This window comes from Phyllostomus hastatus, unplaced genomic scaffold, assembly GCF_019186645.2.
Source record: "Phyllostomus hastatus isolate PE091 unplaced genomic scaffold, TTU_PhHast_1.1 phas_contig_148, whole genome shotgun sequence".
Classification (NCBI taxonomy): Eukaryota; Metazoa; Chordata; class Mammalia; order Chiroptera; family Phyllostomidae; genus Phyllostomus; species Phyllostomus hastatus.
Window position 1 is genome coordinate 22,003,452 of NW_025333607.1, and position 140,897 is coordinate 22,144,348.

Sequence of the window (140,897 nt, forward strand, 5' to 3'; positions counted from 1 at the left end):
GTTAAATAGCAGTGTTGCATAGTGTATTACAGGAAAAGATAAAACGTTATCCACATTCCACTTGATTTTAAAGCAAAAGGCAGTTGGAAGCCGGCTCTGGTCTGCCCCCCCCCCACCCTATTGGTTCTTTCTCTGGCGGAGCCTCGTAACACCCGCTTCATGGTGTCCTCGCGTTCAAATACTCCCAGAATGCGGCTCCGACACGGCCCCTTCGGCTGGCCTTGGCAGACCCCCTGCACTACTGGACACCGTGAGTTCACGGAGGGGCTCCCCGCTGATCACGCCCGGGATGGCCGGCACTGACCCGGATTTCCCAGCTCTTTAATTAGCGAAGAGCGTCCGTGAACGCGGATTTGTCTGGAATGCGCAGAACGCGCAGCGCAAGCCAGCAGCCTCAGCTTTGCAGAGACTTTGCAGCACGCAGCTCTGTTTCGGGCTCCTGCTCCGGGGGCCGCAGGGGGGCGCTCTCTCGCCCCTCCCCCGCGGAAGCAGCGACGCAGAGCTCAGCTCCGGGTCTGCCTCCAGGACCACGTGGCGGCAAAAGGCGGCCCCACGAACCCGACGCCGGCTGCTCAGGAATGCCACCCAGAAGTGGCACGTCGCTCACGTTTGATCGGGCCCAGCGAGGAAGGGCGGAACGATGCGGGCCCACGTAGAACACAAAACCGCATCGTTAAGCCAGATGGGGGTTCTCCGGGTTCACCGCCGGGGTACCGGGCCGTGGTTGGAGACACAGCCGCCAGTGCCTGGGACGCGACCAGCTCCAGGGTTAACGATCCAAAGCCAGGAGCCCAGGTCTGGGAGGTTCGCTAACGAGGGCAAACCCCGCGTGAGACTTCGCTGGGCCAAGGTCAAGCCTCCGAGCCGCCGCGGAACGGATGGCGGAGGCAGAGGGTGGAGCCTCGCCGGACCGGCCGAACGGGTATCTAGACGCTTGCCAGGGGTCTCCTTTGCCACCTGATACTCATTCGAATGTTAATTCCTGCGCAAGAATGTCTAGTTTTTTATGACCCCTCACTAGGCTCAATTCCTGACCTCCAAAAACTTCCAACTGAGTATACCCTGGTGCTTTTCAAGTTATTCGACCATACCGTAAAAACAGACATTTCACTCGGCTATACGCTTTCACGGCCACCTGTGGTCACCTGTGCGGACGCCCTCCCTCAGCACCCCTTAGCATCCCCGTGGTGAGTTTGCCATGGTTACCGTCCTGGAGACGGAGGGATGCACGCTGATGGACCACGCCCTCTCTGCGGGACGTGTGGTGGGCGTACTCGAACTCGTCACGAGGAACATGTCACTCTTTCCTTTGGTGCTTTATTTTTCCTTTTTTTTTTTCCTTTTTGCTGATGATTCCATTTGTTCCTGCCTATCAACCCCTGTTCTCTCTACCACAGTTTCTCTTACGGACCACCGGAAACGGCCCTTGTTTCAAGTTTGTGTGTCCAGGATGACACTCACAAAGTGTAACAGGTAAGTTCTATTTAAATTTTTAATGCAACTTGCATCAAGTCAGAAATTGTTGCACTGACATCTATACCATTTTGTAAAATTAAATGCAATTTAAAATATTTGTAAGATGTGCCCTGTGTCCTAATGGTGTGAAGACCACATTAATTCATGTGACTTTGGAGAATTCCAGGCAGTATCATCTGTCAGCTGTTGCCTCGGCAATATTTCATCACTAAAATCCGAAGTCACTCGGTTCCCTGCTATTCAACCACAGGTGACGATTGACAGGAAGTCACCCTATCTCCTGGCCCCGCCTCCCCATGACCACCATGCAGCGAGGAGGCCCCGGACTCGACCAGAAAAAATGGGGGGGTTACGTGCAGGGAGTGCATACCCGCCAGAGAGAACAGGCACGTTCCCACTGGCTATGAAAAAACCCCCATAGCTTATCTTCTCACTGAAACGACTACTCACACACAAAAATGAGAAACCATGACTTCCTACCGAATGAGTTTCTTTCAGTTTCATACCAAAATATTTGGAAACATTTAGAAATAAAGTCTGTAAGCATTTTCCTTCTGGGGAAAAAGAAAGGCTGTGTGGTTTTGTGGCTCTGACTGTGGCTGGCAGTAACTGTCTGACCACCCAGAGGTGCAGCACGCAGCCAAGGACAAGTACCGTAGTCGGAGTCAGTGTTGGCCCCAAGGGACAACAGTGCCCCCGCCCATCGAGATGCAGGGAGCCGGCAGCGTCTGGGGGCATTTTTGCTGTCGCACTGGGGGTGGGGACAGGGTTGCTCTTCCCGCCCGGTGGGTCGAGGCCCGGGGTCCCGCTGAATGTCCCGGTGCTCGGGACAGACCCACAGCAAACAATCAGCCGACCGGCACGTCAATACTGAGAAAACCTGTATTAAGTTGAACAAAATCTCCTCTCTGCAGCCATCGGGAGGTGAAATTTCTGTGGAAAAAGCTAATCCTAAGAGTCAGTCTTTTCTTTGGGGCGGGGGGTATCTAAAGTTTTGACAGTCAAATCCAGATTCCACACCACTCAGAGTGACCCCCTGTGATGAATAGGAGAGAATTTGATGGAGGTGGCCGGGGAAGGGATATGGTGGTCACTTGGGTGGCGTGCACACCACCAAGTGCCTTTTGGAGGAGAAAAGCCCCAAACCTGCCCGTCAAGCAGCGTGGAGCTCATTAGTTCGCCCGCCGGACTCCGCTCTTTACAAGAGAAACTTCCTCTGGGGCTGGGGGAGGGGCGCCCGGGGATGGGAGGCGGTGGGCCGTGGGCAAGTGCGAGGAACACGGGTCTTCCAGGTGACTAAATTGAAACCAGGCGGTGGGGCTATAAAGCCGCTCCCGAATCTGCAGCCCCCGGTCAGCATCTCAGCAGGGAGCGGCTGGGGCCGCGGAGGCTGCGCTCGTTAAAGTTTCTGGAAGGAGCTGCCCAGGGCGACGTCTCTCCCGGAGGGCCTGGCTTGGCAAGCCCACGTCTGGATGACAAGTGGCGGCCGGCCGGGGGGGACGGGGCCTGCGTGGGGGCCCCCCTCCCCACTCCCCACCCCCTACCCCCCACCCAGGGAGCACTCAGTCCTGACCCTGACGCACCCAGGAGAGTGGCAGGGACCAGAGTCAACGCTCTGTGTTGTTGCCAGTCAGTTTGGATCACTGATCCGTCTTCCTCCGAGAAGCTACCCATGGCTGCGTGGGTGTGTGTGTGTGTGTGCGTGTGTGCACGAGGTGGAGGTTTTCCAGGGGCCACAGGACCCCACGCCAGTCCCTGCCTGTGCCCTCCCCGCACGGTTCCTTCAGATGGTGAGGCCCAGCCGCTCCGCCCCTGCCCCGATCACGTGACATCCCTCTTCTGGGGACAGCGGGGCGGAGAAGGGAGCGAAGCCGTCCTGGACCGAGATCAGAATGGCTCTAAACCCGTGCTAGGTGGGCACGGCACTGTTTCTGCCGTGATCTGCTGATGAAAAAAGGTCCTGACGCCCAACCCAGGAGTTTTAATGGGGAGAAATGTTACCTTCTCTGTCCGAGTCACACCAGACTCGGGGCACCCTCTGAGAAGGGCCCGGGATGCCGCCGTGCTCAGGACAGACCCCACACCAAAGGGTGAACGACCCCCCCTCACAGAGGTCCGCAGGGCTGGGCCCCAGACGCCCCCCCACCCCGGACTCACCTGATGTCAGAACTTAGTGGAGCTCAGCGTTGGCCCCTTACGGGGTAGGAGTCTGCCCGTCGGTGGCCCAGCTACTTCACGGGGCTGCGTAGTAACACTGGGAGTCAGAAGACTTTGCTTCCAACGTTCCAGACCTTTCAAAGGTCATTCTGTTACAGATCGTGAACATGCAAGGAGTTGAGCACTGTCTCCGACTTCCACCTCCGCAGGCACAGCCTTTCAAGGGCACCTCTCTGTCCAAAATGGAAAGTCGGTTTAAGGGTATCAAAGGGATGAGTAGTGAAGGAGCCCCTCGTGTACCAGCCGCGGCAGCACGCAAACCCAGTGACCACAGGAGCTCCTGAACCGGTGAGTCAGGCTGGTGAGCCAGATGAGGCGGTGGTGACGGTCACGTCAGCGCCGTGAGTTTTGGTCCCTTTCACGTCACGTTATTGCGTGAAGGTTAGACATCGCACGTGCTTCCGAGTGGCTAGACGGGCATCCCTTCAGGAGCGTCAGAGCAAAACCGAAAAGAATAGAAGCTGATTTAAACGGACAACGGACTATCCCGAGTTCCTGCTGCTGCTGTCTTTTGGCTCATCCGCCTGTTTTTTCACATCTCGAGATGAAGTGTAGAAAAATGACAGGTTTGAAAACCACTTCGGAAAACGTATGCCGTGAATCATTGCGAGGTCAGCTTCGCGCACTGCTTTCTTGGGCCGCCAGGAAGGTCGTGAGCCCGTAAAACCCGGAGCCCGGCCTCCGTGGCTGCGTTCCCGGGCAGTCAGGGGAGGGGCTCTGCCGCCGCCGCCGAGCGGGTCGGCCCGCTCCGAGGGCACGGCGTTCGGAACCCGCACGTTACGTCACTCCCCGACCTTTCCGCCTTTCCTTACCTGTAGGGGTTACATTTTCTTTTACCTTTGGACGTGCTACAGTAAGCAAGGGCCGCTTTTTCCCCTGCCAAATCGAGCAAGCTCCCCAAAACAGCTCCTGTTACACCCTGTAAACGCAGCCCCCGTGCTCACGGGAGAGGCTCTCTCTGAGCAACTTCGACTCTTGCAGGTGGAAGCAAAGCGGTGCCTGAGACGGTGTCTGAAATCCTTGTGTCTGTCAAACCAACACACGTGCCACACGGAACACGTGACAGCCCTTTCCGTGAACACGGAAGGGCTCCTTTAAGGCCATCCGTCTACGCGACCCATGCTGCAGAAGTGTGTCTGCTGAGCAGGACAGGACGTGAAGAACATGGAACGTGGGTCACAAACCTCAGGAATGGCCCAGGAGGCCCGGTTTCGTGAAAAGAAACATTTCGTCCAATGCATATTTCCCTTTATGTAGAAGAGTGGGGATTTGTGTTGTTGTTTTGAAGTGCTATTTTTAATATTGCTTTTATTGATGGACTTGGCTATGAAAGCCTTTTAAGATGCATTTGTTAAAGACCAAAACTCAACTGATTAAATGCGAAGATCTAATTGGCTTTATTAAGCGACTCATAGGTCCAGCAGCAGCCCGGCCGGCAGCTGGAAGGGCCCGGGGGGGTGGGGGGGTGCAGACCGGGAGGGTTTACAGGCAGAAGGGTGGGGAGAGAGCTACTGACTCAAAAGAAGAACAAGATTATTTTTAGTTTTTAAATTTTTTAAATTTTTATTTTTTTAATACGCCACAGTAAAATGTAATTCAATAAGGTTTTGGAACTGAGACTAACGATGCTCTTACCTCCTCTGATCAGAGTAGTAGTTCACTTTCTCGGCCATTCCTTGACCGACTCTCCGAAGGTCAATTTGCCCAAGTCAGTCTCTGGGGCCGGAAGGCCAGAGGGCTGGAAGCTGGCCCCTCGCTGGGACAGGAGCCCGGGCCGTCGCTGCCCACCCGTCTGGCCCCTCGCGGCCCCTCCCAGGACACTCTCCGATGGCGTTCACTACCAGTCTGAACACCGGTCCAAGCCAAGGTCCCCGGCCCAGCACCGGAGGCCCCAAGACTTGGCCTCGGCCTCCCTGACTTCCTCTCTGGCCGCTTCTCTTCCTTGGCCTCGCTCCGGCCGCGCCGGTGTGCTCCCGCCGCCGGTCCTGGCGGCTCCCGCTGCTTCGTCCTCTTCCTCCGCTTCTGGCCAGGCCCGGCTCCAGGAAAGACTGTTTTTGGACGAGGATACCTCCTTGACAAGGAGCCTCATCCTGCAAAGTGCTTCCTCTCTCTCCGGGGAACGGAGAGGTTCCACCCGTGGGCCCGTGACCTCAGCGGGGATCAAACAGGACGCTCCAGACGGGGGGACCAAGGTGACGTTTCTGGGAGCGCTGGGAGCCGGAACCAGGTCAGGTGTCACACTCAGGGTTGGTGTTTGGGGCTTTAGCGCAAGTGACTCCATGTTGGGTCTGCGGTTTTGTCTGTAACACGCTGTATTTTTACTCAGTGTCTTTCCGGCGAAGGAAAGACCAGGGGCAAAGTTCTAGCCAACCTCGACCACCCCACGGGTCTCTGGGAACGAAGAGTTGGAGGCCTGGGGAGGGGGCGGGGGGCCGCAGACAGCCAGCCCGGGTCCCTGTCCAGACGCGCTCCCGAGTCTCAGTGGCCCTCTCTGGGTCCCTGGGTCTGACTCCTGCTCTCTCTCCTGCTTCCAGGGAAACCTGGGCCCGCACGAGGGAGGACCTCTCCGCCTCGAGACCCTTCACCACTCCCGCAGCCCGGAGGGAGGTTCCTGCTCGTGCCGGAGCTGTGTGCGCAGGACCGGACCACCCGAGTCCGCTCCTACCGGCGGGCGGCTCCTTCTGCGTCCCCACCCCCGGCCCACGGGGGCTGTGCCCAGCGGGTGTTGTTGCAGTTATAATTCAGAGTCTCTCAGAAATGAGGAAGTTTGGGGAAGGGCTGTCATTATCTTCTGCCACATAGGCTAATTTAGTTGCGATAACACGAACAAATCGCCCGTATGGGGTGATCGGTGCACTTTTGCCAAAATTCTCTTAGTGTTTAAAAACAGCAAGAATAATCACCTGGGCTTTCCTCATTTAATCTCCTAAAACTGGCCACTTCCAAAAACGCGCTGTTTTCCACAGATTGCGCTGTTCTGACGGTCGCGCTGTGACTGTCCAGCTGGCGGCACTGACACGTGTAAGACACGCCGTGTGGCACAAAAGCCACTGCCCAGGGAGCTGTTTCCTGGAAGCCTTGTCGGTCGGGTGCCGGGGATTCGGGTCACCTGGGTGACGCCATTGTCTACTACTGGGCAGACATTTTTTAAAAAATATATTTTTCCCCTACGAAATTATAGTAGCTCGTGGGCTGAGAACCAAAGCATCGCAGGTTCGATTCCCAGTCAGGGCACATGCCTGGGTTGCAGGCCACGGCCCCCAGCAACCCCACATTGATGTTTCTCTCTCTCTCTCTTTCTCCCTCCCTTCCCTCTCCAAAAATAAATAAATAAAATCTTAAAAAAATACTTAACTCATTTAAAAAAAAGAAAAGAAAGTACAGTAGCTATTGTTGGAAAACGCCTCCTTGCTCACGAAAGCCTTACCTGGTGCACCTCCCCCGCCCCCGTAAATTCCCCTCGTCTCCCACCTCTCCTTGCCCCCTGCTCTCCCTTTGCTTTCACGGCAGGACACGAAAGCTTTTCGGGCTGGTGCGTCCTCTCCATCCAGAGGACCCCAGAGACACCCCCGCCCCTTTGTCCTTCTCACGAAAGGGTAAGACCTGGCAGACCCTTCCTGGGGCCTGGGGGCGGGGGCGGCGTCAGCCGGGGGGGCCCCGAGGCGTCCACGTCAGCCTAAGTTCACCTGCATTTCTGAACTCAGAAGCCAAGGTGCTAATATCTGCCTCCACCTCTTCCAGGGAAAACATGCTGACAGTCAGGAGACCGACGCCCGGGCACGCGAAAGGGTCTGTGGGAACCGCCCAGCTAACCCACAGCAGCGGTACCACGGGATTCCAGATCTCTGGGTATGCGCTGAGGACTCCCCACTCCCCCCCACGCCCCCGTGTCACCGTGAAGGGGTCCTTCCGATGCTCTCCCGAGAGCCGCTTGCTCAGAAAGGGGGTGAGACCCACCGGGAAGACAGGCACTGGTCGCTGCGTCATTTCACCGTCCTGCGTGTGAGCGGCCCTGCGCACGGTCGCGTGCGTGGCGCGGAGCACGTGCCCATGCCCGAGGAAGGAGGCAGGCGACGTCACCGCCGTCCTCTCACGACTCAGCTCTTCCCTTCTCCTGTGAACAAGCCTCCATTCACGCAACTGCACTGCCTCGTAAGTGGGGTCCGAGTCCAGCCACGGTGGGCGTCGCACAAACCTGGCGGGGGATGTCGGGGGAGAGGAAGACGCGGGGCCGCCGTGGGGAACGCCACAGAGCAGGACGCGCAGGTCGTAACGGGGGGTGCTGAGTCTACTCCACTTCCCAATCGTTTCCCCCCGCGTGGAAGTGACACAGGAGCAGGTCACCCATCCGCTCTCCCGTGAGGTGCGGGACAAGGTCAAAGACCGCTCTCAGGTGACAACAGTAGGCTTCCTTGCTCTTGACACTTTACAGGAGCAGCGAGCGGTTTTCATCGAAACTGCAACAGCCCGACGTTTCTTACGGGTGGGCCTGCCTCCGGTCTGTGAATAATTCTTTCCCTAGACGCAGAGGAAAAGACAGTGCAGGGGGCAGTTATCTAGAATTTCAAATTCTTTAAAATAAAAACCACACGCTCCAGGACGATTCTAAGTGGGAAAGAGAGAAGGGTGTAAGGACAGGGTAAAAAGAGCTTATAGCTGCGCGTTTTTCCGGAGAACGTTCTTATCAGTCCTGTAGACGGTACACACACGGACGTTTCTGGCCACCGAGTTCACGCGTGTCTTCCAGGGCAGGGCGGGAGTCCGTGGGTCATGCCTTCGCTGTGTCAGACTTCTGGGTCTTAAAGCGATACAACCCTCCTTATAAACGCCAAGGGAGAGGAACATGCACGAAGAAGCGCATGTCGCCTGCCTCTCTAACCCTCGGAGACGGTCGCTGTTTTCCTCCTGGAAGACAAGCTTCTGGGCATCCGTGTGTGCACACCTCTGTGTACACACGTCTGTGGACACGCGTGCACTCAGGCACGGCGGCCGGGGGGCTGGGCTGCAAGCTGGGCTTGTTCAAAGGGGAACCACGAACTTCCTGTGAGCGCCTTCCGGTGTCACCTTGCTCTGCCGAGTGCAAGGTCTTTCTTCATCAGAAAGGAGGGGCACCCGCTCCCAGGCGCCCCGAGCTGTGGGTCAGGAAGGCATTCCACAGTGACACGGAGGGCCACTCTCCTTGTTACGGACGCCCCACGCTCGGGGTTTCGGGCTCTGGACTGGCAGCCACAGCCCTCGCCCCCCCCCACCCCCACCGTAGCTCCCCAGGGCCCGGGCCCAGAGCTCAGGCTCTGCAGCTGTGGCCCCGTGGGGAGGGAGGGGAACCAGCGGAGCGTTGGGGGCTGAGCCCCTCTCCGCCCACATCAGAGGCAGCGCAGGGGCTGTGAAGCGCAACCGCGGGCCCTCCCCCTTTCGCTGTTCGCCTGCCTCTCCCCCGAGGTGCCACTTCCTACAGGCTGCGGTGGGGGACCACGTGGGCAGCGCTGCAGGGGACCCGGCCCTTCTGCACCCTGGCTCTGGGGGCTTCAGCACAAAGCCACGCCCCTCCCCGGGGAGTTTAGTTGCTAAGCACCTACTGAGTGCCTGGAGGCGCGGGAGGAGGGGGGGAGGCAGAGGGAGAGAATGAGAACAGATCAGCCCCAAGGTGCCTCAGTGGGCACGGCAGGGAGGAGAGGACATTAAAAAAAATGAGATGTCACCAAGTTGTGTGTTCTCTTTATTACTCTTCTTCTAAATGTATTACCTTTTTTTCCCCCACCCTCCCACCACCTTCCCTAGGGCAACCATCGGCTCGTTCTCTGCATCTGGAGGCCTGTTCCCATTCGGCGTGTTCATCTTTCTCCATGCTCCTTGTTTCTTGAGGGAAAATGCAAACGGGGGTTGGCAGGGAAGGAGGGAGAGGAAGCACCCTAAGACAGGGAGCAGGAGCAGCAGGAACTGGGTGAGAACGCACCCCAGCGACAAGCCCCGGGGCGTTTGTGCCACCCCCTCCTACCGAGAGTCCCGACTGTCCCGAGGGGGCTGCGACTTTAGCGTCTTCTGCTCCCGGCCCCCCCGCCGGCCTCCGGGCCCTCCCTACAGTCCTGGCCTCCACCGTGGGGTCACGACTGCCTGCCGTCCCCACCCCCCCCACCCCCCCCGCTCCGGCAAGCCCTCCCTACGCTGCGCACGGAACGGCCTCCCGGAATGGCTCTCACCCTGTCCCTCCAGGGGGCACAGTGCTCCCAGGACGCAGCCCGCAGGCCGGACTCCACCCCGGTGGGGTGCCGTGCAAGGCCACACGGGCCCGAGGGCGCCCATGTCTCCAAATGCCCCCTCCGCACTGCGGGGCTGCAAAACGGAAGCGCCTGCCCGCCTCCATCCGACAAGGTGGTTTGGGGGGAACCTCCGGGGGACCTACTTGCCACCCCGCCAACGCCACCCGGCCCAGCGGCCCCTCGGGGGCCACTCAGGCGTAGCCGATCACCTCCTCCTCTGGGCCCCCGGGACACGGCGCCCTCCGTACCGCGTCTCAGTCCCTGGTCCACGCATCTGCGTCACGCTGCTGCGTGGCGAGCTGCCGGCGGGGCGGGCTCCCCCCACCTCTGTGGGTGTCCCCCGTCTGGTCGCCGGCGCCCGCGCTGGACATCACCCCGAAAACACGTGTTGAAGCGTGCGCTGCCGGGTGCCTCGCCGCAGCCCCCCGTATGGTGGGGGTGACTCAGACTCAGGGCTGGACTTCACGTGACGCCAGCAAAGAGGTCACACGTCGTTGGCCAGCGGGAGCGAGACCGTGGCCGGGCGCCAGGCGGGGGGCACTGGGCGGGCTGCCGCCAGACTGAGCGCCGACAGCAGCCTGTTCCCACAGCGTTCAGCGCCACCCCCCATCCACCCCCACCCCGCACCCCGTGGCTGCATTCCAGCGGTTCGGGCTTTAGATGTAGAATTGCTTTGGCGGCAAGAGCGGCTCAAACTCCAGCCGAGTTTATTGCCTCAATTTCAGTCCTGCAGGAAAAAAAGAAAAGAAGGAGAGAAAGAGAGAGAGGGAGAGAGAGATCTTCCCCAGAAATGCCAGCTAAAGCTGCCTGGCCCAGCTGACTCGGACCGGGTCGAGCACCCGCCGTGGAACCCATTTCTCTGGCCTGGGGGGCAGGGAGGGCTCTGCCCGGATGGACGTAGGCCGGGGCCACGTGCCCCCCCCCGCCCCCGAGGGCAGCTTCCCCGAGCCCAGGCCCGAGCGAGGAGGGGGCCGAGGGCTCAGGAGGAGCCCAGGGGGAGGACGGACGGAAGGGGAAGGAGGCGGCAGAAACCACGGGTCAGGGGCGGGCGCAGCAACGGCACCCGCTCTCCCTACGCATCCAGACTTGGGGAGTCCGGGGCTTCAGCCGCTGCCTGGTGTCTAAAGTCGGAGCCAGAAACCTCCCCTCCCGTCCCATTTTGGTGTCGCTCGTGCCCTCCCCCATGCCTCGGAAGGGGGAACGCCGCTCGTGTTCATAATGGGACCAAGAAAAGTAGTTGCTTTGACCAGGACAGACACAGTTGTTGGTTGATTCGGGGGGCCCACGGGGAGAGGGCGTTTGTGAGACAGTGCCCGAGTTTTCAAAAAAATTAAATGTAGCTTTTCCCTGTCGTGTTCATTACATTATTTCAGTCGCCTATTGCTGCCTGACAAACTGTGCCCCCACACCAGGGCTTAAAACTTATATTATTATCACATTTCGCGTGCCGGCGACCAAGAACTTGGGCCGGCCCCAGTCACGTGGTGCACTCTGCCCTGGGGCCTCGGCAGGTGACTCGTCTGAGAACTTGAACGATCGAGGGCTGGACTACCCGTCTGCCGAATCCAGCCCTCGGCCTCCCGTTGTACGGCGTGAGCTCAGAAAGTTTTGCAAACTCGTTAACGGTTAAAAAGCACCTAAAGAAGAGTGATGCCCGTGAGGTCTGAAACTCCGGTGAAGCTCAAAGTTGCAGCCATACACAAAGCCTTATGGGAACATTGGCACACCTAGTTGGTTAAACACTGTCCACGCTCTGAATATCCCGCAAAACCTAGCATATTTACTCTCTGTCCCTTTTCAGAAAAAATGCGCCAGCCACTCCTTCAAATGATTTTGACATGTGGCTCTGGGCACCAGGAGCAAGTGTTCAAGAGGCCATTCCTTTCTTTCTCTCTTTCTTTCTTTCTTTCAGATTTTATTTATTTATTTTTAGAGAGAGGGAAAGGGAGGGAGAAAGAAAGGGAGAGAAATATCAATGTGTGGTTGCTGGGGGCCGTGGCCTGCACTCCAGGCATGTACCCTGACTGGGAATCGAACCTGCGACCCTTTGGTTTCACAGCCCGCACTCAATCCACTGAGCTACGCCAGCCAGGGTTAAGATTTTATTTATTTATTTTTAGAGAGAGGGGAAGGGAGGGAGAAAGAGAGGGAGAGAAACATCCGTGTGTGAGAGATACAACAATCAGCTGCACGCCCCCTCACTGGGGACCTGGCCCACCGCCCAGGCCTGCGCCCTGAGTGGGGGTCGACCCGGTGCCCTTTTGGCTGGCAGGTGGGCAATCCACGGAACCACGCCAGCCGGGGCTGGAGGCCGTCTCCTGAAGGCCTGGCCTGCCGACCACATCCTGGCGGAGGAAGTGCGGGTCTGTGATCTCCTCTCACACTGGGCCTGCAGCCTCGCTCCCAACGAGGGGAGGGCAGGGGGTCCGTGGTGAGTGGTTTCCCCCCAGGCCCGTGAGCGGTTTCACAATTGTCCAGGCGATCTCTTCACCTTAATGTAGAACTTAAAAAGGAAAAGGCCAGTTTTATTTAACTTTCTCCTTTCGTTGGGAAACAAGGGTCACGTGTAGAACCAGGGGTGGGGGGCTTTAGAATTGGAATAGCTCTTAGGGCACTGACACCATTCTAATAAAACTTGAAAACTTCTTGTTTCTGATCCTACCATATAATGTATTTATTATTCATCCAGGTGTTTCCAAGCTAAGAGAATTGATTCCTTTTTAATGAAGAGGTTTTGGGGATTAAACAGCAGTCCCCTTGCTTTCCTAGTTTGCGAGAAATCACAATGAAATGGAATTTTATCAGCTTGGGACCCTTCCAGGTGCTCGGACTGGAGGACGAAGTCTCGGTGCCGTGCTGGGCCCGTGAGCAGACTGGGAAGTGTGTGGGCAGCTTCTTCGGACCACTTCCCCAAAACGTAATGCCTCCTTCAAAAGTAACAAAGGTCCAAAGCCCCTAATAGTCTGTCCGAACCACCTGATCACAGGTGAAAGCCAAGCTCATTGACTCAAATCGCAGGTGCCCTGGAGAGGGATGACGCAGGTCCCTCCGGCTCAGTGATGCTCATGAACTTGCCCGCGGTCCTTAGGTGGCCACACAGGAGGTCGGGGAAGATGGGCTCGCGGGTGTTCAAGCCTCGTGCTTAAAGGCGGCTGCACACGACAGGTTGAACGGTGCTGGAAACTGGACCAGAATCTTCTTTGGAAACAGCATTTTGATGCTTTCCCCTCTGCCGCTACTAAGGTTCGGTAAGAAGTGATCTACAACTTTTTCCAGTGGCGACAATGATGGATGGCGCTGTCATTCGCTGAGGAAGTTAATGTGTGAGACAATTTTGTAGGCAAGAAAAGGCGGAGGATTTTTTTCAATTCGGAAAAAAAAAGGGGGGTTGGCCAGGTGGTCACAGAGCAGGGCAGCGGGAAGTGGGAGAAGGTCTTCTGGTCCTGGGGTCACCGCCTGGGTCACAGGCTGTGTTCTCTGAGGAGCTGACACTTCTTGGGTCCTTTCCATGTGCCAGACGTTACGCCAGATGCTTGATGTATCATTTCACTTAGTTCAGATTCTAATTCTGTACCGTAGTATCCACCATTGTATGTTGGTAAAACCTGCCAAAAACTGGCGCTACTGTATGTAGATAACAAAGTGACTTTTCACAAGGTCTCAGAACTTCGTGGCAGCAGTCAAGCATTTAGGAAGGAACGCTGATGAAAAAAAGTGTGTATAGGTTATGCTGTTCCTCTGTCTACAATAACAAAACTATTCTTGTGTTAAAATGCCATCACATGGGAGAAAGAACTTTACGTCTTAATGTATTTATTTACTCATCTACTTGTTCATGTACGTGATCATTCTGTTTCTTGCCGACAGACATGGCACCTTCTAGAAGACGAGGTACCGCCCACCCCTCACACCGGTGAGTCACTGGCAGTTGCCAGCAGCTGGCCCCTCGCCCCCCACTCAAGCAGGGAAGGCAGATGAGAGGGCAGTAAGCACGCGGGCCACGGCAGGTACCACAGGCATCGAGAATGTTCCAGGGAAAGGGGGAAGGCATTGTGGGGAAGGAGAGGCCCGAGTTAGGCTCTTCCTCAGACAGGACGGCCAGGGAAGGCCGTTCTGCTAGTTCAGCCATGACGGAGTGATGGGGAGGACCTGGGAGTGAGACGCGGGGGGAAAGAGGGACAGTCACTCTGGTCAGCAGCCTGTGTGGCGGCCAAGGAGGGGTCCAGCCATGCGCGGGAGGAGCACGGCGTGGACAGTCCACGGCATCGGGTGCGAGAACCTGCCGGGGCTGCAGCTCACGGGGCCTGTGGGCTCTGAGAAGCAGTTCGGGCTTTGTTTGGATTGCAAACGGACCCTTTGAACAGATCGTATGTAAGGACCTGGCACAGACTTAGGTTCCTTTTAGGAAGCTGTCAAGGGCTCAGAGCAGAGCAAGAGAGGAAGGTGAGACGCAGGTGAGGGGCTGTGCCGGGAGGGGGCCGTGCAGACCTGGCAGTCAGTGGTGGGCGTGGGAAGGCGATGAAACCGGGACACAGTCTGGACATGGAATTGAGAGACTTTGCTTCTCCGTCGGGCGTGGCAGCTCCAGATGAGGATGGGGGGGGCGGGGGGGGAAGGGCAGATCCAAGATGACTTCCAGTTCGAGCAACTTCCGGGCAGGGGGTGGCCCCCGATGAAGGTGGGGAGTCCGCTGGGGCAGGAGGACGGGTTAGGGGCGAGAAAGTCGAGAGTTCGGCTTCCACGGGGCTGCCGGAGGGTCACCCAAGGGCCTCGTCGCTGCAGGCGACAGGCAGCGGGGCACAGAGGGAAGGTTTGGGCTGAGGCCAGAGAGCAGGGCTGGATGCTGGAACCCGCGGGGGCCTGTGGCGTTTCCATCCAGGGGCACCAGTAAGGACACCTCGGGGGAAAGCGTGGTGGAAGGTCAGGGCCTCGAGTGGCAACGCTTGGACACCGGACCGCAGCGAGGCAGACTGAGGCGTCCATGCGCACAACAGGATCCGCGTGGGAAACGCAGGAGCAGAGCCACGTTCCGGGGAGACAGACGGAGAGCTGCCTTCTCCTCTCCCGGGTCCCGCCGGTCCCCCGCCCCCCCCCCGAGCCTCCGCCTGCGAGGCCCCCGCGTCCGGCTGCCCCGTGAGAATTCCGATTGTTCCGCGGGTGCCCCGGCGGCCTCTCAGGACGCGGCCCACGGCGGCTGCATCGAACGGAGTGAAACAGGGAAGAGTCAGAGGAAGAAACGCCGCCACCGGAGATCACGCGTGTGCCTCCCGCACGCGTGACTCCCACGTGTCCCCGAGGGAGCCCGGCGTCCCAGAAGTCACGCGTGCGCTCGGAATGGCTCCTGCTTTCCCGCCCTTCCTCTCAGAGCGCAGAGCCACGCAGCGCCCTGGTGTTGGTCCAGCCCGGGCACCGGCTCCTAGGAGAAGAAGTGGGCCTTGGACGACCGTGCCGTCACCCCAGTTCCTCGGGGGCCTCGGAACTGCCGGCGGGGCACGGACGTGGGCGCCCTGTGACGTCGGTGCTGCAGGAAGGGGCCGGGGGGGACGAGACCCCTCTGCTGACGGGCACTGGGGCTGCCCCCCCGTCTCGGCTACCATAAATAGTGCCGCAGCGCACATGGTGGGAGTGCAGATACTCTTCCAAATTACAGTTTCAGGCTTGCCCAGCTCCTCTTTCGGGGAGGGCCACAAGGAGGAGTAGGGTGCCCGTTCCACTGAGCGTGCCTGTGATCACGACCGAGCGTGTTCACGCCGTTAGCGGCGTGCTGGTTGCACGTGATGTTCCCAGCAGTGCGACGGTGGGAGGATTAGTTCCGCAGCAGAGACACTGAGTCGCCACTAGACCCAGGGTGCCCGAGGCAGAGGGGCGAGGTCCGGGTGCTCGGAGCAGCACCCTCCCCCCGAGGCAGCCTGCGGACGCGTCAGTGAGCCTTATTTTTGTCTGGCTTTGCAACGGACACAGAGGCAGAGGGGCAGGGTTGCCAAGTCGCCCTGATGTCCTTGCTTAACGTCTACATTTTTAAAAGGCAACACGGCAAGACGCAGGAAGGTCCTCTCAGGTCGGACGAGCGAGATGCCGCCGCCCTCCCTCCTTGGTGCCCTTCCGATGTGTGTCCGCCCGCGGGAACGCGTGTCCAGTGTTGTCGCCACCGGCGTGAGGGAGTCTTCTCTCTTGTTTAGCAGGCGAACGCTCTGCAGCCGGCACCCCTGGCCTGTCCCGCGGCACGGGCTCCCCGAGCGCTCCGCCGCCTCTGCACCGGCCCGCTCCCAGCGTGTGCCGGCCACACCCAGGCCTCGTGTGCGGGACTCATCCATCCATGCATCCATCCATCCATTCACCCAAACGGCTTGCACGGCAACCCCTGTCCTGAGCCCCCTTGAACTTCACCAGGCACCGTGCGGGAGCCAAGGTGAAGTCCCAGTGGGGGCGGTAGAGAGCGACACACAAATGTGTCCCTCCAGCCGGAGAACACAAACATAATCCTGACGTGGAAAAGGCCACGGAGGAGCCTCTTTCAAGTGGGACGATCGGGGAAAGGTCACTGAGAAAGTGACACTTAAGCGTTTCCCTATTAAAGGAAGCCCCGTCAGGTGGGCGGTGGGGGTGGAGTGGGAGGAAATTCTGGGCACCACGAAGGGCAAAGCCTTGAGTGGGAAGGCACCTGGCATTTCCGAGAACACAAAGGCCGGTGAGGCCGAGTCTAGTGCGAGTGGTGTGGCGTGAGATGCGCTGGGAATGTGCGCAGGGACCGGGTGTTTCTCAGCGCGCCAAGCGGGAAATGATGGAGGGTGGCGAGGGCCTCCCCCATCCGACTGTGCTCAGGGAGGGCGAGGTCGGTGGCCCTGCGGAGGGAATGCGGGGGGCGGGGGGGACGACACGGGAGCTGGGAGGACAGTCCGAAGGCTGCACCGGCGTGATGGAGGCCTGGTCCCAAGTCACACAACTCGACATGAGGCACGGCGACACGGCGGAGACGCAAGGAAGGGCCCGCGTCGGCAGATTGAATGTAGCTGTGATGGAGAAGGAGAAACAAAAAGTAAAGCCTGGCTCTCCGGCTGGGCCGGACAGACGCCGCTGCATTCACAGGCCGGAGGAAGAGGGGCGTTAGGGCAGTTTAAGGGGGTCGGGACTGCCGCTTCCTGCCGAGGGGCAGACGCGCCTCCCGAGTCCCGGGCTGCAGAGCTGACGGGGGAGAGAGGTCCAGGACCCGCCGGCACAGAGGGACCCGCCGGCACAGAGGGACCCGCCCTGGAGGAGAGAAGTGGACCTGGGACCAAGCTGTGCGGTGGGCCCGCCCTCGAAGTCAGGCAGAGGGGAGGACCCAACACGGCAGCTGCCGAGGACACGCCAAGGTCAAGGCGAGTCCGTCGGCGACGGTGTTCTGAAACCCGACAAAGAAAAGGGCTGGAGGAGGAGCAGTTAAGTGTATTTAATGCCGTTGAGAAGTCACGTGGCAGCGGGACAGAGAACTTCGTGGCAGCGCGAGGTCTGGCCAGCGGGACGCCAGGGCCGCACAGAGTCAAGGGCAAGGCTTCGAGGGCGTCCGTGGCCCCCGGGGCCTCCTCGGGGGAAGCGAAGCTGTTCGCGGGCACGAGGCCCAGCAGAGTCCGGCCGTGAGCTTCCTCGGAAGCGCCCTCTTTGTCTTCGTTTCTACGCCCAGGCTTTCTTGTTACCGGGGATGGGATTGATGGGTCACACTGTGCGCGGAGGGGCCCGACCTGTCCCTGTGACACCTGTGTGTGTGGCAGGCTTCCAGGCCCGGCACCCTCCGCCTCGGGGGCACCGCCTGCCTCCGGCGAGCTGGCTCCCGGTGCCCGGCGGGCCCCCCTCTGCCCCGCGCCCCCGGGGCGGCCACTGTGTGTCCCGGCCTGGCTGCGCTGCTGCCTTTCATTTCAGGCGAACACCTCCGGCCGTGGTGCGATGGGTCACGTCCCCTGCACTCGCTGCCGTCACAGCATCAAGCCCTTCCTGGGTGCCTGACTCGTCCGGCGATGAGCCAATTCCCTGCTGTCACCTCCCCTGAAGTGCGGGCCCCACCAGGGCCGGGCATGCGTCCGGCTTCGCTCCCCGGGGGGAGGCTCGACCCGTCTCAGGTCTCGCATGCAGGGATGACTGTTTGTTGAAGGGAGGATGGAATGGCACCTGCCCCTGCAGTTAGCCCCAGGGAACCTGTGTCCGCCTTCATGTAGCCACTTCTGCTCTGTGGCACTGAAACCCCTGGAAAGGGATGACGGCGTGGAGTACAGTTTAACGTGACATACTACAGCTGTTAAAAACCTGTTAACGAGCTGTGATGATTTTGCAGTTTTGTCGATCCAACTTGAGATGGCGTTTTAGATACATCCTGTTTCCACGACTCAGCTTACGCCATGCAAACTCTGACGTCACTTCCTGGTCGTTTCCCAGCCTCAGTATTTTTGTTTATTGTGTTTTATTTTTATTAAAAAGCAACGTCAGTTAGACTTGACACTTGGTATTATTCTGTATTAGTGTCAGGTGGACGGCCTCGTGGTTAGACAGCCCTTTCCTTCACAAAACGGCCCCCCGATATTTCCAGTGTCCGCCAGACTCTACACAGAGTCGTGACATCTTATTAACGATAATCCCTCTGCTGTACCTTACATCATGCGGCTGTTTTGTAATGCCAGTTTGTACTTCTTACTGCCTTTCCCCCACCAAAGCCCCCCAAACCCTCCTCCCCTCTGACAGCTGTCAGTCTGTCCCCAGTGCCCACGACTCTCTCTTTCATTTGGGCTTTTTTTGGTCTTTTTGATTCTACATGTAAGTGAAATCATATGGTGTTTGCCTTTCCTGTCTGACTTATTTCACTGAACATGACACCATCTAGGCCCACCCAAGGTGTTGCAATGGGCACGATTTCACTCTTTTTCATGGCCCAGTAGTGTTCCGTTTTGTGAGTGCACCGCAGCTTCTGGGCCCAGTTGTCTATCAGCGGGCACTTGGGCTCCTTCCAGACCTGCCCGCTGTCAGTAATGCTGCGGTGAACACAGGGGCGCCTGCGCTCTTCTGAGCTGGTGTTTGGGTTTCCTTGGACATGTGCGCCCAGGAGCAGAATCACTGGGCCACAGGCAGTTCTATGTTTAGGTTTTTGAGGAACCTCCAGGCTGTTTTCCGCAGCGGTTGCACCAATTTGCATTCCCACCAGCAGTGCACCGGGCTTCCCTTTTCTCCACGTCCTCGCCCACGCTTGCCGTCTGTTGACTTGCTGGTGAGCAGATACTTCTGCCTCTGTAGGAGTGTTTGTCCGCTGTGTGCTCAGGGCCCGATGCTCGGCCCAGATGTGGTGACATGGAGGTCTCCTCGGATGCCCCGTGGAAGGCCAGCTGCTCCTGCCGGGGTGTCCAGGGGAGAGCTGCCCGCTCTCGAAGGGGACCTGTGCTCTGTGCCCCAGCGAGCTGCCAGGACCTTCCTTCGGGCCTCCCTGCCGACAGAAGCGCCTTAGGGACACGCACATCTGGCTTATCCCCGCCTCTGTTCCAGAGCAGCTGGACTGCCCACACACTTCCCCGCCGATGTCTCTCTGGATTGGCCTCTGTTGGTTTGGGCCACTATGGAAACGCAACACAGATTTTGCTACCAAAGTCCCACACTCCCTGTAGACACCGATCCCAACTTTAACTCATTAAAACACAACTCACAACCCAGCTCATGTGTTGATAATTAATCTCTGTATTTGTTGGGTGGACTCTCTCTGCCTCCCCACCCAAATGGAATTGAATCTCCTAAGTTCTCACTGGTTCCTCAAAGCCATGCTCTTCAAAGGCCCTGTTAAGTGTCTCTTTAAGGCTAGAGCTCGTTGCAGAGTCTGTTTGATAGACTGAACCCCCTTTTAAAAGACCGGAGGTCGCGCACCTCCCCCGGCCAGACAGGCTGCCGGAACGGCAAGCTCGCAGAACACACGTGTTTGCTTGAGGACGTCCAGAGCTGGCCCCCGTGGTTCTCCGCTGCGCACGCAGTTCGGGAAATAGGTGGTCGGGCTAAAGTGGACCCTCGGACACCATGGGTTTCAACTACGAGAGTCCACTGTCCACTAATACGCAGATTTTTTTTTCAATAAATACACAGTTGGTCCTCTGCATTCTTGGGTTTCAAATGAATGGATTCAACCAACCACGGATGGAAAACTGGATTCTCTGTCTGGCGTTGGGAATCTGTGGGTGGGGGGTTAGGTGGTAACTGTTCATGCATTGTTCTGAAGAACAATTTTGTAGAAGAGACTTAAGCATGCACAGATCTCGGTGTCCGTGGGGGTCTTGGAACCAGTCTCCCGTGGATACTGAGGGATGACTGTGGGCAAGGTTTTGGTGAGTCAGAAGTTATACTTAAATTTTTGACTGTGTCGGGGATCCGTGCCCCTAACCTTTGTGTTGTTTAAGGATAAACTATACTTAATACCATGACTTTTGACACATTTTTCAATAGGCCTCCCTACTGGAAAGTAGGGCTCACACTTAGGGCTATTTTATTTAAAAATACATGTGCAAAAAGAGACCCACGTGATTTTAATGGAGCAAACGTACTGTCTTTGAGAGACTGGAAACTGTAAGAAAGATAGTGAAAGACTGGGGAAAGGAAGGGGGAACATGAAGGGTGTCAGGTAGACAAGGAAGGGACGTGAGATGAAACTTCCATGTTGTTCAAAGCGTGACCTGCCTGCACCCACCTGGGCGACCTTGGACCCAGCACCTGGCCCCTTGGAGCTTCCTCCAGAAGATGAGGGGCAATGACGGTGTGTACCCCAAACACCGCTGTACAGATTGGGTCATGCGATTAAAATGCTAGGTATGGCCCTGGCTGGCGAAGCTCAGTGGATTGGGCGCGGGATGTGAACCAAAGCATCGCAGGTTCGATTCCCAGTCAGGGCACGTGCCTGGGTGCAGGCCATGACCCCCAGCAACCACACATTGATGTTTCTCTCTCTCTCTCTCTCTCTCTCTCTCTCTCTCTCTCTCCCCCCTTCCCTTCCCTCTCTAAAAATAAATAAATAAAACCTTTTAAAAAATGCTAGGCATGGTCCTCAGTGCTGATAGTCACGATCACACACAGCAAAAATCTCATTACAATGTCATTATCCAGAATTTCAGAGGTGGGGTATTTCTGTTTGCACCAAGCGGGCGTGTGGGTGCCAGCAGCCAGAGGCAGAGAGAACGAATACACTCGTGAATATGAAAAGACGTGTTCACTTAAATCCGAGAACCCCACAGCAGCGCTGCGGACCTGGGGAGGGGGCTCCCTGCCGGCCTGGGTCCCGCGGGAGCCGCGTGAGCATGGCGGTTTGGCGCCCAGGACGATGCCGTGTGCTGCACGCTCGGCTGGGCGCATGGCGCCTCTTCGCCCGCGCGCGCCCCCGGGGACTTGCTGAGAGGCCCGCAGGCGCGGGAAGAGCGTTGCATTAACTTGCGTCTCGTAGTGGGAATGGTGGGGAAGCACTGCTGGGGGACAAGAAGAAAAGGTGAACTTTTGTAAGAGACGGATCTTGACTTTGGCCGCGAGTCCCTCCCTCGTCAACAGCATCGAGAGGCACGACTCCTCTGGGGGGGGCGTTGCGTAGCCCAGGGGGGCTCTGGTGGCAGCCCTGGGACCGCCCGTGAGGCCCCCTGGGGGCTTCCGCGTAGGAAATGGTTTGACTGTTCCACCTGCCGCACGGCTGGGTTCTGAGTGCCCTGGTCCCAACCGCGGTTACTGGTTTCCCAGACTAACCAGACACGTAGCTGTTTACCTGGGTCTTTTCTCCCCGTCCGATTAGGTAATCACTTCGCCATCACCTGCCCGTGCCGCCTCTGTCTAATCCTCTGTTGGGTGAGAAAACTGTTGGTTATTTGCGGGGGGATGTGGTACTTGAAACAGTGGTGCCTATTGTGAGGGTATCACAATACACCGTGAATATTGGGATACTTAAAAACACCTTCCCTAAAGGGAAGAAAAAAACATCTTCCAATAAGTATAGGCCTGCTGCCGCCGGCCAGCGACTGGACCAGGGACTTTCAATAGGAGCAGGCCCGCTCGCCGGGCCTGGGGACTCGAATTAAGGAAGTGTGGTGCATCTGCTGTGACTTTGAACGGCTCTCTCGACTTCCTGCAGAGAGGAGGGCGCCCCGTGCTTTTGGAGAAGTCAGTAAAACCGAATCTGACATCACGGGTGAGCCAGCCAGCGGCCTCCGCTCCGGGCAGCAGAGGAGGAAGCCGCTCCCCGCGTGATAACGCATCAGTGAGGAGTGTCAGTGCTGGTCTCACTCCTTTCCTTCGGCTTCAGGGCGAGGAGCGGCCGCCGAGATAACCCTTCTTTTGCCTTTTCAGAGGGACGCATGCTGTTTCCGAAGGGCCCGGCCGACCTGCAGACATGACCGTGTACCTGTGGCTGAAAGTCCTGGCGACCGCCTGCCTGCTGCTGGGCCTGGGCGGGCTCGGGGAAGGTAGGTGCCCGGGTCACGGCGTCCTCGCCGAGCCTTTCCTGCTGCAGGGGCGGTGGTCCGAAAGAGGCACAGACCTAAGTTTCGGGTCGGGGACCAGAAGTGGCGGTGGGGGGTGGGGTGGTCAGAGTTGTGCTGGCTCCAACTGGTTTCCTTTGAGACGCAACTCACTGCTTCTACCGAGAAAGGCCAGTGGTGCGTGGGGAGAAAATCGCCATTTAAGAGGAAAACTTGCCTGTTTCCCTCTTTGTTTACAAACTCTCGGAGGGCATTACAAAAGCAGTAGTGACTTAACCCTTCAGGGTCCAGGGGCGTAAGCGGGTGTTAAGTCTAAAGACATGTTAATGGCCACACAAGTGAATTTTTATCCTTTGAACCAAACGTGAATTTTTAAAAAGTTACCGTGTGCCTTTGGTTGCACGCAGCTACCCTTCCTTCTGGGGCCGGCAGGGTTGCTTCCTCAAATTTTGATTAAGAGTAACAACGCTTTGTTGACTATGTAGTTACATGATAGTTTAAAGTAATACACCTGGCTACTTCGTAAGATATGAACGTTTTGCATCTCCTCGCCACAAATTGTATTTTAAATCAAGTTTCTGGCTTTCTCCTGGTAGTTTTCATGCTTGCGTGCTTTGGCAACTCTGAGGGCCACCGCCCTTCCTGGGCGATGATGGGCAGAGCGATGTGAGGCCCCGGTGAGTGGAAGCACGGCGTCTCAGCCACCAGGCCCACGCTGTGCTCTGCTCTGCTCTGCTCTGCTCTGCTCTGCAGGGAGCGTGGCTCGCCCGGCCTGCGGCCCGGACTTAGGTGTGAGGGCTCACCGCCCTGCCGGTGCAGTGAGTGGACCTGGTTCCAACAGCTTCAGTGCGGGGTACATTCTGGTTGGTTGTTACACACAGCAAAGCAAATTGATATTTAATGTTACTCCTTGTGATGTAGTCTCTAAAGCTGTTTTTTTATTATTGAAATGGCCGTGAAATACGGTTTTTGTAGAAATATCAAGTAAGTGAAAAAAAGGAGATAATTATTTTTTAAAATCTTGCTGGTCGGTGCCACTCTGGAACACATAGTTTGCTTTGTCTCTCCGCCACTGCCCTCTCCTCTCCTCCAAAAGGCAGGGCCGTGGCCAGCCCCTGAGCGTGTGATGTTGTCGGTTCACACCCTGCGCGGCCCAGGACACAGAAAGCCGTGTGTGAGAGTGTGTGTGTCTTTGCGCTGCAAACATAGGTCGAAGTGATTTTATACAGGGACAGCATTCCCTCTTAGCACAGAAAAATGTTTATTAGTTGCCGTCCTTATAGAGTTGCTTATCATAACCCAAGGGATTACACAAAGAAAAAAACCTTGCAGACACCGACGATAGCATGGTGACTGCGGGGGAAGGGAGGCCGGCGGGTGGGGGAGGGGGTGAGTGGTGATGGAAGGGGACAGGACTCGGGCTGGCGAACACACGGTACAATATAGAGATGATGCGTTGTAGAATTGTACGCCTGGGACCTGGATAATTTTATTAACCAGTGTCACTGCAATAAATTCCATTATATTTTTTTAAAAGAATAGTAAGCTTAATAGGGTGATAATATGTGTATTATCATAAATCAGAGCGAATTTCCATGAAAAATTGGCATCCAAGAACAGTTGCAAAGCACTCCCCAAAGGGCGCCAAGGAATGCAGAGATATGTTGTTGGCGACAGAGCAAATCACCGTACGAATTTCAATCCAGTCTATTAGGGATTTTTACCATAAGAAACATCTTTAAATTTGTAATCAAAATAAAAGTATAAGATGACCTAAAAACCTTGATATTCATTCTGCTGAATAACTCACACTAGAAATAAATGAATAGATAAAGCACAGATTTGTTTTGAAAGACCAGCTTGAACTTCAGTCGCTCACGGAAGCACTGTGAGCGAACCTTTTTCTGAAGGAGGTGGACGGCAGTCTTCCTGAAACGCAGGGCTGGAGATGCCTGCGTCCATGCGGCCGTGGGTGCCTGCAGTCCTGCTTATTGGGCTTTTAGTATCCGAGAGACATTTTGTGATTCGATGTATCACTTGGGAAGCTACTCATGCTTTAAATTATGTGCTTTTCTTTGTGAGCGACCAATGCACTGGATTATGTTCTGTTGTAAAGTGTCACACCTGAGCTTTGTGTCTGTAGGGACTATTAGGTAGGTGTTGCAGGTATCAGACTTACACTGCAAACTCTGAAGACCCAAAGAAACAGGAGCGCACATAGGGAAACGTGAGTGGGGAGGAACAGGGGCACAGTTCACACGTTGTCTCACCTCTGAGCACAACCACGTAAAGCTGTGTCGGAGGCAGCCCTGGGGGCTAGAGTTCTACACACAAGTCGGCCGTCTCTTTGCCCTGAGCCTCTGCACCGTGAAAACTGGAAACCAAAACTTTGCTCAGAAGTTCTGGGGAACCGCCAGGGGCAGCGATGGTTTTGAGAACGCGGCCCCGCGTGTGAGCGCTCTGAGTCATAACAGCCCGGATCCGTTTCCTGGACCCCGCTCTTCATTTTTCCGTCCACCCTGAAAGGAAACTCCTCATGTTGCAAACATGTACTGTGCCTTGCGCCGCTCAGGGGGTCTGCGCGAAGGATACATTCAATTTGATAGGCAGTCCTGTGAGGTTCTAGATGCGCTGCAGTGTGGGGATTCGGGGCTCGGTGATTATTTATGGAGTTTTTCAAAGTGTTTTCATAAGAAGAACCTGCCTGGGAGCCTTATCATTGCTAGCGTTTGAGGTGCGTTTTGTTAGAGGAGAGATCAGGTGCGCTGGGGCCTTTCTTCTGTTTCCTCTGTTGTTCTGCGTCCCTGAGGTCAGGGTCGGTGGGGGGTCAGCTTGGGCGGGGCCGAATGAGTGACTTATATATGCTGGCTCTATATTATAAGTATATGCTGATATAGAAATAAATGTATGCATATTTTATGTAGCTTTTGTATTTTATTTGTACTTGTATTTATGTATTTTATTTTATGTAGTTTCATGTATATTCTCTATCAGTCTATCCTCTGTCGACTGGTTCCCCATTTTTGTCTACTTTGAAAAATTAGAGTTCTGGGGGCTTCTGTTCTTGGCCGTTTTTCTTTGTATTTTCTGCACTCAGAGCCTCTTATCAATACTTACTAAAGGTTTTGATTCTCTGCAGACACACCTCTGAGGTATGGAACCTAGCTTCTTTTCTAAATTTAATCTCAGTTTGATTTGCAAAAAAAAAAATCTGAAATACATGGAACTGCTCCCCAAATTCTGTGATTTCCGTTTTCAGTGCTCCCTGCGATCTTCCCCTTCTTCGTCTCTGCTGCCGGCCCCTCCATTCAGGCCCTCCTGGCTGCCACCTGGGGTGTGGGCACAGGCTCTGGGTTCGTCTGGAGCCTCGGTCACTCCGTCCCACACTCCCAGCTCAAAGCTGGGAGACGGAAGGGGGCGAGGCATCCGACACCTTTGCGCCGCCTTCGGGCTGCGCTCTGAGCTCCGGGCCAGAGCGACGGAGCTCGCGGGCCGGCGGGGCGTGGGGCCGGAGCTGGGCAGGGTCCCTTCGGCGTTCTCTTCGGGCCAAGGGAAGCAGCCGCGCCAGCATCGGCCGTTTCCACACCGGCCCACTTGCCCAAGGCCTGCCGAGGCTCTGAGCAAATTCTGTTTCCTCTCTCGGGTTCCCTTTTACCTCCTTGGCCCCGAGACATCGCCCCGAGACAGTGCCCCTGAACTTGCACATGTCTTACCCCCTTCCCTGGGCGTCCTTCACCCAGGAGCAGTGAGGCTGCGCCACCGAAATTGTTTCAGACGCACACTTTTCCAGGCTCTCCCCGGCCTCCCCGCCGCCCCCCCCCCCCGCTATTTCTTCTTCTGTCTCCGAGTTTACATTTTATCTGCAAAGATTTCCTGACTTCTTGAAAATCCGTCGTTCGCGAATGTTGTCCCCAAGGTTGGCGTTTCGGCGGTGGGTCGTGTTTGTTGTGCACAGCCGGAGGGGCAGGGCGAGTCAGGGAGGGTTGGGGGGAGACACTCCTCGCGCAGGAGACCAGACCGCGGTGCCGGGGGCCGCCCTGCGGGTGCCCCTGCTCCAGGCGCGGGGCACCGTGCGGTGGGATGTTTCCACGCACAGATGAGGGGTGCGGCGCCCGCCATGTTGCCCGCGGGAAGTGTGTGTTGTGGAGGGTCGGGGCCCCGCCCCCCCCAGATGATGTGATGATGGATTCCAGTCTGCCTCGCTCCCCAGCAGACCTGTGCGGTCAGGTGGGTGCACTGGGTGGGCGGGGCGGGGGCACGAGGCTAGTCCAGGTGAGGCTGGGCACACAGACCACGCGCAGGTAAGCCACCTCGGTGCAGAGAAAGGTGCATCTTTCCAGGCCGTGTCCCGTCATATGGTTACGGGGATATTTGCACAGAGAAAAACAGAATGAACATGTAACTGGATCGCAGTTTAAGCTGAATTTCCATCCAGTCTAAAGAGCTGTTAGCAGCAGAGAGCCATCCTGGTTGCCTGTTATCAAGGACTGGTGCTCTGACCTCGTATCCACAAAGGCAGTACTCTTTGAGGAAGGTCAAAGGGAAAAATGGAATATTGCAGGCTACTCATTTAGCAATGCGGCGTGGCTGATTTCACTGCGACGTGGACCGAAACATGGCAACTACTGGGCTGTGTTCACATGCCCATCACCAGTATTTACATCGGAAACTGTCTGACTGTTGCCTGAACTCTCTCCCATGCATTCCTCTTTCACACATCTGTGTGCTCCTGACTTCGGCCCGTCTGGACTCCCGGGAATGGCACCTTGAAGCAGAGGGCCGGGTGTTCGGGACCCGCCACAGAAACTAGGAAACACAAAGAATCAGAGCTGCCCTGCTCGTTCAGCCAGAACAAGCATAAGGATACATGAAGTTAACTACACATAACTACCCGTAACTACACGTGACGTCCGCGGGAGTGAAATGTGTGGGCATCTTCCACGTTGGCTCCTACTGTCTTCGGCCGACGCACTTCCAGAAAGAGAGCCAGTGAGATTGTCGATATTCTCCTTAGGTTCTTTACCGAAGGCCCAAACTCAGAGGGACCTTAACATCTCCCGTGGCGCCTAGCTCTGCGGCGCTTCTTCCCTGCTGGAGACGAGACGCAGTCTCTGCAAAAGGTCGCGTTCCTGCTGCCCACGCCTCCCTCGGCGGCTTCCTCCGCGGGGCAGAAGGCGCCGGTCCCGTCATCCTGGTCCCAAAAGTTTCGACTTGGCCTTTATGAAAATACATGTTTAATTAGACTGTACCAACATTTATGAGTTTTCCTTGAGGATAGGGTTCGCAGAAAAAAAAAAATCTATGAAGCCAATTTAATTCCCTGAGTATTTTTTATGTAGAGCCTGATTAGATCATGACCAAGTTTTTCCATTTTTATTTTTATTTTCCTGAACGAATGTTCAACAAAATCAATTTTCATTTATTTTTTATAATTACTATTAAGTTTATGAATGGATTTTTACCCACGTCATTTTTCTGATCATAGCTTGTGCCTCTGGCAATTTTCCCTCGTGGTTACGACCTTCAGAAGGGTAATTTTACCTAGCCCACGCTACGGATCTCAGTGTTCCGAAAAGCTTTTAATTCTTCTATTTCATCAGAAACGATGTTGCTTGTGTGCTGTGTTAGCCACTGCTAGTTTTCTTTTTCTTTTGCTTTTGAATGTTACATAGAAAGCGATTTGTGTGATTTTGTTATTTTTGTCGAACTTTAGCTTGGGCAGCACTGGCTGTTCTCACACGTAGGTGTTGATGTGTGCCTTGGCACACTTGTTTTGCAATGGAGAGCTGTTAATAAGGTTCATTTTGAGATTCTGAGAGCTCTGGTTCTTTCCCAGCCAGGGGGCACTTTAAGAACCCTGGCCGGACTGCTGTGTGGTCTGGAATGGTCGCGTTTTGATTCTTACTCATTCGTGTGTTGCTCTAGCGAGCCTACACACCTGTGCCATCTTCTTGCTAAATGGTGGGGCAAAAAAAGCAGCGAGAAGAATCAACATAGTAAGTTTAAAACGTTCTCAATGTACAGGGGTGTGTGGGGCCAAACCAAGGGGTCAGACCACCCTACCTCGGTCTTTGAATTTGGGAAAGACACACGCTGTTACACGGCACCCAGGTCTCATCCAGCCCCTCCAGATGGCCCCCATTGTATCTGCGACTCCTTTGCGACGTAATTACGCTGTCTCGTTGTTAACTTTCGGTTTCCTAAAACTAGGATGTGTTTCTGTCTCCAAACGGTTGGCCGTGCTGTCCTCCTGACCTCCGTGTGTCTGGTTTTTACTCTCACACTCTCGATGCCAGCGGAGGGTCAGCTCCAGGCAGCGCCCCGCCCCCCGCCAGCACCGGGGCGGGGGGGGGGGGCGGTCTGCAGGGAAGGCCGGTGAAGGGTGCTGGGGAGGGCCCCCGTGCGGTGTCCCTCGGTCACCAGGGCTGGTCGCCGGGAGGAGGAGCCAGCCAGGAGTCCCCATTTGTTTCAGTTGGTTTTTGTGATTTAAACTGAAAATAAAAGGTGTACTGGGAGAGAAATGGTCAAGTGCACACACACACACACACACACACACACCACAAATAAATCCTTGATATTTTCGGTGATCTTTCACCATCGTGTTCCAAGGTCGCCAGCTGATAGGAAGGGGACACGGGGGACTGAGATGTCACACTGGGTCTATCGGCTTCCCCCACTGGGTTCCTCGGCCTGCTTAGCCGCCCCCTTCATGACCAGGGTGCTGAGGACATGGCCTCCCGCCAGTGGGCACCTAACACCGAGACAGAAGGGCAGTGAGCACTTTGTCCGAGGTCACTCGTGCGAAACGGATGCTCGGCCCCCTCCGCCTGAATTAGCCGCGTCGGCGAAGCTCAGTGCCCTGAGCTGCTTCTACTCCTATAGCGAGATCTAAGCTACGACCCTGTGTCTCTTCTGAGACGCGCTTGCTTTGGCTGCGACCGCTGCTGCCGCCTTAGTAACGCAAGGTGGCACGTCCCTGTCCCCGGGAGAAGGCGCCGACGCGGCCAGCACTGAGCGGGCCTCGAGCTGAGCGCCATGATGGAAGGACTGGATTTCCCCCCACCTCACTGGTGTTTGATATTACATAAAGTGAAAGGCATTGACTACTTTATCAAAGTGTCTGGATTTTTTCTTTTTGAGTGCAAGGGAAGTAATTTGACCTTTTCTGAGCGCTTTGATCGTGAAAAAAATCTCACGAGGCTCTCGTCCTGTTCCAGAAAGTGAGGAGACCGGGTACCCGGTACCCAGAGTCGGGTGGGAGCCGTCTTCAGGGTGGGCACCCCAGAACCAGCCGGCGACACCCTAAGGGCCACGAGAGAAAACATCCGTTCACCGTTTGGTTACTATGGGGAATGTGGGTGGCCGACGGGGCGATTTAGGCCCCGTATTCTATTTCCACTTCTTCCACGTCGGTTTCCAAATCCCCTTCTGTCTTCTCGGCGAGGGTCATCACTTACTTCTCAGACACGAAGCCTCTCTCCTTCCAGCGATCACGTGTTTGCACACTCTGAGCTCGCTTATTGATACTTCAGGTGTGGTCAGGGTGCGCCATGGCTGAGGCCGGATGACAGAGCAGAAGGTATCAGTTCCGATTTTGGCCGTGGGAGGAAGTGAGGGGGGGGGAGTGGATAAGCAAATGAAGAGGGTCGGGCGATTGATGAAAGTCCTCTGAAGAGACAGTGCTTGCAACGCTGGGCGCAGGCGAGCTCTGCTTTTAAATGACCTCAGCGTTCACCTTCCACCCCTTGCCTGGACCCTGTCCTGGGCTTGCCCGTGACGAAACCCGGGGGGCTCACCTTTCAGAGCCTCGGGTTCCTTTTCTGTGCTGTGGGCATCCCAGCAGGAGCTCCTGAGATGATGCCGCTCGTTGCTTCAGCTGCTGTGGACAGAGCTCCGACTGTGTGCCAGGAGCTATGCGAAGTGCAGACGCGTGGTGAACAAAACAGCAAAGGCGCCAACTTGCGGGAGGCTGACCTCTTAGCAAGAAAGGAAACAAACAAAAAGCTACCTAAATAAGTAAGAGAATTTCAGGTCCCGATAAGGGCTGTGAAACAAAACCGTGTGATGGGGTAGGGACAGGCTGGGGCCAGGCCAGATTTGGGGGGAGCGGTCAGTGGCCCTTTAAACAGAGTGTCCCAGGAAGGCCCCTTAGGAGAAGTGTCATTAAGCCATCCGTTGGCTGACAAGATGTCAAGATTTGTGTGAACAGGAACTGGCAGGTGCAAAGGCCCCTCAGAAAAAAAAAAGGCAAAAAAAAAATTGGCGGGCTCCAGGCACCGTGAGGAGGCAGGTGTCTGCAGGCAGTGGGCAGAGGCTGCGTCTCGTGTGGGCGGGGAAGCTGGAGGCCCAGCAGAGGGGGCAGGGCCTGCGGGGCCCTGATGGACGTGCCAAGAGTTTGCATGTCGCCCGAAGTAGGATGGGAAGCAGCCACTTGGAATTTTTAAGCAGAAGAGGGCCTAATTTTATTTCTGTGCTAAAGTGATTCACTTGGCTGCTGTGAGGAGACTACTTCGGGAGTGAGTCAGAGAGAGCCGCTGGGAGCCCGCTGGGCTAGGGGCAGGGAGACTGGGGTGCAGGTGGAGGGAAAGCACAGCGTCACTCGGGAGCAGGGACAGGGCTGGGTGGACAGGAGGTAGGAAGGACTCGATGGGAAGGACAGGAGGTGAAGGACCTGCTTCCCGAGGAGCAGCTGGGACAGAAACCCCCCCAGGTAGGGCCAGGCAGCCAAGGGTTGCACTTTGTCCCTCTTGATGCTTAAATTCTCATGCAACACCCAGCTAGAGAGGTCTAGAAATCACTGGAACCACAAATCTGCCAGTTGCCGTTTGCAGAGGGAACTTAAAGCCAGGGCACCGAGCATGACAGGGTGGGAACCCGCTGAGATGGACAAGTACTGAGGACTCGTCCTGAGCCCGGGCACAGGCCACATTTGCAGGGACTGGAAGGAAAGGCAGGAAAATAAAGTGAGGAAAGGGAGTCTGAGAGGAAGAGGAGGAGGAAAATATTTTGCTTGGGATGTTGGAAAGAAAAGATCTGATGACCTTACAGAGCCAGCATGCTTGCTGACGTGTAATGAGAATCCAGTAAATTCTATAAAAAAATCAAAATGCACATCTCCCCTTGAAAGGCTGATGTGGATGCACTCATTACTGTCAAAGATCCCAGTTTAACATTGTCAGCAAAGTGAGTGTGAAAAATTTTATAACAACATTGGGAAAAATTGAGTATCATATGTATCTCACTGGCTTAGCTATTAAAAAGAGAGAGGCACGACCAGAGAATTTGGTTTTAGAAAGCCGCGTAGGACATACTGAGAGACGCATCATGGGGAATTTCACGAGAAATGCCTGCCAGAGGTCAGGCTCCCCAGACTCCCCTTTGTGGGGCCTGTTCTGTTTTGATGATGTTGGGAAAACATGATAAAATGCTACTGGCCTGCCAAGACTTGGGCAAGTGGGGAAGTTTGTGGCGAGTGACATGAAAGGCGTAGTTCTGAATCAAACTTTATATCTTTCACTTCTTTCAGAAATTTGAAAAATAATTGGTTATCACTTGGGCCTCTGTTAGGTCAGGCTTCGTAGCCTGGTTGCTGACACAGCATACAAATAGAGATTTGTTCTTTCAGAAACATATGGACATAAAATTTTAATTTCAGGCATAGCAGGTTGTCTTAAAAGAGATATATATTCAGAGCAACTTGTTTTTGTGGTAGTTATTTAATAAGAGCAATCGTTAGCTAATAAGGAAAACAGTGCCGGGCACCTGTTCTCGACGTTTTATACGAGCGTGGTCTCAGTTAACCTGAGCAGACCAGCCATTATGAAGTCTAGCCTGTACTTGACCACAAGTGAACTTGTTCATTTGCTTCCCGACATTTCTCATAAAAGGTACCGGTTCTCATCTCCTAAAAGGCACTGGTTCAGTTTAATTTTCCTTGCTCTCGTTTTGAGTACCAGCATTGAGAAGGAGGGAGCGAGGGGAGGGCAGGGCCCTGGGGCGCGTCCCGAGCGCCTGGTGCCTTCCCAGGTGTTCCCCCTCCCCTGTGTCTCCAGTGTCCTTGTCCCTTTGGGTTCTAATTCTTCCGGGTATTAAGTAAAGGCTCAGACGATGCTTGGTCACTGGATGTGAGAGAGGAAAACAGAACTACGGCACATTCAAAAGGATGAGTAATCTGAACACCACTGATAGGTAATTCCGTGGGACGGCATTTCGCCGACGTTGAAAAATGGGCACGCTGGTGGTCTCGGCAGTTTGCTTTGATTTTTGGCAACTGGGATCATGTTGAAAAGCCCAGCCCGGGAGAAAGTCCCTCCGCTTTCTCTTCCTGCCCTGCTTCATCTTCATCCGGCTGCACGGCGGCCATGCAAGAACACCCGCGTCAGCTCCGGGCGGGGGGGGGGTCAGTGTAGGGACCGACCGCTGCCAGCAGTGTCTTGGGGAGAGGGAGCCAGACGACCACTCAGGTGGGCGTGTGCTCGGTGAGCCAGGACGCAGAATCAGCTGCAATGCAGAAAAATCTAGCGGCGTGGCGGTCCTCGGGAGACAAAACCCCTGTGGACGAACCCAGCAGGTCCATTTCCAGTTCGGGTCACTCAGTCACGCAGGCGAATGTCACGGTTTTGCCCCGTGTTCCATGAACACAGTTGAATGAAGGACAGACGCATCCTTCTCAATCACAGAAGGGTCGCGTCACTTGGAGGTGAGGGGCCGTCGGGGCACCGGAGGACATGAGACCGTTGGCACCCACGGGTGCAACCCCAGGCTCGGGAGAGGGAGGTTGTCACGCGGAGGAGATGAAGGGTCGGTGCGGGGTGACCCACAGCAGAAAGCCGCCACGGCCTTTGAAATGAGGCGCCTGCCTGTGGCAGGAAGTCGAGGGCGGCTGGAAGGGGCGGGTGAGAGACGGGCCGGGAATGGCCAGGGCGTCGGAGCTGCGGGACCTCACCTCAGCGTGTTCCCGAAGTGGGACGGGTGGGCCCTTGGGAGACCGGAAGTGCGAGCGATTAAAACATCACTCCCCCAGGCCTTATGTGCAGACTTGGTGCCAGTCTCCTCCTGTCCCATTTTTTGGGAGCTCTGGAACGCTAAAGATAACATCAGTCAACACCGACTTACCTACCTGTGTTTTTCCCGTCTATCTCAACCAGTCAGTCTTCAAAGAGGGAAAAAAAAATATGCATGATGCTCGGAGAACCCCAAGTGACTTTTTTGGGTTACTCTGAATGGAATGCCTTCTCTTAATGTCAATGTTAACATTTGTATTTCTAAGGAGAGGATGGTTGTAGAAAATGAATGTGAAAGCGCTGCATTGCTTAGGGTTTAGAAACCATGAAGGAAGTTGGTTCTGTTCCTACTAGTATGATGAGCCTCTTTTTTGGTTTCTCACTCTAAGAGTTGGAATCAAAGTTGAAATCTTGATTGAAACAAAGAAGAAATGGTTCCTCTATTAATCTATAAACCTCAGTGCGGACACATGGGACGGTCAACCCCCGCCAATGAGGACGTCCAGTTGATAATTAAATGAGTCTGTAGCCATGTGCATTTGCTAAAGAGTGGAAAGACTAAGGGGGGGGGGGGGGAAACAATGCAATCCACAAAGTTTTATCACGTTATTAAAAATGCTTACCACTTCTCTATGTTTGCTAAAGAGTAGTAGCCTTTATAGTTTAAATCAAATGATTTACCTAATGATGTTTCAGGAAAAAAAATAAAAATCCTGTGCCTCATACCGTAAGCCATCCATTACCCCACTCCATAGTTAACTTAGAAAATAATTAGTGTAATTCCTTTGAAACAGAAGTGCAGCATAATTCATTGAAAAATCTCTCTTGGCCTCCCTTGTCCGTGGATTTCCTCTGAAGTGACACATTCCGGGTGTCCGACGCCATAACCCGCCTTTCACTTTAAGCCTGTTTTACGGCCTGGGAGTCTGGATTTGATGGACGACGCGAAAACGTTTCCTTCCGCTGACTTTCCTAATAATCCTCTCTAACAGATTCACGTGCGTCCTGTGTGTTAGTAAAATCGACATGATTTTAATATCTACTGTTTTAACACACAATGAATTATGGAATTTTCAGGAGCCTTTTTCATTAAGTACATTTTAAGCTCCCCTTTAAAGCAATTTTGAGAGCCTCTCTAAAAAGTAGGAGGACCACAGATGTTTTCTTTTATCATGTTAATTGATTTAAGAGCCATCAAAATGTTGTTCAAGTGTCCAGAGGTTAACATAATGATGGCACATGGGTCAGATTAAAATTCCTTTTGTGTTAAAAAAATAATAAAATGATAGCTTAATTTCTTCCGATTGAAAAACATTTAGGTAGTGCAATCAAGTAATCTGATGTCTAAAATTTCATTCTTTCATTTTATAATGAAAGGGGATTTAAAATTAGGACCTAAGGGTTAAATGGTACCTGCAAAATTTATGCACAAAGGTTACAAGTACTCGTTACATTTTCTCTTTTTATCTATCGTCCTGTTGTACAGCTGTGGTGGTTAATCTACAGAATCTTCCGTCTGAAACGTGCGGCAAATAACAAGCAACGGTGGTTCCTCTGTCACTCTAAGTACATGAGTGTTGAAGTGGTCATTATAATCACTGATCACTTTTTCTTGTCTACAATATTAAACTCCCTAAGTATGAAGCACAGATGAATGAATGCTTTGGGAAACTTCTATGTCAAGAAATAGGTCACGGGGTTGTGTCTGCCACAAGAATTCAATCAATTCAGTAACGACAGGTAGCTGTGTGCACGGCTGGTTTTCTCGAGTTTTCATAGTTTTTACCTGGCACGCACACGGTCCAAGGGAGTGAGCCTGCCCACCGGCCAGGCAAGGGCCGCCCTCTCCCACGGGAACGGTAGACCGTGAGCAGCAGCCCTTCATGCCTGTCACGTTGTTCTTAGATCCCGCATTCTGTTCTGTCCTTCACCGTTTTCTGGAAGTCGGGTGCTGCTGAAGACACCGGGCTTTCTGAGTCGGTGGTAACATTTCCTACTTCTGTTTGGGTTAGGCTGCCCAGGGAAGGGGTTGACAAAGACAGAAAAGGAATCTGGGAATCTGGAGACCACTATAATGGAAGCAGCATTGCCCTTACGGTAATACAATTTTAGAGGGAAAAGAGGCCTTAGAAATCATCCATTTTAACTCATCCATTTTACAAATGGACAAACTGAGATGCAAAAATACCTAATAATGCCTTGCTCTCTGTTTTACCCAAAGCAAGGGGATTTGGTGAAGAATTCCTTCAGTGTAGCACAGGTACTCACCGCCCCTTCGTCCAATGTATGAGTTTCAGATTAGACATTGCAGGGCGAGTTTTGTGCCCTAACTCTCCCCCAATCCCTCTTCCCGAGACTTGGGGTCTGAGGTGTGTGTGGTATTGGGTAAGTTGCCCTCTTCAAGCCTCGGTCCCTTTTTCAGGGACACCAGTGGCTCCGTCCGTTTCATCCGCCTCAGCCTGGGTCACGTGCTCGGCTGGGTGACTGGCTGTCCTGTGCATTGTAAGATGTCCAGCAGTGTCCTTGGCCTTTACGAACTACACATGGTAGCACCCCTCCCTCCCTCTGCCCCTCTCCCACAACAACCCAAACTGCCTCCAGGTACGGCCAGACGTCCCTTCAGGGTGAACCTGTCAGCCCTCACCACCTTCCTCAGGGGCTGCTGGGGCAGCTGAATTGTTCCCTAAAGGACCCAGTCCGCAGTCGCGCTGGGCCATCCTAGACCTCGCAGGGGGGACTCTGGGACCCCTCTTCAGAAGGCGCTCACCCCATGTCACTCAGCGTGAAGCCTCTTGGGTGACCCTGTACAGTGACTAAAGGGGACATCCTACAACAATGAGAAACTTCGGGCAAAGCATCAGAAAGTGCACCGGTGAGGGTTTTGCAGCAGCAATGAGACAGCTATGAAATGCCAGAAGGGCCCCAGAAGCCTCGACAAAGCTGTCTAAAAATCCAGTCACTGGGTTGGCACACACACATTTTCCAGGTGAGAACCGCCTGTGTGTTTGCCGGTCGCCCCAAACGCACCACAACAATCTGGCCCCCAATTCTCGATGCGCGGGGCTTCCCCGCAAACTTGCCCGACTCCCCCACCAGGCAAGTTGCTTCCTAACCCCGTCTCCTCCGTGTGGGGCAGTCGTTCTGAGGTTTTACTAGAACACACACCAAGTGTTTCACAGTTCAAGAGGGCCACAGGTGTATTTTCACTCTTTGCACGTGGAAGAAAGAGACACTTAGTAACATGCTTTTAGGTTGAAAGATCTCAGAGGCTTTCTTTTCCTCCTGCACCCTCCTCTTTCGCCCTGGGGTCCAGGCACCCCCAGTAGAAGGTGACAGGCTACTGTGGGCGCAGGGCCATCGGACACTCGCGTGGCACCCGATGCCAGGCCCGAGAGCTGCGGGTGCACTGGGCCGCACACCACGGGGTCACCGGGGTCTCGGCGTGACCACGGTTCCCCGAGGAAGTTGGCTGCCCCGCGGTTCACGAGCAACGCCCTCCAGGAGGTGGGGGGGGGGGGGGGGGACGACAAGGAGGGGCTCCGGGGGCGAGTCCGGTCGCTGTATAGTGGAAGCTGAGCGCTCGGGGAGCTGGGCTGTGTGCCGCCCGGCGGAGATAAAAATGGAAGCGGCCACATCCTGTGACTAGAACTGGTTGAAGTAAGCAGACTTTTCTTGTGGGGGGGTGACAGTGTGCTCACTAGACAGAGAGATGCACTTCAGCTGGGAAAACCCTTTCTGCTGAGCCTGGGAGATCTGCTTCTCGTGCAGGCAGCCCCCCTTCCGCCCACCCTGAGCCCGCTCCCGAGAGGCGCGCCCCCCAGCATCCAGTGGGCAGAGTGCACTCGGTGATTTATCTTCCCTGCTAGGCGGACCTGGGGCCGCCAGCCACAGTGTTTGGTGACCGGGGCGCAGCGCATTAGCGGGGCCTTTCTCCCAATCACCGTCCTGATGAGGAATCTTTCAGAAAACCGAGTTTTTCAGAGTTCACCAGCAGACAACATAAATGTTCTTGGAGAAAAGAAGCTGTTCTGACAGCGAACACTGTCACGAGATCACCGGGGCTTCAGATTCATTTCTATTAAAGCAATGCCACCTTTATATGCCCGATCACATCCTGTTTGTATCGGAGTCCAACAGTGGTGGTTTCCCCCGAGCTAAGCTAAAGGCTGTCGAGAACTAGGTTTTCGTGTTAAACAAAAGTAGATTCACTATAGATACTCACCGAAAATCCCAAACATACCTGAATGAAGTATACTAAGTGTTGTGGGTGAAAAAATTCAATTGTCATTTAAAAAAAAATGATGTATTCATTTTTCACTGCCTTGCTGCTTCCGGGTTCTGACAGTAACAGAAGCAGAAGTTGGGAAACATTCTGAGAAAATGTTGTCCTTTTTTTTTTTCCTTTTTGTACTTCCTTGAGATGATCTCAGGGGGAGGGCGGAATGCGGGCCCCGCCTGGGAGACGAGAAAGCTTCTTCAGGGAACGAGTTTTTACGCCTCTTCCGCCCTTTCCTGTCCTTCTCACCCCCGCTAGGGTGGTTAACACTCCTTCGGGGTGTGTGGCCTAGGGCGATAGATGGAAACTCTCTGTCTCTCTCTCACGCGCGCACACACACACGCACACACACCTATACAACAAGACGCAGTGGAATTTCTCTTCTGCTCTTCACCTGCTAGTTTCCGGAAAATCACGACCCTTCGGGCCCCTGCACAGCCTTAAAATTCAGCAGCACGGTTGTCTGGCTGCTTTTGTTGATAGCTCTTGAAGAAATCCTGCTCTCCCTCCTTTTCTCTGGGGTAAGTGTTTGGAAGAAAAGGCCTGTTCTGGCTCCAGCCCTTTGAAGGTTATGTTGAAGGGGCAGCATGGTCCACCTTCCAGAAGCGTGTGGCCAGGTCTGCTTGGGGTGGCAGCCGAGAAAAAGCACCTTCTTCCCAGGTTTCTCAAAAGGACATTTTCAAACAGGTTTCTCGATGCACTTACCATGAAAGACCAGGTTCTTCCAGGTAATAGGCACACTCTCGGAGACGGGAGAGCCTGTTTCCTCCAGGCGGACCAGCGAGACCCCTGGCCTAAGGCTGCGTCCCCCCGAGTCCTCCGCTACCAAGAAAGGTGCGCCAGCTTCTCTGGATTTTGACCCTGGCCTGTCCTCTTGCCCGTCACCAGGAGACACGTGCTACGTCACAGTGCACGTTTGCTTGGTGATTATACACGCACAGGACCTGCATGTCCTGGGGCTGTCACACTCAGCACGTGTGCAAGTGTCATTGTGTGCCCGGGAGCAGTGACAAAGCAGCAGTCCGAAACGGCGGCTCCTCCCCGTGGGGGGCTCCGTGTGCAGCCCCCACGCCGGGGGGAAACAAAGGGACAGCGCTTGTTCTGAGGACACAAGGGGGGGGTCTGAGGAAAAGGTCAAGGAGTGTCTGATGAGCAAATGGGTTGAGTCCAAAAGGACAGTTTCCTTAACTCTTCTGTGGAACGAGTTCAGAAGTTTCCAATCAGAAAAGAATATTTTGTGCTGACCGGTGTGGCTCGGTGGGTTGGGGGCATCGTGCTGCGGACTGAAAGGTCGCCAGTTCGATCCCCGGTCACGTGCATGCCTGGGTTGTGAGTTCGGTCCCCGGTCAGGGCGCGCACGAGAGGCCACCGACCGCTGCTTCTCTCACACTTCGGTGTTTCTCCCCATCTTCTCCCCCGCTGGTCCGCAGCGGAGTGGCCGCTCCTGTTAGAGTCGCAGGCCTGGGATTTCTGCGGCGGAAACCAGGAGCATCTGAAGGCTTTCTCTGCCCACCAGCAAACGGCCTTTGGAGAAAGGCTCCCCGCCTGAGCTCCGCCTGGCAGTGTTCTCGCGTTTCCTTTCACAGGCACGCAACGGAGCGGAAATCACTTCTTCCCCCTTGCTTCCAGATGCGCGTCCGTTCCATAGGTGCGCGTGCTGTTTCTCAGCTTCTCTGGGTTGCCTTTCATTTGATTTTTGTCATGGTTTTTTTTTTTTTCTCATCTGCCGACGGGCCCTCGCGTCTGTCCGGGGAGCAGCGTCCACATGCTTGTCCCGGCCCTCCAGGCAGCGGCCCGAGTGCCGGTGAGAAGTTGCGCTGCAGAGGAGAGGAGCAGGGGCCTGCGGGTCCGTCCGAACGGGCCGGCCGGGGCGAGGGGTCAGCTGTGTCGCCCGTGACGTGGGCCTAGCAGAGGAGCCTGTCAGGCTGCTGCCACCTGTTTTTTTCTCTGAAAAGCTCTGAACTGTGAGCTTCTGGACTGTTCGGAGGAGGCTCGTGAGGTCACCCCGGAAGCCCGTCTCCGTCCCCCCAGGAAGAGGTCCCCGTAGGAAATGGGGGTGACGTGGGCGGTGCACCCGAGCAGCCTCCTGCTCAGCAGGGCCGCTGCGCGGGGCACCCTCCGCTCGGGGCCTCGCCCTGACCACACGCCTCTGATCACTTTCTCGGAGGCCTCGGGAGGGCCCCCTTGGGACTCCCTCCGCAGGGAATTGCACCATCGGGCTTGAGGAAGCACTTGGAGGCCGTCGACACCAGTGCACACCCCCCGCCCCGTCACACACGGCCCCCCTGCGTGAATGTTTTCCGAAGACCGCCCTCTGCAAAGGACAGCCTCGCTGGGTGGGGAACGGCTCACATCGTTACAAATTTGCGGTTTCAGAATCTCATGCAGGGCGGCTGAGACCGCGGCTCCCAGAGCTGCCCCAACGCTGCTCCGTCCGCATCCTTGAGCAGAGCAGGACTCCCTCCGTCAGCAGAACCGTGGGCCCGCAGAGCCTTTCCTCATGGGAGGGAGAGCTCCAGCTTCTACAGCGGAAGTTAGGGCTGAGGCTGAAAAATATGCACTAACTGTTACTTTAATAATAATAATGGACCCCATATATATGTTAATGTGCATACATGTTTTTATGAAAAGTAACCACATATTTTTAAAAAGATTTAGAAAGAATAGAGATATTGGGACTCATTTCTGACGAGGAATTGTCTAGGAGCTGGGTGGTTAGATGAATACATAAAAGCATAAACAAGTTTGCACGTTGGTATACACAGCAATGTCAATATACATTTTAAACCAGAATGCCATAAATGGGAGTAGTGTATCTGGTGGCCGTGAGAGGACTGGGAGAGGACAAACGGAGAAAGAGAAGAAAGGAGAAGGTAGTTAGGAAAACTAAAAGTCTTAGAACGTCGCCCTCTCTGTATCCTGGACTCACCCGCCTTTTTCACCTCTGAACTCACCGGCGACTTTGCTTGCCCTGACCAGGTCCACCTGGCCCTGTTCTCAGACACCCTCACAGACAGACATCTCTGTGTCTCTGTCCCTTCAACACGCCTGCCTCTGTCACTGTCACCGAGACGTTTCCAGGGGACTCGTGAGAACCAGGGTCTCTTCCCTAGCTGCGTGGACTTCAGGTCGAGCCCACGTGCTGGACCCTGCGGGGCCTCCTGTGACCTGCTGTAACTTGTACGGTTGCCCCGTGTCCCTTGTACGGTCACAGGAGCCGGGGCTCATTTCCCATGGTCCCCAGCCAGAGCTCCAGCCACTCGCCAGCGGAGCGTCTGGGCCCTCATCCCAGGTCCCTGCGCGGGGCCCACGCCGGGCACCCCCGAGCCTGCGCTCCCCGTCCCGCAGAAGGGAGACACAAAGCCCCGGCGGGCGGGCGGGGCTGAACGGCGCTCCCTCCCCTGTGCACGCCCGAATCCCCAGACCCGAGCCCCGCCGAGGAGCACACCCGCTCCCTCTGCGCCTTGCTGCAGCTAAATAATAACGGCCTGGAGCTTCTTCTCTGTCTCTGAACAGCAGAGTTCTGAGGAGCCCTTTCGGGGCAAATTCCCTTCATCTCATGAAATAGGCCTCCCCTTCCCGTGAAGCATGGAAGGGCAGGGGTGGGCGTGTGGCGGCACCCCGAGCCTGAATGACCGGGGGACCGGCGGACTTCGGGGAACAGGGGAGGGGACTCGGGTCAGCAGCTAGTCTGACACACGGGGTGGCCCACCCGCGTTCCGAAAGACGCACCCGGCCCGGAGTGGCCCTGAATGCGGCCCGACACAAAAATGTAAAGTTTGCTTAAAACCTTTATACTGCTCATCGGTTTTTGTTAGTGTTGGTGTGTTGAAGGTGCGGCCCAAGACAGCCCTTCTTCCTCCAGTGTGGCCCAGGGGTGCCGAAAGGTTGGACACCCTGGAACAGATAAGACCTCACCTGGGCATTAGCCACCTGTGGCCTCCCTCTGAATCCAGAACTGTCTCCGCGACCTCGATAGGTAGTATGAACTACCAGGTACTTCTGTGACCGGTTGAGACGGTTGCCTTTCATCAGGAAACTTCCCGGATTCGAGTCCCAGCCCCGGCCCCTCCTGTGTGTCTTTGGGGATGTTGCTCGGCCTCTCTGTGCCTGCACGGCCTGCTCTGTACCCCGCGAGCACTGGAGCGTCTGCCTGTCAGGTGCCGCAGGGCAGATGCCTGGCGTGCCGAGAGGACGAGCCGCTGCTGGCAGCTCTTACCGTGGCTCTGCCCGTGCTCCTTTGTTACTATGTCGTTATGCGTAAGGTCGCAGGGCCCATTTCCCAACGGGACGGCAGAAAACAGAGGGAAGGATTTTTCTTAGTGACAACAGCAGCGAGAATTCTCGGAGCTACCCCTCACTCCCCGCCGCGCCTGCCGGTCGTCTCAGCACGGCGTGTGCAGCAGCAACAGTGCACCCGCCCCGACGGGACGGGGGGACTGTCCTGTAGGGTGCGTCTTCGTGGGTCCCCGCGAGCCCCAGGGTTTTCTATAAGACGTCGGGCCGAGGACAACGGCGCTGGGGGCGCGGGCCTCCGTCCTGTTCCCGTCACACGGCCTCTGCGGCCAGCTGTGAGAAAAAGGGAACAATGGCCTTCCTGCTTCTGAGGGGGAAGTCGTCGGGGATGGGAAAACACTCGTCCGAAACGGCAGTGTGCGTGCCCGCCGCGGTGGCCGGGAGGCGCGGGGAGCCCAGGGGACGGCCGGGCGGACGCGAGGGGGGCACAGATGCAGTGTGTGGAGCAGAGCCCAGCGCCCCCCCCACCCAGCATCCATCCGGAAACAGAGTCCGCTGGGGTGTGGTCTCCCCGCCCTTCCCTACAGCCGCCCCACCCTGCCCCGCGGGGCCGGTGTAGACGGCGGCCCCGTAGAAGACAACTCCCCTTTTCAGCCTTGTCAGCCGACAATTCCTCACAGTCCAGCTCCTTGCTGACCAAGTCGAGCGGAGCAGGCTTTCGTGGTCAGGGAACACCCCTGGACGTTTGGAAACTGGCCACGCAGAGACGCCGGCGGCTGCTGCCGCCGTCGTGGGCCCGAGGTGTACCATGGGCTCGTGTGTGCGTCCCGGCTCTGGGACAGGCTGTTGGGGGAGGGGCGCAGAGCTCCCCAGTGAGGCCGCGTGGCCCCAAGGGCTGCCGCGCCGGGGTCCAGGACGCGTTCCCACCTGCCCCGGTGTCGCTCACAGCTGCCGACGCTGAGCGAACGCTTGGTCAGCGCTTTCCTTTGGACGCGGCGAGGCCCAGCAGTCGTGGGTCACGACAAGACGAGAAGGGGAACCGCTCCCTCGATCCCCTCGAGGTGGCTGTCCCGGGGCCTTCCACGAGGAGTCCGGGTCTCCCGGTTTGGAGAGGGTCTCACGAGGCTGCGTGGGGCCGGAGCCCGTACCAGGGCGATGCGTTTCCCGCAGCCTCCGAGAGCAGCCTCCGAGAGCAGCGGGATGCGTCATCTGAATGATGTTTCCTGAGGGCCTGCAGTTCGCCACTCACTGTAGTTTGGATGAGCGTGTTTTGACACCAAAATGGGCCACAGGGGTCTAGCCAGGCGTGCGAGGAGTGGGAGCGGGCTGCAGCCCACGCCGCGGCCCAGGGCGGCCCAGACACAGACGGGAGGGACCACCTGCCGTGAGGACAGACCCCGCGGCGGCCCGAGCCGGGGTCCGGCCTGGAGGGAGTGCAGTAGCTAGAGCAGTATCCCCTCCTGGTCTCCCCCGGCTCACAGGTGTCCCCGAAGACAGATCAGCTCGGGACCCAGCCCACCTCCCTCTGGCTTCCTCAGCCCCCACCGCTAAACAGAGCAGAACCCTCCCGCACGCTCCGGGCAGTGCCTGGCGACAGGGACCCTGGCACAGACCGAGGGGCACAACTGGCCACGCGCTGAAGGGCTGGCAGATAAATCTGATCGGCGCCCGGAGGATAAAGTGAGACTCTGAAGGCGTGTGGGTCTCGCCCGGAAGGAGGCTCACCCGTGTGCACAGTTTCTACTGGCGTGGGCGTGTCCCTGCCTGCAGAGGGCCGCTCACGGAGTGCCCCATCTGAAGGTGTGACGTGGGCTGTGGGCAGTGCGGCGCACACGAGCACGTGTGTGTCTGGAATAGTGCGTGTCTCTGCCTGTGTAGGAAGGGGAGGACAGGGGCAAGGGACCATCCTTCTGGTGGTCCCACTGGCCCCCAAAACAAACCCTCTGGGTTTAACAGACCTTGTCGGGGCCATTTGTTTTGGAAACTGTTTGTGAGACTGGCCTGTCTTACCGAGACATGGAAATGACGGAAGCATTTGTGGAACCCAAGGGCCTGTTCACCCATCAACTGAGCGGCTCTCCGAGTGTGGAGGGTCGGAGCAGAGGTGGTGGTGAGCAGAGCACAGCACAGCCTGGGTCACACCAGGCGCCGAGGTCAAGGGCAGAAACAGTCCACGAGCAAAGTACTCATGCCACGAGCTCTAAGGTGGCCCACGGGTGCTTCGAGCATGGATATTCTGTTTTAAATGGCAGGTTCATCTTCATTTGTCTTTGTAAGTCACAGACACTCTTGCTTGAATACAGATGATTACCAGCTTCAGGAATCCCCCCGTGAGGTCCCTGTGCCAGCCAGCTCCGTGCTCGGGGGGCAGACAGAGTAGAATGTGATTCCTAGCGGTTCGAATCCAGGGCAGCTGCGCACCGGAGCCCTGGAGGAACTCGGACGCACAAGGATGGTGCCAGCAGCACGACCCCCTCCAGGAGTCTCCCCCTCCCTCCTGTCCTGGGCTCTGGCTGTGGTCACACTTGCTGCCTCACGTCTCTTAGTGGCTGCTCTGTGCCCACTCCTTTCATCTGTAACCCGGCAAGAAGAAAAGGAAGGGCTAAGTGGCAGGAGATTTCTTTTCCTTGTGACCTTTTTCATTTGGGCTGCAAACCTTCCACATAGACTTTGTCTATACTCGTTGGCCGGAAATATGTCCTGGGACCCACTCATGGCTGTAGGGAGTGGGAGGGAGGCTCTGAGAACGAGAAAAGATTCTAGCTTTCCGGCCTCTCTCGTCAAGTTAGACAAGGATGAACGGGATTACAGACAGCTTCTGAGTGTTGGTGGTGTCTGGCAGTCGCTGTAGCTGGCCGTCACTTCACGTGATTGAATCCATGTGAGGTCATTTTATCTGAGAGGTTTCCCAGCGTACGAAGGTCAAAGGAAAGCAGGCAGCCAGCCTCCGATGGGAATAGGTCCGTCTCCTAGGACGTGGTGCTGTAAGATGCCAGCTTCTGTGGCCGAGTGAGTGTGGAAAGCCGAGGTTTGGCCGCGGTGGCATTGTTGATGGACAGCAAAGGGTAGGGACACCCACCACTCATATTCACTCGCTCATTCATCCGGCATTTGTCCGCACACCCTAGCTGCCATTGAACCCTCACTCACTGCCAGCGGGTGAGCTCTGCGCCGGGGAGAGCCCAGCAAAGAAAAAGTCGGGGCCCCTGCCCTGGAAACATGTCTTCTCTGTTTGTGGAGCGAGGCGCGTGCCCATGTAAGAAACCTGCAATCCACAGCACGCCGCAGAGATGCAGGAAAAAACATATCGATGAAAGCTGGGCCATCCAGAGAAATACTCGGATCATTGCTAGAATTCAACTCCTGAGACTCGGATGCGTAGCCGCGGTATCGCAGACACGGGGGCAGTCCACGGAGTGAGGGAACGCTGTAATGAAAGCAGGCAGGGGAGCGCGAGGGGCCGGCATCCCGGGAGGTCGCGGAGTGAGTGAGGGGATGCCAGAGGACCGCACGGGGCTCGGGCGGGTGGCTGACCCTGATGCGGAAGGCGGAGTCCCCACGTGCTGTCGGAACTGTGGGAGGCGGTTGACAGAGGGTCGGGGTGGCGTTCCGGGAGAGACGTTGGACCAAGATCACGGGCGGCAAGTCCGCCCCACGGGAATCTGTGGGAAGAGCATCCGGGTGTTCAGGTCAAAGGTGAAACCCAGTGGGATTCACTTTATGTACACACACGCGTGCACACACACACACTGAGTGAGGTGGCAATAGAAAATGGCCTCATCTGACCTAGGGTGTGAAAGACCACCAACACCTCATGAAGCGGAGGAGGGCGGGAGGAAATAACACGCAGGAGGAGCAGGAGGCATTGGGGCAGCTGAGGAGCGAACTTGCACTTCTGCAGAGGGCTCTAGCTTGGCCAGGAGCAAACAAGACCTAGAAAAAGGAAGTACGGGGTCTGGGGACTTACAAGGCGGCCCTTGCATTTGGCAAGGAAACGCCAAATAAGGGTAGCAGTTCTCACTGCATGGCCGGGAGGAAAGACTAGTGATCAAGGTCGCAGTGGGAGTGGGCGATAAGGCTTTGGGGGTCCCGTGTCAGGAAGTTTAAAAGGGGAAGAGAGTAGTAGTACAGCCGCTGAAATGTGCTCAGGGGGAATCCAGAAACCCTTCAGATGAGGCGAGGAGGCTGCATGAGAGCAAGAGGCAGAAGCAGAGGAGACCCAGAGGGGGAAGGGGCTGGAGGGGGAGGTAGACAGGGGGGTCACAGAGGTTTCGGACTCCAGGAGGCGCCGGAAGAGCCTTCTGCCTTTCGGAGCCGGGGATGCATTTCTCTCCGTGGAAGAGTTGGCGTCCTTTGGAGAGCAGACACATGTTTCAGGGACATGAGAGGTTTGAGCAAAGCCTGTGCTGCAAGCAGAAGACCAGCTGAGGGCCGCGGGGCACTGAGCTAGAAGGTGTTTCCGCGTGCACGGGAGGTGACGTGTGACCTCAAGGCTGGGACAGGTGGCACTGATACAAAAGTCACCATTTTATGTGATTCAGCCTCTAATGGCACTTGTTCCGAAGGAGCGACTTCTGTGCCCACAACAAACACATCGGGCAGAAATGACAAGGAGGTAGCTAAATGGCTGCAGAGGAACCACAGAAACCGATCAAACTTGTTTTTGGAATTCAAATCGGGGTAGATTTTAGAAGTGACTGATGTATCACACTGTTCTTGCCGGCCCCGAGTCCCCCCGAGAGGCTGTGTCTGGTCACGCTCACGGTGGCCGCCGGCCGGTCGGCTGTCAGTCAGCTCTTGGGGGCGCACCCGCCCACCTGCACCCCAGCACTTCCCTTTTCCGGCGCTCAGGCTCCTCGCGGGCACTTCCTGGACCCCGCCCGCCGCCGCTGCCTCCTCCGCGGTGGACCCATAAAACTAGATTGTTGAGAAAACCTTCACGACCTTCACCCTTTAATGCAACAATTAGCCAACAGTTAGGGAGTTGCTCTGTTTCACAGATGAAGATTGTGTGTGGGGGTGCGTGTGTGTTTCTGGACAGAAGGTCCCACACTCGTTTCTACACTAACTAGAAGCGATCGTGTGCTTAGAAAAGATGCCAACTCTTCGGATTGGCTAAGAAATCATCTGATGGCTTAGAACGTCTACCTAAAGCCTTTATTGATGCAAGGACTGGAAAGATCGTTGAATGGCTTGATCAAGACGTTTTCTTAAATTATGAATTAGAAATTGTGCGCCTTCAAAGAAATTATACAATTGGATTTACAAGTTAAATATTCCTTTTAAAATACTTTGCTTCGTTTTCAAGTTTCCATGTGATTTCCCTACCACCTTTGAACCTTTGCTGAGCATCCGCTGCTACAGGCTGTGGGTCTGGACACCCAGGGTCCGGTCAAGCCTGGACTTGCTGAGCTGTTAGAGGCAGGGACTGGGTCTAATCCGCTTCCCAACCCTTCTCTCCCCCGAGCACATGAAAACCCTGTTTCTTGTACAAAGAGACGTAGTTGGGAAATTTTTACCGATCAGGTTGCCCTTTAACTCAACTAACAGTAGCCTAGCATCTGAGCTATGAATTCCAGTGGATAATAGAATCGATATTTCCGAACGATACCTTCCTCTTCGCCACTTTTCCTCCTCAAAATTGCACCGGCTAAGGGAATGGGTTTAAATCAGACATCCCACTGGCATCTCTCCGAGGACCTCAGGAAAGAAACACCACGTTCCTCTTGCATTTCTTTCCTGTTGTGTCTTGATTCAGAACTGTGAAACAAGCGCTCATTCTTATGCTAAAGGAAGCCTCAAGGTATTATTAGCTTCTGATTTGAATCCACTTGTTTACGGATCTTAGGAGTTTGGGCAGTGATAAAGACAGGACACCTTTGGGCTGCATTCAGCACATGCAAATTAGGTCACCAGTGGCGCGGGCCCTGGCCTCCAGTGGGAAGGGCCCACAGGACGGACTGAACCTTAAATACTGACTACCGGTGTTTCTATTGTCGAGTTTTCTTAGCGTTATTAAGGAAAGATGCTGGAAGCCAAACTCACCACGGCAACATTTTCATAATAATTTATTATACAACAGTTATATGGCCCCATTATATATAAAAATTATATTCAACTTTCTAAATACGAAACCTGATCATTTGGGGGATAAACTATTGGTAAGAAAAAGAAATACCAAAACACAGAAGAAGGAACCCAAGATAGCTTTGGGCACATCCAGTAATTCAAAGAGAAAAAAAGCTTAAAAAAAACTTGAAAAAATTTCTAATGAATTTAGTATACAATACCCTCCAGAAAATACGGTTTTTTAAATCTAGAGCTTTCTTTTCATAGATTCCGAAGAATTTGTAAGTATTATCGTCAAAGCACATTTTTGAGGGAAGCAATTTTAATGACAGCGCAGTTAAACAAATGAACATCTCCTCTCCCTGCCAAGTGCCTCTCGTAGCTTCCCCAGCTCTTTCTTCTCCTCCACAGACTTGAAACTGTGTTTGCAACCTCAGAATCTGCATGTCCTCACTTGGCCCTCACTTCACAGCCTCCTGCCTGCTGGCTTCTTCTCCCAGCAGCCCCTGAGACTTCCTGCGTAAACACTCCCCGAGCTGCTCCCAGTTTCTGAACAGCTCAGCCCCACGGACCAAACCCGGCGCCTCCCTCCTCTGCTTCACGCCTGGGAAACACTTGTCCTTGCTGACGACTTCCTCCTCTTCGGGGGCCTCTCCTGCCCGAGTTTTCGCGACACAGGAAACGACCTTCTCTGGGTGGTCGTGCTGATCGCAGTCCTGGTTCTGGCTCCAGTCTCTCTGCCTGCCCCTCCCATGTCCCTGTTGGGTCTTTCTGGGGGTGGGGTGGGGAGGCGTCACTCACCCCATTGCTCAGCTGGTCTTCTCGGAGTTGGCAGCACCTACGTCTCTTCCCCAGCCCTGCATCTCCTTGTCCGGCTGCACCCTGGGCGCCTCCCCCCAGCACCCCCTGGGGTCTGACAGCCAGCTTCCCCCAGCATCACCAACGCTGGGCTCATCCTCTCCTCCCTGAGCCGGCCTGGTGCTCTCGCTCGCATCCCATCAGCTTCCACGCAGTCGCCCGAGCCAGAAACCCTCTACCCCTGCCGACCTGGCACTTGCTTCCCAGCCGCGAGGAGCAGCGTCCCCTGGGTTCTCAGCTCTGGCCGCCCTGTCCCCCGTCTCTGCAAGGCTCGTCTGCCTGCCTGACTCTGGGTGTCCTTGTGGGCACCAAGATGTTCCTTTTTTCAGGAACTCTTCTATAGTTTCCCATAGTGGGGGTGGGGGGGCTCGCCTTCTCTGCGTCCACAGCCCTGGGCCTGCCTCCCCTGTAGCTCAGCTCCCCTCGGGAAGGAGAGTGTTGGAAGCCGTCTCTGCCCAATCGGGACGATGACTTCCGCAGCGTCCAGATGGCAACTGTGCATCCGTCACCTGGTCCCCAGGCCCACAGACCCGCCGATGGCACCGTGCACCCATGGCCACCACAGCCGGGCTGTGCGATTCCCCGAGGGCACGGACGGTGTCTCTGTAGCATCGGACAGGCTGTCTCCCGAGTCAAGGGGGTTTAAAGCTATTTAGTGGGTGAGGAAAGAGCAGCGACTTGGTCTCAAAAGCCTGCCAAGACCTCGTCCGGGTACTTTCCGCCGCAGGGGCGTGGTCCCACCGCCCCGGCCTCGCTGGCGGGGCAGAAAGACGAGAGTCCGTTCTCAGCCCCGCGCCAGGGGAGGGCAGGGACACGGTCTCTTGGGGAACTGAAAGTGAAAGGAAAGTTCCTTCATCCTCCCTGAACTGTAAATACGCATTTAAAAAATAGCCTTTAATCTGGAATGATTTCAGGCCAACCGAGGACAGAGAAGTCATCAGGACCCTCTCTGTCCCCCGCCTCTCGGCGTCCCCTGCAGCAGACGCTGATGGCACCACTTGCGTCCGTCCCCACCAGGACGGGACCGTCGGGGCGTCGCCGGCTTGTCCTCCGGCGTCGCTCTCCGCGGCAGGGTCTGCCCCGAGCTCCCGTGTCGGACTCAGTCGTCGTGTGTCCTTGGTCCCCTCGGACCTGCGACAGGTTTTCCGTCTCCCCTTGTGCCTCCCGGTCAGGACGCTCGAGGGGGACTGGTCAGCGTTTCGTACGTCGAATGTCTTCAAAGCTGGGCGCGTCCCAAGTGCCCATCGAGCTCAGACGCCCTTTCTGGAACACAGATGCGAATCATCAGTAATTTTCAGAGGAGTTTTATTACTCAAACCAGCTCGTGGTTGTTTTAGGACCCAGACATGTACCATGCGGCCACAGACAGGCCGTCCTTTATTTTCATGGTGACGCCGCCGCTCGGAGACCGGAGGCCAATAATTATATCTTTTCCACTCGGCGCTGCGGGGAGCCCAGTGCCGCCCCCTCTCTACCTGGCCTTGACCTCCCCTCTGTGAACGTCCCGGGTACAGTCCCCTCCCCAGGTACTCGGGGTCACAGGTGGCCTTAGAGAGACTCCCCACCCACTGCCGTCTTTCTGCTGGTCACGTCCCACTGCGGCTCTGCGTCCCGGCCACGAAAGCAGCCAGCACGTCCTTCGCGGACGAGAAATGTCCTCCCGTGTCTGTGACTCAGGTGCCCGTTGCGAACACACGTGAACGGGTCGACCATGAGGAGACCCGGGCCCCTCTCCTGCGGAGAGGTTCCGTCGCCGCCACCGCAGGAAATCGGGTCGCCCTGTCCTTAGCTTTGACCTTTAGTTCTCGGGCCAGCGGCTGCATCCCTGCGGCCGCACGGGGTGTGCCGTTTCCGTGGTCACTGCTGGCTCCATTCAGAGGGTGACTGCAGAATGGGAGAGGCCCTGCTCCAGCAGAGCTGTGCCCGCGTGAGAATAGTACTCCCATCCCAAACCAAAATCAAGGCCTGTTCCCCAAACACAGGCGGCGGCGGCTGCAGCACCCTGAAACTGCCCCTGAAGGTTGACAGTGAGTCCAAGGAATGGTTCACATAGTGGGCCGGCAATGAGTGATTTCTTTTTTTTTTTTAAGATTTTATTTTTTATTTATTTTTAGAGAGGGAAGGGAGGGAGAAAGAGAGAGAGAGAGAAACATCAATGTGCGGTTGCTGGGGGCCGTGGCCTGCAACCCAGGCATGTGGCCTGACTGGGAATCGAACCTGGGACGCTTTGGTTCACAGCCCACGCTCAATCCACTGAGCTATGCCAGCCAGGGCTGAGTGATTTCTGAAGCAGGTGGTAGGTCTCCGTGGGTCGGTCGGTGAGGGGCTTCTGCGCAGGTTTCCAGATGGTGGGCCGGAGGCTGGCCCTCCAGACCGCGTGACACGGGCCTCGTCTGCGAGGGGGCCTGGGGCTCGGACCCCCGGAGGCGGCAGCCAACACTATTGGCACAGAGACAGACTCACAGACAACAGGTCTCTGAGAAGTCAGGTGTTTTTGAGGGCTGGTGTCTCGACTGTCACCCTAAGCCTTGCCCTTGGTAAGGTTTCTTCAGAGACCCCCAGGGACGAGAGGAAGGGTGGCAGGAACATGACAAACTCCAGCATTCAAATGTGGCGGCCTGTTCGAGCGGAGGGGCCGCCTGAACCCCGGAATCTGGGCAGGGCACTCGCTTCCTCTCCCGCTGGCCCGGCACACACTGGGCGACGTGGGAACTACACAAGAGTCCTGCATTCGTGGGGCGGAGGGGCCTGGGGACCCTCGTCGGACTCGTAATTAAACACGAAATGAGATTCTGTGTGCCGACGGCATGAACAGATGACTCGGCCCCGAGGACGTCGAGAGATAGTTTAAATTCTCACCAGATCCCCGAGCTGGGTGTGAAGTTGCGGCCACCAGGGGCCGCAGGCAGGCGAGGCAGAAGGGTTAACAGTGAAGGGTTAAGGGTTAAGAGTGAACAATTTGGGGCTCTGCAGCCTGGGAAACACTCTGCAGGGGTCGCTGCAGCCCACCCTCAGGTCACCCCGCAGGAACAGCAGGAGGACTGGCCTGTCCCCACCCCAAAGACATGCAGGGGTCAGGCAACCTGCTCGAGGGCCTGGTCGGCTGAGCCAGCCCCTTGGGGCGATGGCTTTGCACCTTGCTGTTCCTTGCAAACGACGTGAATATAGACGCATGTGAAAGTGTGGACGCGGTGAGCGTGTCAACAGGAAGTGCAATGCCATCTCAGGAAATGAGAGTTTGCACACGCCGCGTCTGATGGGGAGTTTCAAGAGAACATTGCTCTGAGTTTTGTTGCCATGTGACCACAGGGACAGACACTAGGACCCAGGCACCAGAGACTCCTTTATCTCCCACCCACCACCTACGCGGTAGGGTATGAGGGTCTCTGGACCACCAGTGCCTTTCAGAAGCAGAGTTCACAAGGTAAATGTCACCTTGGTGGTGACACGTTTACTGCCACCCACCGGGTTCCCGGACAGGCGGTTCTCAGCGCTCACTTGCGAAGTGCTCCACAAGCACTGTGCTATTTACTGTCCACAACCGCGCCCTGAGTAGACAGTCTGGATTCACTGGAAAGGAACTGATGATCAGAGAGGGTAAGGCACTTCTCCAAGGACACACAGCTGCAGTGGCAGGGTAGCGGTTCAGAGCCCTGCGTGCTGCTTCCAAAGGCTGGGATCTTACCTGGTCACCCCCCCTCCCATGTAAAAAGGGAACTGATTATTACTGAAGAGATAAGCCGACTCGCCTGCTGTGGCCCTGTCGGCAGCGGCCCTGGCTGTCATTCTGCCTGCCTGAGTGCCCCGACAGCCTGGGGACTGCAGGAACAGGGTCACGCCGCTGGCATTTGAACAGAGCCTGGAGGATGGCTGTCATCCAGGGCCATTAATAAGAGGAGGGAGAGAGGAGAATGGCAAAGGGAAAAAGGGAGCGGGGACACACTCAGAAACCTTACTGGGTGTCACGGCAGAGGCGTCGGGGCCAAATGTGAAATGAGCGATTCCCTCCAAGCGCGCTGCTCATGCTATCGGAAAGGCAGGCCCCAGCGGACTGTGGAGGGCTCTCCGTAACAGCAGCAAAGACGTCGAAGCCTCCAATGAAAACCTCGGTGGAAAAGACGCACGGCACGTTCGGGAGGGCTGCCGGCCGAGTCCGGCGCGCACGCGGCCCAGACGTGGAGGCTGCCGTTTCAGACCCGGAGGGAGCGGAGGTGGGAGGGGCCAGGATCCGAGCTTAGACGCCCGCGGCGAGGCGCATACCGGGAAAGACGCACAGGCCCCAGATGCCGAGTGTTCGAGGACCGGGGACTTGAGCTTGCGAGAACGATGTGACGTGAATCCTCACTCCCAGAAGGTGGCGCTGTGGGATTGGTGGGAAATGCAGGGGCTTGGGCATCTGGTAGACCTGGGATTGCGTCGTTGCTCTTGTCCTGGGTTGCCCAAAAAGTTCCTTTGCTTTTTTCCACACAAAGGCTCCACTGGTGCTTAGTTGTCTTTAGCTTCATCTGACACAATTGTGTTAGACGATGTTGTGACCGCTGTCGTGTCAGTGTGCATTTAAAAAAAGCTTATCAACATTGGTGAACTTTTGTGCAGTAGCCATTTTAACACTGAAGATGAAAGAAAACAAGCAAGATTTTCAACATATTATGCTTTATTATTACAAGAAAGGTAAAAACACAACTGAAACACAAAACAAGATTTGTGCCGGGCGTGGAGAAGGCACTGTGGCTGATCAAATGTGTCAGAAGTGGTTCTCGAAGTTCCGTGGCGGGAATTTCTCGCTGGATGGTGCTCAGAGGTCGGGTGGACCCGTTGAAGTTGAGAGCCATCAAATCAAGACACTAACTGAGAACAGTCCATGTTATTTCACGCAGGAGAAAGCCAACAAATTATCCAAATCAGCGCAGTTATTGGCGAAAATGAAAAACGTGTCTTTTATTTTGCCAAAAAAACAGAACAGAGTTTTTGGCCAACCCAATACTGACCTATTCTGTATCCGAGCAATTTATTTAAACTGTCATTGTCTTCATTTCCTCATTTATAAAATGAAGAGTAATAATACTACTTGTCCCATAGAGATATGAGGATTCTAAACAAAGCATGTATGTGTGCATTTTTTTTAACTCAGGATAGAGAAAAACTATTCTGACACAAAAAGACATGAAAAACTGACGCCATATGAATTCTACCAAAGCCGTTAAGTAAAACGTTACCTCCTAACCTTTTCCAGGACTTCTGACTTATGGGTGTCTGATATTGTCTCCACCACGAGACAATTATTTTTTTAAAGGGAGTTCTTTTTTATTTTTTTAATTTTTTAAAGATTTTATTTATTTATTTTTAGAGAGGGAAGGGAGGGAGAAAGAGAGAGAGAGAGAGAAACATCCATGTGCAGTTGCTGGGGGCTATGGCCTGCAACCCAGGCATGTGCCCTGACTGGGAATCGAACCTGCGACACTTTGGTTCACAGCCCTTGCTCAACCCACTGAGCTACGCCAGCCAGGGCTGAGACAATTATTTTTAGTGAACACATAAGGCAATGTGTAGACAGGCTCAGCACGGAAAATCGTCACCACCCAGGGCTGCAGCGTGCCAGGTCCCAGGGCAAAATGACCCTCCATGCCTGTGGAGACACTGTCTCTGTGACCCTGCCAGCGTGACACTGAGGAAGTCACTCGGCTCCCCAAGCCCAGGACGCTGGCTTGCGCAGGGTCGGATGTGGTGTGTGGCGGCGGCGGCAGCAGCACGGTACGCAGATGGGATGATAAAGGAGCTCCTCGCAAACAGGAGGTGTCTTCACCATGGCTGCTTGGCCATCTTACAGTCTCGAGGCCGAAGAAATGAGGACCCAACTTCAAAGTGAGCACGCTCACTCCGCCTTGTCCTTTGTCATCTATTTTCTCCAAGGTTCGTTATGTAATTTATCCATCCCATGTCCGTGCCAGCCCAGGAGAGGGCTGCTGGCTGTGCTACTGAGGATAAGACTGGCTTCCACTTTTTTTCCCTCCTGAAAATCGCTTCGGCCAAGGCTTTTCGAAAGGAACAGTTTCTGGAACAAAGCTAATCCTCCTCAACCTTATCTTTGACATGCATTTTGGGGGGGGTGGCTGTTCAGCGGCTGATGCGGACCCCGGCTCAGGGGGTCCACATCATTATGGATGAAAATGAGACAAATTCACACGGATTACCAAGTCCGGTGGAGGAAAAGGACAGCATAGCTTTTCTCTCAAGGGGAGCAAAAACCTCAGCCCTCGCTCCAGTGAGCTTGTACTGTCTTACTGGGCACATGACAGGAAGGTCCTCATTTACTGTGCACAGGCTCGCTTTAGGTGGTTACTTTTACAGAAAACAAAGGAGCCAGTGCTGCTAATCACATCACAGAAGAGGGGTATTTGCCAATGAAAAGGCAAAAGTAGTTGAACTGGTTACACTCATCCTTGGAAGGTTTAGCATGGTTTTTAGGAAGTTGCTTTGCAGTAAATGCCCTCAATTCAGGGTGAGGGAGTTTTAGCAAAAAGCAAGACTCACAGCAGCCTAGATACGTTGCAGACCTGATTCCCCACGGGAGAACCTATCCGTGGGCGTGGGTCCTGTGCATCTCCGAGTGGGAGCTGGGCCCACGCCACACAGAACAGCCTACTACAGACGGCGTCGACCTAACCTGGAGAAACTGGGGCTGCCCCCCACAGCCCCCAGTAGGGCTGGTTCAGCTGGTGCCATGGCAACCTGTTGCACCACTTGGAAGCACTTCTGAGCCTAACCGCAGGGGCCACGCCTCTTCCTTTGCTATAAAGACCCAGAAGCAGAAACGCAGAAGCGCGGCGTGGAGGAGAAACCACAGGCCTCGAGGCCGTGCAGGAGCTCGGAGCTGTGCACCCAGCAGGCTGGTGGGAACCGGCCCAGGTCACAGCCTTCTGAGTCACGCTGCACCTCTCCCGCTGGGCCTGGGTTCCCGGAACAGCGCTGAGAGCAAACAAGTGTTTGTGCGCAGAGACGGCGTCGTCGTCGTCGTCGAGGGGAAGTGAGCAGAAGTCGGCAGGGTCTCCACCAGCCTTATTCCAGCCTTGGGGATGTTTGATGGGACTCTTGTCGGGTCGGTGGACTCCCCACAACCCAGCGTTTACTGTCTGTTTAGTTCTCATTGCCTTGCACTCAGTTCACACACACACACACACACACACACACACACTCAGGACGTCATCCAGACGTCCCTCCCGGGTCGTCGGGAGAAGTCTCTGTGGATGCTGCACTAAGTAACCGGCTGCAGGACCACCGAAAGGCGCCCCCTCCCTGTCCCTCCGGCCGCCTCTTCCCCACCCGGGACTCCACTTCGCCCACTCACTTCCTCACGCCGCCTCTCCGACAAGCTACAAGCTTTTTCCTGTTTGCACAGGAGTAGACCGTTTTCAAGCACGTCCAATTTCTCCCTCCTTGAGGGTTTGGGGACGAGTTCTGAAGGCCAAGTTCATGCCATGGTGGTCTGGGGCCTGTTCACGTTACACCTCCCCCACCCCTGCCCCCTCTTAAGCAACAAGACTCTAGCCGGTTTATAGTCATTGTTCAGCAGTTTACACTTTTAAAAGATGAATGTTAATGTGTGACTTCCTCCGACAGCCACTTTGATGGCTGTTACATGACCTGTCACTCATTGCCAGCTCTCTGATGGCTCAGTGTCCCCTGGGGCTTTGCCGGGACAGATCAGTGTCTCTGAAACCGAGACCTTTTTGCCGTGAGCTCCCTAGTTTTGTTTGGATTTGTTTACTCTCGAGCCTTCGTCTGTACAAGAGGACAACGCCGTCTGCTTCGCAGGGCCCCTGTAATGATCAGAGAGAGGGAGTCGTGCGGAGAATCACTCAGCGTGGTGCCCCCCACGCGGCAGCAGGTTATGAGCAGCCAGCGTCACGCACGGCACCGGGGGCGCTAAGGGGACCTTTCTCCCGGGGGCCTGTGCTTCCCGGCGATGAGCTGGCTCCACACCCCGGAGGAAGCAGAGAGCTACAGCGACATGCATTTGCTAAGGGATGGATAGAACTAAAACGTTTTTGCTGCCCAGTGTACGTTTGCTAAGTTAGGTCTTTACCCCAGGGTTTAGATAAATGAAAAGAGACATTTTCATGAGAAACAAAAAGACTCCTTAGGAGAATCCCCCTCTCCCGGGAAATGTTTTCACAGAGTCTGCCTGAGGGGGTGTCTTTGCCGCTTGTTCTGTGACCCTCTCATGGCTCCCCCCCACTTAGAGATGCCTGTTTGAAGATGGACAATGAGGCAAAAAAGTGATCAGTCTTGCAGAAAGGGCCGTCTAGTCTTTAGTAATGCTTCTGTTGCTTGTGTAGCTAACCAGCGTGGCTGCACGGGGCGACACAGCATTTTAAGCCCAATATAAAAATACATATAAACACAGGCCTAGGTGCAGAGGTGTGCATACACGTCTGGACTCACATGCATGTACATGTCTGCGCTCACACGTGAACAGCAGGCTGTGGCACATGGGGAAACTCCTTGGGCAGCTGCTAGATGTCATTACTGTACTTAAAAATAACAACCCCCCTGATTCTATTTTGCCCCAGAACCCCTGGACCTTTGCCCCTTGTGTCCTCCGTTTCCAGCACCGACGCCTTTCTGACTTGCGTTTTTACCCAAATGCGCGCCGAACGCTTTAACAGCGCGATGAAGTCCGTGACGAAAAGCCCGTCCTTTGTCCCCGGCGGCTCCCGCCGGGGCTCCCGCTCCCCAGAAGCAAACCCGAGCATCGGAGGATGTGTCGTCGCCTTCAAGTGGTATTCGCTGCTGTGCCGTTCCTCCTTCTTTTTCTTCCTTATTCCCCCAAGATTTCCGGTAGGACCTCTGGGCTTCTTCTCTCAGCCTTGAAACGCTGCTTTTCCCAACTCCTTGTTCGTGGACGCACCGGCCTCGTTTCGGAGAACGTGGGCTGCTGGTGGTCTCGGGGTTTCTCCTGCCCCTGCGTGCTCTCCACTTCTCCCGCTCCCCTTCCGGTTCTCTGGGCCTCTGCCTCGTCTGAGGCTTTGGTCTGGGGCTTCTCGGGAGCCCCTTAGCGTCTAGGAGTGAAGACCCCAGGAAGGCAGGCTGGGATTCTGTGGCGAGGGGTGGGCTCGGAGATCGCAGCCCCACTGGAGTGCATGTAAGTTCGCGGAGTCTTTCAAAGCAGCTACATAGCCATGTGTGTTAACCCCTGTGTTCCCTGCGTGGAGAAAGGCCTGACGTGATCTTCCGCAGGAAAGCGGCAATGGCTCACCCATCGGGCTCCAGGAGTAGTAGCAATGCAGCTGATGTGCTCACGTGAAAAAAGAGTGAGAAACGTATTAGCAGGCACACACTGCCTCACATTGAACTCCTCCCCCTCGGCGAGTCGACCGTGCAAAGCACCGAGCTCCTCAGCCCCCGAGCCATTCCCCGTAAAAGAGAAAAGATCACCGCCCACTCCTCCATTAAGTGCAGAATCCCGGGTGAGCCGCGGGCTTGCACCCTGCGTCTGCCACGAGATAAGGGGTGGCTCCAGGGCGCGGTGCTCATGGATTTCCCGGGGAGCTGGAGGAGGGAGGGGAGGGAAGACGGTCCCCCGGCCCTCTGAGACCCAGACGGGCGAGAACTTGCCGCTCGCACGGGGCTCGCTCCACGAATGCTCGCTCGCTGGGTGCGCCTGCCTGGGCGCACCGTCCGTGGGCCGCCGGCCGGGGTCCCGGCGGGGTGAGGAGAGGCGGGGCCGTGTACTTCTGTGTGCATTGCTACGGAGCCTCCCTCAGCGAGGAAAACCGGGCCGACCCGGCGGTTCAGCTGGCCCTTCGTTTTTGTCTCCATTTGCTCTTCCCGTTTGTTGTAAGAGATGCCGAGAGTGAGCGCGTGTTCCGTCTGTTTCATTTCGCCCTTCCGACCTCGTGCTTTTGTGGGAGTCGTCAAGCAGACCAGTGTAAATCCCTGTGGAAAGGGCACTCCGCTCCTTGGGGCGGGGCGGGGGGCGGTGTGGGGAGAGGAGGGCGGGAAGGTGGTACTTACAGCCCAGGGGCATCTTCCCAAACGCCATTCTCACTCAACTGGCTCCTAGCTGTTGCTGAAACCTCTGATGGGGACTCGGGGGTGTGGCTTCAAGGGAACTTGGAAGTGGGGTCACGGAAACATTCTGAGTTGTAAAGGAACGTATTGGGAGAGGCAAATTCAGGACCGATACGGGACTTAGAATAATGCAGCTTCGAAGATCGAGGGCTCTGTTCTCTGAGTCTTAACCCGTTTACTGTCCAAGGTCAATTCCACTGGTTGATTCTCTGGAGTTGTAGGAGCTCTGCCTAACGGCGGCGGGCAGATTTTTGGTGCTCTGGCGCCACCTACTGGAAAATTTGTAGAAACACTTTTGTCTAAATGAAAACCCAGATACTAACATTGAAAAATTATATAGACATACGTGTTTCTCAAAAGAGTAGAGTCAAAGGATAATATATAAAAGGACTAAGTATATTCCTGTGCTCCATTTTTATTAGGCTTGTTTGGTGTGACTATAGAATGTAAGAGAGAGTTTAAAAATGCAGTTCGAGCTTTTAGAAATAGGGATACCTTGTCTTTACTACAATACACCTACTCATGTTTCTGATTTGAGATTTGCGGTCAATTTTTCTATATTTAAAAAATAACTGAAATTAAGAGATTGTGCAGTCGAATGGATACGGCTCATGGGATGAAACTGTTGCTCCAAGATCTGTTGCTCTGGCCCCTGAATATTTTCTTAGGGATCCTGCCTTCACGCTGGGGGTGGCTTGCATGTAAAAGAAATTACTGTAGAGTGCTTCCATGATTTTGGAGTGCCTAGCAATTCTCGTGCGATGTATGAGGTCGACTCCAAGTGTTCCGGGGACTCGGACGTCTGCTGATGAACAGTCTTCGACTGTGAGGAAGGACACGCCATTTAAGTTTTACTCCGAGTCCAAATGGTGATACTGAAGGGGTGGGGTCTTCTTTCCAAGAGACAAAAGGCTGTTCGGGTGTGGTTTATTCTGTAAAGAAACTGAAATAACACGTAAGATGAGCTGCAGTGCTGTAGTACAGCCTGACAGTCGCTCCGTGCGGAAATTCAGATTCGGGGTCCGAGACGGACCAGTGCAAAACGTGCCCATTCCACCTGGGTAGCCTGTGTGGGACGTGAGTGTGAGCACACGAGAAAGGGAAGTAACAGGGACTCATCGCTCCCCGTCACGGTGACTTCCCCGGGTGCTGCACTTTGTTGCGTTAAAGGTGAAGGGACTCGGAGGAGTGCTGGACATGGAGTCGTGACGAGACCAGTAACACAGACACAGACAGAAGCACGGAGGTGCCACAGGCGTGGGTGAGGGGGTGGCAGTGAAGACCAGGCAGACAGAGACAGAGGGAGAGAGAGCTCAGTCGGGTCCCAAGCTCCAAAGCCTCCTGCCGGCTAAACCAGAGGCCTGTGAGCTGGACATCACCGCAGCTCAACTTGCCTGTCAAAACAGGATTCTGCACTAACTTAAACCAACACCCTCTGGATTTCCCCTGGCTGTCTGTGCCATCTGTGTGGGATTTGACCTGAATACCTGTGGGGAGGTGCAGTTTGTCCTCACGCTCTAAGTCACTCACGCTGTAGTCCAGTTCCGTCTAAGATGGCTTTTACTTAGCTTGCGAGGTTTTTTTAACAAACACGAATCTCCATGGAACCTAAAACCGGGGCTAGCTCTGCTGGAGAGCGCGGGCTGTGAGGAGGAGGAAGGCGGGAGGCAGAGGGTTCGGGGCGTGGCCTGCAGAGCCCGACAGGCTCAAGGTCGAGCCTGGGCGAGCCCATGCCAGCCTTGCGAACGTGGCCGGACACCCTGCTTCTCTCAGCTTCTCGGGGTTGCTGCGATGCTTAAGAGAGAAAATACTAGCCAAGGGTGTAATAATACACCGTCGTTTGATCAGTCTTTAGAAAAAGAGAAATCTTTAGAAATTGCCTAGTCCGTTTTGGTCTCCTTTTCAAAACTGAGATTAAAATAGCACCGTGTGGCGTGTGTCCTTGTACTTCCTTTAGGAAGAAAGGCATTGCTGGGGGACCGGTCAGAGTGAGGTGCGTGTCTCCGAGGCCCTGACCCCCGCGGGCCAGGGAACAGCCCGCTGGCCGGAGACACTGCTGGCCCCTTTGCCATTCACAGTTCCATCGTCAAAAAAGAGAGAGCGTCCTGACGGTCCCAGCATCCTCTTTCTCGTTTCCCTAATAAACACACGACGGCCTCTAATTCCTTTTCAGAGAATGCTCCGCACATATTTTGGTGGCAATAAATCAGAGCCACGGAGCACCGTGGCCTGTGGATTTGCTGGCAGAGCCACGTAACCGTCCGCCTTTCTCCGCCACCGAATCAATCCACTGTCAGATTTTTCCTCCACGTTCCTGCGGCCTCCGTCGCCCAGGGAAAGTCAGCCTGCTTGTCACTGGCCTGCTGTCTCAGCTCCTCCACGGCGTTTTTTAGTTTTTTAGTCTGCATGTCACACCAACCCGAGCTTATCTGGGGCAGGGAACTGCTCTGTCCTGGTCACGTTCCATGGCTGCAATGCGGCATCCTGTCTAGCACACAGCAGTAGCTCAATAAACAACCATTACCTAAAAAACCCGTGATGCGTCTGGGAAAACTTTCCAAAGTCCTTTGCAGGCTCGAACGGAATCCCAGTAGCTCTCCTTTGTCCTATTCTTTTTCCCATTTTACCCGAGAATTCGAAAACCGATAGCGTAGTTCTGACACGTTTAGGCTGTGTGAACCTAGCACTGAGAGAAGGAAGGTAGTTTCGTGGGGTGAAAGGCACTGGAAAGTGTCACTTGGTGAACGTTAACCAACAGGAATGACATGTACATGACTCATGTTTGTATACGCATGGGTGAAACGTGAAACTTTCTAAGAGGTGTCTGTTTTCCTTTTTTTTTCAGGAAATAAAACTGATCTCACTACTTCTGGTAAGAATTACTATTTGCATTTTACTTATTTTATTCTTTGTTGCAAAGTTTATGATTATTGTTGATAGAATGTTTGTTACTATCTAATGAAATTACTCTGTGAGGACCAACTTCCATGACTAGAATGTTCCGTTGTCCTTACTGTGTCTCCTTCTAAGAGATAATGTTAGATAACCACCTGGACATATTATTATCTGTAAGTATGTTATTGTGCATGAAGGATAGCTTTTCTTTACCTGTACAGTAAATCACACAACAGATCCCAATCTCTGTACATTTTAACATTGCAAATAAATCGATTCAAGTTAGATCACAAAACCATATTTTTTAAAAAAACAGGTTAAGGAATTATTTGAGAGATTAGAGAGAAGTTTAAACATAACCATTTGTAAAACATATATTCCTTCAGGGGGAAAGCTTTGAGACTATTTGGATATTTTGTGATAATTATTCCCAAATTCTACTGCCACACCTGGGTGTAGTCTTACCAAGTGTCCTACTCCTGTGACACATTAAATCTAAACAACATAGATGCTGGAAACACATTTATACATGTTACATGCAAAGTAAGAGAGAAATATTAGGTTGCATTTAGTTAAAAAATAAATGCTGCCACTTAAATGTTACTGCTATTGAAAATGTCTTATTGATTTCCTAATCAATAAATTGATTAAGGAAGTAGGAACGTGGCTGGCAGTGGAGCTCAGAGAGGGAGTAGAGCCCAAAGACCATCCTGATACAATCAGCACCCACGCCGCCCGGTCCAACCAGGCCCACCGGAAAGGCCGTGAGGGCTGGGTTATTAAAGGAAAGCTCGCTGTAATGAGTGAAAGCTCATTCCGCACCGTGGGGCCAGAGAACCATGCAAACAGTAACGAAGCAGTCCGGGCTCTGCGTAAGAAGCACACTCCTTTATTTTTTTGAAAAGATCTGGTGTTAGAACTCTGTGCTTCTGTGATGGGGCGGAGAAGTTTCACCAATCGAGGGAAGCCCCGGATGCCCAGCACCGCGTAGTGGGTTTAGGCCACTCACGTGCCGCTTGGCACCTGCACCGTGTGCGGTGGGGCGAGCTCACCCCAACCACAGAAACGGGCGGTTCTTGCAGGAGGGGCGGGGATGGGTGGCTGGGAGGGAACGTCTCAAATGCTGGACGACTCACCGCTTCACTGAGACAGCGGCCGTGACCTCTGCCCTGGCCTTGTCATCACGAGCCTCCAAACGGTGAGCCCAGGTAAGTTAAAGCCGGGGCCCCAAATGCAAGTGAGAAGTGTCTCCCCCCGGAAACCAGAAGCACCTCCAGAGGAGGGGTGCAGGGGTGCAGGGTGAGGCAGACTTGGCGACAGAAGAAGCGCCTGACTTCTCGCTGGAGGAACTAGGGAATCGGCACCAAGCCTGAGAGGCGTGCGAGGGCACCGGGCTCCTGGGTAGCTTTTCCCCACCCACCCGGACGGACTGTCTTCGGCTAGAAGTCGCCCTCGGGGATGCTGCTCACCCAAATAGTGCAGCCCGGTGGCGTGCGGCAGGCACTTGAAGTGGTTCTCCTTCTGGTCTCTGTCACCCACGTCTGGCCAGGGAGAGGGGCTGGGAAATAAAGGGAGAAGCGGAAATGGCCCCTCAGACCCTGCCAACGATGAGGGTGGTTTAACCTAGAGCAACACATGAGTCACTGGCCCACTCCACGAAGCGGAGAGAGAGTCACTGCACTGGATCTGAAGGCCCTCCGCCCCTCCTTTCCCAGCCTCAGTTCTCTCGCCTACTCTCCCCGCTGCCTTTTCTCCGCTCCCTCTCTGCCCTCTCTCCCGGCCGGGCAGGGCGGGGGAGAAGGGGCCGAGGTCGGGCGGAAGGTTTTGCACCAGAGCCGGGAGGGAAGCGGCTGCCCCCCTGTGCGTCGGCCGAGTGGGCAGCAGGGGCTGCGGGCGAACGCTCCCCGGGAGACACATGGGCTGTGCGTGATCAGGCTGTGGGACCGCAGGGACTGGACGTCTTCTTGGGGGAATGGCACGTAACGACTGGACTGTCACTCCGGATTTCTGTGACCACCCAGCGGTCTGCAGTATTTCATGACAACCCTAGCAGTTCAGTTAGGAAGGTTTTTATCTGAATCTAGTAGAGACTGATTTCGCTTCATCTTTGACATGAGTGAACGAAGCTAGGACTTCTGTCTGCCATTTCCGTTTGCATATTCTTAATTTCCTCTTCAGTGATCTCTCCAGTCCAGTTCTTAATTCCTTCCTGTCTTACCGCGTCCGTGCATTTTGCTGGCTCCTCCCACTCTGTCTCCCCAATTGAGGCCATTTCCTTTCACCCAAACTTGTCGAGCTGACTCGCCTAAAGTACTCCAACGGCACAGTCCCCTTCTGGCGCATTAAACGTTGAAAACTGTGAATTCGCTATTCGTGGCAGTAAACATGTGACACAGAGAAAATGTAGAAACCTTACACTTCTGTAATCCCAGGGCCCACAGATCACAGTGCACTTTTTTGGGTTTTAAAAAAAATGTGGGGGGTCTTCCCCCATTTCTATTATACGGAAATGCACTCACTGGGCGAGCACCCACACGAAAACAAGGCGTGAACCTGTGGTGCGGGCCCCGCAGGACCTGGGATTCTCACATTATTCGAGCCACGCACACGCCTGTCCCCACACCACGCACACGCCGTCTTCTCTCCAAGAACTGAGCCCGGACACTGTGTCTCCTGGACCTCAGTGGGGTGCCCTTGGTTCCCCCAAAATGCACTTTTTTCTGGAGACTTGGGTCATTTGTATTACACCTGTTTGCGAATTCTGTTTGCTGGTCTTTCACCCAGTCTTTGCTTTCTCTGAGTTTGATTTATTTAAAAAAATTAGTGTGTATGTCGGCTTCGGTCTTTCATCTCTTCCTCTCGCAAAGCTTGCCCTCCTAGCACTCCCTGTTCGACTCCGTCTTTTTCTGTTCTTTTCCTCGTGGGTCACCCTTTTCCCGTGTCTTTCCACGGGCCTCCCGCCCTGTGCCTCGTCCTTCTGACCCCCACGGCCCCGGGCAGCCGGGAATGCAGTGCCCGGCCAGCCAGGCGGCGGGGAGCGGCTGTTTTAACCCCACTAGCCGGTGCGTTCTCTTGAGCCACTGCCCAGCAGCTGGCTTCCTACCTGAGTGTGCATTACCCCACCCCTGCTTCTGTAGGCATCTATTCATGCACGTGCACGGGCACAGATGTGCGAGCGTTTACACACACACACACACACACACACGCGCGCGCGTGTACACCAGGCACCACAGCTGGACGGTGCGTGCGCACAGACGTGTGTGTGTGTGTGTGTACGGGTGACAGACCCAGCCCGAGGACGGGGGGGACCTTCTTTCCCACAGGGCGCGAGGCACGCACTCACTTTCTCCTCCTCTGTCCCCCACGAATGCCGCAGGACCGACCACGCCCGAAGGCACCCAGCCTCCAGCCGCCCGCTCACCCGCCCGCACCACGCCACCCTCACCCGCAAGCACCTCGGAGCCGGACAGTGGCTCCCCAGAGGCCGAGACACCTCTTACTGCCGGGGGCTCCTCCACGGAGACGCCCCCTCGGGGCAGTGCCAGTGGGCCCGGTGTGACAGGTCGGCGCCCCCGGCCCCCGGAACGGGGAGACGGGAGCTTGTCCTGTGGTTGTTTTCGTCCTAAAGTTCCCGGAACGGTGTTTCTTTAACTGCACCCTGTGTCAGCACCCCAGCACGCGGTTGTGTTAAAGTCTCCCAAAGGCAGGGAACCCAGGTGTCCATGGAGCAGTGGCCGGTCAGACTCAGAGGGGCACGCCTTGTTGGGGGCAGGCAGGAAGGATGGGAGGGAACCCCCCACGGGTACGATCCAGGAGGCAGGCGGGGGGCTCTCCGGGGCCCCCGGGTGTGCCCGGGCTGCACGGCCCCTGGTCCGTGCTCACTTGGGTTTTCCGCAGCCGCAATGCCCTGCTCAGGCTCCGCCCCCAGCCCTGCGCCCCTGGGCTGGCCCCCAAAGCAGAGTCCCCCTCGTTCCGTTCCAGATCCTCCACGCCAGAAAATTATTGGAGACCGTTCATCTTTTTTCATACAGTGACGATTAATAATCTAGCTTTGTTATTTGGGGTCCTCCCCCAGGGATATTTGCATTAGTTTTTTTAAATTAAGTGAATTAATCAAAGCTGGGCAGACACACGTTCTCACAGAGTGGGTCAGTTCAGGTCTGGTAGGTGGTCATAGCGGCTGGCCCCTGGTGACCGCCCCCGCCCCCGCAGTGTTTAACTTCTCCGACCGCAGTGGGGACACGCTGATGAAATGATGTCGCTTTCTTGCCTCAGATGCCACGTCAGCACCCCGGACACCGTCCACAGACCCCCAGACACCCGCTGCCGGACCCGGCTCGCGGGCACCCAGCGCGGCTCCCCCGCCCTCACTCACCCCGGCCGCCGGTGGCTCGGAGACAGCAGGTGTGCGGGGTTGTGCGTGTGTGCAGATGCGTGAAAACCGCCAGGGTGCTCGGGATGGGGCGAGGGGTGAACCCAGGAGGGTGAAGGACCCCCTGTTCGGTGGGTGGGTGGATGGATGGATGGATGGGGCCTTCATAGTCAGCCAGCCCGCGGGACCACGCCCCGGAGGCCCGTCCCGGCGAGGAAGCGGTGAGGGGGCGAACTGTGAGACACGGGGAAACGGCGGGAGCGAGCGAGACGCAGTCATTCGGGGCCGTCTCTGCGTTTCTCTTCATCCGGGCCGCGTGTCTGTGCAGGAGAGGGTTTTCTAGAATAAAGACCCACCTTCGGAAGCAGGCCTTTCCTCTAAGACCTCCTTCCGGAAAACCAGGCAGCGAAGCGCAGGCGACTTCTGCGATCGCTGGGAGACTGAGCTGCTTTCGTCAAGGACGAGGCGGCGAAAGGAAGGAGACCCCCGCCCCCTGGAGCCTCGGGGTGCTCTGAGCGGAGCAGCTTCGAGTTCATAAAAACCGGGCGACACGGCCCCTCCCTTGACTTCCAAGTCAGTGTCTACGCCGCGGCGCGGTGCCCCTTTGCGCCCTGAAGCGCAGGCAAGCCTGTCGGGTTACAAGCCGGCTCAGCCACGGGGACGCGCCCGGGACCCCAGTGCCCGAGGGGCAAAGGCGCATGGGGCGTCCACAGGGCAGCCCGCGCCGCGCCAGAATCACACTGGGGGGGGGGGGGACGCACGTCGGACAGAACGAGGGCTCCTTGGAAGTCGCCAACCTGTTCCCTCCGCGTAAAACCTCATCCCGGGCGACCTGCCAACTTTAGGGCCGGAAAAGAGCCGGTCGCCCTGCCCAGCCTCGTTGCTGTTTCCACGGCAGCGGCAGTAAAAACGCACAGACTGGAGCTTTCAGCAAACTGGCAGATCCGGAAACTGTGGCAGGGAAGGAGCCGGAAAAGGACCGGAGGGGACCCGCGGGTGGGGCTGGTGGTCCCGCAGACCCGTCCCTCCGCTCTGCCCGGACGAAGGAGCCCTCCCAGGGGCTAACGCCGCCCGTTAGAACCTGTGAGGGCGGATGAGCCCAATTACATGGAAAACGCCCGCCTCCGCCTTCCTGGGGATCCCCCCCACCAGGGGAGGGACGGTGGGTGTCAGGGGGCTTGGGGGGGTGGTCTCCGAGTGGCACGGGGACCGGGGTCTCCTGGGAAAAGCAAAGGCCGAAAGGCTGGGAACACACGCAGCCGGTTTGAAAACTGCGCCGGGGGTCAGTTCTGCGTCTAAATCCGCTTCTGCACGGACGCAGAGCCTTTCTCTCTCCCGCCCCGGCCCGCCGGGGTCCCCCCTTCTGAGGACCTGCCGGCCGCGCTGCTCCTCCTCTGCTCCTTCCGTTCCCCGAGCCGCTGGAGTGGCCTCTGGAGGCAGCAGCGCCGGGACCCCAACTCAAAACTGCGGGAGGTGCCTTTCGCGTCCTAGTGGGGGGTGTCCCTGCGGCGAATGTGAGGCAGTGGCCGCAGGAGCCCCCCACCCCCGGCTTGAGCGTGGCTGCCGTTTTCAGACCGGGCAGCCGGGTCCTTCCGCGGACACACGGGGGCAGTCGGGCTGCAGATATCGGGGAGCTGGGGACGGTGACCGCGCCAGCCGCAGTGCAGCAGCCTGACAACCTCACGCAGGGGCCGGCTTGCAGTCCTTCGGCTTCGGCCGTGACCACGGCCCGGTGGGCGCCCACTGGCCGCCCCTGCTGGACTTCTGGGCGACCGGGCGGGCGTGGGGCGGGCGCTCTGACACTGGACCTCCGAAAGCCCCAGCCGCACACGACACGCAGCCTCTGCGGCCCCTCGTTCTGCCCCGGTGGGCTCTCCTACGACTGGGAAGGGAGGGTCGTGATGTCGGGGTGCCAGGGACCCCCTCTGGTTCCGAGCCAGTTTGGCGTTTCCGGCCAGGGGCGCCCGCGGAGCGAGGGCAGAATGGTAACCGTCCATGGGACGGGAGAGGCCTGGCGCTCCGCGGCTGCGCGGGCAGGAGCGGGCTCCGCCCCGTTTTGGGGAAAGCAGAACTACGCAGCCGCGCCAGGGGACCCTCCCCAGAGGGGGGCGCACCCCGCACCAGGCCCTCAGCTTGCGGGGTGTCGCGCTTCCTCCTGTGTCGGCCTGACACAGCCTGTGACACCCGGAACGCTGTTCCTGCCCCTGGGCTGTCCACACCCGCAGGCCAGCCCCCCGCCCCCCCCGTCTGTCCCTCGGCCGCAACTGGGGTTCTGCGGGCTGTCCCAGCCGCCCCCCAGGTCCCGAGCATTTAGCATTCGGGCTCCCACGGCGAAGCCTTGTGAACTTTTCGGGTGTCGAAAGGTCCACCTCGCTGCGCCCCAACATCGGGCAGGACGCAGATCCCGGGGTGTGACGGGAGGGACGGGTCATCTGCTGCTCGGCTGCGTCTCAGTAACCCGCTGTCTGGCCCCTGTCCTGCCCCCCCATGTGACAGGGCCGAGGGGCAGAACTGACCACCTTTCTTATTGCAGGGACCCCGACAGAGATGACCCCCTCCAGCGCCTTCCATGCACTCAGCAGCTCGGCTGCCTCACCCACACGCACCTCCAACAGCACCTCCAACTCCTCAGGTCGGGCCAGCGTTGGGGGGGGCGGGGGGCTGGGTGACGGGAAAGAGAAGGCAATCCGAAAGCCGAGCTCGGCCGCTCCATGTGGCCACAGCGAACCTGTGGGCGGCTGCGGGCACACTCGGCACCTGCGTGTGTGTTGCTGTGCATTCGGGGGAGAGAAACGCGCCAGGGAGCTCTTTCTGGGCACGTTTTGTCTTCTTCTTCCGACTATAAGAGTGGATGGAGCCCTGGGGCCAAATCCAGCCTCGTCCCCCCCTTTGGAGAAAGGGGACCAGGAAGTAGCCGACTTTGGCACACGGGACTGGTACTTCCTGGGGATCAGTTTTCCCTCCTGTAAAGTGGGTACAGTGATGCTCCTTTTACCGGGCCGTGGTGAGGACTGAAGACACAAAAAGTCTGGCGTGGCATGGAGGGTACGGGAGAGTAGCCGGCCTTCCCGCCGGCAGTCCCAGTAGGGAGGGGTGTGAGGGAGAGACGGGAGGGAGCTGAGGAAGCGCACACACCAGGGAAGGGTCACACCAGGGCACGTGCCCTTCCGTGGCTGCCAGCTTGCACAAGGTTTAGTTCACGTTATGCAGCCCCCCGTTGTCTTAAAGACCCTCGTGGGGATAAACCTTCGAGACACGAGCTTATTCTGAAAATAAGACAGGCGTCTTTGCCTGTCGGTCCCCCGGCAAAGAAGCGGCCAGCCCGCTCTCTCTGCCCAAGCGCCCCCCTCCCCGCCGCCTGTGCCCACCGCACACGCGTTAACGTTCCTTCTTCTGTTCGTTTCCTTGCAGATCCGGGCACCACCCTTACACCACCACCCACTCAGAGCTCTGCAGCAAACAACCTCACACTCACCACTGCAGCCCTAGGTGACAGCCTCACCCCCAGTCACGCAGTCACCGCACCGGCACGCGCCTGGGACGCGCTCGCGCCCAGAGGGTCCTTTCTTGGAGACGTTCTGTCGAGGGGTGCAGTCCTGGGGGCGGGCGGGGGCCAGCGGGTGGCGGCCGGGAACAATGCCCACCTGTCTGGGGTGTATGTGGTGTGATAGCCTACGGCGTCCCCCCGGTGGCCTGCCCCAGGGGCTGTGACTTCATGAAAAACCTGGGCAGCGGTGTCCCCATAGACCCGGGCCTCTTTCTCTCAGAGCGGGGCTGGGTCTTGGTGTGAAAACGAGCAATGCCACCCAGGACGCCGCAGTCCAGGTGACGAGCAGCCAAAGCGTGGGGCCCAGCCATCCAGCGTGAGCCGAGGGCCGAGGCAGGGCCTCTGGGGTACAGACGGGCCCGCTGTCGGGGTGCCCGCCGGTGGCCGCCAGGGCCCAGCCTGGGAGACCACCCTCCTCTCCCAGGGCCTGCCGCTCAGAGTCCGGAGTAGCCGAGTTCCCCCGGTTTCCACCCCGCCCTGTGAAATCTGACGCCCACACAAGCCCCCTCTCCGTTTCTGGAGAGAGCAATTGTTGAGAGAGTTCCCAAAGGCCAAAAGAGAGATGCCTGTTTTCTGCGTTTTCACACAAACGTGTCCACGGAACTGTGGAGGCTGGCAGGGCGCCCGTCCCGCAGCCCAGGATGACCCACGCAAACTGGCACGTTGACTCAACACACCACGAGATTTTCTTTGCGGTCACGTGCCACGACACATTTAACGGGCGGCCCAGCACAACCTTCTCCTCCCCGTGCGGCCCAGAGACGCCAAAGGCCGGCCACCCGAGATCGTAACGATTTAAGCTGTAGTCTGAGACAAGTCGGGGGTCCAGGGCCTGGACACTGTTCTCGACTGTGTGTCGCCAGCCACCGTCAGACGTGAGCCCCCAAAGGTCTTGTTGTTTTTCTCGCCACCGTGGCGACCGGGTGAATGCGACACAAGAGCATCCCCTCGAAGCAGCCCCTTTGCCCGGCGCGCTGTCCCGGCACTGCCGGCGCTGTGTGGCCTGCCAACCCTGACCCGAGAGTCCCCACGTGGCCCCCTGCCCCAAAATCACTGGGGCACAGAGATTCTAACACGGATTTTTTCTCTCTGTTACAGCTCCAACAACTCCACCTCTGCCTTCCTGCGGTGAGTGTGCCCCCCGGGCGGCAGCCGATGGCGCTTCCGGAGGGCGCTTTCATGGTTCCCTTCCTCGGGTCAGGCTTCCGAGGCCCCAGCGGGCTCCGCGCACCAGCTCCAGTTCTCACCTGCGGCCACTTCCAAATCTCAGGAGCCCGCGTCCTCCTCCTGGGGGCGGGGGGGGGGGAGGGCGCAGGGACTTTGATGTCACCGCTGTCCCCCCAGGACTGACGGTCACGCGCTAATCAACTTCGGGGAAGCCTTGCCTTTGGGTGTTTGTGGGACAGGGTGGGAGCGGGCGGGAGGGCGCGGACAGGACCTGGGTGGTGCCCACAGGATTCTCGGGAAGAAAACCCAAGCCTGTGTCTCTGTGTCCGTCCCTGTGTCCGTCCCTGTGTCCGTCCCTGTGTCTGTCTCACCCAGTTGGCTCCAAGCAGGTGCCCGAGAACACCTTGTGTGTCCCCCTGTTCCCAGTGGAAGCCGAGTCCCTCTCCGGGGCCTGGGCCAAGCCCCCCAGTTTCCAACTGTCCGTCTGCTATCCCCGTCTCGGGGGAACCCTGCGCCTTAGCGTGCAGAGCAGCCGCCCTGGGTTCGCGTGACGCACGCGACCTTTCACGCCCGGGGACCCCGGGGGCGTCCTCCCCCTCCCCCTCCCCTCCCCCTCCACCCCCCACTTCAGGAACACGGAGACGCTCCACATACAGCCCCCCCCCACGGGGGAGCCCCACCCATGTTTCTGCATTCTGGTCGGATTTTAAAACGCGATCCGATCAGTCTCTGCTTTCAGCTCTGTACCCCACCCCCGAGTGACGGGTAACACACCTCTCCGGGTTCTCTGACTCATTCCCTTAGCGCGACGGTCTCAAGGGCCACCCGCACGCGGTGCCGCCCACGGCAGCGTCTCCGCCTTTCCTGGGGCCGGGCGGTGCTCCGCGGTGCGGACACACGGCACCTTCACACAGCCTGCGTGAGGGCGCCCGGGGGCCTCCCTGTGGCCAGGAACACCGGGGCGCATACATCTTTGCGACTAAATGTTTTCCAACTTGGGGGCGTACATACCCAGCAGGGCAGTGGCTGGGTCATGTGCTAGCTCCATCCTTAATTTTCTGAGCACCCCCGCCCAACGGTGTTTTCCTTCCTGGCCACGCCAGTTGACAGTCTCCCCAGGAGCGCACGAGGCTGTCGTAGAACCGTACACCGGAAACCACATAATTCTACTAACCTATGTCGCTCGGGTACTTGTGATATACGTAAATAAAGTGCGGACTCGGTCACCTCCTGGGGAAGACTCTCCTGTTCCTCCCGCCTGAACCGGTCTCTCTCTGCGTCCGCTTTCACGTGGCTTCGTGCACACCCCGTCTTGGGTGTCTCCGTGTCTTCCGCAGCTTCCATCCCTGTGTCTCCAGGTCACGCTCCAGCTGGTTAGAGAGCAAACATTCGTATTCCTAGCGGTTTGGGCAGCGACTTGAACGTAATGCGAAGGACTCACTCACTTTCGCCGCATTAATGAGTGAGCGAATAAGTTAGTGTTGGTTGAAAGGCGCTGTTGCCCCGGTCGCCAGAGTGTGGTCCAGTAAAGGCGACAATGCGGGGTGAGCCGGCATTCTCCAGGGAGGGTGGATTCTCCATAGTTGCACGCAAGTCCGGGAAGGACGAGGCCTGGGGTCCCTACGTAGTTCGTGTCCCCCGAGTTGGGAGGAACGGAAGACGGGGAACGACAATTTAGAATGCAAAGGGAACCGGAAAGCAAAAATAAACGTGTCGGACGCACTGTCCGCTCAGTCGCCAGTTCATCCGGGACGAGTGGCCCCCCACCCCCAGTGACCAGTGTCGGACGAGCACCTGGTTCGAGAGCGAGGAGCCCGGCGGGCTGGCCTTTGCTCTCCTGGCCTGTCCGGTCCGGACAGGAAGACGGACACCCGTCCAAGACCCTTCCGGGCTGCACTCGCCAGCGGGGGTCTTCGGTGAAGCAGTGGAGGCGGTTAGGGAAGAGGCTTGCTGGGGGGCGGTGGGGGGGCGTGTTCCTTCTGTCCCTTCCTTGCCGTGTTCCTCCTGTTTCCGTGTTCCTGGTGATGTTTCGTGGACGATCTGATATTTTTGGAAGCATGTGGTAAGGAGTGTGCATTAAATGTAGGTTTATTTTGTTCTGAAAAATAAAAATAACCCTCCCTGTTTTCTCTGCTTTCAGAGCAAGAGTTTGCAGACATCTCTGTGACTTATCACTATGACAATAAGACTAATAAATATAAGGCACAACTGAACGTCAATGGAAATGTGACATGTACCCCTAACTCATGTGCAAACGGTGAGATCGCTGACCTGGAGGAATGTACGACTCGTGATGTTGACATAGAGGGTCAGTCATGCACCGGTGCAAAAAAACTCACATTACACGTCCCCCCAGGTAAGTATAAATCGATGGCTACTTGTATATCAACTAAAACGGCTCCTTGTCCCGCGTGCCGCCTCCCAGGGCACCCGGGGTCACCAGGTGACAGGGCCGGGCTGAGGGGAGGAAGCTGGCAGGACCAGAGGGGGCGGCCGTCTGGTCCCCGCCCCCAGCGGAGGTGAGCAGCCCCGAGAGCCCTCTGCGTTCCCGCAGATCCACTCCAACGGAGGGCTCATCCCCGAGAGCTCGCTTCTCTCCTTCATCCACGCCACCAAATACGTCCGTGTGCATATTTAGCCTTTCAGGCTCGGGTGTGTCTGGAAATACGCCGGGGGGAGATGGCAGCGTCAAGGACTTGATGCTTGTGGCGAGAACAAAACTACTCTGACACGGACAAGGAGAGCCGGTGTCCCAGGGGGGCCTTCCGGAGGTGTCGCTGGCTCGGCCTCTGCTGAGAGTGGGGTCTGAGCGCCCCCCGCCCCCACCTGCCCTGCGACACGTCTGCAAAAGGGCGGGGGGGACCACCTCCGCGTGCGGGTGGAGTCTCTCACGTCCTGTCCCCCTTCGCGATTGTCGGTCAATTACTGAGCGTGGGAGGAGGCTGAGCCCAGCGGTTTTCTGGGAAAACGTTCTTTCACTTCTTCACTTGCTCTTAAGATTACTGAGATAAGTCACCCGTTAAAAAAACAGAAAGTAACAACTTTTTAAAAAGGCATTCCCCCAGAGGAAGCCCCGCACTCTGTGTGATAACCATTCAGCGAAAAACCGAAGGGCGAACAGCAGAAAGTGAGGATAGAAACAGGAAAATACCACGGACCGAGGGTTTCTGAAATGTGCAAAAACGCAGTTTCATCCAGACCTTCGGTCGGACTCGGTTTTTTAAAAGTAGCACACGTTTGAAATAAAATGTCACCAAAATGTGTGATGTTAAAAAAAAAGAAGAAGAAACAATAATCAAGAAACACAAAACCCCGAGTTTGGAGTTTTTCGCAAGCAATCTTAACGCTTGTCTTGAGCAGGATTTCTACGGCAGGAACAGACTCTCAGGGACTAGAGCTGAACCCAGGGCGCGCAGTGTGAAATGCTCATCACCTGTTTCCGTGTCTTCTCCTGGACAGGCCCTGGCCATTTTGAGTTGGAAACCTGTACAAAACAGGATGATGCAGACATTTCTATTTGTTTAATTTGGACACCTAAGGGAACCTTCACTTGTGACAAAAGCAAACTTCGGTACAGACATCAATGTGGTAAGAATATAGCATTGATCCGAATTTCTGTGATGGGAAGTTATCTTCCTTCCCCCCTTCCTCCCTCCCTCCCTTCCTTCCTTCCTTCCCCCTTTCCTCCCTCCCTCCTTTCCTCCCTTCCTCCCTTCCTTCCTTCCTTCCTCCCTCCCTCCCTCCCTCCCTCCCTCCCTCCCTTCCTTCCTTCCTTCCCTCCCTCCCTCCCCTCCCTTCCTTCCTTCCTCCCTCCCTCCCTCCCTTCCTTCCTTCCTCCCTCCCTCCCTCCCTCCCTCCCTTCCTTCCTTCCTCCCACCCTCCCTTCCTTCCTTCCTCCCTCCCTTCCTTCCTTCCTTCTCTCTCTCTTCTTCCTCTCCTCCTCCTCCTCCTCTTCCTCCTCTCTCTCTCTCCCTCTCTCTCTCCCTCTCTCTCTGTTTCTCCCTCTCTCTGTCTCTGGTATGTCTGGAGTCAGATCACTGCGTGCTCCACAGCACTCGAATTTATAAAACAGATAAATCCTCCCCCCTGCCAAAAAAAAAACAAAAACCTTCTGAAATAGCAGAAGTCCGTTCGGGTGCAGCCGCCCCCCGCCCCCCCGCAAGGCACCGTGGAAGGTGGCCAGCGAGGAGCGTCGGAAAGAAGGGGTGACGCGCCAGCAGGGGAGGGCAAGGGGAGCGCGCGCGCGGCCGCACGACGCCAGAGGCCACTCGGTCAGCCCGCGCCCCGCAGAGTGCACAAACCCCGGAGACCGCGCAGATGCGCGTGAGCTGGGAGAAGAGCGTCTCCCAGCGCGAGCCTGGGTTTACATGAGTGAGGGGCCGTGCCTGAGCTGGCGTGTCTGTTTAATGATCACTGATTGGGTGCTCTTTAACCCCCCGTTTTACTTGAATTGATTGAGGTGGGACCTCCCTCCCTTTGCACAAAGCCATGGGCGAGGCCGTATTTGGGGAGACGGGCAGACACCCCCCCCCAGGGGTGAGTACGTCCAGCTGGGGTGTGAGCGTGAGGTGAGCGAGGCCCGGACCGGCGATGACACAGTGTGACCTGAGGCCGCTGGCTGTTGGGTGACAGCTCCCTCCGGTGCGGTCTCAGTTCCGGACACGGAGCATGGGCTCGCCCCGTCGGTCACACGAGACACGTTCTCAAGATCCACCATAATTCCTGGGACTCTCCTTAAAGTCGAGTGTGCTAAAATAATGTGCTGTGATAATAGTTTTCAGGACCTTTCATTCATCATTTTTGCCATTTGCACAGGTTTGCAATCTAATAGATAGTAATTTTAAACGTGAAATCTGAAAAGGAAGTTATGTGATTTATTGTATTAAGACATTCATATGCAATATTTATTTCTTTCAGATACTGAAATTTCAAAAATGGCCAGAATTGAAGCAAAAGGCCTCCAACCTGATCAAGATTATAATTGCAGTTCACAAGTGTTCTTTGACAACTATCACATTACTGAACAAACTCAGACTATTCGAACTAAACCTAAAAGTGAGTATGGCACTTACATATACACATAAAAACTTTTTTCTTTTTATATGGTTATGACTCTGGGGGCATCACAGAAATTGACGTTGCAGTTTGGAAAAAGGGATTCGGAAACACACTCGTGTCGCCTCGCTCAGGCGGCCCGTCGGAACCGACAGCCCCGGCCGGGTGTCGGCGGCCGTGCGGTCCGCGCGCCGCAGGCGGATGCGGGTCGCGGTGCCCCCCGCCGCACCCGGCCAGCTCTGCTTTTCCCGAGCGCCGGCCCTCAGCAAACACAGAAGTTCACTCAGGGTGGACTGCAGACCTCAGCTAAGGCTAAAACCATAAAATGTCCAGATGAAGACACGAGAGAGGTGTTTTTGCTCCTTGAGCGTAGCAGACGTTTCTTGGCGCAGAAAGCAAGAATAACTGTAAAAATTACACTGATTGTGCATCATCAGAATGGAGCATCCTCACTCTTTGAATGCAGCCATTAAGGAAATAAGGGATAGAGCCATGTGTTGTGAAAAAAGAGCCACAATTAATTTATTTAAACTAAGAGCATTTTTCCAAAACCCAGAGACTTCTTTCAACTGCACAATGAGACCTGAGCGCCTCAGTTAAAAATGGGCAAGCGTTCTGAACCTGTGCTTCTCACACACACACACACACACACACACACACACACAAGACAGGTGCACGGCCAGTAAGGGCTTGGGAAGGACGCCCCACGTCATCGTGGGGGCGGCTGGGGGGTGCAGCTCCAGACAGCGAGGCCATGAAGGCCTCACGTGCTCGCCAGACTGGCTAACGCTAAACCGACCGAGCATCCTGCCGGTGACGAGGTGAGGACCCAGCGCCGCCACCGCAGGGGTGTGCGGGGGAGGGGAGCTCGTGCCCCCGCGAGGACCTCTGCACGCGTGCGCACGGCGGCTCCCTTCACCACGGCAGAGGCCTGGGGGCAGAGCCGCGTCCCGCAGCGGAGAGCGAAGAGGTCGGGGGCGGGGGGGCGGGCGCGCGCCCTCGCCGCCGTGGACCGCCGCTCACGAATGAGGGGGCCCAGCCGCGTCCCCGGGCGGTCAGCTCTCGCACCCACCCGCGTGTGCAGTGCCGCGTGCCGGGCCCCAGCAGCGCCTGCCCTGGCTTTGTCCGTGTGAAATGGGCGAGGAGACAGACCGGGTCCGCAGGGACAGAAAGCAGGCCCGAGGGTGCCTGGGGGACCCCCCTGACTGGGGTGACGCGAGCACTGTCTGCCTGGAGGGTGACGGGGACCCTGCCGGGGTGCGTAGGTGCCGACCCGCAGGGACCCAGGCTCCGAGCGGGCCGTGCGAGCGCGCCCTGCCTTCTTCACGGCGGGTCCCTGGAAACTCGGAGAAGGGACACTTCACACAATGGCTGTGGGACCCGCCATCGGTCCTGCCGGTGACAGCGCTCTCGGCGGGCACAGGGAACTCCAGCAACCCCAGGTGGCTGGGCCGTGACGGGCAGGGAAGAAAGCAGGGTCCCCAGATTGTCCGTGCGCCAGCGGACTGTCCCTGGTCACGGTGACCCTGTTACATGACCTCAAAAGCAGATTTACTGTGGCCAGGCGTCTTTTCTACGAGGTCATTATCAATCCAGCATTCGGTAACATAGGGCTGTCCCTGGGCCCGCTTGCAGCGTGAAGAGTGTTTTCCCCATGTCCTGATTCTCACGTCTTTCTCTTCTCTCGGCAGTCCCGGGACAGCCGCACAGCCTGACCTTTGCCGCACATGAGAGGAAAGCAGAGGTCACCTGGACACCGCCTTCAACTTTCTTCCGTGGTTTTCTCCTCTGTTGTGAACCAGGTAATTTGCACCGCGGGTAGTTCCGTGTCCGGAAAGAGGGACCAGGAATCGGGAAGGGCTGGACGCGGGGACTGAGGCGGTGAGCCCGGCGCCCTCGGCACGGCCGTGGCGACCTGCCCCCTGTGAGCCGGGTTCCAGACCCCCGTCCGATCACCGTGACCTCGCCGGCCCCAGCGCGACTGAAGCCCAGGACGCCCCCAACACCGCTTGTCTTTCTTGGTCTGTCTTAGTTCCCATCTTTACTCTGAAGGGCTGGAGAAAGACAACGGTGTCCTCCAAATAGTGTGGGAATGAGTAACGCTGCTTTGGGCTCAGTATTCGGGCCCACGAACAAACCCCTTCCAAGCCTCGACCCCCACGAAACACCGGCTGTCGAACGGGCTGGGATAAGAGCTTCGTGGAACCACATAAGCACAATTCATTTCGATCCTGCCTGGTGGGCGTTCAGTCCATGAGCTGCAGCTTCGGGGATTTCTGAGAAACAGAACCTCAACGAGGCAAGAGCAGACACGTCCTCTCTCTGTCTAGCAGCCCACGGTGACACGGAGACCGTGGCTAAGTCACTGAGACAAGGAACGTGCACATGGCAGACCAGATCTTTTCTGTAGAGTGTCTGCAGGTCCATGGGCATGGCCGGCAGGACCGGTGCCCAGCGCTAAGAGAAAGCTCAGCCCCACTGCAGACCCTTGTCCCTTGTCCCTTGTCCACACCAGACAGTACACGCAGTGGGCCTGGAGGTCCCGTCCGGCTTTGTTCTTCCTGCCTGGGGGGTCACACACAGAGGGCCGAAGGCAGGGGTGGCCAGCCCGCGGCCCACACGCCCTATGGGCCCAGCACAAAAGCGTGCCTTTACTTAAAACATGACCTAGTTTTAGCACTAAGTTTTATACTAAGTTGTATTACTTAGATATGTGCATTTTCTGTATCAGTGATCCCAAATTTGGGTCCTGCTCGACAATTGATAAAGATTATCAAAAGGGCCGCCACGTAAGGAGGGCGATCACGTGAGGACTTCTGTGCTTGTCTGTGTTGGCGGACGCCGCTGGCATGAGGTGCTCCGACCCGTCTCCGGCTCGTCAGGCTTTGTTAGCGTTTGTGGGCTCGATGTGGGGCCCGGGACAAGTCTCCTTCTCCCAGAGTGGCCCGGAGACGCCACAGGACGGCTGGGGCAGCACATCCCTGGCTCGGTGTCCCCGTGGCCACTTTTCTCGTCTTTTGAATCAGATGCGACGATGGCCTGGGGGCTCCTTTCCGCCACTGAAAACAGTGCCTGGCAGGTGCAGGGACCTGTGCGCCATTTTTGTCGTGACTGGGTTAACCTTTCCAAAGAGAGTTTATTTATTTATTTTTCAAAAGGAGGAGACAAGTGCAGCACAGAGAACAAAACCCCCGGAACGACCACGATGGGTCAGATGTGTAAACCAGGTATGTGCTCTGACCGGGAACTGAACCGGCGGCCTTTCGGTTTGTGGGGCAACGCTCAACCCCCTGAGTCCCACCCGTCAGGGCGGGTGGTGTTAATGCTATTGTCACTCTAACTGCTGTCTGGTAGCAGGGTGCCACTCGAATTGTCCTTTAACCCTTCTGCCTTGAGGCCACTGGACTACTCGGAAATAGTCAGTGGCTAGTGATTTCTCATCCTCGCCAATGCTGACTCTTCTGCCTGCGTGTTCGGACACCGTGAGACAAGTCCTGCCACGCACGCGACTCCCCAGCCAGAGCCCACTGTCTCACTGGGGCTCATCCCTCAACCCAAAATCGTCCTTGCTTTCGTGGAGGTTTTTTGTCACCCCTCCACCTGTCCAGCCTCACGCGTCTTCAGGAAGAGGCCCCTCCCACTCTGCTGCCAGCCCGAACTTCCCCTCCATTTCTCAGACGCCATGAATTACTGTCGAGCAGACCTGGTTATTGGTGGTCGGATGGACCATGCATCTAGAACCCCCACGGTAGCTAGCTAGCATCGAGGGGCCGAGTTTGGAGGTTGAGCATTAGAAAAAGGTTCGCTTAAAAAACATCATCTTTCTGAACCATCGCAAGTCAAGACTTCCATAATACCCACTGAGAGCTGTTCCCCCAGGAAGGAAACACCGTCTTAAGCAAAGTGCCTCGACTCACTAAATGGTTTATTTACCAAATTGAGTTCATGCAGCCGGGATATTTGAACCTGGGACTCGGCGTATAGCAGTGGAACTGGTTCAAGGTAATCGCCGGCCCTGGCATGGACTTCTGAACGCCAAGGGTATATTTGCACACATTTTCTCGGCCACTGGGCTTGCAGCTGGCTAGAAATGATGTCGTGCCGACGCCGAACTAAGGGTGTGGTCCTCTTGACTTGTAATGACTTAATAAATGTTTTCTTTTCCTCCCTGAGGTGGCGCCTGCCGTGAACTGGATCGAAACTCAAACAATACTTCTTTGGAACCCCTGGACCCTTATACAAAGTACTGTGTAACCCTGTATGCCTCTGCCGGGGAAAACAAGACGCGTTTGGGACCTCCCAGGACCCATAGTTTTCAAACAAAAGCAGCACGTAAGTCATACGCCCCAATGCTTCCTTTCTTCCAAGAACGGCACGAAGCAAGCAGGAGAGTGGGTAGCACACGGTGTCTCTGTCCTCGTGCTCCCCTCGGGGGATGCCTGGGTCTGGCCCATTTGTTCACGTCTCGGGTTCGGAGTTTTTGAAGAACAATGACCTAAACACGTGCCCTGGGTCCTCTGTGTGCTCCAGTTCTAATCGTAAGCTTTATAAAAGCGGAGCACAAGGGCGCAGGGGCTGGCACCACACACGCGACGTCAGGCACGGGGCCCTGACCCACGGGGATCAGGGAGGCGTGGTCCCCTGCGGTCCGTGGTGTCCAGAGTGCCACTGGTCAGACGCCCGATGCCACCTGGCCCACAAAGCCTTCCCTCGCCGGCCTCTGCGTCCCTGACCCAATGCCCCTTCCAACAGAAACGTCTTGTTAGCATTTTCCTGCCTTTGCGTCGCCCCGCCCACCTGGGGCTCTCCCCCACCTGCCCGGCGTCTCCGGCATTTCCAGGCCCCAGGCCCGACCTGCTCGCAGGGGCACGTCAGGCCCAGGAGGCCCGGCGACAGGCGGCGCCATGGGCAAGCCCGCAGGGGCGCCTCGGAGGCCCTCGCTGGTGTGAAGACAGCTCGTCCTACTCGAGGCCGGACCTAAAATGTCCTTAATGGCCTTGAGGTTTGGGTTGAGAACGCCCAGGGCCGCAGGCGTGGGGCTTCCGTCCCGCTGCTGGATCCCCCTTGGCGTCCCGCCACACGGGGCGGAGCTGCGGCGGCTGCCGAGGGTCCGGGAGACAAGGCCGGGGGCAGCGCGCTGGGCGCCCCGCACCCCCCCCATGCCCGCCCCCTCGGTCCTGCTGTTCTGCGCTTCTTCCTGGCGGGCGGCGCGCTGGAGGCTCCCAGTGCAACTCAGGGGCCAATGGTCCCTGAACAAAGAGGGGGTTTAGTCCTCGACATTTTGTTCCAGTTTTCTCACGGAAGGTCCTGCTGGAACTTTCTCCTCCGCACCCGCTAACGAACACCTAAGAGCGTGTGTGTTGTAAACACACAGCGTCCCGCAGGCACAGATCACGTTTATCACGTGACTGACCGACCCTGCTTCCTTTCGGCAGGCCCAGGCAAGGTCCAGGACCTGAAGGCCAAGCCGAAGGCAGATAACAGTATGCAGGTGACTTGTAGCAGACCCAACCACATCAACGGCCCCGACACAATCTACAAGCTGTTGGTCAAGACCGCACAGGGTGCTGAGGCTACATCGTCTTCTCAGAAGGATGTCTGCTCATTCTCCGTGGACGATCTTAGCTACTCAACACAATACACCTTTGAGGTGAGATGATAATTTCTGTGCTCACTGGAGTCCTGTAAAAGTCTTAAAAGTTGGACTGCAACCTTTTCCCCACTGCAGTAAAAACAGGACTTTAAAGCAAATATTTTGCCAGAATATTTTTTAAAGGTAAATTTCTTTTTTTTTTTTTGAAGATTTTTAAAATTTATTTTTAGAGAGAGGAGAAGGGAAGGGGAAAGAGAAGGAGAGAAGCATCAATGTGTGATTGCCCACTGGGGACCTGGCCCGCAACCCAGGCATGTGCCCTGACTGGGAATCGAACTGGTGACCCTTTGGTTCACAGGCTGGCGCTCAGTCCACTGAGCTACAGCAGCCAGGCCTGTCAGAATATTTTTGACCTTCAGTAATATACCAGTATATTGCCTTTAGATGATCAACCTATCACAGATGATTAATATATGATATCATCAACATGTAATGTTCTTCTCTCTCTCCAGAATTTTCCTTTCCCGTCTGTTGAATAAGGTTAAGTTATTCTGAAAAATTATAGGTAAACATCCTATTAGAATGCAGTCCTAAAATTCAAATGTGGAGATAATTATTCTCCAAGACTTTTGTCTCCAAGACTCTCTCCAAGACTTTTGTTCTTCACAGCAGACGCCGCCCATGGTTTTATGTTTTATGTCCACTTCAGTCTCCGCCCCCCCACTCACACCTTCATGGGGGGCTGTCCTTTTGGCTTTTTTCACCATTACAACCGCTGGCTCGTGAACTAGGAAAGTGTTTTTAGTGCTGTGACTTCATTACTTTCCTTTTCCGTAGGTTTGTTTTTATGTTCTTCTGGTAGTTTTTCAGCCATGTATTTCTCTTTTGTTAATTAACTAAAGTTAATGCTTTTATAAAATTTTGACTGTATCCCATGTCTATATGACTTATCGCTAATTTCTCAATGACTGGCACAATTATACGATGAGTAGATTATTGAAGTGCTCTTACTGATAATTTCTAAAGAGTTTAGAATTGCAATTTGAAAGAGTTTTAACATACCTGTCTTTTAAAGACAGTGTTTCTATATTTCTGGTGCTTGATTTTTTTTTTACAACTGCTGCCTTTTGGAATTTCTAAAGTGTTTTTTACAGTTCTTTATATGATACATGTACCTGAATATTCTGTGGCTCCTGGAGAAATGACAATCCTCCATAGGGTAAATGCTTAGATATATATTTTCCAGATCAATACGTCTGCAAAATTTTTTTATTTGTCATCAATCTCTTTAAAGACATGATTCACTTAACTTTTTTCACTAAATTTATTTTTCCTTCAATTTGGGTGGTGGTTTTTGTTTTGGTTTTTGGGATTTTTTTTGCGGGGGGGGGGGGTTGCCACTCTGACCACTTTCTCCCTCTTGTCAGTTTCCCCGCACACCTACACGGGTTTGCCGCGCTCGTGTCCGATCTCACGAGATGCGGCACCGAAGCTGGTGGCGTCCCCACCGCAGATTTTGCCCCGGGTCACTGAGAGCATGGGACCTAGCCGCTGCCATTCCGGCAGCCTCACTCTCCCACGGAGAGCAACATGGCGACTGGCACCTTACCGTGCACCACTGGAGGACTTTCACGCGCCTTTCATGCGTCACTCTCGTTAACACTCAATGGTAGATGTTCACTCTGAAAATAAAGTGTGTGAACATTAATTAGCCTATTAATAGGGAATTTAACGTTAAATAATGAATGTTTTGAAGTGCTGGATTTTATTCCTTCCGACTCTTTATTCTTCTTGATAGAACATCATTGCTGAATGGGCAAAGATTTCTCCATCTGTTTTTCACTGTTGAGCATTTTCTTCTAGACAATAACCGGTAAAACATACTGACAGGGCCTTCAAGTTTCCACTTGAAATCGAAGGTTGACAGCATATTTTTGATGACAATGAAGTGGTTGAATGGGAAATGTGTATGTTACATTATAGCACGTAAATTCACGCGAGAAAACGAGCTTCCCTTTTGTCGCTGAAACAGGTCTTTTTGTACAACGGGGAATTTCAAGGACCCTCAGACTCTGTTACTGCATCAACATCATGTAAGTGATTGCTTCGCTGTTTACTAAGTTCGTTTTTAAAAATATGTGAACACACACACACAGCTTGAGTATTTTATGTTCACGCCACGTCCAATCGTTAAAGGTTTAAATGACACACATTTTATAAACCTAAAAGTCTACGTTATCTGGAAAAAAGTGTAGATGAGCATCATATTAAAATACAGCATCTTAAATGCAAACCAGGAAATTCAATGATTGAAAGATTGTCAGTTTCATGAAATTAGTCCTGAGAGGATTGACTATTAAATGATGATTGCGTCTGTGACCTTGGTCATGTTCGTCACAAAGAGGGTTTGTTCCCTGTAGTTTGGAGACTGTGACCTATTCTACCCCGTTCGGTCCCTCACCAGTCCCCGGGGCAGAAGCAGGTGCTGGACACTCCTCTGCCCCTGGGTTGCCTAACTAGACGAGGATCAGTATCGCCTCGTAATAAGACTGCTACTTAATTTTGTGCCAATAACATTAAAAGTATTTCAAGCAAAATAAGTGTGCATGCAGGGAAAAAAATCACATCAAATGCCGTCGTCATCATCATGAGAATAACGGTGCCCCACCCCCACCCCCTGCAGAACAGCCTCACAGCCCACCACGCGTTCCCCGGTTTCCTTCGCTCTGCCCTCCACCCTCGGGGATGCTGGGGCTGTGGGCGTGGCCAGCTGGGCTGAGCTGGTGGGGGCAGGAGACTCTCAGGTCTCTGTTCGTAGAGCTCCCACCCTGGCGGCGTGGCGAATAAAATCAGACTACGGAGAGCTCTCCGTCTGTCCCTCTCCCGGCCACTCCCTTCCCTGTCTCACACGTGCTCACAGCCGTCACAGATGCCTCGTTCGCCCAAGAGGGAAGATACAAAAGCAGCTTATCTTTGCCGACTGCTGCACTGGGTCTCACGCAGAAATTTGGCTACGGTGGCCCAGACGCAGAACAGAAAAGCTCCCCGTGTTAGATGCCGAATTCAGCCACACACCTTTGACCGTACGCTCATGTAAATATTGTATAAGCCCTTACGATAAAAAGAGTGCCCTCGAGTTCTTCCAATCACGTAAACAATTTGTAGCGGCGGTGCCCACACTTGGGGGCCATAGACCGAGCAGGACGAGTCACGGGTGTGCTTCCCGGCCCGCGGAGCCAGCAGGAGCGCCCTTGAACGCGGTCCAGAATTCGGCGCTCTCTGGTTCTTCCTTGTCTGTTTGCGCTCGGGCCCAAGGACCCCACGAAAACGGCTCCGGTCCAGCTCCACAAGGCCCTCCCTTCCAGTGAAACACAGGGGCAGTTCCCGGGGCTCATCGACCTTGACCCATCGGCACCTTGGTCATCACTGACTATTGGTTCCTCCTAGAAATTCTTCCTTTGGAGCTGGTTTCCCCGGGCACGCGCTGTCCGTGTTAGCGTCCTTGGCTGGTTCCCTCCTTCCCTCCAGCTGTGTGACATGGCCGAGTCTCGGGGCGCCACAGTCTTGGGATTCCCTTCCTCTCCATCTGATGAGTTCTTCGGGCTTATATATTACGTAGCCACTCTTGGTCCAAGACTCAAATTTATGTCCGGTGCCAGACGTGTTCTCAGAAGATTTCTGGCAAGAGCATTCGTTCCCAAGTGGCCTTTCTGACTTCCTCCTCGGCCCCTTCCCTCCGACGTCTGATCCTTTCCTCGTGTTCTCAAATGCACTCCGAGTTCCTCCCCTTCCCCCCCCCCCCCACAGCCTGCTGCACACTCGGCCCACCAGGTCCGGACGGCGGCCGTGGCGTGGGGCTGCCTCCCCCGATGGCAGAGCTCCGGGTCTGGGCTGGACCCGCCAGAGTCTGCCTGGACCGTGGGACTCACGACGAGCACTCACCGATGTCTGCACGATGCACGAGTCAGAGTCTCTCTCTCCTCGGCTCCACATCCTACGGGGGCTGCACCTTCGGCTCAAAACAGTGTGGCCCTCACAATGTTCTCCAGGACCCCCAAACCGACCCTTGCGCTCCCCGGGTCCCAGTCCCGCCAGCAGTCCTGCTGTCACCTGGGCATGCGGGGCCTGTCTCTGCTCCGGGGTTCTCGCCCCGCCTCCCCCTCTGCCGCGTATGTTGTTGGGTTTTTTTTTGAAAACTGCAAAATAAGTGGAAATCTCGATGTGTTACAGACTTTCAAGGTGACCGATTATTCCAAAGACCCAGCTAAGCCTAGGACATCATCATCTCTGTTCCTGTGCTATTTTCATTTCTAGATAATTCTAAAGCACTGATCGGGTTCCTGGTGTTCCTGATTCTCGTGACCACAGTGGCCCTGCTCATTGTCCTCTACAAAATCTATGACCTGCACAAGAAGAGATCCAGGTAAGCGCTGACTTCCAAAGAAACACAACGGTAACGATGACAGTGGTAGCAATGAGGGCACCGACCCGTGAGGCGGGGGCGGAACCAGGACAGGGGCGGGGAGGCCAAGGCCACACGGAGTCTAGGCCATCATGGAACCGTGGGTCAAAGGTTTTCAGCGTGGCCTTATCGGGTTACGTTAAATATCAGCATCTTCTACATTCACGGATCACGGTAGGGGCTTCTCGCAGTAACAGCCAGTGACGAGGGCGTGCGTCTGCCCTGCAGAGTGGGTCAGAGGGCTCCCGGAGTGACGATGGCAAAGGGAAGGAGAAACTACGTAGGGGAGTGTATGTAGTCTCTTGTCCAGGGACAGTTATGCTTCATGAAAAACAGGAGTTTTGTGGTTTTTTTATTTTCTTGAATTTCTTTTTTTAAATTTTTTTTAGATTTTATTTATGTTTAGGGAGGGAAGGGAGGGAGAAAGAGAGAGAGATAGAGACATCAACGTGCGGTTGCTGGGGGCCGTGGCCTGCAACCCAGGCATGTGCCCTGACTGGGAATCGAACCTGCGATGCTTTGGTTCGCAGCCTGCGCTCAATCCACTGAGCTACGCCAGCCAGGGAGGGGAAAAAAAAAAAACAGGAGTTTTAAAATAAAATAATTTAGTCACTTGTCTGAGACTAACAGACAGCCCTAGGTTTTCTTCCTCGCTCACTTTTCCTTTACACTTTACTGGCCTCCTCCTCCGTCATCTCCCCCGTTCTTCTTTCTTCCTTCCTCCATGCCCCCTCCGCTCCCCTCCCCCTCCCCTCCCCCTCCCCCCACTTCTCCTTCCCCTCCACTCCCCTTCCCCTTCACTTCCTTTTCCCCCCACTTCCCCTCCCCCCTACTTCCCCTTCCCCTCCACTCCCCTTCCCTCCTGTTCTCTCCTCTCCTCTCATTAACCTCCCTGCCTCCATCTCCTCCTTCCTATAATATACTTATCAACTATGAGTTAAATGCCAACTGAATTCCATGTTTAAGACTAGAAACTTACATTTCTTATTTTCACAGCAATTTAGATGAACAACAGGAACTCGTTGAAAGGGGTAAGTATGCCTATTTTTTAACCGATGAATTACGCCACCCCCCCCAGTTGAACCCATTCATTTAAAACAAGAATTCCACACTTTTTATCTAACTTGGACTGCCTCTGTTGATACTGAGACAAAGCTTAAATGTACTTATTTGATCGGCGAGGAGTAAACCCAAGGTGTAAATGTAGTGACAGGAGAGTGAACCTCTGAAAGACAGGTGTAACACTGGCCTTGACTCTTTAATCTGCTTAAAGATGATGAGAAACAGCTGATGAACGTGGACCCCATCCACGCCGACGTTTTGCTGGAAACGTACAAGAGAAAGATCGCGGATGAAGGAAGACTTTTCCTGGCTGAGTTCCAGGTGGGTGCTCTTCTCGGTACGCAAGGGGGAAGGTCACTCAACGATCCAGATACCCACCGGAAACTTGCCTTTATAATACATCACACGCAATATCGCGACGTCGTCCAAGCAGATCGCCGTAGCAGAAACGGACAGACCAGAGGAGAGACCCGCAGGACGCGGGTCGGTGTTCCACAGTGATGTTTCACTGTGCTCAGACGCGTTACGAGGTCGCGTCACAAAACCTGCTTGGCTGGTTTTGTCCTGGGAGTCTCAGTCATCATCCAACTCTGCGTTTTGTTTTTAGTCTTTGGGTTTTATATATATATATATTTATGAAATGTATTGGGGTGACACTGGTTCGTGAGATTACATGGGTTTCGAGGGGACAGTCCTATGTTACATCATCTGTAGATTGCACTGTGTTGACCGCCCAAGATCAAGTCTCCTTCCATCACCAGATATTTGACCTCTTCACCCTTAACTGCTCCCCACCCCCTCCCTTCTGGTAACTACCACACTGCTGTCCGTGTCTATGCGTTTTTGTTTGTTTGTTCTTCCTCTTTTATACTTAAAGTGCAGTCGATGTACAATCATGTATTATTTTTAGGCGTCCGGCGCCTTGATCAGACAGTTGTGGAACTTACCCAGCGATCACCCCGATCAATCTAGCACCCATCCGACACCATAGGTGGTGGTTGCAATAGAACGGTGTTTCTGAATGACTTTCGAAGTGACAGAACAATGCACACTACATTCCCTGTCCCGGAGGATTTATTCTCCAAGTGCGGAATTTATTCTCTTTTTTTTAGTGTGTTTTGCCTCATTCCTCCACGTTCATTTCAGTGGCCGCACGCAACTTGTCTGTCAGCATCAAAGAGGCAGGTTACAGCCTGCCCGTCCCCACCGCCGCCGGTGAGGCTGACGCTGCTCCCCGGAGCCCGCTGTGACCCCGGGTGTCCTTGTGTCTTCCAGAGCATCCCTCGGGTGTTCAGCAAGTTCCCTATCAAGGAGGCCCGGAAGTCCTGTAACCAGAACAAGAACCGCTACGTGGACATCCTTCCCTGTAAGCCCCTCCCCCACCCCCCGAGAGCGGGGTCTCCGCGTGGGCAGGCTGCGTGGGGGTCCGCGGTCGCACTCACTGTCCTTCCCTTCCCGCGCACAGATGACTACAACCGCGTGGAGCTGTCGGAAGTAAACGGAGACCTGGGGTCCAACTACATCAACGCCAGCTACATCGACGTGAGTAGGGTGCCCGCGGCGGGGCCGCCGCACAGCTCCGGCACTGGCACTCCGCCCCTCCTGGTCGTGGCAAGGCCTTAGAGATGTCGCTAGGGACGGTGGGAAGTACGCCCGTGATGCCTCTGCTCCCAACAGCAAAATCACTAATATTTGCGAGAAGAGTTTCTTATTACTTGCTGTCGGTGCTGCGCGTGGCACAAGATTTTTCTCTGCAAACAAAGTGACACTAAGAAGCAAAACACTCCGGGGGCCTGGGGTGTTAGACTGGATGGCCTAGGCAGGGGCTTCTCACCGGAGCGCACGTCGGCGCCACCTGTGTGCTCTGTCATTGTACGGGTGGGCAGGGCGGGGGGTGGGGGGGCGCGCTGGGTGTTCAGTCTTCCCGTCCTGGTTCGAGGGGGAAAGGCCTGAGCTGGGACTGGGGCCCCCCGCTGCCTGGCCCCACCCCACGGCGCATCCAGGACCTGGCACCGGGGGTCCTGGACGCCCTCCGGACCCACACCGCCCGCTCACTCCAGCCGTTCAAACACAAGCCCCGTGCGTGGGGATTCACCCAAGTAGCTAAAAAGGGGGCTTACCGCATATCTGTTAGAGGAGCAATACATTACACGCCCCGCACATGTTTACGCAGAATTCATTTATAGAGACACTGGAAAGAATGTTTCTTCCACCCACCCACCCACCATTCCGCCCGCGCCTTCCTCCACCAGCCGGTCTCGTACCCACCCAGCCCGAGTTCCTTTCTCCGTGGACATGAAAACTCTCAGATTCATCCTTCCCTGCTTTACCCAAAAATGTTAACATAACATTCACGCCTTTCTGGAGTGTAACATACCTAAAACCTCCAACGCTGAATATACAGGGTCCGGCAGAAGTAACACCTGCTTGAGTGCGGTTGGTAGGGTATGACGTGGGTGTAATCATTTATGGTTTTAATTTAAACCTTTCACCTAAAATGCCACGTGGTGTGCTTGAGTGTGATATTGTTATGTTGTAGAATATCATACTTATGGTTTTCTAATAAAAGATTTGGTAATAAAAGGGAACATTATTTGTGCCGGACCCTGTACATAATATCATTATGAAGAGTCACTTTTCTTAAAGAAAAAGGAATTCAAATTAGGGCTTTTTTTTTCTGTTTGTTTGTTTTGACCTCCTTGACTATACAAACTTTTAGTGGAGCAGATGAAACGGTCAAATGACGAGGACGTATTTGGTAACTCCAGCAGTGCACTGGTTTCCCAGGGCAAGCCGCACAGGCATGACGCAGGCAGCTAAAAACAACAGAAATGTCTTCTTTCCCGGCTCCGGCAGCCAGAGGTCCAAAACAAAGGTGTCAGCGGAATTATGCTCCCTGTGACTTTTTATTTTCACAAGAATTTAGTCTCTGGGGGAAAAAAAACGCTCTATTTTCTATTCAAATATATATGCGGTGGTTGTGCTATTGCTCACACTTACGTTTCTGCAGCAGAGCCGCGTGCCCCTGCCCGGTTTTGCACGCTGGCACGCCGCAGCCCCCCAGTAGCCGCCTGGTGAATGAGTGAATGTCGGAATTGCGCTGTGTCAGGCGAAGTTCAGGAAGTGACTGAGATTGATCGTGACATTTTTGTGGCCTGTGTGACTGGGTGTCGTCCTTTTTCTTTCTTTTTTTTAATATATTTTATTGGTTATGCTATTACAGTTGTCCCATTTCCCCCCTTTATTCCCCTCCACCCTGTAACCCCCTCTCCCTCCGGCATTCCCCGCCCCCATAGTTCATGTCCGTGGGTCGTGCATATAAGTTCTTTGGCTTCTCCATTTCCTATACTATTCTTACCCTCTCCCTGTCTATTTTCTTCCTACCAATTATGCCGCTTACTCCCTGTACCTTCTCCCCCTCTCTCTCTCTCCCACTCCCCCAGTGAGAACCCTCCAGGTGATCTCCATTTCTGTGGTTCTGTTCCTGTTCTAGTTGTTTGCTTAGTTTGTTTTTGTTTTTTTTAGGTTTGGTTGTTGATAGTTGTGAGTTTGTTGTCATTTTACTGTTCATATTTTTTATCTTCTTCTTTTTCTTAGGTAAGTCCCTTTAACATCTCATATAATAAGGGTTTGGGAATGATGAACTCCTTTAATTTGACCTTATCTGGGAAGCACTTTATCTGCTTTTCCATTCTAAATGATAGCTTTGCTGGATAGAGTCATCTTGGATGTAGATCCTTGCCTTTCATGACTTGGAATACTTCTTTCCAGTACCTTCTTGCCTGCAAGGTTTCTTTTGAGAAATCGGCCGATAGTCTTATGGGAACTCCTTTGTAGGTAACTATCTCCTTATCTCTTGCTGCTTTTAAGATTCTCTCCTTCTCTTCCATCTTGGCAAATGTAAGTATGATGTGCCTTGGTGTGTGCTTCCTTGGGTCCAATTTCTTTGGGACTCTCTGAACTTCCTGGACTTCCTGCAAGTCTATTTCCTTTGCCAGATCGGGGAAGTTCTCCTTCATCATAAAATAAGTTTTCAATTTCTTGCTCTTCCTCTTCTCCTTCCGGCACCCCTATGACTCAGATATTGGAATGCTTAAAGTTGTTCCATAGGTTCCTAAGCCTCTCCTCATTTGTTTGTTTATTTTGTTTTGTTTTGTTTTGAATTCTTGTTTCTTCATTCTGTTGTGGTTGGATGTTTCTTTCTTCCTTCTGGTCCAAACCGTTGATTTGAGTCCCAGTTTCCTTCCCATCACTGTTGGTTCCCTGTACCTTTTCCTTTATTTCACTTTTCATAGCCTTCATTTTTCCTCTATCTTGCAACCATACTCAACCATTTCTGTGAGCATCCTGATTACTAGTGTTTTGAACTGTGCATCTGATAGGTTGGCTAGCTGTTCATCAAGTAGTTGTATTTTTTCCAGAGCTTTGATTTGTTCTTTCATTTGGGCCGTACTTTTTTTTGGCTTGGCGCACCTGTTACGTAGTAAGGGGCGGAGCCTTAGGTGTTGACCAGGGCGGGGCACCCATGTCGCTGTGTTGTGACGTCATCTGTGGGGAAGGGGTCCGAGAGGGAACAGTGCTGCTTGCTCTGCTCTCTGCCAGATTTCAGACACTTCCCCCACTTCCCCCAAGCAAACTGGGCCCTTCTGGTGCTGATTCCCGGGTGGGTGGGCTTGTGTATGTTCTAGGACCCTGTGGGTCTCTTCAATGAATTCTCCTGGGAGGCTGGGAGTTCCTCCTGCTGCCGCTGCAACCCCCACAGGTGTTTTCAGTCGGTGGTTTGAGGCTTTATTTCCCCCGGGTTGTGAGGTCTGTCCACTCCCCAGTTGTTCCTCTCAGCTTGTCTGCACGTGAGTGTGGGGTCACCCGCTCTGCCGGCCGCCACCTCGCCTGGTCCACCAGCCGCCACCTCGCGCATCCCGGTCCTCCAACCGCCACCGTGGTCCGTCTCCGCCCCTCCTTCCGGTCTGGATGAATGCTTCTTTAACTCCTGGGTTGTCGGACTTCCATACAGCTCGCTTTTCTGGTAGTTCTGGTTGCTTTTTGTTTCTAAACATGTTGTTGTCCTTCTTTTGGTCGTGCGAGGAGGCGCAGTGTGTCCACCTACGCCTCCATCTTGTGGGTTTCATCTTGTGTCAGAGTTCATCTCTCTGAAGGGCCTCCCTGACTAGTGAGGGGGACTGAAGGAATTTCAGGTAATTTGGAAGGAATTAGCCCAGGATCAAGACTGCCTCTGCACCCCTTTCCCCCTCGGTAGCAGGAGAGGGGAGAGCAGACCTTTGCAGGTGATGAGAGGAGCGTCATTGCATCACGTCTCTGGATTGGAGTCTAGGTAGACCTGTGAGCCCAGGATGACTTGTTAAAAGAAATGGAGTAAAAGTCCCCAAAGGCACGACCCGTCTGGTCAGGAGGCCTGAGTCGTGGCAGGCGGTGCAGGTCCACTCCTGTGAACTGCTATGCCGCCGCCGCCAGGAAGCAAGCCTGGCTTTCCCAAATCATTCCGGGTGCAGAGCCAAGACCCATGGAGCCCTGAGGATGGTTTGGAAACGCCACCTGACCTGTTTAGCGCGGTCAAATGCCTGCTTGTGTGTCCCTCAATCCCCCCCCCACCTGTGATTGCAAATGCCCGGGGAAGCCCACGGCCGAGAGGGAGTGGCTCTGGGGTGACTGCCTTGCGCTCCCGACGGCAGCACAGGAGTCCCCGCGTGTTCCGTGAGTGACGTGTTCCTTTGTGTGTGTTTTGAACAGGGTTTCAAAGAACCCAGGAAGTACATCGCCGCACAAGGTAACCTCTCGGGCTGCTCAGGGTCCTTTCGAAACCTCATTTCACAGCCTTTTAGAAAAGAGAGATTTCTGAGTTGGCCCTGCTTCACCTCCCAGGTCCCCGGGACGAGACGGTTGGCGATTTCTGGAGGATGATCTGGGAGCAGAAAGCCACGGTGATCGTCATGGTCACCCGCTGCGAGGAAGGGAACAGGGTAAGGGCCTGGGAGACTCCCAGAGCGGAAGCTGGGGTTGGGGAAGGACAGTGCCGGGGTGCACTCCCGAAAGCGGGGTACGTGTGCTTGACGACCAGGAGAGACGGCTCCCTGTTCCAGTCAGCATGACACGCGGCTGGCATTTTTCGTGCATGCACGGAAATAAAATCTCCACACGTATACCTACATGCGCATGTGAATGAAGGTTAAACATCCCTGCTGGACTTAAAAATTTGATTCCTATGTCTTTACGGTACTGTTGTTAGTTCAGCACATTTCTCTTTTTAAAAAATTTATTTATATATTCATAGAGAGAGGGGAAAGGACAGAGAAAGAGAGGGAGAGAAACACTGATGCAAGACAGAAACATTGGTCAGAAACGTCGACCAGTGCTTCTTGTCCCCACCGGACTGGGGACCAAACCCACAGCCCAGGCCGGCGCCCGGACTGGGAGTCGAACTGGTGATGTTTCGCTATGCAGGATGACACCCAACTCGCTGAGCCACACGGGTCAGGGCGGGCTCAGCACGTCCCTATGAGCCGATGTCACAAGTGCTTGTGAATACTGGAAACCGACCTGACCTCGGGCGGAGGGGTGGTCGCTCCTGCAACGTGACTCTAGGCAGAAGGAAAGCCTCCCCACAGCCCAGCACAGAAGGAGCCGCCGGCCGCCGCATCATTTTGCTGGCCGCCGAGCGTGCCCCCCTCATTGACAGCCAACCCAGGCAGAACCCCCCCCCCACCAAGAAGCAGCAGGAAGCTAGACCTTGGGCCCTGGTCTGGCACATGGAAGCTGCCTCCGGCTCCTATCTTAAGGCGTGCATGGACTTAAGAAAGAACAGACGAGTGTTTGGAGAATGTCCGTGACTTAGCTTCTATCCGAATATTTTCGTGTAAAGAATGCGTGAGAAGCGTGTATGGTTAAGCGGGAAGCTGGAATCACTGGTGGCTTTTTAAACGACAGAACAAGTGTGCAGAGTACTGGCCGTCCATGGGCGACGGTGCCCGGGAGTACGGCGACGTCCTGGTGAGGATCAATGAGCACAAAACCTGCCCGGATTACATCATCCAGAAGTTCAGCATCACCAACGTGAGTGTGTCTCCCTGCCCCGCCTGAGTGTGCGTGCTCTCTGCCCAGAAGCGCAGTGATGGGGGTGCAGGGTGAGAAGTCAGGCTGTACTTGGGAGACGTGGTTTTTTATGGCCTGCAGGAGGAAACGGCGGGTGGGAAGAATATCAAGAGCCAGCAGGGTCAAGATAAGTCTCCGGTGAAAGGAGGGTTGGTTCGAGTCACGTCAGAGCTGTTTATGGCGCTGACTCAGGAGGGACCAGGCAGGGCTCATGAAATGTGCCAAATCGATGGTTGACTTTCCGAGTGATACAATGGTCTCTGTTCCCAGTGGGCTTATTGCCAATATGGGGAGAATGTCTGTACATAAGGCACGACTAGAGATTACTGCAAAAAGCACAAAGTTCTGTGCAGGAGAAATGCAATGTTTAATTCGGAAAACTACCGGTGTGTCCTTACCGAGTAATTAAAAGTGGAGGTCTCTGCACATGTGTGTGCTTCCACTACGGAAGGTCCCGGGCAGGCAGATTTGTAGACAGAAAGCTGGTCAGCGATTGCTTGGGACCGAGGGGGTGGGTCCAAGCAGACTTTTCGGATGACAGCTAAGCAGTGAGGTTTTTTTGTTGTTGTTGGGGACAGTGGGAAATACCCTGTCATTAGGTAGCGGTGATGATTTTACAACTCTATCAATATAATTTAAAAAGTTTCCACTTTAAAGGAATGAGTTATGGTATGTGAAGAATATCTAAATCAACCTTAAAAATAGAGGTCTTTCCAGACCAGGTTGAAATTTTCTCTAAATGTCACTTATTGAAGAAGGGGTTTCAGTAATCTAAATGGTATTTCCTTGTGGTCCAGATATATCTTCTGCAATTAAAAACAAAAAACAAACAAACAAAAAAAAACATGAATTGTGTATTTACCCCAGGGTCTCCCCAGGTTTCTGTGGTCTCAGTAATCGTCACACTCACAACAGCTGTGGGAGAATCCCACCAGTGGCTCGTGGCTGGACAAGTCATGAGGGCCCAGCGTAGGGCCCCACGTAGACACGGGGGACGTGTAGAGGTCAATGCCAGTCTGGTTGCCTTGACCAGTCGGACGTCCCCATTCTTGGTCCACTTACTTCCTGCGAGAAAAGTGCAACCAGCCAAGTTCTGTGGTTCCGTCCATTATGGGAACGCAGGTGGTCCCCTTCCCACCTGGTCAGAGAACCGCGAATTCCGCGTCTCCTCGCGGATCCTTGGAACAGGGACCAACCTGAGCTGTAATCTGGGCCGACTGTCCCCAGTTCTCTGCCCACGGTTGACATTTCTAAGATGAGGGGGCCCCGGAAACAGAGTTGAACCCCACTGTTTGCCAGGCTTCCTGCACGGGACAGGCGTCCTGCGCGCTGGCCCGCCGGGCAGAAGTATTTCCGTCGGCCGTGAGAAGGGCCGTCTCTTGTCATGCCCATCCCCCGGCCCCGTGTCCCTGTGTGTCCCTGCATGTGCGTGTGTGTGTGTGTGTGTGTGTTTGGCGTGGTGGCAGGAAAGTTCCTAGCGGTCTCAGCGGCACTCACGTACCCCACTTGGCTTCCTGGTAAGTCGCTGCCCACTGGCCGGTGCGTGCCAGTCACGCACGACACCGTGGTGACCGCTGTTCATCAGAGAAGAAGATGTAGCCGCCGCCGAAAAAACGTGCAGGGGGAGTTATTCGCGCGGGTCGCCCCTTCCTCTTATTTGTGTCGGGTAGTCAGTTTCGGAGAAAGAACAGACCAAAAGGAAAGGTCATGTGATCTCTTGACTAGAAAAAAGAGAAGACGGCGGGCAGGGAGGTCACTCACATCCAGTTCACCAGCTGGCCAGACCACGGCGTGCCCGAGGACCCCCACCTGCTGCTCAAGCTGCGGAGGAGGGTGAACGCCTTCAGCAACTTCTTCAGCGGCCCCATTGTGGTGCACTGCAGGTGAGGGCGCAGCTGCCGGCCTCGGGCCCTGGCCCTCGGGGGAGGGGGAGGGCGGGGCCTCCCACGGGCAGCGGCTGCACTGGGGGCGGTCTGCGCGGAGAAACTCATCCTCTCTCCTCTGCTCTGCCCCCGCCCTCCGTGTTGGCTTTTCCACACCTGGTCCCTCCATGACCATGACCATGGCCGTGACCATAACCATGACCGTGACCATGGCCATGACCTGACTTGCTGCCGTGCTTCCATTCCCAGCGCGGGCGTGGGGCGCACCGGCACCTACATCGGCATCGACGCCATGCTGGAGGGCCTGGAGGCCGAGAACAAGGTGGACGTGTACGGCTACGTGGTCAAGCTGCGGCGGCAGCGGTGCCTCATGGTGCAAGTGGAGGTCCGTTCGCGCTCGCCGCTCTCGCTTCGGCTCCCTGGCTTGGGTTTCTGGGGGTGGGAGCGGGGGTCGTCAAGGAAACCCAGACTCGTCTCAGTCTCAACCAGTGGGGGGAAATCGTTTTCGTTTTAACTCCTGACAGCTAACGCATGCGCTAAGCTCCGACCCTAGAAGCATATGCATTCGTGGCTGAGCGTACGGTAGAAGGAGGATGACTGAAAAAATATATTTTTACCAGTGTAACACCACCTCCCCATACCATATTAGGAAAAGGATAAAAATACTGAAAATCCATTTGGCAGCATCTCGTGAAGCGAAAACTAAGGGCACAGAGCGGTACCGTGGTGAAGAGCTTGCTCTCTGGAATCAGCCTCCAGTGTTCTGACCTGGCGCCCGATTCCCAGTCCTGCGCCTCCTTTTAAAAGTTGTCATGCATCCGCTCCTCAGTGAAGGCATCTGTGCCGTGGGGGTAGTGGCGGGGTTCACCCGACAGAGGTAGGGCGAAAGGTGACCCGAGTAGGGCACTTAGACAGGTGCCCGGCACATGCAGGGAGCCAGTCATTGTTAAGTGGTGGCTTTTAGTGACAACGTCCACCCTTGGCCCCTCAAGCCCACGTGCACTGGAGATCCCCAAGAGAAGCACTTACCAGGTGCACAGCAAGGAACACACACTGGGGTGCCCACTGCATTCCACGGCGTTAGGGTAGCAAAGACACTGGAGACACCCGAGATGCCTGTTGGTTGACAAATGGACACGCAAAACGCGGCCACGTGGACGCGCTGGGAACCCGCCACGCCGGCGTTGCGAGGAGTAACCTAGGTCACCGCGCGTGTGGTGAGGACTCAGATGAACACAGAGAGTGCATCAAGTCCCCGGTAAAACAGGAGGATGCAACCAGTGTAATTTTTGAGGAAACACACAAAAATGCACAATGCTTACAGACACGTAGCTATCGGTGTAGAAGTATAAAAACTGCTTGTTCACCAGAGGAGAAAAAGAAATTATTTCTTGTGGAAAAACATACAGAATTGAATGGTACAGCCAAACTCAGGGAACCAGAGGCTTGAACTTGATCAGAAATGTGTCTCCTATTTTAAAATGCTGGATTTAAATACGATAAAGTTTGGGGTTTCTGAGTTTGGCGTACTGCATTTTAAAAAAATAAATTTCTCTGTTTTACCAAGTTTTAGAAAACTTCTAAAAATGTGTTCCGTGGAATATAAACTTCCTTGTTACTCTCCAAGATGTGAAAGTTATTAGTGTTCTGTTAGTGATTTGACTTGGTGACCTCAGCATAGTCACTGGAGGACATAACAGACACATAGTTTTTTAATTATCTAATTTTTTAATTATATTTTTTAAAATTAGCAAGCTATTTTTTTTTTCTGGAAAGAAAGTTGGAGGTGAAACTCGCTCACATTCCTAAGAACTATGAGAACCACCTCTCCGAACCTTTAACCAGTAGAGATAACTCTCTTCCGTACGTCGTCCCAATGTGAGCAAAATGACGGGACTAAGTACTTTGTTCAAACGTGACTGTCACGACTGTAAGCTCTCGGTTAACCGCCCGTGTTTTCCCTGAAACCGCAGGCGCAGTACATCCTGATCCACCAGGCCTTGGTGGAGTACAACCAGTTCGGGGAGACGGAGGTGAGCCTGGCCGAGCTGCACCAGTACCTGTCCAACCTGAAGAAGCGGGACCCGCCCAGTGAGCCTTCTCCGCTGGAGGCCGAGTTCCAGGTACCACAGCGACGGCGGTGACGGCAGCGCTTACAGACGCCGGTCACTGCGTGCAGTTTCCCGGGGCCGTGGGGATCACACGGCTGTTTCATAGGCTTGCTTACACGGAGACGTCTGCTTCTATGGCCAAAGTTTTAACCATTGCCCATTAAGCGGGTTGGAGATGAAGGTTAGCAGTCACGGCAGAGAGCCACCACGCCGGCCCGCCAAGGGCAGCGTGGCGTCCAGCCCTAAAAACGCACCTGGTTCTGGTTTGCAAAGGAAGTCCTTAGAGGGTTTTGTGGCTCCTTCGGAAGTGGGCTGGCTGGAGCTGAAGACAGGAACAGGGAGAAAGACGTGTGTCCCGGCCTATTCACGGGGCGATTGCTCTGAAAGCCGCCGCACGACGCAGCTCCCTGAGATCCCAGAGGGCTGGCGCGGCCGTCTCCGAATGGCCCACTTCTCCAAACACACGTCTTGTAACTTCCCCTTCACCTGTGACGTCCAGTTTCCCGAACTCTTCTGGGTTCCCCAGTGGGTCCATTCAGAGAGGTTCACCCACCAGGAACATGCATTTAATCAGATGCGGGATCGTTGAAGGCTGTGGCTCCGAGGGGGGCCCAGGGTCAGGGGTGCTCTGATCACGGGCCACGCAACCCCGTGGACCTGCCCTGCAGGGGAGGGGAGGGCAGGGCGGCCTTGTCCTCGGGGGTCTCCCTGGGGGCTTCTTGCTCTTTCAGTTGACAAGTCAACCCCATTCAGCACAGGGAGGACGTGCGGTTCTGTCTTATAATCGTGTGTATTTAGTTCACACTTACCGTGTCAAAAGTACTAAATGCTGGAGCAACTAAACGAGACAATTCAGAGTCAAACTTCAAAATTGTGAACGACGGGGAATGTATGTACATTTCCTAAAACTTGACGAAAAACAACATTTCTGGAGGGCCCCCCCAGCAAAGCTTGGAGCCAGTACACGCATGTGTGAAGGTGTCCCCCATTCTCCTTGTTCTCCCCCCAGAGACTCCCCACGTACCGCGGCTGGAGGACGCAGCACACTGGAAAACAGGAGGAGAACAAGAGCAAAAACAGGATCTCTTCCGTCATTCCATGTAGGTGGTTCATTTTATCTTATTTTTGTTGTGTCCGATCACCTCGGGCTCTTGTGGATTTGTTTCACGGAAGACACAGGCGATCTGGAAGCCAGTTTCCGGCGTTGGGTTGGTGTAGGGAGCCGTCGGTGGACTATTTAGAACCAGGTTAAAGCCAATGCTTTGACCCAGACACTACGGAGGACGTGGGAGGACAGACTGTCCTCCGTGTTTTCTTCCTACCACTCATTTCAGGACAGGGCCGTGGGAGAGGGGCCCCTCCGGCGCCGGGGGAGAAGGAGGCCCGGTCCTCTCCGCGAGTCCGTCCCGGCCTCCCCCGGTCCCAGTCTTCTCTCCGGGCCAGGCCGTAGACGCACAGCAGGGGCCACACACTTCCATTCCCTTTCAGGCTTCCCTCCCCCTCCTCATCTCAGGGGGGTGAAAGCGGGCGGCAAGGTCTCTGCGGCCTGCCCACCGTTCCGTTCCACGGACCAGAGCACACGCAGCGTTCAGGACTCAAACTCTGCCCACCGTGTGAGCGAGTCACAGACCCACACCCAGGATAGCTGTCCTTGCATCCCGATGGGCACACTAAAGTTCTCCTGCACAAACCCCGGCTAACAGACTAGACAGCCAGATAAATCGGGTCAGTGCACGCTGACCTAGCTCATTTCTGGAGAATCCTTTACGAAATACTCTCCACGGCAGTTTAAAATATGAAATCGACAGTCATGTAGCGAATGAGCTCATTCGATCAGGCCATTACATTTTACAAATTGAGGTACTGAAGAATTGTGGACTACATGTTTTTATTAATAATTCCTTGGAGATACTGGTTTCATTAAGATGTTACTTAAACGTTAATAGAATGCAATAGGAAAATAAGTTCTTACCTCAGCGATGTATGTTATTAACATACACGTATTTTTTAGTTTATATGGAGCAGAATGCTAATATTCCCGGGAACGCTAACGCATAGGCATCAAAGACCGGATACTCTCATGGAGAGTTACGACACCTCTTTGTCGTTTAATACTTTAAAGCATGTCCCACGCGCGCTTCCGGACCGCTCCCGGGCCCTCCTCCTTCTGAGCCTTCTCTGGGGCGACCGGCTCACCTGCAAGCGCAGAGCTGCCCGGGACTCCTGCCCTGTCAATCAATGCAGTGACGTGACGTCACCTCCAGGGCGCTCCCTGGTTGCCACGTGGCAACGGGGCCGGGCGGTGCGCGCTGGAGGGGCGGTGCGCGCTGGAGGGGCGGTGCGCGCTGGAGGGGCGGTGCGCGCTGGAGGGGCGGTGCGCGCTGGAGGGGCGGTGCGCGCTGGAGGGGCGGTGCGCGCTGGAGGGGCGGTGCGCGCTGGAGGGGCGCTCACTGCTGCTTCACTCGCTCCGTGCAGATGACTTCAACCGAGTGCAGCTCAGGCACGAGCTGGACTTCAGCAAGGAGAGCGAGCAGGAGTCCGACGAGTCCTCGGACGACGACAGCGACACCGACGAGAACAGCGGATACATAAACGCCTCCTTCGTGACGGTGCGTGCGCGTCCCCGTCCCCATCCCTGTCCCCATCCCCGCCCCCAGAGCCCGGGCCCAGCTGGCAAACTGCCCCCGGGGCCGCCGGGGCCGCGCTCCAGTGATTTTACAGCAGAATGAGGAGCGTGGCCGTGACCGCGTGCTGACAGACTTGGAAGTTTCGGTTCTTTTTTCTTCTTTAAAGTTAATTCTTTTTATTGAATTTATTGGGGTGACGTTGGTTAGTAAAATGATATAGGTTTCAGTTTTGAATGCTATACTTTAACTAACTGAAAGACAAAGGTATTTAAATGAAATCCACCAGGTTGATGCAAAATAAGACAATGCTATTAGTTGCTGTTTAGGACGCAGACAACTATAATCATATTAATTTGAAAAAATAACATTTGAGCAAAATACAGGTGTTTGAAAATGTTTCTATTTACTCACATATCCAAGTTGTGAGTGAATCCAGATTTGAGTGTTTGTGCATTTACAAACTTTTAATTCAGATGATCTGAGCTATCGGGTGAGCCTGTGCCACATGCCCTTGTTTTTCGATAGACTGAAAGTTCAAACGAGAAACCTTTAGTCACTCAACAAACATTTTCACATACATGGTAGGTATACACTAGCATGGCCTTATTTCCTTTGCAGATTTTCCCAAAACACACATTCACAAAACATTAATGTAATGATGAGCTGTCATAAGAATGTATAGACAGCAACAAAGTAGAAGCATGATGAGGACAATTTGAAAGGCGAATGCAGTTGCCTTTTTCAATCCTATTCACCTTTCTACAAAATAAGACGTTTTTGGAAGGGATAACTTGGTAGTTTTGGAAGACATGTTTTCAACGAGACTTTCCAGCACTGGCCAAGCATCCCCACCAACTAGACAAGGATGTTCTGTACAGATACCCCCTTGTTTCTCAGGCCTCAGAGTCCCCGTGTTTTTGTGGGAACACACCGCCATTAAGCGGCCGCATTCCCAGATGGTGCTGTCAGCACCCGCCGCTCTGCCCGGGTGGCGGTGGTGACGAGAGCCACTTTTTGTCTCTGAAGAGCTACTGGAAGCCGGAGGTGATGATTGCCGCCCAGGGGCCGCTGAAGGAGACCACCGGGGACTTCTGGCAGATGGTCCTCCAGAGGAAAGTCAAGGTTATCGTGATGCTGACAGACCTGGACAACGGAGGCCAGGTGGGCACGTTGGACACTCTTTTATTTTCACCTGTCTGTCGTAAAATACCGCTCTCCACCTGTGGGTGACGCACTTGGTTGCTGCACCCAAGTCCCGGTGCCCCCCCCCCCGCCCCCACCGTACAGTTTCACGTGTTGGTTGGGACCCTCCGCCATCCATGAGGTGGCTCCCAGCATCGCGTCTGTGTGCGGAGACCCCAGTCCCGCCGGCCGCCCCCAGAGCATCTGAGGCGGGCCAGCCAGGGTCGCCCCGCTGAACTGACAAGCAGCAGCCCCATCCTCCTTGTTTCCTTCAACGCAAAAACCACACTCTTCAGTCTACCATTTAAGACGCTCTGTGATCCGGCCTGCATCTAGCTCTCCACTTTCCTGCCGTGTTCTCATTTTCTGTGCTCCCCACTCCGCTCCACTCCCCACTCCAGACGAGCAGGCTGGCCGACAGAACCCCAACACCCCACGTGCACCTGCACCCCCCGTCCAGACCGACCGACACCCCAGTCTCCTCCCGGCCCCTCTCTCCCCAGCGTGGCCTTACTCTGCCTTCCTGGTGTCCCCATTGGTGGACTTACTGGCATAAACTTCCACAGTTGGCGGTGAATCTAAGATCTGACTTGATCTTCTGCCCAATGCCCACGATGCGCCCTGGACTGTCTCCCTCCTCCCGAGTCACCAAAATTGCCCCGCCTGTTTGCACAGAGCATGTGATTCTATCATATGCCTCCTCTTTCTCTTTTTTTTTTTTTTCCTGGTCCCCTACCCTGGACATACAAAGTTATTTTTTTACCTTGATTTTTTTTCCTTTTTTTTCAAAAAGACATGCATGTTTATATTTGCAGCCATCTCCTCCTCCATCTCAGTGGGCAAGGCTGGGGGACAGAACGGGGTGCGGGCAGGAATGCCTGGCGTGCGCAGCCGCTGCGGGCAGTAGTTGGTGGAGGCCCGTCTGCAGGCAGGACACACCCTTGGGACTCACCTGCTCTCCAGGCCGGTCCTTTAGACAGATGCTCAGCCGGCTTCTGCGGAGCCACCAGTGGGGCCGGTCCCCCAGCTGCAGGGACAGAGCTGCAAAGATACAGGACTTCCCTCAGGGGCCGCGGGAGGGGCAGTGAGGCCGAAGCTGTCGCAGGGCCACGGCCCCCGGCGGCTCAGTCTGTGAACTGCGGAGAGGTGGCAGCAGGGTGTGGGCGGGAGGAAGGAGTCTCAAAGTCCCTCCACAGAGGTGACAGGGCTGCTCCCAGGGTGTCCTGGTCCCCTTGGTCATTCCCAGGTTCCCTCGATCCTCACGAGGAAACACCCGATGTATCAAATGAATATCCTCAGACTTGAAACAGATGTCAGAGTCTCACGGGCAGCCCGCAGTTCTGGAGCGCAGTTGGCAATCTCCATGCGATGATAGGGCAGAGGGGGCGGGGCAGCGAATGCTCGCGTGGACACGCCGCGTCCTGTGCTCTCTCGTCCAGGAGGCCTGTGCCCAGTACTGGGGAGAAGGCAAGCAGACGCACGGAGACGTGGAGGTCCACCTGAAAGACACCGCCCAGTCTTCCGCGTACACCCTCCGCATCTTCGAGCTGAGACACTCCAAGGTACCGACCAGGACAGCCTCCGGGGCGTGTCTCTTGGGCGTAAGCACTCCGGCGTAAAAGCCGACATAGATTAGTCCACGAAAGCAAAGCCACTGCCTGTAGAGTGTTTTGAGTGTATAGAGTGGTATGGCTACAGAGCCATACCTGCAGAATGAAATGTTTGAATGATTTAAGCCCCAGAACCTGTGGAGAAAATGTGGCTACCCACCTGGGGGTCTGCTGGGCTGGCCCTCACCCGAGCCCGTGTCCCCCCCGTTGCAGCGGAAAGAGCCGCAGACCGTGTACCAGTACCAGTTCCGGCACTGGAGGCCAGCCGAGCTGCCGGCAGAGCCCAAGGAGCTGGTGTCCATGATCCAGGCCCTGAAGCAGAAGCTGCTCACGAGGGGCCCGGCCGACGGGCACAGACACCACAAGAACGTGCCCCTGCTGGTGCACTGCAGGTGGGTGCGGCAGGCGGGCGGGCGGGCGGGTGGGCGCCCCCGAAAGGCGCGTCCCCCTCTCAGCTTCCCGTTCCCTCTACTCATCCCGGCGGGCGAGGGGCCCGGCCCGGGAAGAGCCTGCTAGCAGGGAGTCCGTCGGCAACTCTGTTACGTCCGACCGCGTAACTATCATAGAGATATTCTTAGTAGCCGTGATTAGATCACGGTGCAGCCATTCTAGGCTGTGACTCCCTTAGTGCCAGTGTAACGTCGCCGCCGAGTCCCTGGCGCCTCCCCAACGCTGACCCCGGAGGGCCGCCTGTCCGGAACGAGTGAATGGCCGGAGGGAGGGACCTGTGAACAGGCAGGTGGGCGGGATGCCTGGTGTAGGCTGATGCGCACCAGCCCCCTGAGAGGCGCCCACAGAACCCCGAGGACCGAGGGCTTTGTCTTCAGCGAACATGGGATGCGTATTGACTGAAGTCGTAATTCTCCGTGGCTTCCATTTGAAAGCCACCAGCTGATTTTCTAAACTGACCCGTGAGGCAAAGATTTTGGCAATAAATGGTTCTCCCTCGCGCTCATGAGCCACGCAGACCCTTAGCTTTCGTCTGCCGCCGAGGCCCACGTACCCACCTCAGAGAAGGGATTCTGGACGAAAGGAGGGGGCACACTGGAAAACGTTTCCATGAAGGTAGCACAGGAAACGGGACATGTGGATCCAGGACCCAGTGCAGTGCTCTCTGAATTCCTCAGAAAGCCTCCGTATTGTGATTAGAATGGCATAGTCTAGAATTGAGCCCTTAGAGACCCTTCTTGCCATTTATTTGCGTTTCCAAGGTGACGTGGCTACGGAGCGGAAGCTGGAGGAGCGCAGTTTAGGGTTCAAAACAGCGTGTTTGTCCCAGGATGTGGCCGAACACCAGGGACATGCTCCTGAGTTGTGTGCAGTAATAAATAACGCTGCCAGTAGTAAAGTCTTAGAGGGAGATCTTTAGAATCACGGAACATACCTCTTACGGGTGCGCAAATCACTTTGTTGCCCTCTTTGTGATGAGTCATCCCACAGATACGTCTTTCTGCGGACTCGGAGGTGTACACGCTGGTGAAAAGCAGTAGAGAGGCAGAGAGAGGAGGAGAAGGCATGGGGTCTGGTCACCGACAAAATGCCAGCTCCAGTGCTTCTGGCCGCGTCCGTGTCTGGCTGTGACTTTATGTCCCCAGAGACTTGGCGTCCTCACCCATCAAACCGGCACCATCCTATTCACCCCGACAACTTCAGATGTCAATAAAAATGCATGATACTCTGAAAAGTACCAAACAGAACGAAAGTGTATTTTTCAGCCTAAGACAAATAGGTTTTGAACTGTGGGATGATTCTATTTTCCCCCAAAATGCACTTAGCATAAATGTTAGGTTCTTGAGAGATTAGGATAAAATAACACAGGAAGCATGTGGTGAAGAATACATTCTATCTCCTTTTCCATGTGTGGTCTACTGTCCTTGCTCTCTATGATCTGCGGAGCTACCTTTAACACCCGCGTGTCCCCGTTGCAGAGACGGGTCCCAGCAGACCGGGGTGTTCTGTGCTCTGCTGAACCTCCTGGAAAGCGCGGAGACGGAAGACGTGGTAGACGTGTTCCAGGTGGTCAAGTCCCTGCGCAAAGCCCGGCCGGCGATGGTGCCCACGTTTGTAAGTCCGTCTCCCCTCTGCTTTCGGCACGTGTTGTGGGGCTGGTTCGACAGTTTCTTCTCCTCTGTTCCTCTTCTGTCTTTTCTCCCACTGTGCACGCGGGTTCACGTTGAACGGTTGTCCGTGTAGGAGACCCAATTAGAGTTCGCCGACTCGTTGTCGTGCCTGAGCAGGAAGACGATTTGTTTAAATGCTCGTGAATCTCACCCCCCTCCTTCTTTTTTTAAAAAAGAAAGTATTTATTTTTAGGGAGAGGGCAAGGGGGAGAGAGAGAAGGAGAGAATCATCAATGTGTGGTTGCCTGCCTCTGCAGGGCCCCCCTACTGGAAACCTGGCCCGCAACCCAGGCCTGTGCCCTGACTGGGAATCGAACTGGCGACCCTTTGCTTTGCAGGCCGGTGCTTGGGCCACTGAGCCGCACCAGCCGGGGCTCCCTCCTTTCCTCTTCTGTCCGTTTGTGCGTCTCCAGAAGAACGGCAGCGAGGAAGCAGACCTCTCCGGGCCCCCAGGCTCGGGCCCCGCCTGACCTGTCTCCCTCTACATTGAACTTACCAGACGAGAGCCCAGGCCAGCTCAGACTCGGGGGCGGGGAAAGGGGCTCCGCTCCTCTGTCGGGGGGCGGGAGGGGTGCCTGCTCAGCCACGTGGCACAGAGGCGTGAGGACAGAGAGGGTGGTCCGTGCGGCATTTTCGTGCTCCGTCTGCATGTGCCCTCGATAAGTGGTGGTGACCACAGATGACCGTCTGGGAATTAACTCGTGACTGGTCATTAATTAATTAGCAAACTAACCCGCTCCCGCAAATACATGCAGCGTTTAATTGTTTGACACAGAGCTCGTGTGTGTCGATTGTCCGAGTGTGCTGAGGGCCTACTATGTCCTCCTGCCGTTGAGAGACCCCGGTTTAGGGTAGAGGAAAGGCAGATACTAGTTCCACAGTGTGGTGAGCGACATGGCAGAGACGGGATAAGAAGCACCTGAATGAGGTCACTATTTAACCTGTGGGCATCAGGGCGGGCTTCCTGGAGGAGGGGGCTCTGATGCTAGGTCACGTGTGGGTGCTAGCCAAGAGATTAGGTGCAAAACTTGGCATCCCGGGCCAGCCGGCCTGGGAGTGAAATGGAGCGGCCCGTATGGTGAGGTTCCCGGCTACAGTTTGAGGAGCCCCCTGCAGCCCCACTCCACACTGTCGAGACAGGGAGCCACTTGGGATGTCGCGTCTGTGAACACATGGAAGACCGGGTTTCTGGGACCCAAGTGTTCCATGAGTGCCCAGCGCGTTCCCACTCCTTCTCGTCGGCCGTCAAACCCCAGGGGCACCCCCCGCCACACACACACACCGAATTCTCGCTTCTCTCCTCCCCCAGGAGCAGTACCAGTTCCTGTACGACATCATCGCCAGCACCTACCCGGCCCAGACCAGGCAAGTGAAGAAGCACGCCAGCCAAGAAGATAAGATTGAGTTTGATAACGAGGTGGACCAAACCAAACAGGAGGCTAATTCCGTGTGTGCGCTGGGCACCCCAGAGAAGAGCCAGGACGGGGGCCCAGAGGAGGGGGGCCCCAAACCCGCCAGGGGCCCCGAGGAGCCAGAACCTTCCGCCAACGGCCCGGCGAGTCCAGCCATGACCCAGAGCACATAGGAACGGCCGCGGTGGGGGCAGCTCAGAACCTTCCATGAAATGTCATTTCTGTTTTTCTACAAGTAGGGCCCCCATACAGCGGGTTAACCAGGTGAAGGGGGGACAACTTTTCGGGCAAGCCTCTGTTGTTTTTTTTTTTTACTGTGGAAAATATTTAAGACCCTTTTGTACAGCCTCATGCTTTTTTTAAAAGTTTGCCTATCACTCAGCAAAAAATAACTTTGTAACCTTTCCACGTGGGTTTGGGTGTGCCCCTGACCGAGGGGGGATGCGGATTTCAAGTGAGTCTAAGAGCTCTTGAAAACCTTTGCCTTTTTGTTTGGGTTTCTTTCTTTTTTGAGAAGAAGAACAAGGAAATGTTTTTACTGGAAGCATGCGCTTGAGGCATCTATTTCCTGAAATCACGAATCGCGTGTGGGCTGTGGAGGTCGGCCGTGCGCATTTCGGGGACCCACCGCCAGGGGTCCTCCCTGCTCCAGCCGCACACAGCTCCCCGGGCACGGGTCCACCGCGGGAGACAGGCAGGAAGTAGTCAGTGCGTGTGCAGTTCCTTCAAGAGAGCCAGCCAAATTGACGTTTGGAAACCTTATATTCCATATGTTAGCATTTAGTGCAGTCTCCTTTCAAGCTTATTTAATCTAATTTAAAAATTTCAAGCCGGCCTATCTTGGTATCTTTACGTGGTGTTTACATTTCGCATCCGGAGTTATTCTTTGTACGATATGCGACATTCATTGCTTGGTACTTCTGACCCGAAATTATGTGTTTGTTAGGACTGAATTTAAATAAACATCTTTAAACAAGTGCAGCCTATATTAAATCCATAGAATAAAAATAGAATCGTGCAAATGTATGTGTGCTAAATATTTACATGTGAAACTGAATACAGCTCTTTTCATGGAATAAAACATTGATACGGGACATAAGATTTTCCATGTGTGTATTCTCCATGTTAAAGGTTCTCTGAAGTGCTCTCACTTTGAATATTTCAAATGCCTAGACCACTTTTCCCAGGAACCGGTACCAATAACCGTAACAAAATTCAACCACTGTCTTCTCTTGTCCATAGAATAGTGTGTTATGTGTTCATAAGTGAACTATATAAGTACATAATAAAGTATAAATTTTATACAATTAACATTAATAGAACAATTGTACAGGTCTCAATTGTAAAGAAATATAGTTTAATAATTGTTTAGTTTCTAGGAAAAATTCAAGGACATTGTTATTTTTCAAAAACTACAGAAAACTTACTGAGTTGTGCGTCAGCTCGCACGCTAGCCACCCTGCTTTCCGGTTCGGTTTTCCGTGTCTTCACTCTCCCAGTTTTATGAATCCTGGGGAAATTTTTATTACATTTGACACGGTCTTATATTAGGTTCCTGGCCCATTTTAAATGTCTGTTTTAACCATACACCAGCTATTGCTTGTCCTTCAACTCACCTTCATCTGGTGTTCATCTTTCTAAGTCTTTATTATACATACAAAATTAGCAATTAGTCCTTACATTATGGCTTAGTGCCTTGTGAGCATACACTTTGGAGGCAAGCTTCTCATTTATGGTGTTTCCTCACCATCTCTTTCCTGAGAAGAGGGGGGTTGGGAACCATCAGTTACGAGCTGAAGAACACCAGAGGGAGTAAGTTTTTGTGTCTCTCGTCAGCCGTTCCAGCTCCGTGCCTCAGTTTCTCCCGCCGAAAACGGGGCCAGCCGCCATTCACTGGGCAGTGTCGTTAAAATGTATCGTTCTCATGCTCAGCAGACTAGAGTGTGTGTGTGTCTCTGTTATCTGTGAGCTGCTTGGAGATACAAAATGTGACCGTTCTAAGTGTTGAATAATCTGCAATGAAGATTTTATTCAGAGGATTTCAGCTGCAGGTGACTTTTGCCGCACGTGGGGGCCGCGCGTCCCCGCTGGGGGGTTTCCTCCGGAGTCTGTCTGCTCCGGAAGACACGAAGGTTACAGCACGTCCGTAGCCGTGGTGATTTCTGGTCGTGTGGAAGCAGGCTGGGGAAATGTTTCTTTTCTGCAGAGCAGTTGTGGTTGAGGGAGGAACAGCCGTGGGACCGAAGGCGTGTTAATGCTGAGCAAGTACCTACTAATCAGAACCAGTCAGTATTAATCAATGGGGTCCACTGCACGAGATCATGGAATCACATGCCTACGGTCTTCATCTTCAAAGAGAAAACAATATGTAAACCACAGGCCCACGTCTGTCACTGTCAGTTGCGTTCCTAGGTAATCTGTCGCGAGACAACAAAAGATACATTTTCTAAAGTCTGGCACTGCCGTCGTAATCCCAGGACCTAGCTGGGAAAATGAAGCAAAAAGTTCCAACTTAATAGAGCCTGGCCTGTTTCAGAGATAAAGCTTGCATTCCATTGTCTATTTGTTGGGCAGAAACGGACCATGTTATGATTCTTTTAAAGGTTATTTTGGTTTTGATACCAGAGTTCATTAGGACTAAAAGATGCATTTAGTGTTCTCATAATTCAGGTCCCAACCCATTCATTTCTTTTGTGTGTGTAGGACACAGTAAGAAAACAGTTAGTGTTTGTACAAGTGTTCATTTTAAACCAAATATCTTTTCCAAGTACATATTTGCAGAAAAGAGAGATACATTTTACTGTTTCTTTGCCATGATAAAGCTGCACGATGTGATTAGCTGAACATCTTTGCGGTGATCATTTTAAAAGCGTAAGCTTGTCCTTAGAACTCCATACAGTGAAGTTTTCATACCAATTTGTTTTTTTCCTCTGAAAACATTGACTAAGAGGTTTGTTATTGCTTATAGCTAACTAGGATTGAGTTTCATTTTAATTTATACTGGAGATTTGTCACAAAATGTCTCAGCACTGTATCAGTTACTGTCTCAGCCAGGCCAAGTGGCTGAGGTTGGCCTGGCTGGATGCCGCATTTCTCCAGACGCACCATCAGATGCACAACTTCAAAGGCAAAGAGTGCCTGTTGAGACGAGCATGAAAGGCTGGCTTTCATCCTCTGATACACAGTTTAGCACTAGAACAATCCGAAAGTTCTTCAAAGAGACATTCAACATTGGGATTTTTCGTTTCCTCTCTCAAGTGAAAAGATTCCGCCAAGGGTCCATTTTCTATAATCATTCCCTGAAACCTCTTTATGTTACTCTTACATTTTCTTGGTTCAATGCTAACGCCATCAAAGGCTGTGCATCCTGTATCCTTATTTATAAACAAAAGCCTAATTATTATTTTAATAGCTAACATTTATTGAGGCAAGATGGACTTGGCCATCAAATCTCCCATCATGCCTCATGCATTGCGGCAGGTAACAGCTCCGAGCAGGTAGCTCTTTACGCAAACACTCTACGTATTCTCAATGAGTATTTTTGCAGCATCTTTTAAAAACGTGTTCTTTTGGGCCTACACTGCTCTTTCCTTACTGAGGTACACGCTGATTAAGCGACACGTCTTTAATAATCGATCATTCTTCCTCCCAGAAGCTTCTTGGCTTTATTCCCCATACCATCTTGGAACGTTAAGTAACCCGAAATAACTATGGACCCTCTCATACAAGGGCCGTATGAAGGGCCACACTCAGCTCCACGGGCAAGGAGAGCGTCCCGCAGCCGGAGTCACGAGAACTCCGGGAGGCAATGTGGATCGGCGATTTAATGCGGCCGAACTGCAGCCCGAACCTCTCAGGGTGGGGACATCTGGGGGCCTCCCCCACCCCCAACGAGAATCCGACCTTTCTCCTCTGGGCTTGCAGTCGGCCGGGGTTTTGGAAAACGACTTCTTAAATGAAACAAGTTATTTTTGTAAATAAAACACACTCTGGCAGTTTCCTCTTTGTTGAAAGTAGCATTAAATCATGGAAGTCAAATTTCTCTTTGATGCGAGTCGCTGGGAAATAAACTCTTCTTGCAAGAGGTAGCAAAATATTGGTTCGCAATTTAAATGCAGGAAGTTAAGAAAGGTCAAAATCAGTCAAAGCAACAGAGTTAGTGAAATTAATAAAGCTCACCCCGTCTCTCCCTGCAGATTTTCCGAGTGTACTCTACATCGAGGCTCTGTGGTCATTCGGAGAACAAATGAAATTCAATAAAACCAACCTTATATTGTACGCAATTGAAAGGGAGGGATTAATTTTATCTAGCATTGCAAGATAACACACTTGGTCGGCTATTCATTATTTCATGTAATTCGGTGGAGATTTACCCGTAAGATATCTTCCCGGGAATATTATCGGACATGTGTGCTCTGTGATGTATGCAGCAGTGGACACTGTTGTAAGCGAAAGACGTGTTGACATTAATTTCCACCAAAGGAAATGAAAACAACAGAACCAGGACCGGGTATGGCCTGGACTCCCCAGTCACCCCGCGGAGGACGCGCCTCTGCCCCGCACCTGCTTCCCGTCCGCCCCGGTGCCCGACCTCACACACCTGTGCGCCCGGCCCCGCCCCGGGGCCAGCGCGCCGCCGCGTCCGCCACGTCGCCCCACCCCCGTCCCTACCGTGGGGCTGCAGCTCCCCGCTCCGAGCTGCTCCCGCTCTTCCAGCGGGGTCCCTGCTGGCTGACTCCGAGACGAGGTAGGTGGCACAGCACCTGGGACCCCCAGGGGCTGCGGGGACTGTCAGGTAAGGCCGACCCCCGGCCGAGCGATGCGGTAGAGCCAGTGCAAGCCCAGCTCCGCCCGGCCCGGGGGCGGACCTCGCCCTGCGGACCCCCAGCCGCACTGTGCGCCCACCGCAAGGCCTTGGCAGGCTGAGCAGCACCCGCACACCTGGGACAGGACCCAGGCCTTCCCGATAAGGAGGCCGGTGTAAGGCCCACAGGGCTCTTCCGAGAAGTCTCCGCCCCTTCCTGGAAACCTCCGGAGCGTCCCTCGCCTTGGTGATTGACTGAGTGCCCGCCCCTCGGTTTAAGGAGCCCCCGTGACGAAGTGAACCCCCCAAGGCGGGGCTGCCTGCCCTGGAGGGGCCCACTCACTGTCCCACCTCTTCCCTGAGGAACCGTCTTTTCCTTTAAAGGCTGCGCTGGCTCCTTCCTTCATTCCTGCGAGCAGCAGCCGCGAGTCCCCAGTGGGCCGTGGACCTCCGGGTCGGGCAGCCCCGCAGTGCCTGCGCCCCTTCCGAACCTGACCCTGAACATGATGCAGAACCTCGGTCTGGTGACCGGACTATGTTCCCACTCTGAATGGACCTCCTTCACGGTCTATCCGTCCCCCTTGAGGCATCTCCATCGCTGCTACTTGCACCCAGAGCCGTGGCCACGCACACTCAACCCACCGCCCGAACCCCCTTTGAGGCGTCCAAGCCCACACGCCCCTCCCTACACGGACACAGGTTTCCGCCCTCGTCCCTTAAGAGGTTTTCTTACGCCGTGTCCGGCCAAACCCTTCATCCGGAGTCTTCACGTTTTTCAGAGCAACTATTGCTTTTGCAAAACTGGTCCGTTCTTACTACATAACAACAAGCAACACGGGAAAGGACCAATGAAAAAACAACAAACTGCCCCAAATCCAATCGAAAACGGTCAAAGGAATAGAGCATCCATCCAGGAACTGAGAACCACGCAAGGCCCCAAATCCCAGACGGCCGCTCAGCTCCATCCCTGCAGGGAAACACAACTTTGACCCCCGTGGGTGGGAGGCGTTACCAGTGGAAGGGAGACACCCCAAAGCTTGTCCACACCCATGGTCAGGGCTGAGGGGCAAACAGGGGCTTCTGGGACGACCGGGCCAGTGCAAAGTTACCACACACGGGCCATGCGACCACAGTTCCTGAGTTCACACGTCCACTTTCACCTGGAAACCTCACCTCTCGAGATCCACCCTCCGGAAACAGCTACACAGTCACACACACATTATTTGCTGCGCCCGTCTTTGACATGGGAATTACTGGGGACAACGCGAACCGTCACTGGCTTAGCCTTCGAGAGACCCTCACGTCTCTCAGTACCCGAACTGCTGATGTCACAAGCCCAGCCGGCTTCTAGGGACCAAGATGACCGAGGTGCCCAGTGCAAAACCGGGTGCCAACTGTGACACCCACGAAGGAGGGGTGGGTGCCGTGGGCGGGAGGGGCCGTGAGCAGCGGCTGAATGGCTCAGGGCCAGAAAGGATGTCATCGCCAGGCGTGGCCACATCCTGTGGATGCAGGGGCCTGCTTTGCTGGCCGGGACGAGGTGCCCTGGAGAGCTTAGCCAGCCCCGAGCCTCGGCCCTGAGAATGAACTTGCCACTCCGCTTTATCAGCCCCCCGGGGACCTGCATAGGTGGGTCCCCGTTCGGGGTCCCGCCAGGAAGGGCCGGGAACAGAATCTTCACCTACTGGCTTCTGGACAAAGACACAAGGTTCCTCCCCGAAGGAATGTGATGTGTGCATCTCTTTCCTTTCTCTTTCCCCAAGTCCATCCTGCAATGTGTGTTCGGGGTGTGGGGCGGGGGGGGCAATTTTCTTACTTTTTGTGCTGAACCTCCAAATCCCCTACTTTTCTTATAGCCACTCTGCTGGCTTTTAGCTCATTGTCTGTGTGGTCTTCTCTCCAAGAGTCTTTTTTTTTTTTTTTAATCTTACATTGACTGATTCCCTCGAAAATATAGTGCACACAATTCTTTCTTTATTCTCAGGATCTTCATTTTTAGTCGCGTCACATGGGGCTTCCATGCAATGTGGAAACCCCAGGCCTTGCTTATACACTCGCTTGATGAACAATTTCTTCACAAACTATGAAAAAGTCTTGGAAGAGGAGTCAAAATTCTTCGAGTTTAAAGGGTGCTGCCAAACGTCGGAGGAAGTGAGGGAGCCCCGGGGTGCCCCCTGGGAAATGTCTCCCCGATTCTATGGCAGCCCGAGTGGCTGCTCCGTCCCTCGCTTATGAGAACTAGGTATTTTGTGTGCACGTTTGTTAAAGTTCTAAATAAGTTTTATAAGATCTGCTCAGCATGTAAGCTTTACACACAAGATAAGTGAATTCAGGGGGGATAGTATGCTAAGGAGAGAAATGCAGACAAATACGTTATCCAATTAACTTACACTTTTTTATTACTCTAAATGGAATGTGCACTTACCAGTGGAACCAAATATAAATATTCAGTGTTTGAAGTTGGACTTTGTTTTTATATAAACTTGGAATTTCTCATTATATTAATACATTCTCATTAACTTTAACTCCAACTTCTTTCTTTGAATAAGACCAACTTAGTAACTTTTAAAACATGTTGTAAAGTTAATTCTATAGGAATAAATAGCTCTGGGCAAAAGAAAAAAAGTGTGTGAACACTAGATCTTCAGCCCAGGATGCTTTTTTCATCCAAAATATATATTTCCTTGCTGAATGAGTGCTGAATAAAAACAAACTTGAGGAAGTGTAGGTTTTCATTTAACCAATTTGTGCTTATATTTTATTAAGTAACAGAATATAAATTTTATGGGAACAACTACTCTTTTCTCTGGGATAATTGTGTTATCCTGAAGTATTTTTTGCATAAACGTACCTTGTTGTAGAATGCGGAGCGACCACCACCAGGTGGCGCTAAACCCTTTGCAATGATTTACCCAAATAGAGGCGGTGCTTCCAAAGGTAACAACTTATACGCCTGTTATGTCAATAAAGTATGTGGTCTATTTATAGGCGCTTGCACTACAGATTTTCACGTGCATGCTGGTATTTTATGCGCACTCACTAAGAATGGTTCTGCCAGGATAAATCAATCATTCTTTCTGGGGGAAAATGCTTACTTTCCTGGACCATCATCTCAAAGCGGTCTATTGGCATTGACTCCTGACAGAAATGCACTTCTGTCCCTGACAGCAGGCACCCCGGCTGTGAGGGCCTTTGGGGGTCCCGGCCTCCATACGTGAGCCCCCTCCTCCACTACCCACCCCACACGGCACGGGGCTCCTTCCCAGCCAGCAACGTGCAGGCAGCTCCGGCTTGGGTTGTGTTTTCTTTGCCCCAAACGAGAACAATGTTGCAAATGGTTACGTATCTAACAGATGCAGAAATACATCCACCGCGGCCTATTGGTACAGTACGTTTCGGGCTCCTTGGAAGACCCTCAATCAAAGGTCTCTTCCGTCAAAGCAATCCCTTATTTATCAGACATGCAAGCTCAAGTCTTGAACTTCAACACGCTCTTTGGATAGCTTTTGAGGCAAGAGTGGAGGAGAACCCAGGGACGGAATCCGATGGCACACGAGACGGACGTTTAACAAAGATGGCTGAGGAAATACACGTTTTAAAAACCGTGTGTGCCTAAATCTGGGTGCGCCGTACGCTTTTATAGAAATCCTGAAACTGTTACAGTGGCTGTCAGGAAGTCCCTCACCAGGGATAATTTCTGCATTTACAAGCTGTGGGCTTGTTTTCGTACATTCCTTCCCTCGGACTCCAGCGTGCCGGGAGGACCATCTTCAGAGGTTCTGCTTCTAAAAATGCTGGCTTTCAGGTCTTCCCGGAACCGCTCCGGAGCCGGCGCTGGCAAACCCACGCACCTTCAGAGGCCGGGAAAACAACGACCGTGAGTGAAAGAGGCTGCTGCAACGGCGGGTGGGCCGCTCCCGAAACGGGGGAGGCACCCCCTCTCCCTACACAGGCACTCAAGCTCAGTGATTTTTTAAATTTTTTAAATTTTTTTATTTTTTTAAAGATTTTATTTTATTTTTAGAGAGGGAAGGGAGGGAAAAAGAGAGAGAGCGAGAGAAACATCAATGTGCGGTTGCTGGGGGCCGTGGCCTGCAACCCAGGCATGTGCCCTGACTGGGAATCGAACCTGCGACACTTTGGTTCGCAGCCTGTGCTCAATCCACTGAGCTACGCCAGCCAGAGCAAGTTCAGTTATTTTAAGAGACGGCGCAGGCCTGACAGGCACCGGCAGCCCGGACACTCGCATCTGCACGGCATTCTGCAGGCCCGTGTCCGTTGTTTGACGCCACTGCCGGTGGTCTGCTGGGGTCTTCCCCCCTCCTCCCCCCCCCCGCACCCCGTTCACCCACACTCCTCCTCTGTGGGTTCTCCATGCTGGAGTGAAGAAGAAGAAGAAGGCATGGAGGAGGACCGTGTCTCCCCTTCTGCCTGAGAAAACGACTTCTTTTGCTTCATTGTGCTTTGCACTTGAAACATCACGTGAGCCCCTGTGGGGCTCCGTTTCCCTGTACAGCTCTTCCCGGGGCTTTCGGTTTCACTGTGATGGTTGTTTATGTTCGCCCACTTTGCTGTGTTCCCGTCTGACTCCGGGGGATGACGACCTCGGGAGATCTCAAACCATCCCTGAGGCCGGGCCTGGTGAGCTGACGCCTTCCCGATGTCCCTGGACATCGGTCCCCACGGCCCTCGCCGTGTTCTGAAGCCATGAGGACTGGGAAGCTGGTATTTGCGGTGATTAGAGACCTCGGGTAAGAACTGCAACTTTTCTGTTGGGGAGGGCGAGGGCCTCCAGGTCCGGGCTTTCTCACTAAACGCTGTTCCTGCTGAGTGCTACAATGTAGCAGTGTTTTGCAGATGCAGCTGCAGCGCGATAGGCATGACGGGAAGCAGGACAGGCAAGTGCGGCCGACTGCGAGGGAGAAGTCGGGGTGGGGTGGGCGGACAGCGTATGGAAGCCAAGGCTAAACCTGTCTTCCCGGAGGCAGAGCTTTGGAGGTGAAGCCCCCCCCCCCTTTACCGGCTCCCGGTAAATGAAACTACGCGAGGAGGGCCACGTCTCAGTCTTGAACGGGACGCCCTGAGGCGGCAAACCCCTCGCGTGTGGTTAACACCTTCGTGTACTACCTGCTGCCACTGAGCCTTTTAGCCGACACTTCCATGAGCCCGTGCTCACGAGGAAGGCAGGCACTACCTTACACGAGAGAAGGGGGCTCCTCGGGCACGTGGGCAAGCGTTTGCGGTCCGCAGAGCATCGTCCCGAGCACCTGCACTGGCTTCGGACTCGCCGCTGCCCACCCGCGGCCTCTCTGGTTTGTGGACCCCGACGACGGTGCAGCTCCGTGTTTTAGAGCCCACGGCCTCTCCACGGGGCTGCAGGAACCTGCCCCCCGGAGGAGCGCACCCCAAGAGGGAGACCTTTCTCTCCACCCCCACCCCCACGGCTTCGTGCCAAGGGGCGACATGGCCTTGCTTTCTAAACACCTGCATTTTCTCCTTTGCCACCTGCCGCTGTCCCCAGAGAGGGACGTTCTTTTATCGGCGCTGAGTTTTCCTCGATGTGCTACTTGTGACCTTCACTCGGAGCCGCCCGCTGTCACAGCTGGGGCTGTGCCCCTCCCACCGCAGGTGTGTCTGCAACGTGTCCGCCCCGTCGTGGAAGGTGGAAGGCTCCGGGAGCTCTCCTGGCCCTTGGCTGTGGCCCACCCAGGTGGCTGTCGCCCACACCCTGGACGGCACCCCGAACACCCCCACGGGCACACACCCGCTCCCGCCCGCCCCCCTGCTTGGGCTGGCTCCGGTCCTGAACGCCCGCCTGCCGGCAGCATCTCCCTTGGGCCCACCTGACCCCCTTTCTTCCCGGACGGACGGCCCCTGACCTTTTCCCGGGTTTCCGGAGAGTCTCGGCATCTGCCTTGACCTTCACCCAGGTTTCTCCCACAGCGGCCCCTGGGGCATTTGAATACATGCATACAGAGTTCTGCTCTCTCCCCCGAGCGAATGTCCTTCCGAGAAAACAACTTCTGCTGGAAGGTAAATGTCAAGTGCTGGGCTCCTCCTGGCCGCACCGCCCCCGTTTCAGGGTCTGGGAGCCAGGACCTGCCACCGCCTCTCGCCCCCCTCTCTCTAGTGGGGGCTCTGGGGGGCCCCCCTCTCTCTGTGGGGGCTCTGGGGGGCCCTCCTCTCTCTAGTGGGGGCTCTGGGGACCCCCTCTCTCTAGTGGGGGCTCTGGGGGGCCCTCCTCTCTCTAGTGGGGGCTCTGGGGACCCCCTCTCTCTGTGGGGGATATGGGGGGCCCTCCTCTCTCTAGAGGGGGCTCTGGGGACACCCTCTCTCCAGTGGGGGCTCTGGGGGTGCAAGGGCTCCTGCCTCCCGCCCCCTGCCTCCCGGGAGGCATTTGTTTCTCAGCACCTCGTGGTGGAGAAACCCGCCAGCTGGCGTGAGTCATCCGGGCACGGAAACCAGGAGGGGATTCTACCCCGTCTGTGTAAAGATTTTTATTTCTGGAGACGAGGAAGAGAGGGCGAAAGGGAGGGAGGGAAACGCTGATCCGTTGCCTCTTGTGCGCCCCCTCCTGGGGACCAGGCCCAGAACTTAGGCACGTGCCCTGACTGGGAATCCATCTGGTGACCTTTTGGTCTGCAGGACAACCCACGGAGCCACACTAGTCAGGGCAGGCATTTGTATTATATTATATTTATTATATTATATTATATTATATTATATTATATTATATTATATTATATTATATTATATTATTATTATATATAAAGGAGAGTAAAAGTGTCTTATTCCCTTCAGAAAACATTGTGTAGACACAGTAGATTTTTTTAAAAGGCCAAACCCCTTAAGCATTTGATTAGCGCTTTTATTGACTTCCTTCTCTCTCGTACCCAAGGCATCCTTCGTCTCTGACCCACGACCGCTGTGTCCGCCCACCGGTGCTTGGAGACACTGCTGGGCCTCACCTCTCTGCTGCGGCTAAAAATATACTCCACGCTGCACATACAATGTTTTCCTCTCCCCTAAGTAGTGCATTGACTAGCTCCCCCCCCCCACCCCCCCCCCACCCCCCCAAAAAAAAACAACTCCACAAAGAGACTCAGAAGGGAAACAAAGCCGATTGTTCTCGCCTGCTTTGAGAACCCGGACCAATTAGCGAGATGACGCCGGGTTCTGTGGGTTCCTCTCACCAGCGACACAGCCCCGCGCAGAGTGGGATCCGACGCCTTTCCTCCCCCAGGTTTATTTAAGGTTCTTTGGCAGGGCCTCGCGTTGGAACAGGCAGCTTCTTGGATGCTTTCTACTTGCAATGTGACACCTATTGGTTTTCCTCTTGGCTGAGAAACCCCATAGACAGAAGGGAGGCGAGGTCACGTGGCTGGAGCTCGCAGCGGCTGGGTCCGGGCACCAGCGGCGGGCTGGGTCCGGGCACCAGCGGCGGGCAGGGCCGGGGGCTGGAGAGGCCCTTGGCTGCGCGCTGAAGATGCCTCGGACGATACAAACACCCCCTCTTAGAAGGGCAAGGCCGTGTCCTTCAGCGCCGGGCCCCCGCCTGCCCTCGGAGAGCCGCAGAACCCGCTCCTGCAGCTGGGGGAGGGGCTGCCTGCCCCGCCCCGGTGGAAGCAGGCGCGCCCCCGGGTGGGGACCCTGCCCCGGGCCCTGCGTCTCGCTCTGCCAGTGAGGGCCTACGATTCGGCGGAAGCCACTGAGCTTTTTTTTTTTTTTAAGGTTTTATTCATTTTTAGGGAGAGGGGAAGGGAAGGAGAAAGAGAGGGAGAGAAGCATCCATGTGCGGTTGCCTCTCGTGCGCCCCCTGCCGGGGACCTGGCCTGCAACCCAGGCACCTGCCCCGACTGGGAATCCAGCCGCAGACCGGCGCTCCACCCACTGACCTCCGCCCGCCGGGGCGCACCGGGCTGTTCTGACTTCGCCGGTTCACCTCTCCGGCTGGGATGAGTACGTCCCACTTACCACTGATTCAAGGCACGTGCCCGAGCCCCGGGCGCAGCCCTCCCTCTTTCCTCACTCAACCCTACATGGAGAGGAGGCGGCCCGTGGAGCTTGACCTTGACCGTGGCACGACTCTCGGACCTCCCAGGTGCTTGTCCCAGGTTACCTGGGAAGCTGCGTAAAATGGCCCGGCAGTGACTGATGCGCGACGAGAACTCAGCAGGTGAAGCCCCTCAGAGGCCGGCCGCGTGGCCCCGTCTGTGAAGTCGTAGACGCTGGCGCCCGCAGCAGCTGCCGGGCAGCGGGCTGGGCGTCAGGCCTTAGCGCAACCGCCAGACACGCCCCTCCCTGCGCTGCGCCCCCCGGGTCTCTGAGTCACCCCGACACTCAGCCTCACACTCCCAGCCCCCAGACGGCTCCAGACCGGAGGGAGGAAGGCCCACCCCAGACTCAGCGTCCCCACCCTCCGACGCTGGCTGTCCAGTCGCGCTTCCTGTCACTGTGCTTTGAGGACACAGACACCAGCACCGACGGGAGTCCCCTGAGTTCACTACGCAAAGCCACCCAGGGGTCTCAGGAGGGGGGCCACCCTGACCGGGCCCCCTCCTCTGGCCCTCCAGGGGCCTCGCTTCCTGTCCGGTCCACCGGTCCCCACCCTCAAGGCCACAAGGCCAGGCGAGGCTCGCTGTAACCTCAGGGCCGGCGGGGACGGCTCCTCGTGGGCGTCCCAGCATCCACTGCGCCCCTGGAGGCAGCCATTAGGGCCTGCACGGGCATCGAGGACACGCACTTGGAGCGATTGCATAATGGTTTTCACGCGTGTTTTTCCCAGCCCCTCCCTTCCTGTGCCCCCCCCACCCCCCGCGCAGCTGCCAGGCACACCAAGGGGCTGCTGGCTGCACAGTTCGGGGGGAAGAGCCTTCCACGTGGGCCTCGGGCTGGGCAGGCGTGGCAGGAACCCGCCGCGGCCGGGCAGACTCTGTCTCTGTGTCCGCTCTGGCCTTTATCTGCAAACCCAGGGGCGGGAGGTTCCGCCAGAGCAGCGGCATCCCGTAGACGTGGGTCTCCTCGTCCAGGGCAGCCATGTCAAGATGGAATGGGGGCGGGGGGGGGCGGGGGGGGCGGGCCAGAGCTCCCCGGGACGGTCTGAGTCACCCTGTGGGGCTCCCACAGCGGCCACGGCCTGGCTGGCCCTCCGGGTCAGCTGAGGTCCCGGCGGAACCGGCCGCTCACGGCCCACGGCCCACGGCCCCCGGCCACCGCCCGAGATGGACTGGGGAGACGGGGGCGGTGTTGACCCAGGGCCTGAGCCTCCCCCTCCAGGGAGGGCCGGTGTGCCCCCGTGTTCCCCCGAATTAAAAGAACTAACAAACCGTATTACAAAAACAAACAGAATTTGTTTTCTCTTTTAACAAATAAAAACTAATTTATGCTAAAGCTTTGTTGCCTCGAACCCAGCCAGCCGCAGGGTCCCTGCCAACGCTTGTCTCCCTGAACGTCTCAAGTTCGCCGAGCTTGGCCCTTGGCTGGAAAAAGTATAGGCTTTGCAAGCCACTAATTGGCCTAAAACGCTCCTCTATTTTATATAAACACACAGCATAGTATCAAAAATAGAGTTGCATTCATTAGCTTAAAAATCCAGCTTCCCCGCTGAACCCTCTTTTTTTTATAGCCCTCAGGATTTCGGTCTGCCTCTAGACTCACAGGAAAACTTGTTTTTCAAGCGTGTGCTCTGTAATTTCACATAAAAACGAGATGGCTTTGATTTCTATTTTTGCCTGTTAATGTATTTTACGAGCGGGGCGGCAGAAAACTAGAATGTTTCCCTGTGCTCCGCGGTGCTGACGCTCAGTGCAGGGAAGCGCTCTGGGAGGGCGCGAACGCGGGGTGATCGAGGCGAGGACAGCAGCAACAATAAAAGTGTGTTCTCGGGGACCCTCGCAGACCGGTGGCTCAACCCTCTCCGGTGTTGCAAAGCTACCCTTTATGAGCCCTCCCGGTTCTCAGGGGAAAAAAATTAAGTACCAGGAAATATTTATGTCTATAATTATGCTAGGCCTTTTATTAATAATAAACAAAGGGAAAGACACGTTGGCTGGTTTGGTCATCTAAGGGGGCTTCTGTCTGGCCAGGAATTTGTCCTCAGAGGGCGTTTTAGCCATCTCGTGGGGACATTGTCGCCACCGAGGTCTCAATGGACAGGGTGCTGGGGGGCCAGGGGGCATCACGCATGCCCCTGGGGTAGAATCCACGGGGTTATTTTGCCAGAGAGGACTACACACACAATTTTCTTCCAATCCTACTGGACACCGTGAGTCTCCGTGACCAGCACAGGCAGCAAATGGTTGCTGAGTGAAGGAACACTCTAGGCGGGAAGGAAGCCCGCTTCGCCCTTAATTTGGAACACGAAGCCTTCCTTCAGGGCACGAAGTTGTCACGTGTCGCCATTAGCTCTTAGCGTGAAAAGGTGAACGGCACAGGCGTGGCCACTTGTCTCCAAGAAAGCTTCAAGTTAATTCAAAACAGGAGTGAGCTCTTCTCCAATCTGCTCAGAATCGCCTCGATCCCCGATGCATTCACTCCCACACGGGTTATTGATTTCCAATCACGTGTGGGGGGGTACACGTGCCCCCAGCCTGGGGCCCCTTCTGCCCGGTGATTAAACTGAGCGGCGCTTTGGGGTTTTCCTGACTCGTTACGGACGCGGAGACTTTCTGTTCAACACACTTCTCGTCACGCGACCCGCGTCGGCCCAAGTCCACGGCCGACCCGCGTTGTTTGTCAGGCTCCCCGCCATGTGGGACCGTTTGTGCCGCTCGGAGCACGGCACCCAGTGCACGGAGAGGGTTTACGGGGCCGGGCAAGGTTCCGTCTCCCCAAATTCTGACCGGGTCGCCAGTGCGGGGCTGGCGCGCCTGGAGCGCTAACTTTCCATCCGCCGCGCCAGCGGGCCCCCCGCCCTTCGGAAATCGCGGCTGATGAACTCGACTGCAACAGCTGTTAGTGATCATGTGATTGACGTGTTTTCAAAGGCAGATGCGGAGCATTAAAGGCAGGGCCCTTCACATTTCCCTCCCGTCCATGAATGTTTTTAAATGAGCTTTCTTTTTCCCCCCGTTTTCCACCTGTTTTCTTACTTTTCTTGTCCTCTCTCTTTTTATGGTTGAGCAGAAATAATTTTAACAAAACAAGAGAAATATGTGCGGCGCCCTCCGTCTCCAAAACAAATACCGGGCAAAATGCATCTTGGAGGAGGGAGAGTTTTGTTGAGTCCTTTTTTTAATAAAATTGTTCCCTCCTGGGTTGGGGGCCCAAACCGAGGTCCCCCCGCCCCACGCCCAGCACGTCAATAGGAGGAGACTGAGTCGGGAAAGCACAGGGGAAACCTCGCTCTCTGATTCGAGGACGGGGCAGGGGGGCTGGTAGGCTGAGACCACACCTCCCCCACCTGGGCGGAGCCTCGTGCTTTCCCAGGCGGTGGCGCTGGACCGCGACTCCCTTCCTGTAGGTGCTTAGTAGGTGCTTAGTCATCCTTCGGCTGCACGTGGCTCTTTGTGCACACCTGCTGTCCATCATCCTGGTCTCTGCACTCGGCCCCGTTGGTCTCTGCACTCGGCCCCACGGTCTCTGCACTCGGCCCCTGGTCTCTGCACTCGGCCCCTGGTCTCTGCACTCGGCCCCCTGGTCTCTGCACTCGGCCCCTGGTGGTCTCTGCACTCGGCCCCTGGTCTCTGCACTCGGCCCCTGGTGGTCTCTGCACTCGGCCCCCTGGTCTCTGCACTCGGCCCCTGGTGGTCTCTGCACTCGGCCCCTGGTGGTCTCTGCACTCGGCCCCACTGGTCTCTGCACTCGGCCCCTGGTCTCTGCACTCGGCCCCTGGTGGTCTCTGCACTCGGCCCCTGGTCTCTGCACTCGGCCCCTGGTCTCTGCACTCGGCCCCTGGTGATTTCTGCACTCGGCCCCCTGGTCTCTGCACTCGGCCCCTGGTCTCTGCACTCGGCCCCCTGGTCTCTGCACTCGGCCCCTGGTGGTCTCTGCACTCGGCCCCCTGGTCTCTGCACTCGGCCCCTGGTCTCTGCACTCGGCCCCCTGGTCTCTGCACTCGGCCCCTGGTGGTCTCTGCACTCGGCCCCTGGTGGTCTCTGCACACCGCCCCACGGTCTCTGCACTCGGCCCCCTGGTCGTCTCTGCGCACGGCCCCGCTGGTCTCTGCACTCGGCCCCTGGTCTCTGCACTCGGCCCCTGGTGGTCTCTGCACACCGCCCCACGGTCTCTGCACTCGGCCCCGCTGCTCTCTGCACTCGACCCCTGGTCTCTGCACTCGGCCCCTGGTGGTCTCTGCACTCGGCCCCTGGTGATTTCTGCACTCGGCCCCTGGTGATTTCTGCACTCGGCCCCTGGTGATTTCTGCACTCGGCCCCCTGGTCTCTGCACTCGGCCCCCTGGTCTCTGCACTCGGCCCCTGGTGGTCTCTGCACTCGGCCCCCTGGTCTCTGCACTCGGCCCCCGCTGGTCTCTGCACTCGGCCCCTGGTCTCTGCACTCGGCCCCCTGGTCGTCTCTGCGCACGGCCCCGCTGGTCTCTGCACTCGGCCCCAAGGTCTCTGCACTCGGCCCCCTGGTCTCTGCACTCGGCCCCTGGTCTCTGCACTCGGCCCCACGGTCTTTGCACTCGGCCCCCTGGTCTTTGCGGTCAGGAATCCCTTTCAGTTCCCGGAAGCAAGCTTAGCACGTGGTGTAGTTTGGGTGTGGAGGAATGTTAGGGGCTTGCGAGTGACAGCCCAGGGACATACGTCATGTGAATACCGTTAGGTTCCAAGAGCACAGACACAGGGACATTCAGCTGGAGAGTTTCCAGATGCCCGAAGTTGCCCCAGGGCAAACTGTGTGTTCATTACAACCTGTATTTCTAAGTAACTCCGGTTTTCCGTGTTCATGGTTTTCTTAACATGTCCTTAGCCCCTCCCCCCACAAGTAGGGACATTTTTAAAGACATAGGTGCCTTGTGCCAAACTCGCTTTGAACTTTCAAAGCCGCGTGCCTCGGTGGCGTTCCTCCGCCCTTCATTCCGTTTCCTGGGACTCCCTTCGGATAACAGGGCGGCCGCCAGGACGGCCCTGCAGCCGTCCCGGGGGCCCCTGGTCCAGCGGGTCTGCAGGGGGGAGGAACCCGGGCCAGGCAAGAGACCTCACACGCCTGACAGAACCGCCGCCTTCCCAGCTGCGCGGGGCTCCGGAGAGCACTTGGGCCCGGGGACTTGACACACCGATACTCAGCGTGCGCGCGGGGCCTGGAAGGTGATCAGTCAGCACAACCCGCGGGGCCTCCGGAGGGATCTGGAACTCTGTCGGCCGAGCCGGGCGGAGCCTGATAGAAGACTCGGGGTCAGGGATCCCCCCCCCAGGAGCCTGGCGCTGCCACCGGCCGCGCAGCCCGGGTGGGAGAGGCGCCCGTCGGCCCCAGGTGAAGCCCCCGCGGAAGTGCGAGGCCCGGTCCCGTGCCGAGTGCTGCGCACCCACGCGGTGCCCCTCGCCCGGGGGCCCCCGGCGGGCGGGAAGCCGCAACATCGTTCCCGCTCCACACGGGGCGTGCGTGAGGCAGTGACTTCTCGGGGTGCCCGAGTGACCCGGGACTCTGTGGACAAAACCTGCATCGCTGAAAGGCAAGCCGCCAGCTGGCTCTGTCCGGCAAGGGCAGCCCCGGGAACAGCAGGCGGGGCCGCACACGCGCGGCCCGGGGCCCGCGTGTTTTCGTTGGGCGGAGGCTGATCTGGTCTTGGCCAGCGAGGTATTCAGCACAGTTTAGTTTGCTGTGGGAATTAGAATGATTTCACAAGCCAATACATACAGAACGGTATCTCTTCAAAGGCCAAGCAGAGAAAGAACAGCCCCACCCAAGGGACGGATCAGTCACAGCGCCGGGGGAGGGGAGGGGAGGGGAGCCGAACCCTCTCACAAGGAGGGGGTGTGGGGGGGGCAGCTCCCAGCCCAGGGCTGGTTTCCAGCTGCCGGCGCAAAACTCAGGGTCCTCTGTTGCCAGGGCGCGTTGCTAGGGAACGAAGACACCAGGGTTGGTGGCTTCTCACCTCTGTCTGCAAGGGGTCCCCTCACCCACACAGAAGCTAATTCACAGCCCAAGGGTCTTTGGAGACTTTTGGGGTTACCTGAGTGTCCTCCGGCCCAGATGAAACCCTGGAATGGTCCTCACAGAGTCAGCACTCGCGGTGTAAATGTCCCCGGGCCAGAGTCGCCTCCCCCGTGTCCCCCAAGCGCCCCATCTGGAGGGCCCCCAGCAGGGCTGGCTGCTTGTCAAGGTCGGCAGGTAAGACTGGTGACATCAAAGCAACTTTTTTTTGGCCTTTGCCGTAAACACATGGATTCAAGCGACTTTGGGGAAACCAGAAACAAACGGATACAAAATCCTATCCAGTCCACACGCCTGGGTGGTGGGGGGGACGGGTCTTCTCGCTGCCCCGCGTCAGTGTCCCCGGGCCCCCTGTGATTTCTACGTCACCGCTGTGTCCTCAGCATCGCACCTGGCGTCCCTCCCGTCTGCGGGACCGAGGGGCCGTCTGCGACAATCTCCACAGCCTTGGGAAGCCCCCAGGCCCTGCCCGGACACCTGGGCATGGGCAGTGCAGGGTCCGATGCCCTCAGGGTAAAAGCAGCAACGGTCGCCAACAGTGCCATCTTCACCGACAAGTGTCCCAGAGCAGGCGTGGCCCCCACGGGGCGCCGGGTCGGAGAAGGCGCTCAGAGGGCCCCCCTCCCCCTCGGAGCGGGGCCCAGCGTTGGCGGGAAAGCAGCTGCGACCTGGTCCGGGCATGTGCTGCATTTTGAGCGCTGGTTAATCAACTTCAATTTTCAGAAGAATTTTTTGATTTTTCAATTTTTAAACTTATCATCTGCAGATCTCAGTAAAAACCGCCAGATTATAAAAGTTGGATACATTTAGGGGCATGCCATTATTAAGTAAACAAACTGATTTTTTTGCAATAATGCTTATAATTCATCTGAGTTCTATGTGGTTTTAGTTCTTATTATTCTTTTATTATTGGAAATGTATCCCCATATTTTATATCATTTTAAGGGATGTCCCAACTCAACTCTTATCACTGCACTAAATAAAACATTAATAAACGCCAATTTTTCTCAAACTGTACCCTACATTACAGCAAACCCCACTTGATAGGGGGGCCAGAATGAGGCTCGTCCGTGAAGGGCCCTTGGCCCTTTGTGAAATCCTCCAGCAGCAGACGCATGTAAGCCTCCAGCGGAAACCAGCTCTTTTGAAAATCTAGATTCAAGCAGCTGCCTTCCTGGAAGCCTGGGTTCTGGGCAGGGTCTGAGAAACACGGGTTTTATTACCAGGTGCAAAACTAATTTCAGTTTTCCCATCTGTAGAATGGTCAGATCATCTGCTCTGAACACGTCCGGGGGGGAAGGGTGTGACCTGGCGTTTGGGACGTGCTTCCGCCCCTCCCAGAGCAGAGCGTGAGTCACCCCATTCTGTGTTTGTCCGAGCGCGTCGAGAATCTACCCACAAACCATGAACGGCTGCACCCACCTGCTTCCCAAACGTCCTCTGACGGCTCAGAGGATGCCAGTCAGTTCAAAATGCCAACCTGCTTGGGTTGTTGCAAAGTGGGCAGAGCGCTGGAAGGTGGGGTTCCGTGTCTGCTTTCGTAACTGCAGACTCGGGGGACCAGGTGGGCTGTTTCCTGGCCAGGGCCAGGGGGGGCGGGGGTGGGGGGGGCACCGTCCTACCAAGTGCCAGGGCCGGGCATGTTCCCGCAGCAAACGGTGCTCGACCTGCTCACGGTCGGTCGCTGGCCCTGGCTGTCGGCCACAGCTGGAGTTCTCCTGTCGTCCACCTTGGGAACGGGGCCCCTGGACTGACCGTGTTCGAGGTGGAGTCTGGGATGCTGGCTCGGGAATTTGCTTTGGGGGTTTTGTGGGCAGATAGGGAATAAGTGGACGAGGAGAAGACAAATACCAGGAAGCTATCCATCTATGGATAGATAGATAGATAGATATGTTTACATATCTCTTATGTTGTGTTTAGATGGAGGTACTTCTATGTTATGCATGTTTTATATATTTACCTACTTCACACATTTTGTTTGCCAACACACACTCCCCCTTGTCCCCGTGCAAGTCACAGGAGCCGGGCCATCCCCCCGGGGAAGCCACAGTGAGGAAGTGCGTGCAGGACGACAAGAACGGCGGGAATTTAGGTGACGGGCCGTGCGGGCTGACGCCCTGGGTTTGGGCTGTGTTCTGGGTTTCGGCCCTCACTCTGGGGTTTGGTCTTTGACCTTGAGGGACGTTTGTTCCAAAGGCCCAGCGGAGCGCCCGCCCGTGTGCTCAGCGAGGCTTGCTGCCTGTGGCGGGGCGGGAAAGGCCGCGTCCCCCAGCCCTGCGTTCAGCGCCTTACCACACTGGGGACGTGGGCGTCCTGGCCCGGGGGTCTGCGGAGCAGCTCTCAGGCCACCCAGGGGTGTCGTGGGAACCCCAGAGGGAGCCCACGAAGACTCAGGGGCCTCTCGACCTGGTCATCTCCTCCTTCCTGACATCTCAGCCCCAGAAATCCCGGCGGCCTCCACGGCGCAGACTCCACTCCCGGCTCCTTGGCCGGGATGGACCAACGCCTCCGCTTGGGCTCCAGCTCCGGCCACTGCGGGCTGGAGTGTCCCCCTCCGGGCAGAGACCGGAGGCGAACACAGGCTCATTTTGTGTGCTTCCTTCTCTCAAGGACGGTCCCTTTCTGCTTGCTGCTGTCCGGCACCTTCAAGTGTTGTCTTGTGTCGTTTATTCAGGTTACCTTCTGTGTCAAGGGGCGACCGGGTGGTCCCAGCGGCTGGCAGGACCCCAGGCTGCCGCGAGCGGGCGTGTGAACACGGAGGCTGTCGGCTGTTACGTGCGGTATCGGGAAGCGCCACCACCCGCACCTCCCGGAAAAGCCCGGCCCCGTGGGAGTCCCCCTCTCACCCCTCGTGGAAGTCAGAGGGCCTGGACCGCCCCATCTCAGCAAGCAGTGCGGGGCTGGGTGCACGTGTCTCTTCTCCGGTCCAGCACGGGCACGACGGCCCCTCGTCTGCCCGGAACGACGGCTGAGAGTGGCCTCTGAGCATCAAGATAGCGAGGACGGGGCACAAAAACAAACGCAAACGCACCAAGATAAAGCCCTCCTGGGAGGCTGGCTTCTTCAGAAACAAAACTGCTTCACGTCTACAGACCCCGCGGGAGCAGGACACCCAGCTGCCGTGAAACGCCCCCGAGGGAATCCTGGGCTCCGCTGGAGTCACCCTTCGGTCCCACCGCCAGGTCACCGAGCCCGCGGACGGCGAAGAGCAGGCCTTAGAACGAACGGTGCGTCTCGTGGAAGGGCGTGTGTCCGGGCTGGGTCTGGCATTTACTCGGTCACCTGTTCGGCGTCAAGACGAAGTCAGCCGTCCACACCGCAGGTGCAGCTGAAGGACAAGCCCAGAAACCCGCAGCTCTGCTTCAGATTTCAGAAGAGCAGAAGCTTGACTGGGACGGACGGAACCAAGATGACCCCCCGCCCCACGCAGGGTTTTTGGACGGCAAGCCGTTTCCACCCAAGGGTTAGCAGTAGCTTGCGAACCCGGGAGGAAGCGAGGCCGACCCGGTTGCTCTGGACAGTGCCGACCTGACACTCCTGAGCAGAGCCAGGTGTGCAGGGAGAGCTGGGCACACTACACTACCAGGTAGAATACAGAGGAAGTCGCAGCATCTTCCTCCCCCCCGCCCCAGACTTTGACATGGAGCTGGGTTCTCTCACCCATACCTACACTCCGAGGACTCTTGGCGAGTTTCGGGGGTTAACCAAGACCCACTGGCGCACAGTGTGACGGGCGTCCTCTCCTGAACTCAGTAGGTCGGCGTGACTCCGAGCACGAGACGACCGGCCACGCCCAGTTAGTGCGCCGCTCTCACAGCTGGGCTCTGCTCCCCCGGAGCAGTGTCGATGGGAGAATCCGGAACCTTCCGAGGAGTCAGAACCGCGGGCGGCCGGATCTTGGGTGGCCGTGAGGTCGGCTGCAGGAGAGACTGCCATAGCTCCCACCCCCCAACTGCCGCTTCCTTGTCCCAGGGCCCCCGGCCCATGCATGAACTTCCCCGTTGAACTTACCGTCACCCAACGGCCCCTCGAAGTTCCTCCAAACTGAGAAAACATGCCGCGTGGCCAGCTGCCCGGTCGAGGCGGGAAAGGCTGCCCGGCACGGAGCTCAGGGGGAGCTGAGCCGAATCCGGTCCGCCTCGTCCTCCTTCTCCGACCTGTCCAATGGGTTTAACCACGTGCACCTGTTCGTGTCACTTCTCTGATGCCGAGAAGATGAGTGAGAAGTCGTCTTGTTGTTCTGAGGGAGAGACAGATTCCGCCGTTACCGTCCGTCAGTAGTGGAGGAGCTGGAGCTCGGAGACACATCGACTGTCTCTCGGCCTCCGCAGGGCGCGGGAGGCAGGGCCCGCGTTCGAACCCGGGCTCCCCCAGCCCCGACTCTTCGTGCACATGGACAGGTGCCCGCGCGGAGCCGGCCCTGCTGCTGTCTCTCCCACGAAAGCACCTCCCTTTGTCCTGCTCAGCGTGCGTGTAGGGGGAGTGGGACAGGCAGGGCATTCCCCAGTCTCACCCCGGTGTCCTCCCTCGGGGGCCAAGGTCCCCGTTCGCCGGGAGTCCGTGCCCCAGATTGCCGCAGAGCCTGGCGGTCGCTCCTGAAACGCCGATGTCCGACAGGCCGGCGTGCGAGTGCAAGGCTGAGGTCCCCCCCTCTCTGAGTGCGCCGCCTGTGGGAAGTCTGTGAACCTCCCCGTTCTGGTTTGAAGTGGGGACGGTGACAATACTCAGTTCACAGGGCAGTTACAGGGCCGAGTTCCACCCCTTGTGGGGCCGGAAGTCACTGCAGCGGACGAGTGTCTGTCACGCCCCGGCCTGTCCTATCAGCTCCCCGCTCCGAGCACCCACCCGGGAGGGGCTCCTTGGCGGACCGCCCAACCGGTCGCAGGAGGAAGAAGACCTGCCGGCGAGGTTTTCCTCTTTGGGGTGGGTGGCGCTTCGTCACGGCGCCCCGCGTCCCTGCAGCAGTGGCTGAGGATGGTCCCCGCGGGCCCGGAGCCACGCCGGGGCAAACTGCCAAGTCCGAGGTTCGTGCAAACACACACGTGTCCACGCAGCGCCCCGGGCTCCAGCCCCGCGGTGGGCGTGCGGGGTGTTCTGACTCCTGGGCAGCGCTGCCGAGGCCCCTCCCGGCAGGTACGGGGCGGTCACGCATCAGAAGCACTCACCTGGGCTCCGGCCCTCGGGCGTCCCATGGGTTCTCGACTCTCCCGACGGACCGTTGTCCTGATGCTCAGGGTCCCACAGGTGTCCCCCCCGCAGCGGACTCCGGTGGCGGTTTCGGCACGTGGTGATTCATCAGCCACACCCGTGTTCGGTGCATTATACTCACATTTCCATGTTCGCCCAGAAAGACCAACCGTTCCCGACACAGCCTGGAACACGTGTTTCTACTCACAGCTCTGGCTGGGCCCTTTTTTATTTTATTTTATTTTTTTACCTAAAGATACATGGGTTGTTGAGTGGCTTAGATATGCCAAGATTAAACTCAAGCTTGCTTTGTTTTCTGGGAGTCAAACAGACACGGTTTGACGGGACGTGAGTGGTTCAGTGAGACGCGGCGGGCGGGGCACCACCGCGGAGACGGTGGTTTTCAGGTCCCCAGGTCAATGCCGCAGCCGTGGGCGGCCCTGCCGCCTGGCCGGCCTTCCAGCTCGAGGTTCCGGCCGCCGGTCGTGGCTGGGACGGGCGGCCGCCGCCCCGGGTGGAGACCGCCCCAAAGCAGGTCCCCACGTCCCGAATCCGTTCCGTCCTCGTTTTCTGTATCTAAGATCTAAAAACAGTAACTGTCATCAGTTCCTTCACACCTAGATCTTCACAAATAAAAAAAAAGTTATTGAGCTGGGATTCTAAAGTGACAAGTGGGGTTTTGAATTAACTGTAGAAAAAGACTGAAAACGTTTTGGCCAGAGTTCCCTTTTCCCCCACTTCCGAGACTGCTGACACCTCACCACCTTGTTCTGGGCGCTGGGCGGGGCCGCCCTTAAAAATCCGTCTTACCGCGCAGGATGCATTCCTTGCCTCTCTCCTGCCTCTCTCACTTCCTTCCATTTTATGGTTTCTTCCTCCTACCTTTTTAGATTTCGACCTTGATTTTCTTGTATTTCTAATCCCATGTTTTCTGTCTCTCATCTTTAAAGGGGAAAAAAAGAGAGGACACTTCTGTCAGTGCTAGTTACACCGAGGGTTTGCACGCCCATGCCCCAGCTACTTGGGTGAGGCACGTTTTTGGGGAAAAGCAGTGATTCTGCCGACTCAAGGGAGTCTGGTTCCGCATGTGGCCCTAACCTGAGGGACTGGTGCCAGGTGCTGAGTCCCCCCAAACTCACCTGTTGAGGCCCTAGCCCCCGGGACCTCCGAAGGTGCCTGTGTTCGGACACGGGGCCCTTTAAGAGGTGGTCATGTTTCACGTGAGGCCCTTAGGCCACGTCCCCACCCAGCCGGACCGGGGTCCTTACGGGGAAAGGACAGCGGGGCCCAGACACGCACAGAGGAAGGGCCCCGTGAGCGCACGAGGAGAAGGCGGCATCCACAAGCCACGGAGCAGGGGCCTCAGGACGCGCCACCGTGGCCGACCCCTCGACGTCGGACGTCTAGCCTCCGGAGTTGGGAGCAAATACGTTTCTGTTGGTTCGGCCGCGCCGCCCGTGTGACGGCAGCAAACATGCCCGGTGTGAGACGTCCCCACGTCCCCACGAGACTCGGGGCCACGAGGCTGGAAGGTCATGACTCCACTCTTTGCCCAGCCTGCACGCAGCCCCTCCCCCACGGCTTGCTCTCTCCCTCTCGGTTCCCTTCTGGGCACCGCGCTGGACCAAGCAAGGGCCACCGTGCAGGTGTCTTTGCAGCCCCGAGCGCATCCAGCGGAGGTGAATGGGGGTCCGCACCCCTGGCAGAAAGCCACAGAAACGTGACTGGACAGCACCGAATCCGAGGTCCTCCTTCCACACAGGCCAGCACACGGCTGCCCCGACGCCCGCGCCGGCTGGTCCCAGCTCCTGCCCCGGGGGAGGGACAGCGCCGACCAGGGGAACATGGGGCTCCTGGCCCAGCACGGTTCCCATTAGGAGCTCCGGCCCCTTCAAGGAATTGCATGAGATTGCAGTGAGCTGTGACACAATACTTCTGCCTTTTGAACATTTGGAAAGTGACTCATGTGTGTCACAGACACAGCAGGAAGACAGGCACGTGGTGTTCAGGAAACAGGATGAGAGCTTCCCGGTCTGTTTCCAGGAACGACGGGGAGACACCTACCCCCGCTGGGTGGGGCCGGGGAGCTGCGTCCCAGCAGACGGGTGTGCCTGTGATCACACAAACCTCCCCGCACGGGGGTTCCTCTGCCACAGAGAGACACAGGCAGCTCAGTGCCCGGGGGTGGGGGGGGCTGCCCCCCAGCTTCTTGGGAAAACCAGGCGTCACCCTCGGGCTGGCACAGCAAACGTGTTGACACCACTGTGCCTCAGCTCTTCCCTTCGCCTTCCTTCCTCGTCCAATGGCACGGGACGGCCCTTACACACGGTGCCTCCTTCCAGAGAATCAAAGCCAGAGATCAAAAACCTCCCGATGAACAAAACCCAGGACCAGATGGCTTCCCTGGTGAATTTTACCAGACTTGCAGAAACGAGCGAATACCAATCCTCTCAAACTCTTCCCAAACATAGGGGGGTGGGAGGGACTCTTCCAAACCCTTTTTACGAGGCCGGCCTCACCCTGACACCAGAGCCAGATAAGGACCCCACACACAAAAAAAGAAAATTACAGGCCACCATTTCTGATAAACACGGGTGTGAAAATCCTCAACAAAGGACCAGCAAACGGAACTGAACAATATAGTACAAGGACCGTGTGCCGTGGTCAAGTGGGACTCATTCCAGGGTGCGAGGATGGTCTGGCGTCTGCAGGTCAGTCAGACCACGTATCCCAGTAACAAAGGGAAGGGACAAAGATGATGTGATCGTCTCAGGAAGTGGAGACGACGCATCCGACGAAACTCAATAGCCATTCATGATAAAAACTCAAAAAAGTGGGCATAAAGGGCTCACACCTCAACGTAACAACGAAGGCCGTGTACGACAAGGCCACTGCCAACGTCACACTCGGCGGTGACACGCTGGAGGCCTGTCCTCGGAGACTGGAAGTGACACAAGGACGCCCACTCTCACCGCTGTATCCAGCGTGGCCTCGGGGGTCCCGACCAGAGCAACGAGAAACGGAAAGGAAACAAAAGGCATCTGAATTGGAAAGGAAGAAGTACAACTACTTTCAGATGATATCATATTACATATAATAAAAACTCTAAAGACTGCACCAAAATACTTTTAGAATAAACACATTTAGTAAATTTACAGGATACAAAAGTTAATACATAAACATCGAGTGCATCTCTTCACACTGATGATTCACCATCAGAAAGGGAGCTTGAAACAATCCCATGTACTATTACATTAAAAATAATAAAATATCTAGGAATAAATTTAACTAAGGAGATGAAAGACTTTTATATTGAAAACTATAAGATACTAATGAAAGAAATGAAAGAAGACACAAATAAATAACTAGAAAAGTTAATGTTAGTAAAATGTCCATGCTACCCAAAGCAGTGTATAGATTCGATGCAATACATATCAAAATTTGAAGGTATTTTTCACTGAACTAAAACAAAGAACCCTAAAATTTGTATGGGATCACCAGCGATCCCGACTGGCAACAGTAACTGGGAGGAAGAAGAACAACCTGGAGGCATCAGGGTCCCCAGCTTTAAACCATGTTACAAAGATGCAGTCACACAAACAGGCTGGTACCCGCATAACACACAGAGCGGTGAAACAGAACAGAAACAGCCCACAAGCATATGGTCAATTCACGTATGGGGAAAAACCAAGAACGTACGATGGGGCGAAGACAGTCTCTCCGACAAGGGGCGCTACGAAACCCAGGCAGCCACAGGCAGACGAGAGAACCCAGACCGCCTTCCCACACCATAAACACAAAAACTAACTCAAAAGGCAACTGCACCAAACGGAAAACCTTCTGCCCCGTGAAGGAAAACGTGAGCAAAATGAATGGCAACCTACCGCACGGAAGAAAATAATTGCAAATCGTATGCCCGACAATAGGCTCATACCTAAAACAACGAACTCATTCAGCACAACAGCAAAAGACTCCCAGACGATAAAAATACAAACGGGCAGAAGATCTGAGCAAGCATTCTCCCGAAGACCACACAGCCGGCCAGCCGGTGCATGAAAGGGCGCTAGGCATCTGTTAAGTACCAGGGAAATGCAAATTAAAACCACAGCGAGCTAACACCTCGCAGCTGCTAGCATGACTCATCAAAAAGGCAACAAATACCAAGTGTTGGTGAGAAAAGGGAAAAAAAGGAACCTTTTGCAACGTTCATAAGAACGTAAACTGGTGCAACTACTAAAAAAAAAAAAAACAGTTTGGAAGGTCCTCAAAAAAACTAAAAATAGAAATGACCATGTGATCCAGCCATTCCATTTCTGGGTATTTATCTGAAAAACAACAAACACAACACCAAACCAGAAAGTCCTCTAATTTGAAGAGCTCCACCCCAGATTCATTACAGCATTACTTGCAGCAGCCAGGAAATGAAAGCAACCTATTGACGAATGAGTGGATAAAAAAAGAAGTGCTATAGATAAGCAATGAAATAATTTTCAGCCGTGAAAAGAATGAAGTCTACCTGGCTGGCGTAGCTCAGTCGATTGAGTGCGGGCTGTGAACCAAAGCGTCACAGGTTCAATTCCCAGTCAGGGTACATGCCTGGGTTGCAGGCCACGGCCCCCAGCAACCGCACATTGATGTTTCTCTCTCTCTCTCTTTCTCCCTCTCTTCCCTCTCTAAAAATAAATAAATAAATAAATAAATAAAATCTTTAAAAAAAAATGAAGTCTTTCCATTTGCAACAACGTAGTTGGACCTCAAGGATATTGTGTGCAGTGAGTCAGACAGAAAGAGAATACTGTACGATGTCTCTTTTATGTGGAATCTAAAAACAGAACCAAGCCCCAGCGCACAGGTGGAGGATAGCAAGAAGCAGGGAGTGGGCCGGGGGCGGTAGGGAAGCACAGGACTGTTTCACAAAAAAAGAAACAAGAGGAGGAAGATTCGATGTGGTAGGTGAGCAGGCCCGTACCCGACGCCCACGATCCCAGCTGCAGAAACTGGGTGGGGGGTGGCGCCGTTCCCGGAGCCTCCCCCGGACCGCAGACGTCAGAGCTCAGACTTGGGCGTGACGACAGGTGCATCACACCTCCCAGAGGGGGTCTGCAGACTGCCAGATACACGAGACTGGAACTCAGAGGTGGGGTTGGGGCTGGACCAAAACAGCAGCACCCCCACCACCGAGAAAACCGTGAGACCCCCCACCCCCACCCACGGGTTCACTGGGAGTCTGTGGCCAGGACACCCGAGCTCTCTCTGTGGGGAAACCGCCCTGCCCAGCCTCCCCCCTCCCACTGCCTTCTCGCCCGAGTCCAGCTGGCGGTAAAAATAGGAATTTCTGAATTTTCCAGAGGCTGCCTCTGCCTCTGTCCCTGACCTTCAGTTGTCCTTCAAGGACGTGGCTGCTGCGGCCTGTCCCCAGGCAGCGCCTGGTGAGGATAGGGCTCCAATCTCACACGTAGCACAGACTGCGTCTTGCTGCCCAAGGCTCGCTCCGTTTTATCGGAGCGCAGTATTGGGAGAGGCCAGGCAGACGGAAACACGCCCAAGCCAGCAAAAGCTTACACTCGGCAGCCTGGGGCGCGGACATTATAAGCCACGTGCTCTCCCCTCCCGCAGCACGCCGTCAGCCTGGGGAGGAGGCCCAGCCCGCCCGGGACCCCACCCACCCGTCCTAAGAGGCACAGTGTGGGGGAGCTTCGTCCGCCGAGCCCCCCGTCCGCCAAGGATGGGAATCAGTCTACCAGCACATGGTCTGCTTGGGGAGGAAAGGTGGCCGATCTCTCGAAGGAGAAGGGCCTTTTCCTCAATGGCTTTTATTGGGTTCGTTTACACAGGAATTCAGGTAAATCTCATTACTCATTGCCGGGAAGTAAGGATCAAATAACAAGGAACCCCGAGGGCCTATTTTGAGTCAGGGTCAAAGAGCTGTAAAAACTTTAAGGAACAAACTTACTTCTTCCTTGGACCCTTATAATTTCATTGAGAGCATTCTAAACAAAGCAGCTTTCACAGGATTTTACACATTCTTTCTTAGGCCTGATCACCCAGGGAACCCGCCCTTTCCAGCACAGGGCTGCACCACCCTCTGTCATTGTTTCAGGCTTAGGTGGAGTGAGGGAAGTAAGGCAGCCAAGAGATTAGGAGATTTTCTTCCAGACAATGAGGACTCAGGCTTTGTCAAAGCCGAGGGGCGAGGGTCCATCACCCCCTTTTGCTGTAGCTCCCAAAGTCCTTCCTTGGGGGCCTCCCACGTGATCGTGCCTGTCTTAGATCGTTCCCTCTTTGGGGACTCTTACCCGTCATTGGCTAACCGGCCAAGCACTAGGGGCCAGGCAGGGTGAAGTAAAAAGAGCAGAAGCAGTGATCTCACCAGGGAGATAAGCCTGTCTCCTTGGTGGCTTATGGTCCAAGGTCGTTCCCTCAGCCTCAGCCCTGGCGGGGGTTACGGCTTCTGATACCAGGCAGGGCGGTTCCCAACAGCACAGCCTTCCCACCCTGGCCTTCCGGAGCCTCCAGGGCTGGGCGACGCGGACCTTTCCAGACCCGGCTGGAGTCTGAGCCTGCAGCGCCCGCCTCTGGGAGCCGGAGCCTCTGTCCCTCGCTCTTGCACCCACCCGCCTGCCTGGCTGTCATTGCTGCCACCATTTCTCCTGCGGACGTGGGAAGTCACCTCCTAACGGCAGGGACTCTTGCCCCTTCCGGTCCATCCCGACCTACCCTCTCATCTCTGGAAGACGGAGTTCCCATCGCGTCCGGATAAGCCACCAGTCTCTCCCGGACCCGGGGCCGAGTCTCCAAGTGGTCGCCATGGTCCGAGGTCATGAAACTCCTCCCTGACGGTTTTGTCTCCCTTCCCACTTCTGAGCGGCCGCCCCTGGCTCCGCTCAGCCCTGCAGACGTGCTGTCCTCTCTGCCACCCGGGGCTTCCCTCCGCCGTCCTCTTTGTCTGGACTTCCCCCTCCGTCAGCCTTCCCCTGGGCGGCCTCCGTTGCCTCTCGGTGTCACCAGCCAAAACCCTCACCCAGCACAGCCTCGCCCTTGCAGGGCGTTCACCACCTCCACACCGGCGTTTGATTGACAGCATGAGTGGGGAGGCGCCCACCCCATGGTGGGTGCGTTTCCAGGAGCGGAGGAAATGCCCCGGATGTAGTGGCCACTTAACAGTACGTTTGGTTTGCAGCTATTGTCTGCAGCAGTCCCCGTATTTCTCGGGCTTCACTGTGAATATCTGTTCCCAGGAAGCGTCTGCTGAAGGATGACGATCGGCTGAAGGCGGGGGCTCAGCAGGGAAAGCCAAGGACGGGGAGGGAGATGAGGGTATTGGTGCGAGGAGCAGCAGCGGGAGCGAGCCAGTGAAAGGTGCCCGCACAAGACGGAACACTTAACGGAGGAGAAACTGCAAGAAGGGATGCTGACCAGAAAGTGTGTGTGGGGGGGGGGGGAGGGGAAGAATCTAAAGAGCAAGAAAAATCCTTGGACACACGGACTAAAGTCACCTTAGTGTCTCTTGCTTCCTCTGCCCAGTAACCGGCCCACAAGGCAGCTCAGCGCTGCAGACCGCTAACCAGAGCTGCCGGTGCTCGTGTCTGGCATTCCCCGACCCCCACAGCCGGACGCCCAGGTCTGAGAAGCTCTCCCGGGCTGCTCCGCGGTTCATCGGGCGTGACACGCAGGCGGCTCTCTGGGGGTCTCCGGGCCGATGCGCACAGCAGCCCGGTCCAGCCGACAGGGTGTTCCTGGCTCGGTCGGCACGGTGGACTCCAGCCCCGCGTGGTCCCACAGGGGACGTCCCTCTCACACGGGGGCTCTCAGTTCCCGTCGTGCTCTGCGGCACGCCTGCGTTTGGACTTGGGGACCTCAAACCTGTACTGGGGTTATGTGGGTAACCGCACGGGAAGGTAGACAACCCCACTGTCTAGCAGGCCACAGTGCTTTCTCTGTCCCTTCGCACTGGGCCTGGGGTCTGTTTCCACCCGATTCCACCCCAGCCTGGAGACTCAGCGGGGCACATGGAAGTCCTTCTTGCATTTGTTTTGTCAGAATAAGAAACCGAGAGGTGGCAGGAGGAGGGGACTCGGTGGCTCAACGCTGTCCTGACCCAGGGGACTCTCGGTCCAGGCAGTGAAGGGGTCCAAACGGTGGCTCTTGTACTTCCCACCGGAAAGCGGCAGCTCTGTAACCAGAAAGTGGTTTATGTGCAAGTATCACAGAGCAAAGCACAACAGAAAGAGACTCCCAGGCACAGAAAGCAAACGGGTGTTGCCCGAGGGGAGGGGTGGGGGGTGGACGGAACAGGTGAAGGGGAATCAGGGGGACGAGCCTCTCGTTATAAAACAAATCAGTCACCGGGATGCAGTGTGTGACGTGGAAATACAGCTAATAACAGCGTGACGACCTGCACAGTGACAGATGGCGACTACACTTAGCACGGCGACCACTTCGTAAGATACCTAAAGGTTGTACCTCTGAAACTCATACAATCTTAAAGGTCACGGCACTTTAATAAAAACTTAATAATTAGTAGAAACGGCATGTACAACCGACTGCTTGACCTTGAACCCGGGTGGCTCCCTCCAGGCCCTGCAAACTAAGGCTGCAAGCCGCCCTTGTTAGAGTTGTGACGAAGGCCGCCAACCCGAGTTCCGGGGGGAAAGCCCCTCCTTGTCCGCGGCACAGGAAGCTTAGGCCGACTTCGGGCCAGAAAAGCGAGAGCAATTCATGGATTTTTGGGAATGGCTTATTGGCAATTCTTAATGTGAGCACATCTGTACTGTTGACATTCTTTAAAATCATGTCTTGAGAGTGGTTTACTGATGATTCTGCTTAAAGTCAATGAAGACGCACTTTTAAGAACAGAGTTTGAGAAGTGGGGAAGGAACTAAGCGAAGTTCTCACTGACTGACTCAGTAACAGCCATGTTTGGGTCTTAGTTGAAAGTAGCTATTGAGTAACCTCGGGGGAGAGAGTTTCTCATTTACAGGGAACCATGACTTTATAGAGTCTAATAAAGCATTGCGCCCCCCACACACACATGTAGAAAAATCCTCAAGGCCCCACCTCCTGGCCTGCATGCAAAGCCCTGGGCCCTGGAGGGCCCCCACCGACCTCACAGTCACAGGCTCTGGCCGGGAACGGAACCTGGGCGCAAACGCCGCCCCAGGAGCCTCTCGGACTCACACTCCCTCCCTTCCGGTTTCCCACGCTGCTTCCGAGGGCTTCGGACCCCTCTAACGGTGATCAACAGTACTGTTCGAGCCTCCCTACAGGCTAGCCCGTTTCAGACAGCCCGTATTTAACTTCACCGCACCCCCAGGGGGTCAGCGCCAGCGCCGCCTGCCGCCCAGCAGAGCGCAAAGAGCTTGCACGAGTTTGCTGGAACTGGAAGCTGACACGGGAGCTCTAGAGGCTGACACCTCACCACTGTGTGTGTGTGTGTGTGTGTGTGTGTGTGTGACAGGGGTGGGGGTGTGGCACACACCCCCTGTGTGCTGGGGTCCTTCCTTCTAAGGACGGTGGTCCTCTCCGCCGTGGGACTCGGCGCTCTCTCTGGCATTCCCCAGGCCCAGCAGCACACACACGGGCACCCACACTCTCTCGGGTCCGGGCCTCCTTCCCTCTTCCTCTCTCCTTCCCTCCGGGCCTCCCCGTGACCTCGCAGCTCATTGCAGAAACGTGTGGGAGAGCTCACGCCCC

At 55.4% G+C, this 140,897-nt stretch overlaps 1 protein-coding gene across 7 annotated transcripts; it reads left to right on the plus strand.

Moving 5' to 3' along the window:
* The first annotated feature begins 22,043 nt into the window (after positions 1–22,043).
* On the plus strand, positions 22,044–108,211 carry PTPRC (protein tyrosine phosphatase receptor type C). 7 transcript variants are annotated; one of them, XM_045860087.1, is made up of 34 exons: positions 22,044–22,188; positions 22,269–22,384; positions 61,758–61,784; positions 65,184–65,369; positions 66,083–66,211; positions 68,713–68,811; positions 69,591–69,668; positions 70,825–70,854; positions 73,034–73,249; positions 74,353–74,481; positions 75,811–75,948; positions 77,640–77,750; positions 79,107–79,175; positions 80,122–80,280; positions 81,384–81,598; positions 83,574–83,634; positions 85,856–85,964; positions 87,000–87,034; positions 87,277–87,386; positions 88,341–88,431; positions 88,531–88,607; positions 92,814–92,850; positions 92,946–93,043; positions 94,008–94,133; positions 95,898–96,055; positions 96,305–96,440; positions 98,029–98,178; positions 99,176–99,266; positions 100,642–100,775; positions 101,820–101,954; positions 103,415–103,537; positions 103,799–103,977; positions 105,514–105,649; positions 107,015–108,211. In XM_045860087.1, the coding sequence occupies exons 2-34, from the start codon at positions 22,312–22,314 to the stop codon at positions 107,288–107,290; spliced, it is 3,921 nt and encodes a 1,306-aa protein (XP_045716043.1). In that variant the 5' UTR covers positions 22,044–22,188; positions 22,269–22,311; the 3' UTR covers positions 107,291–108,211. The 7 variants fall into 7 exon arrangements, with proteins under 7 accessions (XP_045716043.1, XP_045716059.1, XP_045716066.1 ...); XM_045860098.1 differs by having other exon boundaries at positions 22,087–22,110; XM_045860103.1 differs by lacking the exon at positions 65,184–65,369 and having other exon boundaries at positions 22,045–22,188.
* Positions 108,212–140,897: the final 32,686 nt, after the last annotated feature.

What these genes read in the sequence shown, in the direction of transcription:
- PTPRC (XM_045860087.1), top strand. Translation starts at nt 22,312, where the DNA reads ATGACCGTGTACCTGTGGCTGAAAGTCCTGGCGACCGCCTGCCTGCTG. An exon ending in AACTGATCTCACTACTTCTG is followed by an intron (nt 61,785 to 65,183) that starts GTAAGAATTACT and finishes CGAATGCCGCAG; the next exon opens with GACCGACCACGCCCGAAGGC. An exon ending in TTTTCCTGGCTGAGTTCCAG is followed by an intron (nt 87,387 to 88,340) that starts GTGGGTGCTCTT and finishes TGTGTCTTCCAG; the next exon opens with AGCATCCCTCGGGTGTTCAG.